Below are 144,179 nucleotides of genomic sequence, written 5' to 3' on the forward strand. Positions count from 1 at the left end.
ACGTGTGTTAAACATGGGTTAAACAGTTTTGAAATAATTCTTTAGATCAGGGATTCCCAAACTTACAGATTGGAATACCGCTAAACCACCAGTAATATTTTCGACGCACCACAAAGTAATATTAAGGGATTTTTAATGCTAAAATTTAAAATCCATTTATTTTATCACCTAATATTAGTAAATAGTGATTATACATTTAATTACCAAAAAGGTACACAGATAATATTTTATCACTGCATTTAAATACCATTTTATTTTAATTATGTACTAATAATGTGTATATAAATAGATTTATTTGGCGTATAAACTACACCTTGGTGTGATAAGTTATTCATAAATGTAGTACCGATAGTGCAGAAGCATTGTCGTAATTAAATTGTTATGTAAGAGTTAATTAATGTTAACATACTAACGTGAATTGTTAATCTGAGGGGTGGACCTGCCTAACGAAACACAGCTTTATTATATTCAGTTCAATGTGTATTACGTTTAACCGTATCGGAATCAGTATATGGGGAACGTCATGTTTATTATTTGCAATTTCATATATGCTCTCAGGAACAAGTGATAAAGATATTCGTTTTCATTGCAAAACATAGCATCAGTAACTGTGGTATTGTATCGCATTGCACGTATAAATTTTACATAAAGAAGTGGTTTGATGAAATAATTTGGTTTTGTTAATTTCTACATATTTTGGTGACCCCGATTTGAGAGATGCGTGTCGTTATAAAATGAGTCGGTCCGATGCGGTGAAGAGGTAGCGTGCCTGCCTCTTAGTCGGAGGCCCCCAGTTCGATTCCTGGCCAGGTCAGGGATTTTTACCTGGATCTGAGGGCTGGTTCGAGGTCTACTCCGCATACGTGATTAAATTTGTGGAGAGATGGCAACCCCGGTCTAGAAGGTCACGAATAACTGCCGAGAGGAATCGTCGTGCTGACCACACTATGACTTATAATCTGCAGGCTTTCAGGCTGAGCAGCGGTCGTTGGTAGGTCGTGACCCGTCGGGGTTGTTGTGCCATGGGGTTAGTTTGGATTGTTATAATATAAGGTATAGAGGTAAAGTTCGTAAGTTAAGAGTAAAGCGTGTCATATGTCAAAAATACTTTTTTGCACAATTTGTTCTGATTAAGTACATAAATAACAGTGTCTAGAGAATAACAACGAAACAAAAAAGGGATATTTTCAGTGTTTATGCATCACATCATTTGTTCATCCCAGTAAGTTCTATTTCAGGCTGTGTTAGTAGGACTTAAAGGGGGCAATGGTTTTGGACGTATTGTTAGAATGTTAATACACAGCGGATCACAGTGATCCTATATTCTGAAGAAAACTATTGGAGGAATGGTGTATATATCTTTTGGAATAGATACTTCGGTTCATATTTTGTTTGGGGGAGCTAGATCACATGTAGCTGTTCATGATTGTTATGAAGTACAAGTAGAACATCTTGCAGGATCTCATTCAACCAAGATTTTTCTTCTTGATCAGAGGTCATTAGTAGTGCTGATTTTCCTAGCAACATAATCACAGGAAACACTTCCAAATTACGGTTGTGGCCTGTTAGCCAAGGAAATGTATCTTCGTTGGACAGAGGCTCAGAAGTAAATAAGCGATGGCAACAGTGGTAAGAGGATTTCACTCTTCACGCAATCAAGGAATGTATCAGGCTTGCGGAAATTAGATGCCATTGGAATGACTGATCCCTGTGAGAAAGGACAGAGAGATGGAATTGGCCGAGAAACAACGGTTTGAGAAGACACTAGATAACTACGCCTTCAGGAAGGGATGAAGCCGGTCTTCCTTGGTTAAGAGACCCTGATGATTTGTAAACTAATTAAGAAAATGGGACGAAAAGACTACTCACTACAGTATTAAAATTCAACAGTGTTAACAAGTTTCAGGATTATGACACTGCATTAAAAGAGTGCTGTAAACAGAGAATCATTGACCTTCTTGATGAAGGAAAAGAAGAAAAATAAGAAGATTATATGCCCTGTAGAGGTGTGCAGATCGTTAACTCTGCAACCAAGGTGAGGCCAGTGTTTGATGTATAGTGTCATATAAAAAGTTCATCTTATCTTCATGATTGTTTGGCAAAAAGTCCAAACCTTGTGGAACTGGTATCAAGAGTTCTATTAAGATTCTGGGAAAAGAACATGGGAGTAGTACCATCTATTAAGCATGCTTTCTTGCATATAATTTTAAAGAGGAGGACTGAGATTTTCAGAAATTTCTACGATGGAAGGGCCAATCATGGCTGAAAACAAAGTTGATGGTCGGCCAACTACGGAAGTAAATATTGATGAATATGAAAGTAAAAGGAAAATGAGAAAAAATTTGCTAACAGCAGCCAACAGCAAAGATGCGTGGGGAGCACGTTGGTATACAGTTTAGTTTTCTTCATTTATAAATATTTTAAGAAAGTTTAGTTGGATATTTAGATTTGGGAAGATCACCAGGAGTGTTCAATGTCGTCAGGAAGGAGATCTTTCCATTGTTGAGTTGAATTCCAGCGAACTGAAACGTCTGAGATTCGCACAAAGAGAAGCATTCGATTCAGATGAATAGGTTTTGAAGTAATTTTGTGTGACGAAAAACAAGGAAAACCTTAAGAAGAGTTATTTCCAAATGTTCACATGCAAGTGGCTCAAAGGGAAACCATTTCATACACCTTCAGTACCTCTATTCTAAGACAGGATAAGAGAACAATGCTATTTGAGGTCATAAGAGTTCATATGGCTGGACAATTAAATATAATATATAGAAGAAAGGCATGGGTTGTGTTAGTTACCTGCGCTAAATGTTGGATCGTTGACTTGGAACTGTTGACATGCTTGTCTACTAACGAATTTCTTATGTATTTTCTCAGATTTGTGCCACGTGGTGGGAGACTAGATTTAGTGTACAGTTACAATACTGAACAAATTTTGTCAGAACAACGGACAAACGTAAAGAGCTATATAGGAATGTGACACAAAGATAATTTTCTGCGTGGAGAATTCAATGAGGGTTCAGGCCCTCCATCAATACCTTTTTGGGGCTGTTGGTGGGAGGGATTAATAAAATAGTGGAATAAATTATTGCACTGTGCTCTAGGCATTTTTTCTCTTCGCTATGCCGAAGTGCAAAGTATTTTGTGTGATTGAGAAGCAGTGATTAATTCACTGCCTCTAACTTAAAACATATTGAATTAGATGACCGACGCAATGACTCATATAACTTACCGTGGGATGACATACGTAATTTTCATGACATTGTCTCAAAGGTCAACAGATTCAACTCATTAGTGCTGAACTTGTATGACAAACATGCTCCGGAGAGGCAGGTAAGATTTACCCGCCCCCCTTCTCCCTGGCTGACGACCGAGATAAGATCTGTTATGGCCAGCCGTGACCGTTGGTACAGACAATTCAGACGAGCAAGTGACAAAGATGACTTTGAGCAATACAGGATACTTAGAAACAAAGTTAAACAGCTAATTAGAAACAGTAAATGCCACTACTTTCAACAGTTAGCGGGAAATAATAATTTAAACCAAACCTGGAAGAAGTTAGGCTCTTTTGGCATAGGCAAAGCCGTAGAAGAGCACATTCCCACCATATCTCTAGATACCTTAAATGATTATACTTTTCTCAGCCTAAAGTCGGACCAGTTCCATTACCGGCTAATCCCACAAACTTAGCATGCCGTTCCGAGCGCGACCAGTTCTCTTTCCACGCCGTTAGCGCAAATGATGTTAAACGTGTGCTGTACTCTATCACTTCTGATGCGACAGGTAATGACGGTATCTCGATAAAATTAATTAAAAACATCATTGGGGCTGTACTACCAATACTGACTCACATATTTAACTACTGCCTGACCAATGGAGTATTCCCGAACGTTTGGAAAGACGCACTAATAAGGCCTATCCCGAAAAACAATACCTTGGATTCGCCACCAGATTACCGCCCTGTGTCCATCCTGCCACCCCTCGCAAAAGCACTCGAACGCCTGATTCATGCACAAATCACTGTATACCTGACCCAAAATTCCCTCCTTGATCCTTTTCAATCCGGCTTTAAAAAAGGACGTAGTACCGCGACAGAATTACTGCGAGTTACGGACGATATCAGACAAGCGATAGACCAACGATATATGACTGTAGCAACACTACTAGACCTAAGCAGCGCCTTTGACACAGTTAGCCCCGGGTTACTACTGCTGAAACTCCGAAGTCTTAACTTTAATATGACATCTCTTAAATTTTTTAGCTCCTACCTCACTGACCGTCGGCAACGAGTATCAGTGGGAACAATGTACTCAGGATACCACAACAAGTCAATAGGTGTCCCTCAGGGGTCGGTTTTGGGCCCACTTTTATTTGTTGTTAGTGTGAACGACATAGGGGACGCATTGCAATATAGCAAGTACCATATCTATGCAGATGATCTTCAGATTTATTATCACTCAAATCCACAAGACATAGATGTAGCCATTGACAGAGTAAATTTTGACTTACGACGACTGAATGACTATGCGAAAAATAACAGCTTGTTAATAAATCCTAACAAAACTCAGGCTATTATATTTGGTTCCAAAAGAAACCTTAACTTGTTAAAAAGTAGACATGTAAACCCCAATTATTTTAAATAATATTGTCGTGCCCTATTGTACGTCAGTAAGAAACGTAGGCGTTATAATGACTGAGACACTAAATTGGACTGAACAAGTGACAAATACATGCCGTAAAGTGCAGAAATCCCTTTTTCCTCTCAAACGCTACTCTACTATATTTCCAAAACATCTCAAAATACAACTGGTAAAATCCCTAATCTTACCAATCCTAGACTACTGCGACACTGTACTTACGGACATATCTCATGACAGTAACAAGATGCTTGAACGGAGTTTAAACACCTGTATTCGATTCATATTTAAGCTGCGATATGGTTCTCACATTTCACCTTATTACAGGGAGTTGTCATGGCTTCGTGTTCATGAGCGTCGCAGTCTCCACATGTTGTCCCTTCTGCATGGAGTTCTAAACACAGGTGTACCAAATTATCTCTCTTCAAAATTGAATTACCTCTCCTCCTATCATAACCACGATACACGATCTGGCTCCTGTTTAACAATATCTCTCAGTCACTCCAGGACCTACAACCGCTCCTTTGTAGTCACTGCCGCGAGGCTATGGAATACCCTACCTGCTACCATTGGGGATTTGCGTTCTCGTAGGAGATTTAAGATGGATTGCCGAAATCACTTTCTGAATACTTCTAGCTGACTTTTCGATGTGAGTAGTGTGAATGAGTGCGTGAATGAGCATATTTTCATAAAAAGTTGAATTATATTCGCTAGTTATAGGTTTGTACTGGGTTTAAGTCTCTTATTTATCACTAGTGTTAGTTTTATATTTATTATCATGTACATTTAAATTGTCGTGTTGTACATTCTATAATGGTTTTTATTACAATCTCCACATTTTCTATTAGTACTATATTATTTTAAAAAAATGTGTTGTATTTAAATATTATAATGTATGTATGTTAATTATTTTAAATATTGTGGTTAAGTGTAGGAGAGGGCCTTGAGCGCTAACTTCGCCACGAATAAAGACGAATTACTTACTTACTTACTTACTTGTTTGAAGGTGGATAATGATGGCTACCTCTCTCTAACTCCGGCGATGTACATGTCGAATAACATAATGGTTGGAGTACCTGAGTAAAAAAATTGATTAAGTTAACCTGGTGAAACACTTCTAGTATATTCAACATATTAGAGAAGATTCAAGGCAAAGATTTAAAACGGAGTATCTGAACCAATTGCTCCAAAATCCCAGTAAAACAGATCATCCAGAAATTCATGGAGGAGAAATGGTTCTGTTTGGAAGTGAGAATAAAAGGTGACACGACTGCCCCAGTGCAAATGGGATAAAATTGTATGCTGAAAAAGGGGACAAAACAAGAGTGGTGCAGTTGAATACACTTAAGGCTATATTACAAGGCCCATCCGTAGACTATTTCCCCTGGAAGTAATAGCCTCAGCGGAGTGCGCATTCCAGCTGAGTGTACAACTGTGGATGAAGAGTGATCCATGAAATCCTGACCTTTCTGCCAAGAAGATTGTGACAAGAAGTGGCATTGAATGTAAATTGTCGGTTTGGCTCTTGCGAAGTGATTCAAGTTTAATAATGTATAATTTATTTCAGTGGACAGTTTGCTTGGTTAGTGTTTGGACATTAATACTCCAAAGGTTGTCTAGGGCGAGGGGAAGTGGTGTTGGTAGTTCCATGTTTATTCTTTGTTTCCTCTTATTTGCTCTCAGAAACAAATGATAGAGATATTCGCTTTCACTGTATCAATGACTCTGTTATTTTACCGCATTTAATGCAGCAGTATTACATAAAGGAGTTGATTGATGAAACAATTTGATTTTATTAATTTTCACTCACAATACTTAATTTAGTCTTGCGTTTGCTTTTTATGTACACAAGTGAAGGATGCCCACTCTCAAATAGATAAGTTGTGCTAAACACACGCAGACATTTTACAGCTTTCTCACAAATCAGACGATATCCTATTCATATCACCAATCAAAACTACCTTTCATCCTCTTGAAAGTGTTCTCAAGAATTCTGTCACAGGATAGCTCAATACGTTCATGTTCTTCCTTTATTGTCAGAGATGGTTGGAAGGTACCTCTGATCAAGAAATTATATTTTAGATTTTCTGGAAAAATCCTTGAAATCTGATATTAAGCTCCTACAATGTTCAATTATATTATTCACCAGTTCAGGCTCTTCACTCATGAAGCTGTGCAAGAACAGAAACGTAGTTCCAATACTTTTTAATTCTCCCTGCAGGTCTTTGTATTGTCATGGACTGAGAAAAGTGTGGCATGTAGGCCTTGAAAGATCATATTTAGCCCATTTAAAAAACAAACTAGATGTGCCGAATGTGCCAGGCGGCAAACCCAGAGTTCATGGAGGAAACGGTCCTTTAAGTCCGAAGAACCGTGGAAAAGAAGCACTTACAGTACTGAATGAAGTTTGGAGGAAATAAGGCCCTATGCTGAGAACTGTCAAGACGAAGTACTCAACCACTATTAGTACCGGGATGTGCTGAGGAAGTGACGCCATCCCTGCGAGACACTTCCTGAAGACGGGAAGTGTGCTGATATAGTCCCTATCTTTAGGGAAAGGGGGGAATAAAAAAGGATAATAACAATAATGTAGCTGTAAATGTTTAAGTAACAAAGAAAAATTCAATAATATAGTTTTACAGATACAGCAGATCATACAATATCTTTCTACCAATCTTACGTACCAGTATCCGAATTCTCGAATACCTGTTCTTGTGTGCGAACCACGGTTTGGAAACCCCTGCTTTAGATAATTATTATATTTTTTGTTTCAATGGTATTGACATCGGTGTCAGTGTTAAACCTATTCGTCATTTGTTGATGGACTTAATAAGTAAGGAGAATTTGTGAGGTATAGAAAGGATTAACTTTGGTGGTGACATGTCAACAATATTTTGTATTTGGTGACTGAAATCTTAAGTCGGGAGCCACACAAACATGCAGTTTTACGTGGAAGAGAATACGACTCATTTATACATTCTCAAATGTTTTACGGGCATTTGATCCTAGGGACAATGGTGACCTCTTTAGCAAGATACTACTTTAATCGAATGTCAGTTCTCAAACATGTACTCTATGTGTTTACTGTAAGTGTATGGATGTTGTGCTCTTAGCCCAAGGATAGTTGGAACCTTAACAGATCCACCATAAGCTGTCTTAAGTAACGTAGGTGTTACTGAACAGGTGTATTAGGTAAAAATGGGACTAATGGAATTTCCCGTTGCTTTCGTCACCGAGCCAGAAGGATCTGTTACATACCTGTCTATTATTTCTACTGAAATTAATATACCAACCGGTCATTCACGTTCATACTGACAAAGCCGAAGATGAGATTGGGACAGAAAAATGAAAATATCAGATGTGATCGAGTCCACACCAAGAGACACACTTTAATTCACCTGAAATGGATCTGGACAGAAGTGCGAGTAGATTATCTTCATTGACTTTGAATGTCCTTAAGCGTGGCAGACAACATAAATGTTTGGAAAATTTAATGTCAATTATGCCGTTCATAAATAGTGAGCTACCAAAGCTATATATGGCTATTGAACTCTCATTTCCAATTTGAAAAAAGAAAAGTAGAATATAGTGAATGCTTAGCACTGTCTGATATTAGTTATTTGCGAGATCATTGTTGCCAACAACAGCACACCATCTATCTTTCACTTAGCTATGACCGCGTGTAGCGTAATAGGTACGGTCCTCTCCTCTATCGTTCAAGTCTGAGGGCTTCTATCCCTATCCTACCGGTTACATTTAAGGGTGCATAAATTTACCGGTACCTTAAAGAATCTCTTTTCAACGAAATGTTTTGAAATTCCAGATTCTCAAAAGAGTTATAGGTGTTCAGAGGACATTCAACACATAGCATTATTATGGTGGCCACCTAACGTTTCCATGTCTTTCAAGTGCCTAGTTAAATTTAATTAAACATTGCCCGATGGAAGAAGTGCTTATGGACGTGGAAATGGGAATGGCTGCCTAGAAGTAGTTCCCTTTAAAACAATAAAAAGCACATTAAACCTAGAAATTATGTCGTTCATGTTGTTATCTTAATGTTGTGGCCTGTAAAAGTTAAATCATGGCTGGTCACGATGAATCTGAAATAGCTCTTATAATTTGGCCAGTTCATATTTAAATAGATTAAAACTGTTGATAGAGATAAGTTATCACTGGTGTTAATTTTTGTTGCATCAGTCCTGTTGTTAGTTGCCGTTACAAATCCAGCAGTAACAATTGAGCGCATGTTCAGCGGGATAGTATAAGAAACCGTACAGGAGATGACTATAACTGTACTGTAACTATGTTCTGTAACACTATGACCCGGCACATGCATTAAGTGAGAATTGTTGTTAGTTTGGTAAACAGAAACGAGTGCACAATGTTTGTTGTGGTGTGAAATAGTGTCCGTTCAGAATTTCAATTTTGAACGATATTAAAAAATCCACCAATGGACATCTGGAAGAATAAATGCAGTTCTGTTATATATACTTCACTTATGATTACCGTAAATATCATAAAATATTGCTTTGTTTGATAAGGAGTCTTCTTATCAATACGTTAAATATAATGAAACACCCTGCATGGATTCTATTCTATAAATAACTTCTAATATTCTAATAATGATGCTGGAAATTACACATGAACTTTCAGTCTCCTATACTGTATATCGGGGAAATAACATTCGGGATTTCGCGTTTTGAATTATTCGCAATCAGGGACTGTGAGTGCACTGCCTGGAACATCGCGTGCGCACCTAAATGGTAGGCCACTCACCTCAATGACAACCTATTATTACGTTTCATATTCTGACAGTTCGTGATCTTCATTCAATGTACCCGTCTGTGGCCAGTTATAGGCTAAACAATAGTGCTTCCAGGAATAAGGAGGTAACCACCATATTGAAAGCTTACGAAGAGATAAAACAAATGTACCTTACAGCTTAAAATGAAGGAATCCATATTTGCCTACGAATATAACCTGGTAATTCTTTTAAATAATGTTTGCAAAATATCATTTACGACATACAAAATGGGCAGAATGTATTTCGATTGCTGTCTAGCGAGATAAGGTGAAATATCCGAGGATTTATGCCCTCATTTCACTAACGTACATACTCTGACCAAGAATAACTCATCATAGGTACGGGTATCAATTTTAATTACTCTCTTCACAAATCACTATAAATAAAGGACAAAATAATCTGAAAATACATACTTTGCGTAACTGATATAATATGCTATCTTATACACATATGCCAATGTTATAGAATGATCTGAAGAATCCTATTGAAAGTTCACGTTGCCCTCCCACAAAACTAAACGTCGTGAACACCAAGTTCGAAAATAATATTTCTTGAGGTGATGAAATGCTATAATTATTTTTGAAAACGTTCTTAAGAGGATTTACTAGCCCAGTCTGATAGATATTTACAGTTCGAGAACATGTCATTCCTTTTGGTTATAGCGATGGGAAGACACTTATAGAAGCGAAGCAGCTTGTCAGAAGGTGGAAGAGTGATAACGTTTCCCCGATTTATTCTCATTGCTGATGAAACACTCGTCCTCGCAGTTTCGTAAGGTCATCAAACTCTGCAGCCACATAGCCTGAATTATTTTCGGAACACAAATCTCTTGGTTGTGTTTGCGAATGCAGTAATATCTCTAAAGCCACTCCGACTTAAATAGTACTATATATGCGTTACTTAAGACAGAATGTTGGTATAGAAAAGCATTTATGTTTTGCTTCATGAACTAAGATATTATCCATGATTTCTTCTACAAGGGTATTTAATTATCTTGTCGGTTTTGCTATTGGCTCTTAAAATTGGTAGTATGGTTGCCGAATCTTCTTCTTCCTCAACACGTTTGATGCATCTTCACTTCGAGGTGCTCAAATTGAACATTTCATTCCTCACAGCTGAGGTTATGATACATTATTTTCAGTTGGTAAAGCAACATAGTTGCCATTACGTATAGTTGATAGGAAGGCTTACTTTGTTTATTTAATGATCATAGCTTTGTTTAAAACATAGAAACACGTGGTGGTATCCTTTGCAATGACTACATACTGTTATTCGCTGTTTATCACATAATGTTCAGTGAATGGAAGGATTAAGAAGTTTGGAAATAATAAATTTTGCGGTAACAGATGCAGTAATTCTGCCAATAGCTCTGGTGTAGGCCTAAATAGTACCAGTGCTAATCCCACTCCAGTAGCCTACATCTGAAACACTAGAGAGGCCTAGTTCATTAATGATAAAACTTTCTTATTTACAGTCTGTGAGTGAAGTAGATTATCGTGGATGTTATCTTGTTGATGACACTACTGTTTTACCTGAAATTGTGTAGCAGTTTCTAAAGTGTAAGCATTGTGAAACTGTTGAATGTGTTCATTTATTTCAAGACATTAGAAGAAGAAATTATTATTATTATTAGTACCTGTATTTGTCGGACTCAAAACTTTCAATTTAGGCTTACATTATGCAGTAAATGAAATGGCATATGGCTTTTAGTGCCGGGAGTGTCCGAGGACAAGTTCTGCTCGCCAGATGCAGGTTTTTGATTTGACTCCCGTAGGCGACCTGCGAGTCGTGATGAGGATGAAATGATGAAGACGACACACACACTCAGCCCCCGTGCTAGCGAAATTAACTAATTATGGTTAAAATTCCCGACCCTGCCGAGAATCGAACCCGGGACCCCTGTGACCAAAGGCCAGGACGCTAACCATTTAGCCATGGAGCCGGATATCCAAAGTGCGCTGTGAAATACGGACGAATACCTTACTTTCTATCCTTGAATATTTATCGATTAATGAAAGTGGTGGATAGTATGAATCTTTCCAGATTCACTGCATTATTACCAGCGCCACGTCAACAAGCCTTATATTACAGAACGCACGAATTCTAGTGGACACAAACACCCTTTCATCTTTCATCATCCCTCGTACATTGCCCTTACAGCTGTTAATGTTTAAAGGCCGACATTTTCCTTTGTTGAAAAGTTCTGCTTGAATAAGTGAAACAGTAGCGTGAGAAGTCTCGGCCATTGCTCCTCGGACTGATACACATAAACCCTTAATCACAGGAACGAGGAAGCCACACCACAATATTACCTTTCTAATCGTGCATCGGGACGTTGAAGTGAAGAAATGCGTGTAGAGAGGAACAAGTCTCCTCATGTGGCGAAAAATCGAGTAAAGTGACGGTTATCTCCTTATTGCTAGGAACTTTTCAATTGTTTACACAATATTTCAATTCGTCTCAAAATACTTTGTGATGAGATGGTTTACTAATAAGTTGATTTCGTGTAAGAGAAATATGTGAGCTTACTGCTGAAGAATACGTACGTCCAATTGCGTCCTGCGCAAGTACGTGTTGTTATCAGTATGCTTATGAATATAATATCAAAGAGTAACAACACTTTACGAGACAGTGAGATAATTAAGCACATGTTCTTCGTGAAACATTTTATTTCACAATGTCTTTCTTTTTGATAGTTGCTTTACGTCGCACCGACCGCAGATAGGTCTTATGGCGATGATGGGATAGGAAAGGGCTAGGAGTGCGAAGGAAACGGCCGTGGCTTTAATTAAGGTACAGCTTCAGCAGTTGCCTGGTGCAAAAACGGGAAACCACGGAAAACCATCTTCAGGGCTGCCGACATTTGGATTCGAACCTACTATCTCCCGGATGCAAGCTCACAGCTACGCGCACCTAACCGCACGGCCAGCTCGTTCGGTATTCATAATGTCAAAAGTAAGCTAGAATTATTGGATTGCTGTGAAGAATGTTAGCCCTATTGTTTCAGTAATTTCGTATTAGATAACCTTCATCAAAACAGTCTGACTCGTTGGCTGAACGGTCAGCGTACTGGCCTTCGGTTCAGAGGGCCCCGGGTTCGATTCCTAGCCGGGTCGGGGATTTTAACCTTAATTGGTTAATTCCTACCGCCCGGGTCTGGGTGTATGTGTTGTCTTCATCATCATTTCATCCTCATCACGACGCGCAGTTCGCCTACGGGTGTCAAATAGAAAGATCTGCATCTGGCGAGCCGAACCCTTCCTGGGATATCCCGGCACTACAAGCCATACGACATTTCATTTTTTCATCAAAACTGTTATTTCAAAAGAGAGGAAAGGAAAGGACGATGTGTGTATTCTACCCAAGATATGATGAAAAACGTCGCACTGACACAGATGGGACAGGAAAGGGCTAGGAGTGGGAAGGAAGGAAGCGGCCGTGGCCGCTCCAGCATTTGCCTGGTGTTAAAATGAGAACCACGGAAAACTATCTTCAAGGGCTGCCGGGAGTGGGGTTCGAACCTACTATCTCCTCAAAAATGTAAATAGGCCGCGATTAAACGACTGCAGCTATCGAGCTCGTGGTAGGTAATTGAGGCGGAGTTGAAGGAACAGAAGAGACAAGTGTTCCTCTGAAAGTCATTAAACTATTCAGTTAACGATAATATATCCTATATTAATATGAGAAGTTTCCCCACCGAGGTTTCTGAAACATGTTGTGTTAGTACAATACCGTTTTGGTATGTGGGTGAGGAAGGATGACTTGGATGGTATTTATACATATCGTTAATACCTTCGACTCACTATGGATCCTAGAAAATGACGTGTTTCTCAGACATCTTAACCACAAGTCAAATAGGCTCTGGACGGTAGGAAATTCCTTGGTGTAAACAGACCTGAAATGCAATGGACATCCCGTGCAATGGCATTTAAAAGAAATAATTTAGTATCGGGTTCAGTACGTCATTCAAATCTATAAATAATAACGCCCAGATTATGGAAAGTTCCCAAAAATTTATTATATTGAAAGAGTGAAAGCCGTGCCCAGCGGATGAGATAATGTGTTATGGTGGTGCTTCGAAAATCCTCCTATATAGAAGATCTCCGCTTCAATTGTGGCTTCCGGGGAGTATTTGTGACTTCATTTTGAGTGCCAAGTTTGTGCTAGTGTTATCTAGCGAATTTTCTCTAGTTTCATAGTGGTTTTTGTTCATATTTACTATTAACTCTTATGCCGTGTCAGCCATCTTATTCATTGCTTCAATTATTCCATAGGTAACAATCTAGAGAGTCACTCGATATAATGGACTAAATTATCTGCCCTAACTGCCACCCATTTTGTTCCTTTGCTATGGCTACCATAGAAATCGCAAAGAATGTGTGCAATCTACTTTCAATTCTTGGCGTTGTTCAGATCAAACAGCTGGCCCATAATGTCAGCCATTCTTAAGACGAGCAAAGTGAAGCGTCTGTCCTCCAGAGGTACGTCCGTAAACATACTCCAGGACCTAAGCAGGGGTTGGACATGACGTTACATAAGATGTTGAGTTGCGGGGCCTCAACTTCATCTTCCTAGTTACCAGTACTGTGGCTCTGGAACTCGACTTGACGTTCGCTTGGCACGTGGTGATCCTGGTATTAATATGTTAGATGCTGCCTGCAAAGATCATGATAATACTTACTTGCTTACTTTAGCTATCCCGATGCATGTTTAAACGTGTTCGATAAAGCTGTGCCTTAACAGAGGAAGAGACTAGAACAGCCACCGCCATCTTGTGTAGTAGCCTCTAAGTGCTAATTAGCGATGGAGTAGCCATAAGGATAGCAGCACGGCGCTCTGTTGATTAAAGAGGGCAGCATGTCCAATATAATTTTTTTTTAATTGCTACCACCACATTTTAAAGGTAAGTAGCTAAATAGGGCAGCACGATGCTCTGTAGATTAAAGATGGCAGCTTGTCAAATATATTTTTTCAAATTGTCCACCACAACATGTTAAAGGTATGTGGCTAAAGAGGGCAGCACGGTGATCTCTTGATTAAAGATGGCTGCTGTAGAATTTTTTCAAATTGTCCGCCACCACATTTCAAAGGTAAGTAGCTAAAGAGTGCAGCACTGTGCTCTCTTGATTAAAGATGGCGGATCACAGCTGTTAAGAAAGCACGCTGATTTGTTTCCAAACAAGGGCACGTGGAATTTTTCAAATTGCCGCCACCACATTTCAAGTAAAGAGTGCAGCACGGTGCTCTGTTGATTAAAGATGGCGGATGACAGCTTTCAAAAAAGCACGTGTGTAAAGCACGTGGAATTTGCCGTCACCACATTTCAACTAAAGAGTGCAGCACGGTGCTCTCTTAATTAAAGATGGCGGGTGACAGCTAACGGAACTTTTCAAATTGCCCGCTACTACGTACCATAAAGAGGGCAGCACGGTGCTCTGTAGATTAAAGATGGCGGTTGATAGTTGTCAAAAAGTACGTGTGTAAAGCACGTGGAATTTGCCGTCACCACATTTCAACTAAAGAGTGCGGCACGGTGCTCTCTTAATTAAAGATGGCGGGTGACAGCTAACGGAACTTTTCAAATTGCCCGCTACTACGTGCCATAAAGAGGGCAGCACGGTGCTCTGTAGATTAAAGATGGCGGATGACAGCTGACGAAATTGCCTGCAAGAGGGCAGCACGGTGCTCTGTTGATTAAAGATGGAGGATGACAGCTGTCAAAAAAGCACGTGGCCTTGTTTACTGATTCAAATCTAGCGCTAGTAAGGTTAAGGTGGTAGTACTGAGGTTTAGGCCCGTCAACATAGCAGCACTGAGGTTAGCGATGCGTTGTTGTTGATGATAGCTGTTAACAAATCACGTGGATTTGTTTACCGATTCAAATCTCGCGCTGGTAAGGTTAAGTTGGCAGCACTGAGGTTTAGGCCCGTCAAGATGGCAGCAGTGAGGTTAGCGATGCGTTGTTGTCTGTCAAAAAGCACGTGACTGTAAAGAAAAAGCACGTGGCTTTGTTTACCAATTAAAATTTCGCGCTAGTAAGGTTAAGTTGGCAGCACTGGAAGAGGCCCCTGGCTGCGGAGGAGCGGGCCCATGGGAAGGCTCCCCATGCGGCGGCGGAGGAGGAGTCCCCTGGGACCCCGGTGGAGGCGGAGGCAGCAGAAATCCCTGACTTACACTACTGAAATCAAAGAGGAAATTATTATAATTTGAAGTATTATCTTCTTTGCATACAGTTTTATCTTTAACTAGCGAATGTACCCGTGCTTCGCTACGGTATTCTACATTGTATTCGAATATCGAAGTAAATAGTGTACTTGCAGTAAATAAGATTGTTTTAAAATTGCATGTCTCTTAGCGTTATCCGAGAAAGAGCATGGGGAGGTCCCCGTACGTTGTTTCCAATGTAAAGTGTTTGTTACGGATTTGTGATATAACGGCAGGATAACTTGCCTACTGGCATTCACAATCGAGTTGGGAAGTTTACATTATAATTGCAGGCCCCATTGCCTACTACGCGGACAGAATCGATTTGGGGAGTTTTCGTTAAAATGGCAGCCCCCTTTCCTACTTCCAGACAGATTACAGTTGAGGAGTTTCTATTATAATGACAGGCAATTACCCTACTATCACTCGAAATTGAGTTGTGCAGTTATCATTATAACGCCAGGCCCATTTTCCTACTGCCAGCTAGCTTACTGCCAGTCACACCAAGTTGGTGAGTTTCCATCAAAATAGCAGGCCACTATGCCTAATGCCAGTCACATTTTAGATGAGGACATTTCTTTATAATGGCGGGCACCCTTGCCTACTGCCAAACACAATCGGGTAGGGGAGTTTTAAAAAAACTGCATGCTCACTTGCCTTCTGCAAGTCAAATCGAGAAGGGAACTGTTCATTACAATTGTAGGCCTTCCTTACTTATGACAGTTACACAGGAGTTGGAGAAGGAACCCTTTCCTACTGCCAGTCACAGTCGGTGTGGGGAGTACTGATTACAATAGCAGACCCACCCTTTCTCGATCGCTAAAAATCGACATCAGTGAATATATATAGATCGACATACCAAAGTATATGCGTGTTTACCTTCATTTACAGATTAACTGCTACTAAACGTACGTCATATCGACAAAGGATTATACCTTAAGACACGCCGGATTTAGTGGCCTAAATGGCTGGTCCTATGGTATGTCATCTATTCTTGGGTCGGATTGAGTTAGAAACGTGGAACAGGGTAAAGGTTTTGTAAGATTATCTCACATTACATTACTTTTCGGATAATTATGTGACAGCTACATACATAGCATTTGGCTCACATATGGCTACTGGGTGGGCCAATTTTCGTGAAGAGTTTGATGATTCTGTATTTCATATAAAGTATGAATTATGCATGTGAAATTCCAAATTGACTTAACATCGATTAATAGAGAAAAATCAAACGTAAAAGGGATACAGATACGGCAATAAGTCATAAGACCAAGGTTGTAGATCATTCCAAATTGAACGGAGATTGTGCAATCCGTTATGTGATAGGAATTTCCGAAGGTCTGCACCATCATTAAAATTGCCTGCATATTTCGATATTCTTCGAGGATAAAAAGTGAAAAATTTAATGATCTAGGATGTTTTCCGTTCGTTACAGGCTAAAACGTATAATTTTGTCAAATTTCAATTATCTTCTTTTTCTTCTGGCAGATTATGCTGCAATCTGGATTTTGGGCGAGGCGGGTAAAAACTAGGACTTTCAGGAAACTAAACCAAAAGTTATGGAGATGGTCATTATTACCCCTTAAACGGAAAGCTGTACGAAAATTTCGCCAAAATAGTCAGTGTAGACCCAGTCGTTACGATTTGATTTATATAGATAAGGAATCTGCTCCATGTAAAACACCTTTTGGGCTATGTCCGCTGGACTTAACCTGCAAAAGTGACCATTCATGTTATCTCCCTTATTAATCCTCCTGACGAAAAAATGTTTAGAGGTGGAATTCCATCATGTTTGGTCGATTTCCAGTCAGGTTGGTCTTGTTCTGTATATATTGTGGAAGAGTAAAATCACCATTTCGGTTCTCTATAAACCGCCAGTCCATTCCGGAACATGAAATGTTATTTACGTTTAAAACCTGCCTTTGGACAGGTGGAGGCTAAATATAAATTTTGGTTCGAATGTCTTCAGTAGTTTTTAAGTTGTAAGGAATACGCTTTACACGCACCCGCTCGTGAGTTAAGTCCGATGGGACTTGTACAGAAAAACGGTCCGTTAATGATATCTCCCTTATTAATCCTCGTATCGAAATGATGCACATGAGAAAAAAGGTTTAGAAATTAATTTCTACCAAGGTAGGTAGATTTGCATTAAGTTTGGTTGTGTATATTTTGTGGAAGTGCAAAATCACAGTTTCGGTTTCGTTTCGTATAAACCCCCAGTCAGTTCAGGGATTTAGAAACAATATTTGCCGTAAAACCTATCAAGGACAGGTGTATTCTAAATATGAGTCTTGGTGGAAATATATCCAGTAGTTTGTAGCACTCGCGTACATACGGCGTAATTAAGGAAGAAATAATACAGTTAAGAAAGTTGAAAGTAATAGAAAATTGATTATAACTGAGGACTGCCGGATAACGACAAATATGTAAATGCCAAGTGAATGTATTGGAAAATCAAATGCCCCTCAATAAATTATGCTAGTGTGAGTTATGGATATAATAAACGGGGTAACAGTGGAGAAATTTAGGTCCAGTGATTCCTAGGTAAACAAATAATAAGATAATTAATGGTGTTATTACTTAATCTATTCGAGGGCGGTTATAACATCCAACGATATTCCGCCAATATACCGCAGATAGGCCGATTGACGCCTCTCTTGCCTTCTACCCAAGGAACAACCACGAATTTAAAAGCATGATGAGGAAAATCGCAATACGTTACTTCCCTGCTGGCATGCAGTCAAAGACGTTGCCATGGTAACCTGTAGGTTCGTTGTCGGTCTGTCGGTCACTCAATGCAGAGCATGATACCAGCGGAAAATTGTAAATTTCTCCGTCATGTGAAGAGTAAGGTAAATTATGAACATAACGAAAGTAGTTTATAATGAAGATACGTTTCACATACGGTAAACTAAGTTTACAGAAATTCAATAGTATAAGAGAAAATGGAGGAAAACCATTCTGGTTTTCCTATAAACCCCCGTCTATTCAAAGATTTTAAAATAATATGCATATCGAAACCTTTCCCTGGATGAGTATACTCTAAATATGAAGTTTAGTTGAGATCTATCCAGCCGTTTCGAAGTGATGGTGGAAAAACCATTCAGATTTTCCTATAAACCCCCGTCTATTCAAAGATTTTAAAATGATATGCATATCGGAACCTTCCCCGGGATGAGTGTAAACTAAATATGAAGTTTGGTTGTGATCTATCCAGCCTTTTTGACGTGATGGTGGAAAAACCATTCTGGTTTTCCTATAAATCCCCATGTATTCAAAGATTTTAAAATGATATGCATATAGAAACCTTCCCCGGGATGAGTATACTCTAAATATGAAATTTGGTTGAGATCTATCCAGCCGTTTCGACGTGATGGTGGAAGAACCATTCTGGTTTTCCTATAAACCGCCGTGTATTCAAAGATTTTAAAACGATATGCATATAGAAACCTTCCCCGGGATGAGTATACTCTAAATATGAAGTTTGGTTGAGATCTATCCAGCCGTTTCGACGTGATGGTGGAACAGACAAACAGACAAACAGACAGACAAACAGACACGAAACATAAAAACCACCGATTCGGTCTTGAGTTGACCTTAAACGGATAAATATCTGAAAAATTGGCAAAACAAAAGAAATTACAGACAGCGGACCCCCTACAATTTTATTTATATAGATTAATATAGTATTTTTACGATTAAACTTAAAATATTATTCTGCTCTTAATTATCTCTATTACACTGATATGTAATTAATTTAAGGACTATAAATTGAGATTTAACTTTACAATTTTGTTGTGTGGTTTATTTAATCTACTAAAACCTTATTTATCTCGAAACTTTGTTTTTGTATGTTAGCCCCTTCTCTTACTCAGGGACTCAATTCATTAACTCAGTTATGTTATACATTCAAAAGTAAACTCAATGAATCTACTGTAAAATGGAATTTTGTTTTATTCAGTCTTTAATTTTCAATCTCATATTTGCATGGAGATAAACGTTATTCTTTCAGTTTATTATGGCATGTGCCTTTCCACCGTAAGCAATTCACGAAAATATGAAATATCTCTATACATGTTTGCTTAACATAATTCATTAGCGTACGTATAATAACAGATCAATGATAAGTCGTTTCAAGGTCCGATCAGGCCGCTAGTTAGTTTTCCTCGCTCGAAATAAGAACATAAATTTAAATACCAAAGAAAAAGAACATTTGAAATCTTAATAACATGAGACGCAATGAACGCTTTACATTCAAACGTGAAACACACACACACAGCTGCAGCTACTATCTCAGATGGTGGCTAAATAAACATAGGTTTCAGGAAACAAAAGAAAGACCTGGAAATATAACACACAGGAACTGCTGTGGAATAATCGCAATCCATACCATGTACAAAATACTAAGAGTTTCACTCCACCCTACTGGTGGATAATTAGATGATTTGCTCACAGCATACGATCTCCACATTGCTCCGGCATCCGTGTAAGAAAATGTGTAGAAACCTTCTCTACTATGCTATAAGAAGGATAAATATATTATTTATTTGATAACAATAGTCAGAAAACAATAAAACTGGTGGAAATATAATATGGTACTCGAATGTCCGTTGTTCACAGTTGATGAGAATAGCATATTCGTACGCCTCAGAAGACGTAATTACTAATATCCCGGCTCCTAGGAGCGATCTGAGAACGTGGTTTCTGTAAGAGTCCCCGTGCTCTTTAAACTCAATTCCTCTATGAAATATCATATACATATTGATGCCTAACATTAATCCGCCGGTAAACTTACTCATAACTTATATTTGAAGACTATACAGATTACTTTCGTAAATGAAACCTAACTTCATTTTCGAAGACTCCTGAACTTCTCAATAGTTAAATATATGCTTGAAGATTCCTATGGCACAGACATTATACATATAATACCCCGTTCTCATACTCATCTGAAACCACTTATAGCACATGATGACATAGTCTTAAAATTCATGCAATGTACAGTGTACCCTATGAAGGAACACTAACAGGAGCTAACTGTAACATTATTCTGCAAGTTTCCTATCATACCGCAATCCCGGTACGTTATCTTAAATATCCCTTTTCAAGTCTATCCATCCCCGAGGTAAATCTGATCTTTAGGTTAGAATATCATAAACACATTCAGATCAAACCTAGCAAGTGATCCGACAATATATGATGCACATTACAGATTATTGTCCGTATAACGTGATCCATTATTACTATTATTATTATTATTATTCTTATTATTATTATTATTATTATTATTATTATTATTATTCATTTTAGACGAGTGAGCATCCCCAATATGTGATTGGCCTTCTTAAAGTGAAGCTAACGTAATGCCCGGCTTCTGTTTGAATGATCTGTTCCTTTCGCATTTCAGTTATGAGCACCTTATAATATAGATTAATGAATACTTACTACGCATAACTAGCTACGCATGAGAGAGGAGTAACTAACTACAAAACTAGCAACGGGTGAAAAAATATATTAAATGCGGACTTCTCGTTCAGTCTCCAAATGAATGTTCCATTGATGGTAAGTTTCGTCTAACGTTGTATCATCCCACTGGCATACATAGCATTTAGGCCGTAATTTTATACATATTCGTGACATTGCATTAAATACACCTATCCAATACACATTTTGCCGTTTAATAAATGGTCTGTCTAGGGGTTATCTTCAGCTTAAAATAACACAAGGATGAAAAACCTGTATAAAAACAGTGAAACATAAAACTCAAATGAGATAAATGATAATCAGCAATTTCAATTAAAATCCATGTTTAGAAATATTTATTGGTTCAGTCTTGCTGTAAGACTAATCTAGTTATTTCAGGTGTGAGTCCGACCGTGTTTACCACAACTATTGATTGGCTGGAGGAATACTTAAAATTATGAGGACGGTCAAATGCTTGGCACGTTTCTGGAACGGAGTGAAATTTTGAGATCCGTCGCTGATACATCTCGACAGCGCCGTCATCATGCACACCCCGGTATCGCTTATCGTTAATTTACATGCGTCGAACGTTGGATTGTCAATGCACGATCAGGAAATGAATAAATCTGTCAACGGTAACTCATGCAAAGTGTGCCAGATCTTCTTTTCTCTGTTAAGATAAGATATGATGATGATGCTTGTTGCTTAAAGGGGCCTAACATCTAAGGTCATCGGCCCCTATGATAAGATAAACCGGGACCTTAAACATAAGTACGTACTAACATAATACCTCAAAGTCCTGAGTTGCGGACTTGGGCAGTGTGGTGTCCTATTATTAAATCGTAACTCTTTAGCACTGTTTTTAATCTTGCTGTGTGTGTTATGTATAAAGAAATACAGGGTTAACAACAATAATATGGATTCTCTCAGTGGAAATATCAGGAGACAAAGTGTGACGACGACGATGGTGATGATGATGATGATTGTTTTTAATTGGGACTAAATTCTAGTTCATCGGAACCTAATGGAAGGATATGAGATGATTATTTGAAATGTATCCACTGACTAGGGTGAGCATGTATATGCGTTTAAAATAATCACTGTATTTTTCCACTATCTTACACAAAATGATTATAATACGATTTGAAATTATGGAATAATATCTAATTTCAATAAGGCATTGACTTCCAATTACACTCAGCCATTACATAAAATATATTATAAAAAGTAAAAACAAATTTGAAAAGCGTTTATCCAACACATAAAAGCACTGTTATAAAAAGTAAATTGAAACTATTACAGTGACAATACTAGATTAAAACAAGAAATATGTTTCACTGTTAAAGACGATACGAGAGATTACTATGTCTCATACAACGGATGAACAATCTACTGACTGTACTGGTCAGATTTTGCCTACGACGCAGACCCACCAGATTCGTGCATTCCGTAAGCATGTGTACCACTGCCAGATATCCGTCGCAAGTACACACCGGGTGTGTCTTCGACGTCTTCGACGTCTTCGACGACACCACCGGAACGACACAATACCACCGCTTCTCACAGGAAGACCCTAAGGGAAGTCTTTCATACCCACTTTGTTCCTATAACCTTTTTTCAGTTCATTGGAAAGAGGACTGACCTGCCACTCCTCCACGCAGTGGGACTTATACTGTATAAATGTCTCAGGCGAGAAGGTTTGTCACTGGCTGGATCCTTGTAACTGTCTCCTTGACTCCTGATCGGCCAACTCGCATACCGCTATATCCATGAGGTGATGAAGCGACACAAGTGTAATGCTGGTGCTTACATTCCTAAATCCAGCCAGCAGATTGTGGATACGTTGCACCACGGTATATTGCACGTATCGACAGAATGAGACTTGTTCTAAGAGTCAATGTATACACGGTAATGCTGGCGTTATTGTGCAGCAAGTACCGCAGAGCCTCCAAGATGACCTGTGTACACGCTGCACGCTTCAAAAATAGAGAACCATTATTGTTCGCAATGAACGAACAGTCCACACTCCCCGCTGCCCTCGTGGTTTCCGTGTACTGCACAGTTCATTCTTGATATCGGCTTGCAAATGACCTGTAAAACCTCAGATGATTGGCGGCATCCTTGTTAGTACATGGGTCTGTGTGTAAATCTAGCATAATATCAGATCGACGCACTGTCAACGGATGCACCCCACAAGGCGTTCTGACAAGACAAGGCACCATTGGTACATTTGAACATTGTTAAAATTCTATCCAAGCATATTCTACGGGCAACGTTGCTCGCTGATAAGCAGCATACAGCCGACGATGCTTGTTATGGAATACGCAAGCATAGCTGCGGTGAAATGGCACATGCCGCAATTATGTTTGTGTCCCAGGTATAAAGGGCATACACCGGACTCAGAGAGAAGGCTGGCTATTGGACGAGTGCCCGCTGCCAGCCTAATTTCGCTGTGATGGATGCTATTCAGTTTATTAAAACCTCATATTCTGCACTGCCATAGTCTAACCTTGATTTTTTTAAATGTGACCTATAAAAGCGTATCACCATACATACAATCATCCCTCTACTTTGTATCGCTACGAAATCTCAAAATATTGTGTTTCTTAGCTCATTTAAATTTTAATTGACGCATGTGTGATTCCGCGAAAATTCACCATCGAAAAGGAGCCTACAAATCGGTATGTGTTTTATGCAGGAATAGTGACGAACCCCAAATAAAGCTCAATACGAGGTTGGAGAATGGTCTTTCAGCATAAATGGATTACGTATGTTTTGTTCGTTTAGAAACGGAAGCTGTATTCTAATGTTCACAGTTCTATCCTAAACGCTTCACGTAAATGTTGCTCTACGACTGCCATGTTACGTGAGCTACAACGTAGCGCAAAATCGTCCACATATAGGGACGGTATTACTGCTCAACCCGCAGCAGCTACAATACCATTTATGGGCATCGCAAGCAGAGTGACATTCGGAACCGATCCCTGAGGGACTACATTTTTCTGAACAGGGTGCTGAAAAAATGCCATCCCTATTCAAGCACGGAATAGACGGTGTCACCAAAAGTTCAAAATAAACACGGGCAAGTTACCTCGAAATTTCCGCTGATACAGGGTTGAGGGGATGTAACATCGTCATGGGGTGTCACAGGCTTTATCGAAATCGAAGAACACAGCCACCAATTTTTTTTCGGAGAAAATCGTCCTTAATTGTACTCTCCATGCATACCAGGTGGTCAGTTGAGTATCAAACTGCTTGAAAGCCACACTGGTACTAAAACAATAATAATCTTTTCTCCTGACACCACAGAAGTTGTAGGTTTACCATCCTCTCGAACAGCTTACAAAGAAAATTTGTCAGACATACCGGCCTGTAGCTTCCTGCATACTTAGGATCTTTGTCAGGTATGATCAGAGGAATTATTCATCCTAGGAGACAGCTATATGCTCGCAGACATTGTTATCCATAAACAAGAAGCATTATTTCACTGTATCCCTAAACGATTGAACTCAGTGCATTGCTGTGGAATGGAGACACGTACTTGGACCGTGAGAGTTACGGTTTTGAATACGTCGAGAAGATTTGATAGGAAACTGTTGGATGTCAGTGTCACTTGCAAAACAGTCCCTTCCGATTATTATCGCAGATTTTACTTACTGACAGTTTCTGTACAATTCATGAATTAGTATAGATTTGTGACTCTTCTGCGAAGGAACCACTGAACCACAATTTATGTGCTCAATGAAACAGTTTATTCCTTTATCCAGTTTTTGAGCCCACTAAACCGAAACATTTCGGTAGGTGAGGATGATTGTGATATTTAGTAGGGAAGGGATACACAGTTGCTGTTCTGGAAGATATCATCTTCTCTGCCCTGCGAGCAAAATGTTAACTCGCTGTCACTGAAGTATTCCAACATAACTACTAAGGAGTGTATGTTAAACTTAGCTAGGATTGAATGGTTTGATGATGAAAGGGTCTCAAATACCAATAGCGGAGTCCGACTCGTTGGCTGAACGGTAGCGTACTGGCCTCCGGTTCAGAGGGTCCCGGTTTCGATTCCCGGCCGGGTCGGGAATTTTAACCTTAATTGGTTAATTTCAATGGCACGGGGGCTGGGTGTATGTGTTGTCCTCATCATCATTTCATCCTCATCACGACGGGCAGGTCGCCTACGGGAGTCAAATAGAAAGACCTGGACCTGGCGAGCCGAACCCGTCCTGGGATATCCCGGCACTAACAGCCATACGACCAATAGCGGATAACAAGGTCCTCAAAGCTAGTAAGAGCTGTAGTGCCAAATGTACTGAGATTCTGGTGAGCCCATTGCCTTTTTTACTTTGGGTCTCATCCTTTCTTTTTATTATAATACGATTTATTACTGATTTTATGAGCCTGGTGTGTATAAATTGTTCGTGTGTGACTATTCAACTGTGCACTCAAGGGGTGCACTTTAAATCATGATGCGCCGATGTAATTCCAACTAACACTCCTTTTCATACCTGATCAGTGTTCACTTGTGTTTAGGAAAGGGAAAAATGGCTGTTATGCTAATTTATCACATACTTCAGCTGTAAAGACGAAGTTAGAGGGATCAAATGAGGAGAAAGTGCATTATAATCTCCATGCACAAATACTTGGGAAGAAGGACTGTAACGCGATTTATAATATCGGTAGAAGAGGCAGCAAGGCTAATCGCCAAGGAAACAGATATTTCTTACTCGAACTTGCTGGAAAAGGAAAAGAAAAAAGAATCTGAGCATAGACTGGGGAAGAAGGGAAATGGGTTAAAGATCATTGACAGGTAGAATGGCTTTACCAGCGCAGAAATGCGGAAGAAGGTTTATTCCCGTTATAGATATTCTGATCTCGTGAGCAACTATTGGTTTATATTATGGTAAGAATACGGATACGACAATGAATTGCAAAGAACATTTCATGTTACTCTGTCACAAGAATACCGAATACTAGTTTGTGTAACTGATGGTTTATCGATCACGGTGTCGCTGGTATGTTTGATGAGAGGAGGTTTTGTTTCGGTTGAGTGTTACTTGTGGTTATTTCTTCTCTGATTGTTGTATAGTTATGCTTGTTATTTTCTTCAGTTTATTACCGAATCCAATAACCTGTGTAGTGAAATTGTAGAGGAACGTACGGTATTTTATAATATACAAGTAGTTAAATAGAATGTTTCGTTTTCTTTCGTTGGGAAATTGGGGATATTGTGGGGAAGTATAAAGATTCGATTTCATTCTATGCAATAAGCAGGACGTCCAATTCCATTAGAGCCTTATACAGCTTAATATGCAGATTATATATATGAAACGTAAATAATTTACATCCTAAATCATCAACAATGCTCTAAAGAGTTGTGAAATATTCTGAGTGCTGTGTAAGTGAATAGCGTACTTGATTTGAAGTACACCTCACGTTCATGGAGTAATTTTACAGGAACTTCAATCTAACACTACAGTGTGGTATGTCGTCACCAGCGCGATATTTCACGTTTAGTCCACTCTAAAACTTGCAGGTAGAATGGACGTACCTTAATCTGGGAAGTGCACAAAATAATGCGTGTTTAATTTGGAGAAGATCGTGAAGATGTGCATTGGGTTAAGCAGATTATAAATCCTTGAGTCGACAGTGAGCAGGGATGAAGTTGATATAATCATGAGAAGTAATTTAGCATACCATATAACTTTTGAAAAGAGGAAATTTTAAGGAACATAAATTCATTCATGCTATTGTTATTCGAAGTTAAAGGCTACTTATGTATGTCAAATGCATCTTTATCCCAGAGTGCATTCATACAGCCTCCACTGGGAAGTTATTCTTCAGAGGTTCGAATAGAAACCTCAGTGACGTGTATGGACTCGAACACGCTCAGTCATCTAGCACAATACCATCGAAGAAGACGATTGGCCGTTAAACCACTACTCTCTCTCTCTCTTCCCTAGCGTTTATCCCAAAGTATAGGGCCCGCTGCCATTAAAAATTCACTGCTACCCACAGATTGTCTTCCTCAAACCTGTAATTTGAAGGCATATCCCTATACAAGGTGAAATACTACAACCAGAATTAAATCGAAACATATAGTGTTAGTGGGAGTTGGTTATTGTGAAGAAAATTGTGTACTACCTTTGGATTTCAGGATCGTATTTGAAGTCACTCTACATAATGCTAGGTGTGACTCAAATTACATGGTAATAGATCCACAACTGACCCATCGTAATGACAGAGAAGGAGATTGCGTAATTTCAGTTTCTTTTCATTTTTTCATATTCCAGGACAATATTTTATCTAAAATGTCCATATATACAGTCCTGACCTTCTGTGTGAGGAAACTGAAGGAATTTAGGGTATATCATTTCTGTCTAAGACAATGCGCTTGCTAATGATCTGTAGACAGTGTAACAGAATGAAAATAGGAGTGCCACTATACAGTATAAGATTATTTGAAATTCTTCTTTGTAAGTTATCCTATTAAAGTAAGTTAATGCTAATGACGTCACTGTAATTGGGTTATATAAAAAAGGGCAGACCAAACCTCAATATACTCAGATTTTTAGCACTTCTTGTTCGCGAAGGATGATGTTTTAAACATATTGTAGGTTGAGTGGTACTTTGTTTTTGAGAACAGATAAATTCTGAACGTTAAGTGATCAAACACGCAGTCATCCTTCAGTTTCAGGTTAGAAAATTTGAATGAATAGGATTATTATCGTACAGTGATGTTCAGCTACAGCTCTTATTTATTTGTTTCTGACCAGAAAACATTCGCAGACTTACATAATAAACTTGATCTGGCCACCCAATCAGAATGCACAGATTTCTTGGGAACAGTTACCCCCATTATGCTAGAGGAAGGTAAATCATTTCTTTCTTTCAGATTTATACGACGTACTTGTCGGAGTCTCCCCTCTCTTGTCGATAACCATTCGTTAGTCAGGAACACCTAGTCTCATCACAAAAAGTGACTTCAACAATATACAGTCATATTTTTGCTAGTCGCACTAGCACATTGAAGGATTTCGGCGTATTTCGGAGTATGTGGAGCCTAAAATAGGGTGGTTCACCAGCACCTTATTTTTTCTGAAACAGGCAACCCCAATAAGGAGTATAACCTAAAGGTCTTGATAATTTAGTTTTATGAATACCAAAAAACTTGAAATTTCTCCTTATGGTCGATAAAGCTCTCCCCTACCTGTGTGTCATCACTGTAAATTGATCCATCGACCAAGGAAATGAAAAACTACTACTAACCTCTAGCAAGCATTATGCATGTTGACTTCTCGTCTGAATCCATTAAGGGTCGGAACGCAAGGTGTATACCGTCAGCGTAGTGGTTCCAATCCGGCATGAAGGACATTTTTTGGACGACAGAGGTGCTCAATTTTAGCGGGGATACAATAATAAATATTTATTTGCTATTGGTTTTAAGGGGTGTCCGCCTCTGTGGTGTAGTGCTTAGTGTGTTTAGCTTCCACCCCCGAGGTCCGGATTCAATTTCATGAAATTTAAAAAGCGGATCCAGGGCTGGAACGTGGTTCACTCAGCCTCGGGAGGTCAACTGAGTATAGGGGGCTTCGATTCTCACCTCAGCCATCCTCGAAGTGGCTTTTCGTGGTTTCCCACTTCTCCTCCAGTCAAGTGCCGGATGGTACCTAACTTAAGGCCACGGCCGCTTCCTTCCCTCTTCCTTGTCTATGCATTCCAATCTCCCCACAAGGCCCCTGTTCAGCATAGCAAGTGAGGCCGCTTGGGAGAGGTACTGATCCTCCTCCCCAGCTGTATCCCCGACACAAAGTCTCACGCTCCAGAACAGCACCCTTGTGGCGGTAGGCGTTGGATCCCTCGCTGAGTCCGAGGGAACCGACCCTGGAGGTTAAACAGATAAAGAAGAAGAGGAGGAGGAAGAAGAAATAACGTTGCTGCTAATGATTTCTACCATATTCGTGAGCATTATATAAAATATATATTTGTAGTAAGGCCATAAAGGAGCAGGTATCAATGTTTTTCAGATGACAATGATATATGCGTTAGTTGGTTTACCTACCTGCGAAAAAATAAGGGGCTGGCGAACCACCCGGTATATATTTTACAAGTTGCTTTAGGTCGCACGGACACAGATAAGAATAACGGCGACGATGAAATAGGAAAGAGCTGGGAGTGGAAGGAAGCGGCCGTGGCCCTAATTAAGACACAACCCCATCATTTGCTTGGTGTGAAAATGGATAACCACTGAAAACCACTTTCAGGGCTGCCAAGACTGGGGTTCGAACCCACTACTTCACGAGTACAATCTGACAGGTAAGGTAGCAAGGAGCAAATAGTAGCGTCAAACAGTCAGCAAATAATCAATCTTATACTTCTAAGCACATATTATATTGAAGGTTATAAACGATGGTGGCAGAAGTGTAGGAAAACCTCACTTTCAATTCTGTCACGAAATGAATTGATTTAACTCGTCCACTTCAGTATTTTCAGATATTACACACGTCAAACATTTTCAAGCCTTATGTGTTCTTTATAGGGAGATAAAGATTTCTTTGAATTTTATTTATGTCTTTAGCGACGAAATATTTCTTTATTTACGGGTTTCTCAGAAACCGATTCAATTATAGGGGAAATAATAATTGGTCCTTGTGTTTACTCACCCTGTTTGACAGGTGAACGGTACTTGCAATTTCTAACGGATATGTTACCAGAAGTTATGGACAATATTCCTTTGAACATACCTGGAAACACACTGGCCGAAAATGAAATCCCAGCACCAAGAAAAACGAAATTTGAGAGCCCTGTTTGCACATAACGCATAGTAAAACTTGTGCGCTAGTTGATGAAGAATGCCGCTAGTAGCACCACATTGAACTTGCCAGTTGCTTTACGTCGCGGTGACACAGATAGGTCTTATGGCGACGATGGGATGGGAAAGGCGTAGGAGTTGGAAGGAAGCGGCCGTGGCCTTAATTAAGGTACAGCCCGAGCATTTGCCTGGTGTGAAAATGGGAAACCACGGAAAACCATCTTCAGGGCTGCCGATAGTGGGATTCGAACCTACTATCTCCCGGAATAAGGCCTTAGTAGCAGTGTGAGCCATAGAGCTATGTCATTTGAACACACAGCTTTCTTCGAATTCACAATCAACAAGACTTGGACTAGCTAGATAATTTAAGAGAAGCTGAATTGTCGGACTACGAGACGCAAGTTAGACGTTTCGATGCATTGAACGCCACCTGAACCATTCAGATTACACGGTGCGCGATGCTGGACGGAGTGTGAACGTGGGGGTACTCTCACTCTTCGAGAAGGCTCGGATCGACCCCGATTGACCACCAGAAAGAAGGACAGTTTCATCCAGTGACAGGCTGGTGTCACCCCACTTCACATGGTCGCTGGCACCATTCAGAGGCATGTCATCGCTGTGGGTACGCCTGTGTCCACCGGCACCATATCCTGACGGCTAGGTACAAAGGGATATTTTCGTCGCCGACTTCTACAATTACGACCTGAGCATCACTAAGCACGTTTGAACTTCTCCCAGGAACGAGCAGCATGGCACTTTGTGGAATAACTATGGTATTTGGTGACGAATCGCTGTTCTACCTCGATACCGACGACCGCCGAATTCGAGTCTGGAAAATTCCTGGTCAGCGCAGTGATGAAAGCTTCGTTGTAAAGCGACACACTACCCCCAACGAGAGCTATAACGGTGTGGGGCGCAATTTCTGGCGATTCCTGCCCTCCACTGGTGGTGATTGAATTACGGCAAGATGATACGTCCAAGAAATGCTGCGACCGCCTGTGCTTCATTTCCTGGTGCATCTCGACGACCTCACTTATCAAGTAGGGTAATGCCTGGCCTCACACAACAGGCTTACTTCTGGTCCATCAACATGATTCCTTAGCCATCAAATTATCCAAACTACCCATCTATCGAGAACGTTTGATACCAGATTGGACGGAAACTTCGGAAAATGGCAACTATGGCTCATTTAGAGGGTCAACTGCGCCAACTGAAAATATCCGGCGTCTGCATGTCCCACTGTCCAACAGTATCGCCCCTGCCCCCGTGGTCCAGCACCGTGCTAAGTGCAACCTGCGAAAGTATGTCACCCTGCAATAAAAGGTGGGTGTGGTGCATTGTTTTGATCTATGCTTTAAACTACCATGTCGTGTGCCTGTACTCACGTGACCCTGCGATGGCTGCTTCAAGGTGAGCAATTTTCTTTTGTAAAAGTGTACGTACGTAACTGCACATGTGTTAATTACCTCAAGACCTGCGTAAACTCCCGGTTACACGGGTTTCCCTTCACTTCGATTAGCTCTCTTGCTACAGACGTCGGAGCTCATGCTCAACACTGTACACTTATGACCGAGTTATACGGTAGATTGCAAGTACGTCTGGGAACCGTTGATCAGGCAGACTCTCGCCGATTACTTTCCGCTTCTTCTCCGGCCAAGAGTACGCAGTATGCCCTTCCAAGTGCTGACTACACCCGATTTTGCTTCATTCGGGAGATTTCACGAGATCCATTGTTTCGACGTACCTCGTAGTTACGCTGTGGGCAAGACTATGTTATGTGGAATTATTGCAGTGCTATTTCGGATGAAGTTACTGTTGAGATAAACTAATATTAAAATCTTTTATTTTCACAATTAGCCATAAATTTACGTTCTGATAAATAAATAACAATGTTTCTTTAAACTTGTTCAATAATGATTCGAAAATCATCCTTAAGAAATGGATGAAGTGTGCTTTTCACTACCGGTTTACATCTTCATTCGAAAGCAGTTCTGAAGGTTGTCAATGGAGATACATTCAAGATATCTGACCTCCCTGAACTTCAAAAGAAATCTCTTACTCTGGGGGTCCCTATGCCAGAAATCATAACACTATTGAAGAAGAAGATAATGATGATGATGATGATGAGGATGACGAAGATGAAAGAAAATACTGAAGGTCTTCAACAAGAGGGTATCAGGAAAATACTGTACCTCGTGCATTCGAACCTCTTCGAGAATTCCTTAGAGCTCGTTAATGAGACAGACGTGCTCTCACTCATCTCCTTGCTTCTGGTATCTTCCCCCAACTCATGTGTATTTGGTCCTGTTTTGCGGCCGGATGTCCTTCCAGACGCTATATGAAGGGATGTGTTCACTACCGTGTGCTACTGTGGTTGTTGGTAGTGTTGTTTTTAGGGGAGGGGGTGGAAACACGAGCACCCAGCTCGAGACACAGAGGCATTAACCATACGCAGTTAAAATCACCGTTCCGGCCGGAATTAGAACCAAGTATGCACACACATAATGCATTCATTCATCTACATAATTTCTAAATACAAAGTGTTAGAAGCAATGCATTTTCCACACTGACCGAGTTTATAAATAGAAGATAAAGAATATACGTGACAGAGGAGTTCTTTTAGATGATTGTGATGATATCACAATCAAATTCTGAGCTTGCATCCGGGAGATAGTAGGTTCGAATCCCATTATCGGCAGCCCTGAAAATGGTTTTCCGTGATTTCCCATTTTCACACCAGGCAAATGCTGGGGCTGTACCTTAATTAAGGCCACGGCCGCTTCCTTCCAACTCCTAGGCCTTTCCTATCCCATCGTCGCCATAAGACCTATCTGTGTCTCTGTGTCGGTGCGGCGTAAAGCCCCTAGCAAAAAAAAAAATCAAATTCGGAACATTGTCACTAGATGAGAATAGCTACAGCACCTCTGCCCCATAAGCGCTTCAAAAGAAGAAGAATCAAGGGGCAGAAATCACAGGAAAACAAAATCGTTCGATTACCATCCATCACGACATGACTACAAAGTGCAGTGTTTTGTATTCTGTATGTTTTTGTGTTCGGTTGTCTATCGTAACTGTTATGATCCCTTGCGTGAATTATGAGTTGTGATCCTTATGGCAAGCCCCGTGGTGTAGAGGTAGCGTGCCTGCCTCTTACCCGGAGGCCCGGGTTCGATTCCCGGCCAGGTCAGGGAATTTTACCTGGACCTGAGGGCTGGTTCGAGGTCTACACAGCCTACGTGATTACAATTCAGGAGCTATCTGACGGTGAGATAGCTGCCCCGGTCTAGAAAACCAAGAATAACGGCCGAGAGGATTCGTCGTGCTGACCACATGACACCTCGTAATCTGCAGGCCTTCGGGCTGAGCAGTGGTCGCTTGGTAGGCCAAGGCTCTTCAAGGGCTGTAGTGCCATGGGGTTTGGGGATCGTCATGGCATTAACATCCAGTTATCTCATTTAATATATTTATCATTTTATATTAAAGTAAATTCTTCAGTTCATTTGCCTTCCTCAAACGAAAGTAGAACCGACTGACAGTAAATACCAGTGCTTAAGGAACTACCCAAATATTTCAAAATTGTCCATCAAAATTAGCCAATATGTTGTCCGACTCGTTGGCTGAATGGTCAGCGTACTGGCCTTCGGTTTAGAGGGTCCCGAGTTCGATTCCCGGTCGAGTCGGGGATTTTAACCTTAATTGGTTAATTCCAATGCCTCGGGGGCTGGGTCTGTGTGGCGTATTCAACATTAGAAATCATCCTAGTTAGGGCCCTCATCTTCTCAGACATGCAGGTCGCCTAATAGGCCGTCTACTAGAAAACGACCTGCACCAGGCCTCTCCGGAGGCCATACGCCATTAATTAGCCAATATGTTAAAAATGAATAGTTAGAGACACAGTAAGTTGAAGTGTCATTGCATAAAAAATGTACAGCGAGCGTGAACAAAAGTTCTTAACATTAATTCCAATAAACAATTTTCACACTAATGGCCATTTCGTTTGGTGGTTCCTTTTCTAGTTTCTAAAAAGAAACCCATTATGAACGTAAACATAAAAATGGAAGAATTCATAGTCAAGCGTTCCCTCTTGGCAACGAAGTTGAGGATACTTTCAAAACACGTTCCCGAAAGGACAACTTCTGAATCACCAAATGAACTGGATATTTAAATTTAATATTGCATATTACTGACCTGTTCAACAATTCCTTAGTTGATGTGAAACGACTCGTTTCAACAAATGCAATTATATGTGATGGGTTATTTTTACTAAAAACCTTTATTTGCTTGCTTGCTGACATTCGATGCATCTTAAATGTTCGGAAATATCCAATTTTGTTGCTTTTTTGAGACTTTCATGTTCTTACCATTGGCTTTACGTCGCACCGACACATGTAGGCCTTATGGCGACGATGAAACAGGAAAGAGCAAGGAATGGGAAGGAAGCGGCCGTGACTGTAATTAAGGTAGAGCACCAGCATTTGCATTGTGTGAAAATGGGAAACCACAGAAAGCCAACTTCAGGGTTGCCGACAGGGGTTTGAATCCACTATCTTCCGAATACAAGCCCCCCCCCCCTTAACTACACAGGCAACTCACTCGGTAGGACTTCCCTTCCGAGTGATAACTTATTTTGTACATACAGTATATTCACATTTCCTAGAGTACCAAGTATTCACTAAGTAGTTAACACTTTTTTTACTGTTTTAAGAATAAAATACCAGCAGTCTCGAAGTCATAAACTCTCGAAACTTCTTACACCATTGCAATTTCTTAGCCAGAAATGGACGCGGTCAGTAGGCGGTGTAGGTGGCGGTGGGAGGGGGAGGGGGAGGCAACGACGACGACGCACGGTGCTATTTACACTGACAGATCGATACAATAAAATCAATTGCTACTCACCTTGAAATGGCAATGTTAAAGCTTCATTGCTGAAGAGTCGAAAGTGTTGATAGATCGACGGCTCCATTTCGTGAACTAGGTCACGTTTGTGAAAATATATGTGTAGGAGGTCCAGTGATAGCTGTGGGCGTTGTGATTAACTTGATGATGTTTTTCCTACATCGACTGTCCAGTCCGACCTTGTAATTTCTATTGATTCATCTTTACTTATAGAGATAAAATGGAGTCACTGAACGAAGTAAGAATTATATTCCAACTACATTCAATTATGTTATTATACTCAGACCTTACGGTTCGTACGACTTAACTGCCCTATTATAGATAATATTTTATGAAAATGTGCGGTTCCTCTTTATTTAATTAAGACTATTATGAGTTTGTATCAAATATATCACGGAAAAGTAGGCCAGTCCCTTAATGATACATGAGATTACCTCGATACTCTGTGTTTACAGACATTCCTTCCATGTAGCACAAACGGGCTTACATTAACTCTGTGTATGAAAGGGTGAGTTAAATGGCATTGCTTTAACGACTTATATCAGTCATATGTCCGGTTCCATGGCTAAATGGTTAGCGTACTGGCCTTTGGTCACAGGGGTCCCGGGTTCGCTTCCCGGCAGGGTCGAGAATTTCAGCCATCATTGGTTAATTTGTCTGGCATGGGAACTGGATGTGTATGTAGTCTTCATAATCATTTCATCCTCATCATGGCGCGCAGGTCGCCGAAGGGCGTTAAATCGAAAGACCTGCACCTGGCCAGCGGAACATGTCCTCGGACACTCCCGGCACTAAAAACCATTTCATCAGTCATATGACATTTGCACAAATGCTTTTGTAAACCACGGAGAGCCACCCGCGGTAATGTAATGAATAATTCTGCAGTGCATAATTCAGGATAGTCTCCCTCACAAGTCGTCAGTCAGCCGTAGGATGTTTACGAAATTTTCTGTTCAGTAACTTTACCCGGAAAAGATGAAACGAAAGTTAGCCGGCACACTGGCCCGTACTCCTGAACTTCAACTTCGCACTGAGGTCAGAACTGGTCCTTAATCACGGAGCGTATTTAAGCAATTAGAGATCCACTTCAGTGAAAGCTGACGCTATTTAAGGAAATGTTGGACTTGATATATTCAATCGAAGGATTGTCGTACGAGAATTTTAAAACTCTACTCAAAGCCACTGAATAACTCCAACCAGTAAACGAACAACTTAACACCAAATTCGACACCCTACAGAAACATTTTTAGACGAGTGCCAAATTCTCGAAATAACTCGAGGTTCTTAACCAGAGTAGGACGAGCAACCGCAGAACTGACTAAAACAGTAAACAACGACTTCAGTGGACACAACTACAACAACTAACGTACTGTGAACAGAAGGCCTTCACAACAGTGTAGCTTAATCAGATACAGTCAGGTAGCCGAGGTGGATCACAAGATGCAATAAATAGAGGTGCACAGTGTGTCTTTACCACGGTAGCACTGATATAACTTGACGTATGTGCCCCTCTCCGAGAAGGCAGCCCCGCAGGAAACACCACCTCAAAAACCACTAATACGTTCTACTGCGAACTCAAGTCTTCAAAACCTGAATTAGCCCACCTTCTCAGTTGACCGACTTTAATGTCATTCCTTAGGAAAATTTAAAGAGAAATATAATACGGCTCCTTCTCTGGTGGCGAACTGCCTTCTGTCATTACTTTACTATAAGGAATACTCCCCAAGGAGTTCTGAAGACTGTTGCATTGAAGTGAGGAGTGCTCTGGTCATTTACGACCAAGAGCAGTTGATCGTAAATTACATACTTAGCATTATTCTTACTATTTTTCCAAATATTTCAAAATTTGTCCTTTTTGTGATGTACACTATTAGAGATTATTACAGATAACTTATGACATCCGTGTGGACATCTCCGAAAAACAATCCACTTACAGTCGTAAATGAAGTGTTCTAGTGATTGACAGCGCAATTGAACATAGATGTGATCGTGATTTAGTTAACCCGGGATTTTATTCCTCTTCTTCATCTTCCCAGCCTCTTCCTCAAGTTTTGGAGTCGGAACTTGTTGTGAATTTGCCCTCTTTTATGGCCAGATACCCTTCCTGACGTCAATCCTGTTTTGAGCGATGTTTTCATCACTTCGTGTTCTGCTGTGGGTGATAGTGCACAGTATTGTACGTAAGTTAGATGAATATGAACAAATTCTCAAGTCCCCGAGCCAGAGTAATTAACCATACGCAATTACAATCCCACAACCAGACAGAAATCGAACCCTGGGCCCTATGTACGGAAGACCAGGAAGCTGACAATTTAGCCGAGGTGCAGAAAAAATCGAGAATTTTATTGATCATATCTAAATGCTTGGCTGTATGTAAGTTGTATATAATTTACATCAAAATTATATTTTGTAGTCTATTTATATTGACTAATAATGTTATAATCTAAGAAGTAGCAAGTGAAAAAATTGAAGTAATTATGAAAATAACCAAGTCGTTGTGTCCACTTGAGCTATGTACTTCATTTGAAGATTGTCATGCAGCCATTAATTTAACTGTGAAGTTCTACAGGGTCATTATTGTATTCGGGCCCGCCCGCAACTTACCATGACCTGAGGCACGTATCGCTCGCTCGCCTGCCCTGTGACACTCCGGTCTCCTCGGCGAGCCGACGAGCACACATCCTCATATACCTAAAAGGGAAAAGGCTCCCTTTGTAACGTTGTTTAACAAATAAAAATTTCTTACGTTTCAAGTAAGATATTGGAAAGGTTCTCCTTGTGCTGCAAGACAAGAGTTGCAGCATCTTAAAGGTTTTCAATTAACTCGTTGGATCTCTATATTTCTTCCAAAATGCTTTTCTTTGTACTTTATTTGTACGCTTTGCCTCTTAAGGAGTCCCACAAATAATTATAATAGGCCACTGAGCCCTATGAATATGAACACAACCTCAAGTCCCCGAGGCAGAGTATTTAACGATACGCGATTAAAATCCCACACGCAGACAGAAATCAAACCCTGGACCCTCTGTATGGAAGACCAGAACGCTGACAATTTAGCCGACGTGCCGACTGTAAGGGACCGGAACCGTGCGCTAACTATTTTGTCAGCAAGAACGTCAGCATTCACTTTCAAGGAAGTCCGATCGGTATGAGGTGTAGCGTCATCTTGCTGAAATACACAATGCATTCATTCTTCAATTAAGGGTAAAGCCCCTCCAAAATTAAGGATTGGCATTATTCAGTTAGTGCTGATCGTGTAGCGGATTTTCTTGTAAGAAAAAACCGATTTTGTTTTGCACAGTAGCGACTATTATGAGCTTTATCTCTTCCATGCAATTGAAACTACGTCTCTTCATTGAACAACGCTTTTATACAACGGGTTTATATAATGCAACGTACGGACCCTAGAAGCCAAACACAAAACTAAATTCACTTTTGCGGGCCCCTGTCCGTTAAGACTTACACTTTTGTTGCCTTACTTGGATGTACGTTCCTTAATTGGATGCCGTTATGCATCAGTAGACTAAGCGCCATTTGGTGAAAATTGAGATTTTAGCCCCATCTTGTAGAGGAAGGCTTGAACTATTTATAAAAAAATCCCCAATGCATTACAAGAGGCCGCTAGTTGTTAGTAAACAGAAAACCTAAGCGACAAAGCGGGAATCAGTAGAAATGTAAATTGCATCATTAGACCAAGCGCCACATTCCTCACATTGCACGCAGATGACAGCGAGGGAGCCCGCGTTTTCGATAGTGCTGACATTTTTACGTGGTGATACATTGAGTGGTTTATCAAGTGACGAAGTTCAGCGATGTATCAAGTACTTCCAAAAGTAAGGAGAAGGACAATGCTATTAATGCAGCTTGCTAAGAAGGTTGCGTCTGAAAATTATTCTCTAGAATTTGATGGTGAATCTCAGGAAGTAAATCTTAATAAGTCAAGACAGGGACGACCACGGGAAAGTAAAATTCCCTTTCACCAGGCATTAATACCTCTGTGGCCCAAAGGGGAAAACCTATCTCTGAAGCCAAACTAAGATACTTTTGTTTGCTGATGCACCTAATACCTGCAGATGCCAAACAATTTTACCAGAATCTTCAAGCAGATTCTGACATCGTGGATGACGTACATGGATTTAATGGAGATCCTGATTTCAGGTTTGAATGAACTGAGTGCAACAGTCTTATTACCTGTCCAGTGATTTGTGTGTATTTATGGGAGAATATATCTGGAATCACATTTTCTGTTTCAAGCAGAACTAAACTTACCCACAGGCTTAAAAGTATCACGTCAATATTGTAGGCCTACTCTCAGAATATAGGCCTAATAGGCCTATCGTGAAGGAAAATCCATTCAAAAATTGTACAGACTACAATGGCTCATGTCTTACCAATGTATTTGACTCAGGTAAGTTGAAATTCCTCAAATCAGTAAGTCGTTATAGAAACGACTTTAGAGAATAGCTTCCCATCTGGAATTTCTCCATCTAGAACTTGAATAATGTACCGGAGTTGTGGCGCGGCTCGCAGTGGATCAAGCACTTAGCGGGCCTTTCCAGACAGTAGGAGATTCAGGTTTTAATCATGGCTGCCGCCACGTCATGTTTTTTGAAGTTTTACTCTGTAGATACTCAACAGTAAGGGGTTATTGGTGTAGCATCGTGATGCATTATTCGTACTTGAGAAAAACCTTAAATTGCATCAGTAGACTAAGCGCCATTTCTTCAAGAAAATCTATGCAGTGCGAGTATAAAAATGTTGAAATTTGGTGAGAAGGTACAATCTATTATCCTACAACACCAGTAATATCGTATTTAGCAAAATTATGTTCGCTCGAATTTACACATAGAACCAAATTTAAACGCGATTATCTCGCAACCAACTTTTGGCGCTTGGTCTAGTGATGCATAACGGCATCCAATTTTGATTCTCTCTGTGTCGCCCCTTTGCTCAGTCCTTTTTGCTGAGCTAACTTAGGGACTTAAGAAGCGAGCATTCGAATCGACCACGGATATCGTCAATCATGTCCTCTGTTAAAACGTGTAATCTTCGTTTTCTTCCGATGTGATATCGACCCCGTAGTTTTGCATTTGTTCACTACTTAACGAATTGTGCGCCTTTTAAGCGGATCAACGTCAGGAAATTGTTCGTGGATTGATCTACGACATAGAGCAGCCGATTCATGTTTTGTAATGTAGTAATGAATGAAGAGTCCTTGATCTGTAGTAAATCGTACCATAGTTCATCCCTAGCACACGTACAACTAACCACCACTTCTTTGTACTCAGCTGACCTTGCAGTCTGAACTTATTACTTTTCGTTGTTGGGTGACTAAACTGTCTTTACCTGTGGGAATGTGTCGCTCAACTGTGGGCTTTTCTGATGGCACTCTGTTAGCATTTCAGCCACCAACATCACATGCATGCATTCTTCCCGTTCTATTTCCCTGGGTTCGATTTACAGAGACTATCTCTTTGCTCATCTCAAATTTCATTTTATTCTTAACTCTAGAGTGGCGTCAGCCCACTCGTTTCTATTTCTTATTGCAGTACAGTCGTCCGTGCACATAGGTTTCTGGGCTGTACGTTAATATATAACAAAGGTGATCGGAATAAGACCAGCAGTGTTCTGCTGGTGTACGTTGAGCAAGGCTGCAGTGAGGTGTGCGGTGGGTTGATCAGCAACCCCCATATGCTCTTATAGATAGACGTATAGGATTTTTTCGGTGGGTGTTAGTTAGATGCCTCTGCAGCAATGGCGTTTCGAGTAACTGATAAGAACTTTGCTGATATAGTTCGCAGCATCCTAGATGAAGAGAGGTATGATGAAAATAACAGAAGGCAACGTTGTGATTGATTGCGATTGCCCACCTGAATTCAGTGCATCAAAAGACTTCGATGACGATGTTAACCCAACTTTTGGAGCCACTATCAAAGGCAGAAAATATGTTCTATTTGGTCTTGTACTCCAATAATTCACACTTGAACTCCCGATAAAAGTATTGATTGTGTGACTTGCTTGGTAGTCGAATATAAGATATTAACCTTAACATTTTATTGACATCGATTTAAGTCTTTAGTCATTCAGATGTATCTCTATCAAGATCCTCCACCCATATCGCTATCAATATCATTATTTAAATTTATGACCGTTATATGTTAAGATACTATCATCGAGGTTTGAAGGAAAAACATTTCTGTGCAAAATTTATTTCAATTTTAATAAAGAGAAAACATATCAGATTCTTTCATTGTCCAAAAAATGTCTCTGACATTTTTTAACTTCAAAATATGTACAGGACTTGTGCACTAACTCTATTTAACCGATGCGCATGTGAGCCAAAACGTAATTTCACCTAGACTTTCACAAAAGAGATAATAACTTTTCGGTGTGGAAAAGAGGAAAGCATAACGTTCTGGCACCACGACTACTTCAAACTTGTACTTCATAAATGTTTTTATATCATCCTGTGCTCTTATACACTTGTACGGTGTGTTAGAAAGGAGTCTCCGCAGGGGTCATGGCTGGCAGTGTTACTTTACAACTCTCCAGACGACCCGAGCGGGATGTAAGGCCGGTGTAGGTGGTCTGTAACTTACGAGACTAACGGCGCTTGCTGCAGAGCAGCGAACGTTTTTAGTGGAGTGGGTTTTCGGGGAAGATGATAAATACACTGGCGTACAGAAAATATGATTTCGCGAACGTTTTCCCGACTCAGGTCTACCACATCGTGATAATGTGCAATATTTAATAGGTAAATTTCTTAGCTGCTGTGCTGTATACGATGTTCCGAAGTGCGGTAGGCCACCAATTTTAACGTTTAAGGAGCCCGTCAGCAATATCAAAAGGTTTCTCTTTAACGGAAGAGAAACCTTTTGATATTGCTGACAGGCTCCTTAAAGGTCCGATTAATTTCATGAGGAAAGTTACACAGCAAACTGGCGTGTAAGTCTTCACAGATCAGTATATATTTTATGTCATTCAAGTGTTGAAGTTGGCGGATGCAGAGAAGATGATTTTTTTTATTGCAAGTGGTTTCAGGGGTTTGTTAATCATTGCGGGAAGGAAAATAATGTTAGAGAGAGCATTCATTTTTTTAGTGATGAAGCTTGGTTTCATTGAACTGGTTACATAGACAGGACAGTTAAAATATCCGACTCTGGACATCTGAAATTCCAGATGCGATTTGTGAAATGCCACTATATTCTGAAGAGATTGGCGTTGGCGTGTGGAGTGAAATCTCACGGTTACGAATTATTAGGCCGACATTTTTTAACAGCACTGTGGATTAAAACGTTTACCGTAATGAAATTTTACACTCATTCATTGCGGAAAGGAATGAAACAGAAATTAAGGGCTCTTTTTTCTAACCAGACGGAGCAACAGCTAATACATTCAATCGCTCCATGCAAGATTTTTGAGGAATTAATAATTTCACTAGGGCTCTGACCTTCACGTAGTCCCGATTTGTCACTTGACTTTTTCCTGGAGTGCTGCCAAGTCCTCAGTTTACCAGTCTACTCACAGAACAATTGAGGAATTAAAAGTACTCCATGCGTATTGAGACATTGGTGAAAGTGTTTGATAGTAAATGCAAAGGCGTTGCCCTGTTCTTGGAACTCCACGGTAAACATAAAAAAAAAAATCAAAATCTCTTTATTTGCAAATGAGGTGTCTACCTCGGTGGCAAATGGTACACTAAAATACATTATTGTCAAGCACTAAAGTTTAAATTAACAAGAGAAGAAGAACATTTTCCTAGAATACATTATTATAAGATTTATGATAACAATTTTTTCTATTAAACACACAGCTCATCCTTAACAAATTTATATTGTTTACAAAATTCTCCTTATAATATCTCCTGTACTTACAAACATAGTCAACTCATATACGGTATGTGAAATTACTTCGAACAATACTACATTCTACAACTGGTATAAGATTAAAATTTACATTGCATTTATTTACTTATTTATTTTTTTACCCATTTTGGAATCTAAGTAGCACAACGACCTGCTTTGTCTTAACCAGAGCCCATCTCGTATGTCAGAAGAGATTCGTTCAGTGTCCATGATTGTACTGAGTAAAAGAAAAGGACCGAAATAAAATAAAGAAAGGTAAAGACGTCAAGTTTGAGGTCTTTCTGGAGCTTGAATAATATATTTCACGCCCTCTCACTGCGACACTTCGCTTCCAGAAAGTGGTTCCAATTCTCACTGACTGAAGAACCAAGGCATGCCATTTTTGCAAGAAGACTTCCTGCCACCTACATGGCTCGATCTACTACTGGCGGCTTGGGCATGATAAGGTATGTGGTATTATTGAGGTTCAGCCTCAATACGAGCTCCTCACACGCCATCAGGACGCGATCCAGTTGCCGCTCTACTTCTTCGTTGTTATCAGAGATAAGCACGGTGTCATATACGTGTCAAACATTGTTGTACAGCATTTGTACAAAGCCGAAATTTAGCCTATGCTTGAGGAAGGTTTCTTACTTAAACGTTTTTACGGTAGTGAAGATATGGGCATTTAAAACATAATATGTGGTCTGACAAGGACGTACTTCAGCCTTAGGATATACGAGGGCAGGAAGGGGTGAGTTGCAAGGCCCCATGTTGTCAAAGGTGTGTTAACTTCTTTAATAACAATACCACTTACGATTCTGCAATAAGCTGAGGAAGAGTAGAAGTGTTATTATTGATCAAGGCAATACCTATTGATCTTTAGTGCTGAGTGATGTGTTAGGTCGTATTTCATTCCGGTCGAGGATGATACATATGTACTGTAGTAGAGAAAAGATTTCATGTATGTTTTGGATACAGTGATGTGATTTCCGTAGCAATCTGTACATATGTTATATGTCGTTAATATGATATGATTATGGGTGGCTGGTATATATATAGCTGGCCCCACGGTGTAGTGGTAGCACACTTGCCTCTTACCCGGACGGCCCGGGTTTGATTCCCGTCCAGAAGAGGGATTTTTACCTGTATCTGGGGGCAGGTTTGAGGTCCACTCAGCCTGCATGATTACAATTGAGTAGCTATCTCACTGTGAGATGGCAGCCCTGGTCTAGAAAATCACGAATAACGGGCGAGATGATTTGTCGCGTTGACAACACAATACCTCATAATCTGCAGGCCTTCGGGCTGAACAGCGGTCGCTAGGTAGGCCAAGGCCCTTCGGGGCTATTGCGCCATGGGGTTTGGATTTTTGGTTTGGTTTAGAATATATGTGACTTTTATAGGACTCAGAAGTGCGTTTGATTGTATTTTTCCAATGCAGTTGCGTCACACAAGCGCGTGTTTCAGCTGACCTTTATCCGTTGATGAACTTCACAAGGTTGTTTCATTTGTTCTAATACTGTTAGTTAAATTAGAGTCGATTCCAAACCACGAAACTTAGATGAGGTCTCTATTTCTATGGCAAATCATGGTGTTACTAGATTTACATTTCAGCTGTTGTCCTTCCTCCCTCTAGGGATGACCACAAGCAAGTTTACTAATAATACCCCTTACCTTATGAAACGGTTGCTTATCTCAAGAATTTTCTTTTTATTTACAATTGTGGTTATAAATTATTCTGTTCTCAAAATTGGGCATACGCATGCCTTTAACATCACTATGAACTGACGAATATAATATGCATATTAATTTTTGCCATATTTCAGTCTGTTATTTATGTTTCAAAGTGAAATACTTAGCAGAGGAATTTATTATAAACATTTAAAAGTATAAAGAATCTCCTTAAAGATGCATGTATCCTCCTTCAGGACAGTAGGGACTCCAAACTCCCGGGAAAACTAAATGCATGTTAATATAGGCATTTATCAAGTCAGATAGAACGAGTACGTGCTGTATTCCCTTGACGTTCATTAAGAATCTATTAATGAATAATGTGCACACGTCAAACAATTTTCGAACGACTCTACAAAGACATTCTTAGTGTGTGATAAACCTTCGTATAACTGAAACAAATATTAGTAATTCGATATCAATTACAACGGCGTTTGTGACTGTCCCTCACTTAGACGTTAATTTTAACGATTAAAATACAAGCGTTATGTAACGCAATATCCGTGGCTTCCCAGTGTGAATTTGCATTAGCTCGTTTTTCTAGTGAGAATGCGCGCCAGTCCAGAGGAGAAGGCTCTGAGACAAAATGTATAAATGGGAAGAAAGACTCTAGGATTTCCCACGGGTGGGATGACGGGACACTAATCATTAAGTACTCTCTTAAGAGAAAAAGGGGTAATTGACGTGATCTAATTACATTTAAAAAGCAAAAATAACGATTTATTGAACTTAAAAATGGAGTGACGAATTTGTACCAAAAACTAATATTTTGCATTAATCAAAGATCGAGCGCTAACCATTATTAATGAAATAAATCACGTGGTAACTTGAATCACTTTACTCAAATGATCACCAATTGTAGATTATCTTATCTAGGCTCCTTCCGTGGTCCTGGTTTCCTCGTGGTCATCGGTCATCTCGCCAGCTTGGTACCAGTCCTTCCTCATGAGTACATCAATCATTGAATGGTGTACGGGCTGACCTTATCAATCCCTGGCCAGTACTCATAGCTAGAATATCAGCCTTGATAAAATATAAACCACCATGGATTCGGTTTTATGGAGAGAATGCCATATAGATATTCATCCGAGTTATCACATAAATCACAAAAAATATATGAAAATCTAAGCATAATTGAACAAGTCTTAACAAGTCTCGATCGAAAAGTCGGTCCATGAAATTCTGACTGCAGGCAGTCGTAGAAAGTTAATTAGCATGACAGTGCCAAGTGATTGAGAGTGAATGATTGAATGAGACTGAGACGTACCGAGCGAGAATAGTTGCAAAGTACGAAGTCAAGAAGTTACAGGTGATAATTGAGATTCCTTAGAATGCGCAATTCGTATATATGAGTGAAACTCACACCCACTTGGTCGTCTTTCGCATGTTCCTATTACATAGTAGTTCTGTCCCCACGTTTTTCTTTCTCCAGTGCCTCATGGAAAATTCTCATATAGCAGCTTTCTGGTGCGGTGAAATCTCACACCACTAGGGGCATCATGAAGCACCTTCATTCAAATAACCAAGCTCGAATTCAGAAATCGTCGTTAAAGCTCCAGGGTCGCCTGACGTAGATTTCCTAGAATTTTTCCTTGTTCGGGCCCGTGTCCTTCAGCATGATGTAATCACCGTTTGGAGAAACTGTTTCAAATCTCCGCGTGGCAAGACGCTACCCTCAGAAATACACTCTTACATTCATAAGTATAGAAGGAGCATGATCTTCGGAGGCTATTTCAAAGTAGTTCTATCAGCAAATGATCGGAGTTTTCAGTTTCAGGGCTCTGTACCTTCATAAATGGACTGCAATTAAAAGACGCGCAGGATATTAAACAATGAACATCGTCGTCTCTACTTTGCTGTATCATTATGGTGCATCACGACTGGGTAGAGTATATGTCACACGGAACCTACCTGCAGGAGACCATGATGTAGATACTTGCTCAGTTCCATTTACGAATTACTGGTCATAAATTTGTAAGATCGACAATCGGAATGTGTAAATTAATTATTTCATCTTGCAGAACGGGAACATGCAGAAACGGTTCACTTCTGAATGGTAGAAATGGAAACAGCGTACTCATACTGTTGATCAGTGAATGCGAAAACCCCTGTGATATGGCTTATGTAAACATACAGTGCTGTTCGAAGACGGTAGATTGATGAGATGAAAACCTGTTACTACAAATGCCTAAGCTATATAAGGAATATTCCACCGACCCAAACACATACCGCAGAATAAATAAGGCAAGGGACGAAAGGGGAGAACAACAAATACAAAGACCACTAAAGTAGAAGAAAAGAAACGCCATCCATTACTCGTCTTAAAGCCCCTTCCAACCTACGTAGCACGGCCATGCGTGTTAGCTTTTAAAATAGCTGTCGCGCTAACGAGTTGCTTTTGGCGCGGCAAACCGGACTGCAGTGATCGTGCGGGTGTCGCTCAGCTTGTTTCCATTCTTTTTTGTTGCTGTGGTTGACAGATGGTTACGAGTTCACGATCTGAGGTACATTGTCATAAATGCAAATGCGACCAGTTTGAGATTTCTATCATATGTGACTTGTTTTGGTAGTGTCTTCTTATGGATACACTGGTATATGTGTATGTTTCTCAGAAATCAAGATAAGCTGTGTGAGACTATTGTTTGTGCAAGGAGAACCCAGCGAAAACCGATGGTAAGTGATCATACAACAGTACAACCTTATGCCGTCGGTGACCTGTAAATCGCGCTCAGTGTAAATGGCGCCCAGCCTGGTCCTTATCTGTCAATTAAACTGAATCCCATCAGCCATTAAAGTGGTTACATTTCAAAAGGTAACCTTAATATATTTAATGTAGGTGTGTATAATTCATTTTCTTTCATTTACTTATCAAATTAGCTGATTCCCATCAAACTTTATTCAGGATTTATGATAGTGATGCTTGTTGTTTAAAGGGGCTTAACATCGAAGGTCATCGGCCCCTATTCCGGATTTAGACTGAGTAAATGGCAAAAGTAATTTTTGTCACTTAGGCTGTTTAAAGTCACATGTAAAACATCATCATGACTTTTCGTTTCTATATACAAATCATCTTTTAACCACCGTGGTTACTTTCCTTTTCTAATATGCAAATCAGCTTGTAAACATCGTCATTACATGGGAACCTGCACTAAAGTTGAACTGAATTTACACAAGTTTTTGGGTGAATTATATGGATTTCAAACATGTCCTGATGCCACCATCCTCTTCATACAATTTTACTGCTGTCCCCAGCAGTTAGTCAAGTCTCGTGTAGGTTGTTTTCCATCGTTTTCCATCCATGTAGAGTTCTTCCATCACGCAATGCATGCACGTAGCACTCAAAATGAAGTGCCACTGAATTGTTCAGCTAAGAGAGTTGAAGGCTGAATGTTGGGTGAATTAACCATTCCGAAGGAATGTACGTGTTCGAATACCTGATGACGTTAATTAACAAGAGGTTTTTTTTCTTTCATAACAGTCTGATGCTCTCACATTTTGCACGGGGCAAATATTCATTTATAGGAAGAGGAATTAGGGATTGGAATAGTTTATCAAGGAAATGTTGGATAAATGTCCAAGTTACTTGAAATCATTTAAGAAACGTTCAGCTAAACAATTGACAAAAAAATATTCCACCTGGTTTGAAGATCAATTGATTGATTCATTGATTGATTGATTGACTTATTTATTTATTTATTTATTTATTTATTTATTTATTTATTTATTTATTTATTTATTTATTTATTTATTTATTTATTTATTTGAAGTCTGCGAAGAGCTGTTTCAATATCCCACCTGCATGAACTGCAAATGCCCGTCTCTTTCATGTGAATATGGACTAGTCGGCTATTTGTTGAAATAAGGTCACGGATTACCTTGAGCCAAATCGCTCTTGTAAGCTATGGATGTGCACGATAACTGGCATTCCTCGCTACTCCATACTGAGCATTAGTATAGTTTTCATAATTCTTGGTGCAAAATACTGTCGAGTTGAGTCAGGTTCTTACTTTGTTTTCTGGTAACATTCGTGAATCGGACTATGCCACGTCTCATGTAACTGATCTCGACTCGTAAATGACATGCATGAGGAGCCTGACGGAAAACGCCGTAATAGGCTAGTGGAGTTGCACAGTCTCACAAAATGCACCATCTCTTCAAGATGAATTCAGATTTAGGATCATCGAGTATTTACGAAGCCCCAGATTCAATTTCATGAACAGGAACACAGCTTTCACATCAACATACTGTATGTTACATCTAGACCCCTCGCTATTTCGGCAGCGTGAGTATGGTTCTTGAAAGATATATGATGGGAACTTCTCAAATACACTATACAACAGCAGACGTTATTTGAAGGGAATGTTTTTTTTGGTAAGGGAATAATCTGGATGAGATACCAGATATTGCTGAGGTCGAACTATAGTCGTATGTCAAAAGCGACAGTAGTATCTAGGAGATTATGCTCAAGAACTCATATGTGTACTATGGTATAGAGTGTAAAGTATAACATTTGATTTGTATCTTAATTGTATCTTGAATTAAATATTTTCATATTAAAATATTGTAAATCATTATATTGTATACACATTAACGTTATTAAAATAAACTGCTTGAAAAATTAGCACAACATTTGGCAACATTGAGAGCTAGGCTGTGTGGGTAGAGGCCGTGGCTTTAATTAAGGGAAAGTGCAGACACTCCTGTGATGTAAAAATGGAGAAACATGAGACAACAATTTTTGTCTACGGCCGGTGAAATTCTTTCTTATGCTGTAACCTTCGGATTCGACCTATACCGTTCCATTAAGGAACCTGACTGCTGAACCAATCGATTAACCATTAGTGTATTATTAATCTAGTGTTAACGTTTAACACGACCGGACTCAATCAATAACGACGAGGTCAGGATGTAGGAGCGATCAGCTATACATGTACAGCTAGGTAAATCTATATTTTAACAGTCTCTTCAAGTTTATTTGAAATATTTGTACTCTAATCCTGCTTGCTATATGCTACGGTAGCATTTTGCGTAGAGAGAAGCCATCACTCCTGATGCTTTTTTCCCCCGATTTTTTTGAACGTGTTACAGGGCCCGGATTCTTAGTTTTCAACCTAATATTTTCCTTGCACCTTAATTAGAAAATGTCAAAATATTTTCGTGTTTCATGCCCATAAGATTGTAAAGTACAAATCATATTAAACCTCAAGGAGACTGCACGGGATTTTAAGAGCTAAAACGCCTAAAATGACACTTTTCAAACTCAGTTAAGAATATCAATAGTTCTTTTCAAATCCATATGGAGCTACGATTTATTTTGATCCTACATGTTACATCAAAACTGTAGCCTGTTCACAACCATATTCGAGAATGCTGATAGAATACAAAAGAATGGATAAAAAGAATGCGGTAGCTCTTACCTCTGTCAACAAGATACTGAAATGTAACTTTTACTTTTGAGTGTTGGTCAGCGTTTTGCATCTTGTCGCCTTCCCGTCACTAGCGAGTGTATACTGAGCTTGTTTTGAGAGGCTGTGTGCCCTATTCCGTTCAGTTTATTCATCTCGTGGGCGTTGCGATTATTCTTATACATATATTTCAATTGTCAAAATTCTTCAAAACCGAGTCTGGTATGGATTGGGAAGACGCTGATTTCACTACCGATGGAAATACAGTTTTTCAGCCTTTCAACAACAATTAAGTATCTACGTACGCCTCATTTATAAATTTGTCACGTAGTTTCTGTAAAAGACTAATCTAATTTTAAAAAGCTGTAAAAGGCTAATTTGAGATAAGAGCCTAAGTTGTTTTTATAAGAAACTGATTTTCCGGGCTCTAGTTGTAAATACGGGACTGAATGTTCAATTTAATAATGATGTTATTAGTTTTAAATACCTCTAATTCCTTTTACCACTTCTGGAGGTGTCGAGGTGTCAGATCTTTTACGTGCTGGTAAATTTCCCGACACGAGGCTGGAGCCATTGACCTGAGCTTAGATGACCAGCGCAACATGCAGTTTTTACGTATGTTATGCTTCGTTGTTAAGACAAGTCACTTCCGTTCACTACGGATGCCCATTAAATAATTCCATGTTTAGTTCCAAATCAATATATCGGGAATAAAATTGTTGAGTACAACTGCCAAAAGGACATCTCTGAAGCGTGGGCGAATGTCTTCTCAAAAGTGATTCATTCTCTGAAAAATGATATCACGTTTAGCTATAATTTTGAGGCTAAAAGGGCTCTTATCAGGATTATCCAGCATCTTATTCTAATCACGACCTCCAGTGATATCATTTCGCCGTCATAATCATCAACACTATCGCCGTGAACATCATCACCACCAATGGCACTATCTCATTCCTTTTCTTCTACTCATCTTACGACCTGTGCTCTTCCAAACTGACGTGCATTTCATCCCACACCAAATGAAATGGAAACAGTGGAACCAAAGTGAGGACATACTCGTTTCGCCATGATAAACTTTTTGATTAAAATTCCATTTGAGAGTCGACACGGCAAACACGCTATAGTGACTAGATGCCTCCACATAGAGTTTGAGTTGGGAAGGCATCCGGGCATAAAACTGGTACAAATCCTCATAAACTGTTTACACCAAGGAACAGGGACAACATCCGAGTAGAATAATATTAAATCCATTTATTAACTGCAAGGATTACGTGGAATAATCTCGATTTCGTTAGAAACAGTCCTCAATTATGGCAAGTGCCAACAGGAAACTGCCACCAACTTCATAGTAATACACATTTTATTGCCCTCCTGCGACACTGAAGGGTAGATGTGAGCAAGTATATCTACTAACTCACGATACAACTGTCACTAAGTTTGTTTTATTACTGAAGTTAGTACACTTTTGTAAGACTGTCCAATTTACCCCGTTATCTCTCTAATATGTTACGGAATGGACATTGTACTTGTAAACAACTAAAGTTGTCGACAGATCGTGAATTTTGCACCAAGATCTTCAGAAAACTTACGACTCTTTCTCAGTCTTCCTAAACATGTCTACATCTGCTCCTAAATATATTGATAATCATCGTCAGAGTGACAGTCTTACATTTTGGGTATGAACCCCTATTTCGGGTGGACAATCTGCAGATACTCACTTGTTTCACTCTTGCTTCAGACTGCTAAACACACTCAAGTCTAAAAGGTCATGCTATAGTCCTGTTAAAACTCCCCAGTGAAGAACAACTTCTGAACATGGAACTGATTCCACAAGTGGTCTGAAGACTTCTGAATTAATAATGAACCTTACTTCCCCGACAACCACTTAACTGCTTTGCAAACTTAATATGTTTAAACGAACGAGGATATCCCTTTATAAAAAGCAGTTCGGAATAGTGCTCTCTAATAACAATACCAGCCGGGCTGAGTGGCTCAGACGGTTGAGGCGCTGGCCTTCTGGCCCCTACTTGGCAGGTTCGATCCTGGCTCAGTCCGGTGGTATTTGAAGGTGCTCAAATACGTCAGCCTCGTGTCGGTAGATTTACTGGCACTTAAGATAACTGCTGCGAGACAAAATTCCGGCACCTCGGCGTCTCCGGAAACCGTAAAAGTAGTTAGTGGGACGTAAAGCAAATAGCATTATTATTATTAATAATAATAACAATACCGATTGAATGTTTGACAAAACACAAAGACACATCAATGACATCAGTCTACAAATTATTAATAGATTTCTATCGATGTGCAGTCGAAGGAATTTCATACTAACATCGCTCGATCATATGTGAAAATTATGTCAATCAAGACGTGATGCTGTTAGTTGACGAGGTAACATTTTGTAGATATTGTTGATGGCAGTCGCGAATTTTATTAGACACAGAAATAAAGCAGTCTGTAGCGGATATCTATGAGTTAGAACTAGTGTTTAAACATTACTTGAAGATAATATGGTTGATAAGGAAGGCAATGAGGGAATTTTTGTGTACTAATTACGGTAAGTGGAGAATGGTAGTAGTGGTTTTTCAAGGGTTCTAGCACCGCCACCACAATAGACTCTTCGGCCGCCGCCTCCACCACACGCTGTCGGGGGAGGCCTCCACCTCATTGACTGCGCTTCGGCCGCCTTCACCTCTACACGCTCTCGGGAGAGGCCTCCAAATTATTGACTGCGCTGGCTAAGACTGCATGCTTAACCTCACATCCGCCACCTTGGACAGGCTTAATCTTACTTTTGACGCGTAAGAAAGCAAGCCTAACCTCATGGAGGGGCCAAACCTCAGTTTTATGAGAGATGCCCTTCCTGACGCCTAAGAGAGCAGGCATAACCCTCATCCGATATCTTGGAGACGCTTAACCTTACTTTCTACGCGCAAGACAGCAAGCCTAACCTCATGGAGGGGCCCAACACCAGTTTTACGGCCGGATGACCTCTCCGACGCCATCTTGAGTAGTAGGGCAATGGGTATTCTCGAGACGTTATTTCGAATAGTAGGGCAAAGGGGATTAGCATAAGAGAGCACACTTAATCGCACGGAGGAGCCGAACCTCAGTTTTACGACCGGATGCCCTTCCCGACGCCAATTGCACAAGATGGCGTGTATACACGGCTCCTTATGAGACGCTTTAAAGGCGCTTGCGCAAGATGGCTGCTGCTCGCAGGAGATTCCCTAGGGGTGCTTGCGCAAGCTGGCGGCTATACACAGCTCCTTATGAGACGGCCTAGGTACGCTTGCGCAAGATGGCGGCTATACATAGGCTCTTATGAGACAGCCTAGGGACGCTTGCGCAAAACGGTTGCTATATGCAGGCTCTTATGAAGAAAGCTAGCTTAGAGGTTATTGCACAAAATGGCGGCTGCTGTGCTGTCAGCCGCCATCTTTAACTACATGCACATGGCTTACTACTATTATCTTGACGGACGTAAAACACTATGGCGCGGGACTTAGCCAGGCCGCAAGCAAACAAGCTGCTCTTCTTACGATCATAGTTATGATCCTTCTCGACATACTATTATCTTAGTTTTTTAAACCAAGATGCTGTTAGAGATGCCGGCTATGGGTGATTGCACAAGATGGTGGCGACAGCCAAGGGGGGTGATTGCGCAAGATGGCGGCTATACACAGGCTCTTATGGAGAAAACTAGCTTAGAGGCTAATGCACAAGATGGCGGCTATACATAGACTGTTATGGTCTTCTCATCTTCCTCCTCTGTTAAGGTATATCTCCATCGAACAAGTTTAAACATGCATCGCGAAGGCAAGAGTGAGTACGTGTTTTAACCTGCAGAAATGACGTTATTTTAGTTGTGCATGTTTAGACTTGATCGTTTTCTCAAGAATGAGTAGGTGTAAGGAGGCAAAGGAATGCAATAAGTACAACATTTTGAATGCAATGAAATATTTATTTACAATGTACTACAATAGTATTCGTTTTGCTGCTGACAAGGTTGCTGTGCTTCTTAACAGCTTTCTGCGAAGAGGTAGTATGCTTCCGAAATTTTAATGCCTCCTGCAACATTCAAATTAAACAAAACATTTAGAAATATACTATACTAAGTATGTTACTTTTTTAGAAAGAAGATAATGTAGTTCTTACCTTGTTGTTATTCATGTGGTTTATTCCTTTTCTGAATCATCGTCATCAGGTACTGGAAAAAGTTCATCCATACACTGTGTACAGTGTTCAATCCTCGGATTTGGTCCATCCCAATCATTATCACCATTTTCCCCTCGATGCTCGTAATGACGTTCCCAGGTTCTGCATAAAGCTACATCGATTGACATCTTACTGTGCAGAGGAAGGATGTCCTAATTATCATGTATGTAAGGGGAAGCGTACGTAGATAAGAATCCTGGCTGTACAGTAAGTATTTAATAAGATGTTCTGGCATCTCGTATGAGGTTCTATGTTTATAGAACATCTTAATAGCCTCACTTCCTCATGAGAGATACATAAGATATTGCGTATGAGCATGAAAACAGCATGCGCAGTTACAGTTTTGTTTGTTGTACTCTTTATGTTCCATAGCGTACGATGTTGAAGCACACACTAACGTTGATGATAATGGGCTATCCTTATATATAGTCTAGTAACAATATTCGTTAGCGGATGGTAACATGATTCAAATGAATAATAAGACAATAAGCTGCTGTGTTAGCAGGAATGTTTTCAGATGTTCCAAATTCTAAACGAATATCAACAGGAGATTCTTTTATAGATTCTTCATGATAGGAGCAGTCTATAAGTACAATCGGTGCTATATTTTTAAATTATTGAGGCGAAAATAGCGGACGATCTTCTTTCTGATAATGTGATGATTGGAATTTACAAAACGTGTCATAGAGCATCCCAAATTTATTTTCCTGAGAGTTAATGTCTATTTTTGGTAGTGATACGTAATTCCGTTGAGATATAATCTAACATGTCTTCTTTTACAGTAACCAAACAGTGAGCTATCTTTTTCTTGATTGAATTTACGATTGGTTTGACATCCAAAACTAGTATACAAGGGATTCTCAGTAGAACGCGAAGTTTTAACAGCCCAGCTATGTTTGTAGGTGGTAACACAGGATATTCGTGCAGCTCCCAATTTAGAAAACGTATAGGTAATGGTGTATCTTTTTCTACAATCTTGAGCAATCGAAATTTTTCACGATCAGATAAGGTTACGTGTGGAATCCTTCACAATATACGATGAAGTGTAATTTTCGATTCCACTGGTGTTTCTGCTGCAAATGTTATTGTGATTTTTCGGCAAGAGACCGCAACATGCGACATGTGTATGACGATCATATTAACTCTGATATGACATTCACTGACTTTAAACGTATGTGTGCTACATGTTGGTCATCATATCGTTACAGCTTTTTAATTATTGATAAAGAAAGTTATGTTCAGCATAGAGGTTATCGCATGGGTTTCGATTATCTTATATGCATTAACACAGAATTACAGTGACTACTTGATCAAAAACCAGCATCATGTTAACATCTAGCAAGGAGATTACAAAACGTATTGAAACAGACACGGATTTATTTTTATAAACGCAACTAAGTACACCACTCAAAGAAATTTTTAATTCTACATCATTGCCGCAGTCTTCTTCAAGTTTTGTTTCTGTGCAAACATCATATGATAAAGAGAAGCATAAAGAAGAAAAGAAGCATAAACAAGAGAATCAAGATGAGGAAGGGGAGAAGCAAAATGTAGATCAAGAAGAGGGTAAGGAAGAACAATTTAACGATACTTCACCATCTAAGCGTGTTGAGTTTTTAACTACAGATGTTATTGCTGAAACACCTACTACATCGACACAAGATCTACCATATTTGCCTGAGGTTATGATCACGCCAGAGTATCGTAATCAGTTCTGAACTTTTATTCAAGATACCTATGGATCTCTCTTTGCACCTTATATAGAAAATTCTTTACAGGACAAACTGACACTACCTGCGGTATTCACTATGAAGACGACTGCTTCTGGATAGGAAATTCAAATGCTAAGCTTAATAGCAACAAACTTATTGTAAAAGGTGTTACCTATAAACCTACAAAAGGATTATTAGAACTTCTTTTCTCATGAATACCTGACAAGGATATAATTTTGCAAGATTATCTTAATAATATAAAGCAATACTTTTTGCTAATGATGCAACATGACGTAATTACAAGAGAACAGAAGCTGTAAATGCAAAAAAGAGTTACAAGTATCGTGAGTTTTTTTCTAAGCTGTTTCGGGCTACACGTGGTCTTGATGTTATCTACAAGCCTTTGTTGCAGTATGCGGACGTAAGATACTGGAAAGACCTAAACTTACTCGTTGAACGATTACAACTTCTAAGAGCATCGCAAGATGCTAGTCATACAGGTCACGAATCAGAAATTCTAGAAATAGAGAGAGAATTACATGCCGGTATTATTTTGTAATGGCTCGTCAAAATAATATCTCGCCTCTAAAGGTAAACATTGGACATGAGTTACATAAACCAGCACGTCGCACCTACTGTCGCAGACGCGTTATTACAAGAGGAAAAGATGATCTCTGGCAAGCAGACTTAGTAGAAATGATTCCATATGCCTCTAGCAATAAGGGGTATAAGTAACTACTTACTGTTATTGATGTATACTCGAAGTTTGCTTTTGCACAACCTGTGCGTTCTAAGACAGTCAAAGAAGCATTTAAACATATTGTTGAAGAATCAAAACGCTGCCCAAGGCTTCTTCAAACTGATCAAGGTAAAGAGTTTTACAATAAGGATTTTTCTTCTTACCTCAAGTTACTTGGTATCCAACACTACTGTACGTTCAGCAATCTCAAGGCAAGTGTTGTAGAACGCTTTAATCGTACACTGAAAACAATGATGTGGCAAGAATTTACAGCACAGGGTTCATATCGTTGGATTGATCTGCTACCTAGACTTGTATCTACCTACAACTATACACCTCACCGCACTATCGGAATAAAGCCACGTCTTGTTACAAGGAATACACCTCGACTAGATGCTATTAATCTTGTAATTAAAACAGATGATATGCTTCGCCACCGCTTTAAACGAGGTGATTTTGTTCGCATCAGAAATTTTAAGTCTGTCTTTGCAAAAGGATACACTCCCAACTAGAGCACTGATTTTATTCAAATCAGGAGTGTTAAGCTTACTAATCCAGTTACGTATTTACTTAGCGATCTCAGAGGACTGCCTATTGAAGAGGGATTCTACATCGAAAAACTGCAGAAAGCAAAATATCCTGATCACTATTTAGATGAACGTGTTATTCGACGTCGTGGGAATAAACTGTATGTTAAATGGCTTGGTTTTATTAACAGTTTTAATTCATGGAGTAATGAAGTGGATGTACTTTAAATTTTGTGTGTTTTTAAATTCTAGAACCTCTACCTTTCCTTTCTTCTAAGTTAACATTATTCTTAGGACATGCCGTAGGATTAATATTAAAAAACACCTGTAATATGTTTTGGCAATTCATATTTATTTTAGAATATATATACATTTTTCTTCAAGTAAATCTGTTTTATCCTTTCTCTATTTTACTGTATTTACCACTACCTAGTAACAGTTTTCCTTTTATTGCACCAACAATAAGAAGTGCTGCTATATTCTCAGCAACTGAAGCACTAGGTGACGACGCACGCATCATAGCTTTACGAAGCAGATTTTCATCAGCTACACTTCTTAGTTTAGGATTGTTTTGTCGACAAGCAACGTCAAGCTCTTTGCAGGCAGCATCTAACATATTAATACCAGGAACATTACGTGCCAAGCAAACGTCAAGTCGTGTTCTAGGGTCGTAGAACTCGTAACTAGTAGGATGAAGCTCGAAGGGAAGAAAATCAATCACTTTATTGATGAGCCCAAGTCCAGCATGCTTCCTCACCTTTCTCCCTATGCCTTAACAGAGGAGGAAGAGGAGAAGGCCATAACAGCCTATGTATAACCGCCATCTTGTGCAATAGCCTCTAAGCTAGTTTTCTCCACAAGAGCCTGTGTATAGCCGCCATGTTGCGCAATCAAACCCCCCCCTTGGCCATCGCCACCATCTTGTGCAATCACCCATAACCGGCATCTCTAACAGCATCATGGTTTAAAAACTGAGATAATAGTATGTCGAGAAGGGCAGCTCGGTAAGTATGCTGAGAAGGGCAGCTTGCTTTATAACTATGATCGTAAGAAGGGCAGCTTGCTTGCTTGCGGCCTGGCTAAGTCCCACGCTATAATGTTTTACTCCCGTCAAGATAATAGTAGTAAGCAATGTGCATGTAGTTAAAGATGGCGGCTTAAAGCACTGCAGCCGCCATCTTGTGCAATAGCCTCTAAGCTAGCTTGCTTCATAAGAGCCTGCATATAGCCACCGTTTTGCGCAAGCATCCCTAGGATGTCTCATAAGAGCCCATGTATAGCCGCCGTGCAAGCCCCGCTAGGCCGTCTCATAAGAGCCTATGTATAGCCGCCATCTTGCGCAAGCGTACCTGGGCCGTCTCATAAGGAGCTGTATATAACCGCCAGCTTGCGCAAGCACCCCTAGGGAGTCTCCTAAGAGCAGCAGCCATCTTGCGCAAGAGCCCTTAAAGCGTCTCATAAGGAGCCGTGTATACACGCCATCTTGTGCAATTGGCGTCGGGAAGGGCATCCGGCCGTAAAACTGTTTAGGCTCCTCCGTGCGATTAGGTGTGCTCTCTTATGCTAATCCCCATTGCCCTACTACTCAAAATAACGTCTCAAGATTACAAATTGCCCTACTACTCAAGATGGCCTCGGGAAGGGCATCTGACCATAAAACCGAGGCGAGGCCCGTCCATGCGTTTAGGCTTGCTCTTTTGCGCGTCATAAGTAAGGTTAAGCTCATCCAAGATGGCGGATGTGCGGTTAAGCATGCAGTCTTAGCCAGCGCAGTCAATAAGGTGGAGGCCTCTCCCGAGAGAGTGTTGAGGTGGAGGCAGCCGAAGCGCAGTCAACGAGTTGGAGGCCTCTCACGAGAGTGTGTGGGAGCAGCGGCGACCGAAGAGCCTGTTGTGACGGCGGTGCTAGAACCCGTGAAAAACCACTACTAATGGTAAATAACAATTCAAACAGCTTATGGGATGTGTTTAAAGCCGTTGTTGAGGAGTGTGGTAAAGAGCATGTACTTTAAAGGTCGTAAGGAATGACAAATATCCAATATAATATAACAGAGAAATAAATAGATTGAGTACGATGTGCACGTTGGAAAGAATTATAGTCAGGAGTGGTTGTAGAAGTAAGGAGAACTTGAAGGAACTTGCCAGGAAATTGAATTTAGCGATGAAGTCAGCTAAGGCAAGCGTTGTTGATAGTCATCCGTTTTAGAGGAAAATGGAAGAGGATGTACAGGTACTTAAGTGCAGAAACGGGTTCCAGGAACAATATTCCAGTAAATATAAATCACCAAAGGGTGTAAATGTAAGGATTTACCAAAGGCATAAGTATTTAGTCAGCAGTATATCAAGATAGTTGGATATAGAGTTAAGGTACAGGTAGAGAAATTGAGTAATATTCGTGAAGTACCGGAATTTTCCTTCGATAGTAACGGTACTTACGAAAATATACACAAATTGAAAGTTGGAAAAGCAGCTGCGACTGATAAGATTTCCTGGGATATGCTAACGGCAATGGGTCGAAAATTGAAATATTTATTCGATTACTGTTTGCATGAAGGATCTGTAGTAAATGAATGTAGAGTTGGAATTGTAGCCCAAGTGTGCCAAGGGAAGGGTGAAAAACATAAAAGGGATAGTAATAGGCCAGTCAGCTTAACGTGTGTTGCATGTAATCATTGGGAAAGCATTATTTCTGGTAGTATTAAACACGTTTGGGAAGTTGGTAATTGGTTTGATAGAAGATGGCCAAGGTTTAGGAAAGGTTATTCCTCTGAGCCTCAACTTGTAGGATTTCAGCAAGACGCAGAAGGTATTTGAGATTTAGGTCAAATTGACAGTACCGCTAAAGATATAAGCAAGGTCTTTGACAGGGTAGACTATGGAAGATTATTGATAAGAAAGGGCCATGGGAATAGACAAAAAGTTACGGAATTCGAGGGTAAATTTATCGAAAACGGAACTCAGGGAATTCGACTAGATGAAGCGTCATCTGATCCTGAAATGATCAAGACGCGAGTCCCACAAGGCATTGTTGTTGGATCTTTGTTTTCTTATTTATTTATTAGATACATTGCCTGACAAAATATTTAAGCGCCCAGAATAAATGGTCGGATGTCAGTGTAACTTTGTACACTCTCACAAAATCGATGGGTATGTAAATTATTAGAGTTGCAATACTCTGTGACAGGTAGAAATCACCACCAGTGTGCATTAGTTTTGTTCGGGTTTAGTGATGTTACCAAGCCTGGTAGGGTACGTAAGTGGCGTGAACAGCGTCAGATGCTGAATGATCACTGTGATGGAAAGGGAGACGCCGTCTACTCATGTGAGACAGCGCGATAAGCACCTGACAGGTTTTGAAATGGATTCATTGAGGCTCTCCATTTGGCTGGCTGATCAAAACGTGCAATATCAAGATTTATGGGGCATTCGGATGTGACAATGGCCCGATGTTGGACGTTATGGGAACGTGAGAGCAGGCATACTCGCCGTCATTTTCCCGGTCGACCACGTCTGACCACGTCAAGTGTGAATCGCCGTATTGTGCACCAAGAAAATAGTAACCCCTTCACAGCTGTTCATGCCATCCGAGAACAATTAATTGACTCCTTGCAACGTTCTGTGTCATCCTGCACCATAGATTGGAGACTATCAGCAGCCGGACTAGGTAATTACCGTCTCATGTTTAGGGTTCTGTTAACATTTCAAAAGTAACGGCTGCTTTTGGAGTGGTGCATGGACTGCTGATGAGTGCCGTCGCACTATGTTCAGCGATGAATTGCGGCCCTGCACTACTCCAGAAGACAATCGTCTGCGAGTGTGGGGTGAGGTCCCATTCTTCCGATGGTTTCAAGAGGCACAGCGGTGTTAATCTTGGCGCCATGGTGTGGGGAGCTATCGGATTTTAATTCAGGTCACTGCTGGTAGTGATTGAGTGACTGCACAAGGCTACGTCAAGGACATCCTGCGTCCTGGTGTGTTACCTCTCATGCGACAGTATCTTGGTGCCATTTCACAACAGGACAATGCTCATCCACATATGTCTTTGTGAAATTTTTGCGTGATTTTGAGGTACTCCCGTGACCAGGAAGTTCCCCAGATGTGTCCCTGATAGACCATGTTGGGACAAGCTCGGACGTCAACGTCGTCCCAATGTCAGTATCTAGGATATCAAGGACCAGTTACAAAAGTTGTGGGCCTGCTTGCCTCAGGAAAGGATACAATGGCTTTATTACACCTTCGGAACCGAATCACTGCATATATCCTGGTGAGGGAGGGTGTAGTATCATACTGATAATTAGCCTAGTACTGCCAAGTTCTTTGTAAATTTGACTCGATTTTGTAATTACTGAAATTACATCCCACACTCTCTAAACACGCGAAGTTTAATTCCGTTTCCTCCCTCTCTTCTGGGTGCTTAATATTCTTTCAGGCTGTGTATATAGTGTATAAATGATATGGGTAAGGAACTGGAGTCCCAGAAAAGGCTATATTTTGGAGATGATGTTATACTGTATAGACTAATAAATAATATTCAGGATAGTGAGCACTTGCAAAGAGATCTGGAAAAAGTTATGATATAGGGAGCAGGCAATGATGTGATGGTTAACGAGGTGAAACGTCACGTTGTAAGTTACACAAAGAGAATTATAATAGCTCATGGAATCACTGTAATTACCAAGGTGTTATGTAAGGAAATATCTTCATTCAGGTAATCACATAAACGGGGTGGTAAATAAGGGTTACAATTCTCTTCATATGGTAATGAGGGTATTTACAGGTTGTGGTAAGGATGTATAGGAGAAGGGGTATAAGTCAAAGGTAAGACCCCAATCAGAGTATGGTTCTAGTGTATGGGACCCTCACCAGGTTTACTTGATACGAGAACCAGGATTTATTCCGAGTTATTTGCGACAAAAGAGTAGTGTTATGAAGTATTGTGAACTTTGGGCCGGGAAGATTTGGAAGTAAGGAGACGAACTGCTCGACTGAGCGGAATGTTTCGAGCTGTCAGTTGTGTGATGCGTTGGGATGACATTAGTAGACAAAAAAGCTTGAGTGGGGATTTTAAGAGTGGGAAATATATAATGAAGATAAAGTTGGAATTCAAAGGACGAATTGGGAAAATTTTTCGTTTATAAAAAGAGGAATTAAGGATTGGAGTAATTTATCAGCGGAGATGTTTGATAAAATTCCAACATTTTAAGATCATTTAAGAACAGACTAAGTAAAGAAATAATAATAATAATAATAATAATAATAATAATAATAATAATAATAATAATAATAATAATAATAATAATGTTATTGATTTATCACCCATTAACTACTTTCACGGCTTTCTGGGTCTCTGGGTTGCAAGGATTTTGTCTTTTAGGAGGTCGTTAACGTGCCAATAAATCTACCGACATGAAGCTGGCGTATTTGAGCACCTACAAATACCACTGTGCTGATACCGAATCGAACCTACCAAGTTGTGATCAGAAGGTCGTTGCTTTCCCATCCGAGCTACTTAGCGCGGCGGGTAAAGAACTGTTAGGGATTCCCCCTGGGCGACAGCCCTAAATGAAGATCAATGTTTGACTGATTGATTGATTGATCGATCGATCGATTGATTGATTGATTGATTGATTGATTGATTGATTGATTGATTGATTGATTGATTGATTGATTGATTGTGGAGATCCTATAGTTCAGAGAAATGGGATGCTAACAGTGATTATCGAACAACAAACTATGACAATATGAGCTATCGAAACCTTCAAGAATAAACCCTTCATAACGTGGTAGCTGGTAAAGAACAACTTCCTCAAAGTGAATTTGTTAGGAAGCAATTCTCTTTTAAAATCATTCTGTTTATACATGTCTTTTCTGGCGAGATCTAGTATTTGCAGTGCACCATATCTTCTGGTACGGGCTAGTGCAATTTTGTTACTTTCATTTGTCTGTCTCACTTGCTCTGAAGATGTGTGACTGAGGTCTGAGCGATGGTAATAATGTCATTCCTCATGCAGTTATCCCTGCTATGAATGGTGTGAAAATGTTGCGTATAGGGTCGGTTGCTGAATGCATTTCAGTGGGCTTGGTAGACTAATATCACTCAATTGCCACAAGAGAATCACAACTCAAAATTTGTCCTTTTTGAGTTGTTGTCATTGGAGGAACTGTTTTGAGGCGCACTCTTATACGCTGCAGCGTCAGAACTCTACTTGCTGTACACGCCAGTAGAGAGAAGTTGTGTCGCTGTCGCACACTTGAAATTCAGTTCCTCGATAACTAGCAACACTGGCACAACTCAGTTGTGCTTTGGTCACCGTTATGTTATAGCCACAGGATTTGCGTGAAGAACGTTACATTTCATGTTGGAACGTTTGAGCTCCAGGTAAGATTATTGCTGGTTACATCAATAATGCACTATCTCAATACGTGACATATGTAAGCAGGTGAATTCTGAATGCAAGATAGTCACAAATTAAAATAGGGTGTCCTTGCAGCCAGATAATGCCAACGGAAACATTCATATTTCAAAATGTGACATCCTTGCAGCAAAATATCTCTCACTTCTGCTGTACCATCATTACTCATGTCGTTACTCCAACAAATCCTGTAATTCAGTCGAAGACTTAGCTTTCAACTGTACAGAAATATGACACTTTTGCTGAAAATAAAAAATAGATTGTAAAATAACGTGAATCATTATTAGTACAAAATTAGATAACACTATTCCTACATAAGACGAGGTTTATCAGCTGACCAATTTGCGCTATTTCAAGATTCCTATGTAGCCATGACATGTCGAGGAGGGAAGATGTCAAACTTACCCTGGAATACGTTTTAGATGTAAAACTTTCGCGGTTCTATGTGAAGTTAGGAATAAAGTGCAATCGTATTCGCTATAAGTAATTGCATTCATGCTATACAGAAACATTAGAGTGCACATCGGTGACAGTGAATAGATACTTACATACCTTATTTATAGAAGTATGAGGAATTATTCCTATTAAGGCATCTTACTATAAGGCTTGACAAAAAACGTTTCCGTTTGAGGGCGTTGCTGCAGCGGATACGCAACGTAGCTTGACTCCGATGCGGGTATACACGCATGGACATGTAGGCAATGGGATTAGTGTGGCAGTCTTGTCGTGCTAAGGAGCGTCCGTTAAATGCGGCCACGTGAACTATGATGGAGTTATTACCAAATGCGTTCAAACAAGACTAACGTGCTGTTATTTTAGTCTAGCCTGCCGAAGGATAAACACCGGTGGACATCCATCGGGCTGTGTATAGGGCAGCATGTCTGTCGAAAATTACCGTTGTGGAATGGTGCACCAAGTTTCGTGCGGGTCGCGTTTCTGCACATGACGCCGGTTGATCTGGTAGCCCAGCCTCATCCATTACGGACACCAACAACAACAACTCGAGCACCCGCCCTATAGTCCTGATCTCTCCCCATGCGATTGTCACGCCTTCGGTTCCCTCAGAAGTGTATTGAAGGGTGGACGCTTCGTGACGGAAGAGGATGTGCAGCAGGCGGTTTTGGTCTTCACGCATCAGGGCACTGTGTTTTACCGCACGAGAATCTTCAACCTGGTGCGTCGGTGGGATGAGTACCTCAATGTTCACGGCAATTTTTCCTGATTGGCATCCCGATTCAGGGCTGTACGGCCGTCGAACGGAAACTTTTTGATCGCCTCTTATATAGTTCATCGTTTCCACATCTCGACATCTCTGTGACCAGCTGGTTTCTTGTAACTCATGCGAGATACTTACCTTTGAAGATGAGGTTTTCGTTTTGAATAAGTGTTACTCAATAATACATGCAAGACGGAATTCCTCCTCCATATCTAGAATTTCCTATTCATACCGTGTGTAACCAAAATCTGCATAGGGTAACAGGGGCTTGGTGTTACTACGTGCAGACCGTTGATGTGGGAAAACATGTTTAAATGCAATACATGCTTCTGCAGAGGCGTCTGTAGTTAAAAACTTAACTCGCTTTGATAATGAAGAAGCGTCGAAATCTTTTTCTTCAACCTCATTTTGCTTCTCTTCTTCTTGAGATGTTTGCAAGTCGATAGTAGTAGTAGGCTTAGGAAATAAAGTAGAATTCAAATACTGTGATGGTAAAAAAACGTTGTGATCTTCTTCCCGTTCTTCCTCCAGCATTTACTCTTCTTGTTTCTTCTTATCGTGAGGTGTTTGCATAGTAACAGAACTAGTAATATGCTCGGACAATCTCGTATCGTTTTGATCACGCTTCTTTGTATTACGCTGTGAACATTCGGACCCAGTGTCTACGCGTTTTACTGGTAGATTACTTAAGCAAATGCGCTTACAATTCATATGATGAGCGAAATTATCTCACCTGTTGAATGTGGCGGTACACTGACTGCATGCGAACATCCTGAAGTTATGCCTAACAGCCTTATGTCGCTAAAAATTGCCTTGCTGGTGAAATCCTCAGCACATAGGTCACACTTAAACATAACAGATATTTTAAAATTAGTGTGCTCGGTTAGGTAGTCCTGATGGGTAGGTATCATACTGCAACCTCTAATAACATCAGCCGACTCTCTGTTATAAGAAGACCTGGCTGCCAAGCGAATACGAGTACTAACACATTTAAAAGTGACTTTGAAATCTATCCAATTAATGCAAGATATAGCATGTTACAGGTAACTTTTGTACTGAGCGTTTTTTATGCTATTTTCTTCTACTTCTTTATCTCACCCGTCTAAATACCTCCTCCTACCTCCTCTTCCCAATCCCCTTCAACCTCCATCTCCTCTTCCACCATAATCTCATCCTTCTCCACCATCTACTCCGTAACCCGACTCCATCTGTACCTACAACTCCACATCCGTCCCCACCTCCATCTCAATCTCAGCATCTTAACACAATTAGATAAATCATAAAAGAATCGACCTTGAACAAGGTTTAGTCCAATATGAAAATGCATTATATAACCTCTAAGCATAAAATTGGTTATTTTATATGCATTCCTACTCCATATTTTAAAACATATGGATAAACAGCAGAGACGTTATAAGAATTTTTAAGGTAGGTAAAACGAAACAATTTAAGCTCAAGAAGTGTTTTCTACGACAACTGGTTGTGTAGATAATGAATTTTTAATTTGAGGGATGTTTTTACCCACACCGCATTTTTCCTTGAAGATCATCCAAGCCTTTTTTAATGTTAGAACATATTTTTACCTCGAGACTTTGAAAATAATCTGTCGGGGGTCAGTTTATATGTATCACCGTTTAGAGGAATTGTTTTGTAAATTTTAAGCTAAAAGTCAGTTTTATTTGCTTTACGTCGCACCGACACAGATGTCTTATGGCGACGATGGGATAGGAAGTGCCTAGGAATGGGAAGGAAGCGGCCATGGCTTTAATTAAGGTACAGCCCCAGCATTTGCCTGGTGTGAAAATGGGAAACCACGGAAAACCACCTTTAGGGCTGCCGACAGTGGGGTTCGAACCAACTATCTCCCGATTACTGGATACTGGACGCACTTAAGCGACTACAGCTATCGAGCTCGGTAAAAGTCAGTTTTATACGACTACGGTTGAGGAGTTACTGAATTTTTAAATTAGTGGATGTTTTCACCCCAACCTACTTTTTACTCTAAACGCCATTTAAAATATCATCCAAGACTTTTTAAAAGTTAGAAATCATTTCTCCCTGAAAGTTTGAAAAGAAGCAGTCGGGGGTAAGTTGTTATATGCCATCTGCTAGAATATATATTTTGATAAAAGTTATGTCAAAATACAAGTTCTGTAAGTCCATCGGTTTGAGTTACATTGGCTTTATAAATCAAGGGTTGCGTTCACACCAACCTAATTTTATCGTTAGCTGCCTCTGTGGATCAGTGGTAGAGTGTCGGCCTCCGGATCTCAAGATAGCGAGTTCAAACCCGGCAGAGGTACTTGTAGTTTTGAAGGGCGGAAAAAAGTCCATTCGACACTTCATGTCGTACGATGTCGGCATGTAAAAGATCTCTGGGGACACATTTGGTGTTTACCCGACAAAATTCATTAAATCTCAGCCATAGACGCCCAAGAGAGTTTCGGTTTACTCAGTCTGCCATCTAGTGGGGCTAGAGTAAAACGGAACGTCGAAATTGACGAGCAGACAGCCAGATGGCGTCAAATTGAAAAGTCTGCACCCGGTAACTGAGGCCATACGATTATTATTAATATCATTATTATTATTAATATTATTATTATTATCGTTTGAAGTAATTTTTACCCGAAATTTTGAAAAGAAGCAGCCGGGGGTAAGTCGTTATACACCACCTGTTAGAGGACAATATTATTTAAATATTAAGCTGAAAATCAGTTCTTTAAGTCTATCGGTTTGAGGGACATTGATTTTACAAATTAGGGGTTGCTTTCACCCCGACCAACGTTTTATTCTAATCGTCATTTAAACTATCATCCAAGACCTTTTTAACTTTAGAAGTCATTTTCCCTGTAACTTTGAAAACAAACGGTCGAGGTAAGTTGTTATATACCACCTGTTAGAAGATACTTCTTCATTAATTTTAAGCAAAACTCAGTTTTTTAAGTCTATCGGTTTGAAGGACATTGAATTTACAATGTAAAGGTTTCTTTCACCCCAGCGTTTTTGTTTACTCTAAAATTAATTTAATGTATCAGCCGAGACTTTTTAACATTAAAAGTCATTTTTACCCGAAATTTTGAAAACAAACAGTTAGGGGTAAGTTGTTACCAACTGAGTGGCCAAATGTCACGGAAAGGGGTGTCCAAATAGAAAATGTGTCGTGTATGACCCCTAAGTGTTGTATCTGCATCCCTTTCTGGCCCTAAGGTACCCTGATGGAGATGCCATGTTTCAACAGGAAAATGCACCATGTTACCGCTTTCCGCGGCGTAGCTGAGCAGTCTGTCAATGGCACCTATGTCGTGAAGATGGCAACGCGTCGGAGTTTACCACTTGGGATGATCATCGGCGCACGGCGCATGGGTCATAGCATTGCAGATATTACATGCGAATTTGAGTTTCTGAGGTCAACACTGTCGAGGGTGGTATTCAAAATCACAGTGAGAATGTTACCACGCGCGTAAACCGCTGCACGGGAAAACCGCAGGTGTTAAAAATCTGACAACACGTCACCTCTGCAGTACCATACTGGGCGCTCGAAGGGATACTCTGAGTCATATCAAAGCCCAGTTGATTGTTGTGAGTCCGGAACCCATTTCTATCAGGGCTTTAAGGAGGCAACTGCAACCGCATAGGTTTCAACAGCCGACGACTGACTCGTGTCCCTTTGCTGGCACCTTGACACAGAGCTCAACGACGTTCATTGGTCCGCGAACATCGGCAATGGGCCATGGAGCAATGGCGGTCTGTGGTATGGTCCGATGGATCCCGGTTACAGTTGTATCGAACAGATGGGCGCGTCAGAGTGTGGCGTATGTCCCACGAAGCTATGGGTCCTGCATGTCAATAAGGTTCTGTCCAGGCGGGAGGTGGCTCAGTTCTGATCTGTGTGGCGTTCACATGGTCGCAATTAGACCCCGTTGTAAGGCTGCAGGGGACACTGAGAGGTGAACGTTTTGTGGACATTCCTTCAGACCATCTGTATTCCTTTCTGGCCCTAAGGTACCCTGATGGAGATGCCATGTTTCAACACGAAAATGCGCCATGTTACCGCTTTCTGGTGGCACGCAATTGGCTGGAGGAGCACACCAGTGAAGTTACGACCATGGATTGGCCCTCCAGATCCCCGACCTTAATCCAATCGAGCATTTATTGCATGCTGTCTTTGCTGGTGTACGCACCATGATCCCCATACCAACTACACAAAACCAATTGTGGGTAGAGTGGAGGATGCGTCGTTCCAGACCCCTCCAGAACAATTCCAACACCTTACAGAGTCGATGCCTTGCCGTACTGCTGCCGTTTTGAAGGCTTGCGGAGAAGCTACCCGTTATTAGCATCACATTCAGTGCCTTCTCGTGATTTTTTGGCCACTCAATGTATATCACCCATTAGAGGATATTTTTTGATGAATTTGAGCTAATGATCACTTCTCTAGGATTGACGGCTTGAGAGATACTGAATTTTTCACTTAAGCTTTGTTTTCACACCAACATATCTCTTACTTTAAACGTCACTGAAATTATCATTCAAGACTTTCTTAACGTTAGAAGTTTTTATTCATAAACTTGAAAAGAAGCAGTCGGTGGTATTTGTAATATATATCACTTGTCAGAGGATAATTTTGTTAAATACACTGACTGACAGAGCAAATGCAAGACCATGAAGGAGTGGTTCGAAAGGGATGAAAGTTGGGGACGAAACAGAGACGGCACGGACGAATAATTGATGTTTATTTCAAACCGATATGCAGGTTACACAATGCGCACGGCATCGACTCATTAGGATGTAGGACCACCGCGAGCGGCGATGCACGCAGAAACACGTCGAGGTACAGAGTCAATAAGAGTGCGGATGGTGTCCTGAGGGATGGTTCTCCATTCTCTGTCAACCATTTGCCACAGTTGGTCGTCCGTACGAGGCTGGGGCAGAGTTTGCAAACGGCGTCCAATGAGATCCCACACGTGTTTGATTGGTGAGAGATCCGGAGAGTACGCTGGCCACGGAAGCATCTGCACACCTCGTAGAGCCTGTTGGGAGATGCGAGCAGTGTGTGGGCGGGCATTATCCTGCTGAAACAGAGCATTGGGCAGCCCCTGAAGGTACGGGAGTGCCACCGGCCGCAGCACATGCTGCACGTAGCGGTGGGCATTTAACGTGCCTTGAATACGCACTAGAGGTGACGTGGAATCATACGCAATAGCGCCCCAAACCATGATGCCGCGTTGTCTAGCGGTAGGGCGTTCCACAGTTACTGCCGGATTTGACCTTTCTCCACGCCGACGCCACACTCGTCTGCGGTGACTATCACTGACAGAACAGAAGCGTGACTCATCGGAGAACACGACGTTCCGCCATTCCCTCATCCAAGTCGCTCTAGCCCGGCACCATGCCAGGCGTGCACGTCTATGCTGTGGAATCAATGGTAGTCTTCTGAGCGGACGCCGGGACTGCAGGCCTCCTTCAACCAATCGACGGGAAATTGTTCTGGTCGATATTGGAACAGCCAGGGTGTCTTACACATGCTGAAGAATGGCGGTTGACGTGGCGTGCGGGGCTGCCACCGCTTGGCGGCGGATGCGCCGATCCTCGCGTGCTGACGTCACTCGGGCTGCGCCTGGACCCCTCGCACGTGCCACATGTCCCTGCGCCAACCATCTTCGCCACAGGCGCTGCACCGTGGACACATCCCTATGGGTATCGGCTGCGATTTGACGAAGCGACCAACCTGCCCTTCTCAGCCCGATCACCATACCCCTCGTAAAGTCGTCTGTCTGCTGGAAATGCCTCCGTTGACGGCGGCCTGGCATTCTTAGCTATACACGTGTCCTGTGCCACACGACAACACGTTCTACAACGACTGTCGGCTGAGAAATCACGGTACGAAGTGGGCAATTCGCCAACGCCGTGTCCCATTTATCGTTCGCTACGTGCGCAGCACAGCGGCGCATTTCACATCATGAGCATACCTCAGTGACGTCAGTCTACCCTGCAATTGGCATAAAGTTCTGACCACTCCTTCTTGGTGTTGCATTTGCTCTGTCAGTCAGTGTATATCGGTTTGAGGGATATTGAATTCATAAGTTAAGGGTTGCTTTTACCCCAACCTAATTCCCTAAATGTCACATAGTGAACCATCCGAGACATTTTTAATGTCAGAAGTCATTTTTACACGAAATTTTAGAAAGAAACAGTCGGGGTAAATAGTTATTTATCACATAATATAGGATAAATTTTAATGAGTTTTAAGGAAATAATCAGTTTTCTAGGACGATCGGTTGAGATATATTGAACTTGTAAATTAAGGGTTGCCTTCGTCCCCAACCTACTTTTTAATCTTAAAAGTCATTCAAAGTACCACCCGAGAATTTTTTAACATTAGCAGCCTTTTAATCAGAAACTTTACAAAGATGTAGTCGGGGTTAAGTTGATATAATGTACATCACTTGTTAGAGGATAATTTTCGATACATTTTTTTGCTAGTTCTTTACGTCGCACCGACACAGAAAGGTCTTATGGCGACGATGGGATAGGGAAGGGCTAGGAATAGGAAGGAAGCGGCCGTGGCCTTAATTAAGGTACAGCCCCAGCATTTGCCTGGTGTGAAAATGAGAAACCACGGAAAACCATTTTCAGGTCTGCCAACAGTGGGATTCGAACCCACTATCTCCCGAATACTGGATAGTGGCTGCACTTAAGCGACTGCAGCTATCGAGCTCGGTCGATATATTTTTAAGCTAAAAACAGTTTTCTAGGACTGTGTGTTTGACGGATATTGAATTTTTAAGTTAAGCGTTATCTGCATCTCCAAAGTGCTTTTACCCAAAAAATCATTAAAAAAATATCATCCGATATTTTTTGATTTTGGAAATCATTTTTATTCCATACTTTGAAAGGAAGCATTGAGGATTGAGTTGATATATACACCTGGTAGAGGATAATTTTTGATACGTTTTTGCCAAAATTCAATTTTCTAGGTCCAGCTGTTGAGGAGATAATTCATTTTTAATCTGAAGGATGCTAGGATGATATGGTAGCTCAGCTCCGAATTCCTCAAGACACCTTCCAGATTTAGTCCTCTATAAGCAAACTATACGTATTAGGCCATACACCACCTTCCTTGCCTCCTAGGAACAATGCGCCATCTTGTTCAGAAACCCCAGGTCAGCTCCGAGGCCCTGAGGTCCGCCTCCAGATATAAGCAATTCATACGTATTAGTCATCTTCCCTGGTCGCCATCTTGTTCGGAATTCCAAGCTAAGCTCGGACGCCTTGAGGTTCCCATAAGAACATTTATGGCAGGCATCTTGTCCAATTAACTTAAGCCAGTGAGGTTAAGCTTGCACTCTTGAGCATCAAACTCATATCTGCTAGGTCAACTCCCCATAGCCTGTAGTCGAACCCGCACTTGCACACGTGGCCAGCGTGACGTCCTGGCAGGTTAAACATGCACACGGAGTCAGCGTGTCGTTAGGTGAGGTTAAGCATGCACACTTAGCAGGTGTTAGGTTACGACGTCATGTGATGTAAAGCGTGCACCCTTAACCAGCGTTATGGTATGACGTCATGTGACGTTAAATTCGCACACAGCCATCATTAGACTATGACGTAATGGGAGGTTGTGCTCGCACATGAAGCAGGGCTTTTCAGCGTAGGAGTCCTCCTCCCAACCGCCTGAAGAAGCGGAGACTGCAGAACTCTCCAATTCACAATACTGGGGACAGTGCTTGCCTTTTTTCTTCTTCATGGAGCCTCTAAATATTAGTTTCTAATTAGCCTCGACGTCTAAGATCTTCAAGGACCAACACCCTTCGCTGGACAATCTCCATCTCTGTGACACTAATTTGAACAGTCTAGAATAGATGTACAACATGTAAATAGTTAACAATTTACCCGAGTTCCTGAAACATTTCACACCGGGCGAGTAGGTCGTGCGGATAGGGGCACGCATCTGTGAACTTGCATCCAGGATATAGTGGGTTCGTGCTCCAATGCCGGCAGCCCTGAAGATGGTTTCCGTTGTTTCCCATTTTCACACCACGCAAATGCTGGGGTTGTACCTTAAAGGCCACGGCCGCTTCCTTACCACTCCTAGGCCTTTAATATCCCATCGTCGCCATAAGACCTATCTGTGTCGGTGCGGCGTAAAGCAAATTGTAAAATGAAACATTTTACGTATGTGAGAAACGGGTTATAATTTGTCATATAACTATAAAGTATTCCAATTCTTTATCTTACTGTATGTGAGTGTACATTACGCAAACCTTCTTCGTAATTAGGGAAACTATTACGACAGATACCTCTTTCCGTGCTGGTCATAAATGTAGAGATCATAATCGCATCACAAATGGCGAAGACAATGTTCTAGAGGGGAAAGATCAATAATCGTAAATAATTATCTCCCACCCTCCTGATCTCCCGCACGGCTGTTACCATTCTGTGAAGCCTTTGCGAAGAAAATTTGCTACCTAGGTTAGTGATATTTCGAGTACAGTTTATTTTCTCACATCTAGCCATGCACATGGGAATATAACAGAGCAAAGTACTGTACACATATGTACGTAGCAAGAAAGCCTATAGCTTACGTGACTATAGATGTCATGATCATAGCAAAGGAATCTCATATTTACGTGAAATACGATCGATAGGAATGTGAAACTCCGTTTAAAAATGACACGTGTATAGACAGGGCTTCGTACAGCGGCCACCGCGGTGAGCAGCCAGTGACAAAGCCAATCGGCTCTCACGTCCCTGCAGATTTAAGGTTGAAAATACGTAACCATAAGTATGTTTTGCCCCATTGTAAAACAACTGTCTTAATGATATCGGGACTTCTGACCTCACCATGATTATTTCTCATAGTTTTCAAAACTGTCTAAATTGTTGACGGGCAAAGCGATTCATATCAACTTTAATTACAACTCAGAATTCCTGAAGACGCATATGTACTTAATTTCCATGCCACCCAGTGGTGATAGCCAGCTGGTTGGCATCGTTTCAGTGGTCCCGGATTCATGCTTGAGTTTCGGAAGTAAAATATATTGTTTCAGTGATAGTTAACCCTCATTGAGACCTGATGATCAACAGTGATCATTCGTTGGTAAGATTATTGTATCATGTAATATCGATAAACAATTTTAATGATTTAATGGCTTTTGAGTATAGAGAATATCGATTTATTCCTCTATGGCCTTTGCTGCAGATACACACGGCGTATGTTTTAACATTAATAGCAATGAATAGACAATCAAGTATTTCGCATTATTTTCAGTTTGGCTGTAAAAATCCTTGCGACGTTGAAGTAACAGTGACTAGTGTACACTCAAGAGCGTTTAAGAAGTAAAGCCAAAACACCTACAAAATCTGAGAAAAATGCGTCATACATAAGGTGATTCATGAATATATAAGAAATAGGCAGAGAACAATATTTCAGAAAATCAAGGTGTATCTGTGTTACAGAACCGATTGTTAAATTTATTGAACTCCATCATCAAGGCCACAATTTCTCCTGTTAATCTTGATACTCCTAAAACTCTATTCCTAGCAGGGTTTCCTGAACATACCGTTGTGTAATATTATAATTTTACGCATATCTTCAACAAAGACTCTCCCGTGCTACAGCGCAGACCACGTCTCCTTGACATTACCCCCTATACAGGCTTTTATGAAAGTCATAAAACGTACTCATGGAGCATAATGCATTTAATGCTAGTTAACGAGCATGCAAATGCTTGAAATATTCACATTCACTTAAAGAAGATCACCACCAAGAACTATACGACTCATCACTATTAATAATAACTCTACGAACACTAGCAGGCATAATGAGCTTGATAAAAGTCATTAAACATCGTGCTAACCTTAACCAGTAATTTGTAACAACGTAAGGTCTAGAGTTGAAAAGGAACGTGACCGCTCCTTATCCCCTTCCCTTATTCTCTAGATTGAACATCATATCGCTCATGTACATCGATGTTTCTAAAAATGTTGGGCATCGGCGATTATAGTAACTACTTTTACTTTTCTCCCCAATACAAGGATGTCCCATGGCACCTTACCTTATCAAAATTCGTGGCAAAAATATACGAGATCGTATATATATATATATATATAGTAGATTCGTAGCAGAAATTACATAAAAAATGTACAATATGAGTTGTCATCCTGGAGTGCCTTACAATCCGTGACAACGGTCTTCCCAACCTTTAACCAAATTCGGATCGGGCAATATAAATTTCGTTAAATATAGAGTTTTCGAAGTACCGTACTGTGTTGAGAATAAGAATTTTCGTTTTATCTGAGTACATCTTACAGGCCCCGTTTCAAATAGTTTGAATACTAATCGCAGAAATTATTTAAACATTAACAACAAACAGTTCAATAAAAGCAACATGAGGCTAAATAATTTGAAGTGATTCACTTATATTTTAAATAGGACGAGACTAGGTGCGGGTTCATGGTCTATGGTGTGGGTGACTGTAGTCACGTCCTAGTTCGTGAACCATGGGCAACGGCTTAGTGGCCTAGTTAGTGGTCCTGAGAGTCGGGATACCAGTTGCTACGGAATTAGAGTGGGCATCTCGGACATACTCTGAGTCATGGCCCTCCTTGTGCTCAGGCGGCTAGGACTTTACAATCCACCAGTGGTATCTAACTCGTCAGAGGAGAGATCCTCACCTGGAGTATGTGTAAGTAGGGTAGGTAGCATCTTTCTTCATGAATTTAACGTGCTCAGAACATTTTAAGCAAGCCTGGGACCTATGTAAGTAACGGAGTCGCACTCCCATTTGACAGGCAAGGGACTCCTTGGAAACAATTTGGCGAACGAAAAGGAATTCGATGGGGAGCTAACAATATTAATGGGGCTTATGGAAGAAAGAAAGTAGGACTGGTTGAGTCAGCAGAGAGGATGCATCTTGATGTGCTATGAGTAAATGCTGTTCGGGTAAAGGGAGATAACGAGGAAGAGATTATAAAGTATACTTGACATGTGTTAAAAAAGGAAAGGCTGATTCTCGGGTAGAGCAGTTCATCAGGAAAACTATTTCACGCAACATAGTTTCTGTTAGGCACATAAATCAGCGAATGGTGTGGGTAGATTTGGCAGTTGGAGGAATTAGGACGAGAATTGTCTCAGTGTATTCACCATGTGAGGGTGCAGGTGAAGATGAAGTTGACAAGTTTCATGAAGCACTGAGTAAAATCGTAGTCAGGGTAAACAGCAAGGATAGGATAGTGCGAATGGGCGATTTCAATGCGAGATTTCGAAATAGAACTGAAGGATTCGAAAGGGTGATTGGTATATGGCGGTAAGGTATGGAAGCTAATAGGAATGGGAAGCGTTTGCTGGACTTCTGCTCTAGTATGAATTTGCAGTTGCGAATGTATTCTTCATACATAAGCAGGTTCAGGATATAGAAATGCAATGGGTGGCATACAGGGATGCTGTAGTGGAATGAGCAAGGGAATGCCAAGTAAAAGCTGTGTGTAAAGATGGGAAAAAGCGGACATCTTGGTGGAATGATGAATTCAGAGTAGCTTGAAAACGTAGAAAGAATGCTTATCGGAAATGGCACCAAAAAAGGGCTGAAGCAGACAGGTAGTTGTACGTAGATGAAGGAATCAGAGCGAAACAAATATTTTTTGAATCCAAAAGGAAGTTGTGGAAGATTTTGGTAATAACATGGAAAGGCTAGGTTAAGTAGCAGGGAAAACGTTCTGGACAGTAATAAAGAATCAAAGGAATGGAGGGAAAAATGAAATGATTAGTAGGGCAAGGTGTGTTCTAAAAGAATGGGTGCTGAGTCAGCATTTTCCCACGAGGTCATCAGCCTCTAGTTGAGTAATAAGGCAATGCCGATCCTGCTACGAGGTAATTGACCTCTAGTTGAGTAGTAAGCAATGCAGGTCCTGAATCACTGAACGCGGAACCTTGGGTACGAGAACAAGCCTAACCTCATAGACTCCATTGGAGGGGATTATTTGGTCAGGGAATGATCTGGGGTGCTTTTTGACCCTCTAGTTGAGGTTATTACGTCGTACGCATACGTACGGGGGCAATGCTAACCTCACTGGCCAACCTGGAGTGCTTTGACCGCTAGGTGAGGTTATGACGTCATACGCTTACGTACGGGAGCAATGCAAACATCACGGGCCACTTTGGAGGGGCCTAAATGGACGGGCCCCCGTTGGGAGAGCCGACTCGGAAAGGTCATGGATCCCTTAGGTACGAAGGCAATGCTAAGGCCACGGATCCTTCTGGAGGTGTCGAATCAATCGGGTTTCGATAGAGGAGCCACAAATGGGTTAGGTGACCTGCAGATGAGGTTAAGACCTCATTTTGACGTGTTAATCTATCCTTGCTCACGAATGCAAAAACCTAACCTCAGACACGGGCTCCCCTTGAAGGAGTCGAACTAGTGAGGTAACTTATAAGCCTGGTTAATACGTGTCTTAACCAAACCTTGTCCACGAACAGTAACCTAACCTCACACAGGCATTTGTCGTCTCCCCCCTTGGAGTAGTAACATAGTTGTGACGTAATTAGCGCGCGCGATTTAAAAATGCATACTTATCTTTACTCAACAGAACGCGCCTGCCTTCCCCTGACAGAGCTCTGACGTCACAGCGTGGCAAATGACTACCAGATCCCGCTACAGGCATATCAGTGCATTCTCGCTGCGACATTGTGAGATACTGGGCGATTTATAAATACATACTTATCATTACACAACCGAACGAGCAGGCCTTCTCCTGACAGAGCTCTGACGTCACAGCGTGGGTGATTTGAAATACGGACTGCTGGCTAACGGTGCATGACGTTATAACTTAACGCGTGTCCATTCCTTGTCCCGTTTCTCTAGGGTGTTGGGTTTGTGATGAGATGAATCTCTTAAGATGGATTTTTTTTATAACCGGATGCCTTTCCTGACGTCAACCTTATCAGGTAAGATAATAATATGAAATAAATGACATGATACATGATAGTAGGAAGAGAGAGGGTTAAAATCCGGCAGTGACACATAGCCATCTCCTGTCGAATAGCTCCCCTTGGAGGCTTTACGTCACAACCCGACAGACAAATAGTCATTGAGAGCGTTATATGCCCTCACTCCACATGAGCACTGAGGAGAGGGTTGGAATTTAATCGAGGCTTTTCTGGAGCACACAATCTAGTAATTAGAAATTGTATACCACCATTTATCTTACTCTGCCAGGCTGAATGGTTCAGACTGTTGAGACGCTAACCTTCCATCGCAAACGTTGCAGGTTCACCTCACCCACTACACGACACTGTAGAGAAACGGGACAAGGGTTGGACCAGTCAAGATCGATTTTTTCATAACCGGCTTCCATTTCTGACGTCAACCTCGTCAGGGAAGATAATAATACGAAATAAATGCCATGATACATGATAGTAGTAAAGGAGAGGGTAAACCCGGTAGTGATACATAGCCTTCTGCTGTCGGATAGCATCGAGAGGACTGCTCAAGGATTTGCGTACCCATCGGACGAAAAAAAACCACTATCAACAAACCTCCTAATCTTCCTCTTCGTCCTCCTAAAATTGATCTGTACTTAGTTGATTACCAGTGCCAGAGTTGATTCCGTTTCAGGCCTTGTACCACTTTTCAAATTTCGTAACACAGCTACGAATCAAACACATTGTACATACATTATGTGTAGTTCCATAATAGCGAGAATGGGCATGTGCCATACTGAGTTCATACTGTTTTAACATGCAATGATCACGTAGACATGGTTATGCATCTTTAGACTCATTCCCTATCAAGGCCATTCTCTAGTAAACTCATGATATTATAGATGTTATAAGTGAGAAGATTTTCGATAGTTGTGAAGAACATTTTAATATTAATGAAATACATATTGTGTTATTATTTACAAAATTAAACAAACTACGAACGATTTTTCTACAGTAATTGTTATGCTGCCTACAAGGCTGCTGTACTCTGTAACACCCTACGGTGAATAGGTAGCATGCTTCGAAAATTGTATTACACAAAGTATTTGTTGTTTATGAAATTAAGTTTTCAAAATATATTATACCATACAAGGAAGTTGATGCAGTTCTTAACTTGATGTCATCCATGTGTTTAATTCCTTTCTGAATCATTGTCAGGTGGTATAATGCAGATAAAGTATACGAAATGAGCAAATTTCGGCTACTCGTGAAATTCAACTAGCAATTTCAAAGTTATGAACGTTTTGACTGCTTTTAGAATGAAGTGGAGATATGAAGAAATAATCGATGTCTCCACTGGTACGCAGTCCAAACATGTTAATGGGACTTAAAAGATGTAAATTTAAAAGATTTATGTCAAGCGCGTGGATGATCTAGAACTATTTGAAAGCAGTTAATGCGAATGGACTGACAGCTGATGAACTTCAAAACAAAATCCATTCCATTAGGAATACCTACACGAATTAACTCAGAAAGACGCAGAAGAGGTAAGAGTCCTCTAAAGGCACGAAGAAAATTTATATTCCGAGAAATTTATGGTTTACTGTCATTGATTTCCTCCTGAGGAAAATGGTTTAAAAAGTATGTAAAACAATCAAGTGTGATTTAATAATAATACATTAAGACAATGAATTAATTTAAATCACGTTCATGTTTTTCATAGTAACTGATAATAATGCAGAATACAGTACATAACTAAACTACATCATTCATTAGTGTCTTCATATAATTAATTTCATGAAATCAGTTTCGAGATAATAGTTGTGAAATCTAGTGTTGCTATGGAAATTAGCTTTTACAACCTGCTTGTTTAGTGAATGTCAAGGTGAAAATTTTAAAGGAACATGTTTGACACATTATACTATTTTATTATAACAAGGACGAAACCACTGATCAAACCCAGAGGAATATTTGTCTTAGAAATTTGGTGTAGACATTCTTATTTCAAAGGAAAATCGCGTACCGGAAGACCGATGCGTACTGATGTAGAAAATCTGAAGGAGTTAATTGAATACAGCCAAATGATAACAGTGAAAGAATTAGTACAACGAGAGGAATCAGCTGAAGGGGCTTAGTTACATTCTACAGCAGTTACGTTTTTCGCTGCCATATTCGGGTACCACATGAACTGAGTAAATAGAATTTTCTTTAAGCAAGTGCCAGATACGTTGAGAAAATTGACTCAATAAAGACAGTGATTTGATTGTGACTAGCTATAAACGAAGACAGATGTGTAACATGTAATATTAGCAAATTCCCCTTCATACGTTTCCTGGCTATATTTTCACATTTTTATGATTTTAAGCAACCTTAAAATGTTTACGGGATGGATTGTATTCAGAACATTCCTCGACTACTAATATTAGTGAAAGGACAGCATAAAATGTTCTTATTATCTAATTAGAGGTACATACAATGCTTTAACAAAAATCAAGGAATGTCACTACTGCCGGAGGTTTTCCCCGAATTTCAGTGCGAAAATTCTCTTAATCACATACAGCAATCGAATGCAGTTAAATGATATCATCACTACTAAAATGTACAATTTTAAAGACATTTTCTTATTCCCTTATGTGAGCTTAAGGACATTGCTACTTCAGAAATTTTCCTTACTCAATAACAACATAGCAGTGCCATTTTAAATTACAATGTCTTTTGATATGTAAAGTCTTCTTCGTAATGAAGTTCATGTAAAAAGAGAAATCGTCTTGAGGGTAGCCTGCGAACTATACAGAAAATAAACGCTGCTAGACAATTTGCGCAGAATCCATACACCCAGCACGAAGGAGTGCATATCGAACACCAGAAGAACAAAAGAAGAAACTGACAGGACTTTTACAATACAGACGCTATGGGAAGACTGGATGTAAACTACGAACTGAGACTAATTCTCAACAGATTTGCAGTATAAGGTACTCGTTATAAGATGTGCAATAATAAACGATTCCCCGATCCATCACTGGACTGTGTATGTTCTTTATGCGAACAGAGTTTCTACTGATACAATTCTACGTACAGACGACCTATGACTGACAAGATTCTACAATAACGAGACTTTGTGCTGTGAACGACCAGCACGAGCAATGGACACAGTCAATGCATAATTGTGAATACTAACTGTATTTCATTTTATTGTTTTAGTTACTGTTATCATTTATGGCCAATAGCAACAGAACACACATGCATTAATTATTACCTGCCAAATTAGAGTTAAATTTACGAAACTATCAATCAATCAATCAATCAATCAATCAATCAATCAATCAATCAATCAATCAATCAATCAATCAATCAATCAATCAATCAATCAATCAATCAATCAATCAATCAATCAATCAATCAATCAATCAATCAATCAATCAATCAATCAATCAATCAATCAATCAATCAATCAATCAATCAATCAATCAATCAATCAATCAATCAATCAATCAATCAATCAATCAATCAATCAAACAAACACTGCTGATCTGTATTTAGGGCAGTCACCCAGGTGGCAGATTCCCTATCTGTTGTTTTCCTAGCCTTTTCTTAAATGATTGCGAATAAATTGGAAATTTATTGAACATCTTCCTTGGTAAGTTATTCCAACCCCTGAGTCCCATTCCTAAAAACGAAAATTTTACCCCAATTCGTCCTCTTGAATTCCAGCTTTATCATCATATTGTAATCTTTCCCACTTTAAAAGACACCACTCTCGTCTACTGACGTCATTCCAGACCATCTGTCCACTGACAGCACAGAACATACCACTTAGTCGAGCAGCTTTTCCCTTTTCTCCGAAGTATTTCCAGCCAAAACTTTGAAACAATTCTGTAACGCTACTCTTGGTTGGAAAACATCCACAACAAATCGAGCTGCTTTTCTTTGTATTTTTTCAGTTCTTGAATTAAGTAATCCTGGTGAAGGTCCAATACACTGGATTCATACTCTAGGTGGGGTCCTACCAGAGACTTATATGACCTCTCATTTTCATCCTTACTACAGCCCCTAAATACCCTCATAACCATGTGCAGAGATCTGTACCCCTTATTTACAATCATATTAATGTGATTACCCCAATGAAGACTTTACTTATATTAACATCCAAAGCTGGCGAGCTGGCTATGCGTTTAGGGGCGCACACCTGTAGATGCTTGCATCCGGGAGATAGTGGGTTCGAATCCCACTGTCGGCAGCCCTGAAGATGGTTTTCCGTGGTTTCCCATTTTCACACCAGGCAAATACTGGGGCTGTGCCTTAATTAAGGCCACGGCCGCTTCCTTCCCACTCCCAGCCCTTTCCTATCCCACCGTCGCCATAAGATATGTCTGCATCGGTTCGACGTAAAGCCACTACACAAACAAAAAGTTTACACCTAGGTACTTACAACTGTCTCCACAAGGAACTTTCACCCCATCAAAACAGTATTTAAAAATTAGAGGACTTTTTCTATTTGTGAAATTCACAACCTGACTTTTAACCCCCTTTATCATCATACCATTGCCTACTGTCCATCTCACAACATTATCGATGTCATTTTGCAGTTGCTCACAACCTTGTAACATAATTATTACTCTGTACAGAATAACATTACCTGCAAAAAGCCTTATCTCTGATTCCACTTCTTTACTCAGTTCATTGATATATGTGAGAAAATATAAAGGTCCAATAATACTGCCTTAATTATTACAGGGTCAGATATAGATTCGCCTACTCTAATTCTCTGAGTTCTATTTTGTAGAAATTTAGCCACCCGTTCAGTCACTATTTTGTCTAGTCCAATTGCAGTAATTCTAGCCGGTAGTCCCCCATGATCTACCCTATCAAACGCCTTAGGTAAGTCAGTCGCGATGCAGTCCATTTGACCTCCTGAGCTGACTATGATGTCTTCTATGGGCCTGTCACCCACTGATGTTAAGGGTGGATTTATGAGGTTAAAATTAGAAGTGTCCTTAATATGGAGTAATACTTTACCGAGTTTTGTGTTAATATTTTCAGTTTTCAGATGTTATTTGAACACAGAAACAAACACAAAAATAATTAGGAGAGAAAGACCTACCTCATAAGTTATACTATCATGTGATGATTCTACACAAAATTCAGTACCAGTATATCTTCAAGCAAAGCCATCTCTGTACAGGCTATGAAGGCCCTCGAAAAAATGGAAGTTAAAGGCTTCCATTTTCCGTAACCTTGGCACTTAATGGGGTAGAGTGGTTGGTCCTAGCCCAGGCCATCCTTACTCCCAAGAATTAACCTGGTACTGGTTTTTTTTGGTATAGGTTGAGTGAGCCCCAGAGCAATGTACCGCTTCAGATGTGGAAATACTGCTTCATAAATTTTCCGACTGGAATCGAACCCATGTCCTTCCGGGTGAATCGAAATGCCTTTACCTCTCACTATGCTTTTAAAGTACAGCGTAAATCCATCTGCTGACACTTACAGTGTTTTTTTAACCACACATACAACACTCTTAATTCAGTCTCAACTTCCAGTGAAATACCTGCATTCTGTCTTCATTGACATACACTCAAATCAACTTGATGACCGTGCGCATTGTATTCCTGGGCGCAGTACCGTTCTCGATAATGACAGTAGGCTTCGAATCGATTAGGTCATAAAATTATCTTAATGTCGACAGTAGTTCTGTGCTTACTCAGCAGATAGTCACCACATAGCCGGCCAGTAAATCAATGAGGCTCTGTTTGCAATATGTTCCGTTCCAGTGGACATTTTAGCCCGTCAGTCTCGCATTGTACAGGATATTGATTTAATGCTTGCTCATGAGCGTTTGGGAAACCTAGACTTAGAAATGATTGTTATTTTTGTTGACGATACGCGTTAAGGATTCGTCACTACTTTCGTCATTAACCACGGCCATTAATGTTTGTAAACACTGCATGATTTTATGTGATGTTCAGGGATCTGTGGTACTGAGTATTGCAGTAATTTCTATGTTATTGACCATCAATTCTGTGTGAAATGGTTAATATTTCACTGACACGTACAATGCGTGCAGAATAAAGAAAGAAAGAAAGAAAGAAAGAGAGAAAGAAAGAAAGAAAATAGACAGTTATTTCTTGCTGAACTGCTCGGGTTTTGAATCATATAAAGGTGTAACGAGGACATGAGGAGTACCCTCCCACATATCATTTATGTGCCCCAAGTTGATCAACATTTTCTGGCGAACGGTTGTAGTTCCGTCAGCATTTTGATCATGTTCGGGAGGGGTTCTATAAATTAAAAATGCAGTGTTTATTCAGGCCATTTAGACTCGAAATATTGTGATTGTTGCGGGGTATCCGTGGGTCACAGAAGGATAAGGAGCGTGTGGGTTGAATGACTGAACAATGAATTAACTAGAGCAGAATTTAACACAACAAATTTTGAAATTTTATTTCTTTTTTCTAGTTTAAAAATTGAGCAATAGAAAATCTGAATGAATAACAACAATATTAATGACTCGCCAGCTCTAACAATTACAGGGACTTAGAAGTCCGAAAATCAGGTACTGAAACTTTTAATAATGAGCAAACAGATAAAAGTGCGTTATTGCTCTTGACAGATACAGACATTACAAGAGCAATATTAGCTCCGGTTACTACACTACATGGGAACCTACGCTCCAAAATTAGCATAGTCCAGCCTCGCAGAGGCATCAAATTCTTATGGCGCACTCATGTTTCACCTAACAACCTATCGGATTTCCTCACATTAAAATATTTATACACAGTTGCCCGAAGTGGGCTTGTCTATTACTGAACACTTATATAATTCCATGTTTGCAAAGGGAACTAACACCAGAAACAATTACCCAATAAGCATGCGCAAGATTGTCCATACTAAATGGCTTTCATGACAAAAGAAAACGGTTTGCTGTAACCGGCCATAAACAAAATGCAAGGAGGAAAAACTCCTGCACTCCTTCCAGAAAATGTTAAAATCCTAAGTCCCAATGATGAAGAGGCTAATCGTATACAACAGCGGGGTGACTAAATGTGAAACGTTAATGTCAAATAAGATTTACAATATTTAGAGGTTTTTAAAATTATAGCCATACCATGCAAGGTTGAATGGGATATGGCAGAGCGTCGACACACTTCGTTCTCTTACATTACCTATTTCCCAGAAGGGAATAGAACAAAAGTCCTCAGGCTTGCCGAAAATACTACATTTAAACCACCACATTTTGAAATTTACATTAAATAAGAGAGGTTTGAAATCGTCCCCTCGAACTATCCGCCGGAGCTATCAGATGTCTAAGAAAATTCTGCCTTATCTTGAGTCGTTGGGCTTTCCTCAAACAGGCCACGCCTCTGCCTCCCTCCGGACATGCCGCCCTCTCAATAACTGGAGCAATTCAGGCAATACGGACCAAAAGTGTACTGCTTTTATAGCACTATAAGGGCAAGCTTCCAGAACTCTTTACTGATAGCCTGGATTCCTGTACACACCTCCAATTTTAATTGGCTGGAGGAAATATTTACAAGTGTTTGACAACTTGATTACAATCGAAGAGGAACCACCTGAAGTGCTAACAACTTCGGTACATAAAAAATCCTAAGAACCAGGTTAATAAACTTCAAAAATAAATACTTCTTTATGAATTAATTCGAGGGCTGCCGACAGTGGGATTCAAACTCACTATCTCCCATATGCGATCTCACAGCTGCACGCCCCTAACCGCAAGGCCAACTCCCCCGGTCGGAAGGAAATGCAAGAATGTTTAATTAATCACACGTTCAGAAGGAACTCCCAAATAAAGACGTTAAAGAAAAGTGTCAATCACTTGAAACGTATTCTTAATAAATCCACTTTCAGGTTACGATGATTTAAAATCATTGAAAATAATTTAAATCACAAGCCCACGTTTTCTCGGAACATATGCCACGTGAATCTCTTTCCATTTACAACTACAAACATAGGTCTGTCTACCTGAGTGTGTCTCCTTAATCTACAATTAAATCTAATATATCAACGTCCAAACCTAAATTAAAATAAACGCTGACGGGCGGAGAAAAACAAATATAATCAGCAACAGCTGGAGAATGGAACCCGCATTCCTAATGTCCAAGCAAAGAAACACAAAACCAAGTGTCAGGGACAAAGCATAACCTATCATCCATCCATTATTATATCCATAAAACAATAACAATTGTAAGAATATGTAGAAAGACAACCAACGGACTTGGATACACGCGGCTTAGTGGCATGGACTAGTCTCCAGGCTTTCATGTGGGATAACCCTTACATTTACACTGATTATAATGATCGTACACATTTCGAACAAAATTGTCTCCAGTTTGGAGATCAAATTTCAGTTTCTACACAGAATGGGTCAGAACAGCACATTATGTTCAAACAAATCCCTGAATTCTAAGTCTATTCAATTTGGTTGCTAGTTAGGGACATTGTTCAAAATACAATATTCGCTTCATATATTAATCCACTTCTTGGTTATATTTATCACAGGTGGCAAAAGTACGTAAATCTAAAATCTAAAATTATGGTCACAGTTACTGTACCATAAGTCATAATTTCTGCGTTCTTCCGTCAAATTTATTATTTATTATTTAAGGTGACGTTTCAATTCTTCATACGTTACAATATGTTACAGTAATGAACGCACCACTACGCTATATTAACTGAAGCAGTGAAACCCAAAACTATTCATCTCCACAATTGTTAAATTATTGTAGTTACTGCTGCTTGCTACTTGTGGAATTAATTACAAAGGCATTGATGACTTATTTCAAAGCAACTCTAGGTATTAGCTTTGACGTATTATTTACAAAGAGATTTCTTAAACCAAACTCGAACACAAATTTGTGCTCATAATATGAAATGTATTCCGAGTAACTAAAACTGGAAAATTGGCCCTGATAAAGCAGAATGATGAAACATTCATTTGATTAAATTACTCTAACTTTGTAGCAAACCAAAACGAATGCCTGAAATGAAAAAAAGCATATTTGTTAAAACTGAAGTAAATATCCTTTTGGTCATGAATCTATCAATAAAATTGTAAACTATAATCATGTGACATTAATTCAATCACATTGCTCTATGGTACGTTAATAACTCTAGAAAGAGAGAGAACGAGAAAGACACAATGAGAGAAATGAAAAATTCTTATAAATTATGTACGTATCAGGGCAAGAGATTATGTTCATGCATTATATTCGATCTAACTAGTTCTTCCTTAATTACTACTGTAAACCAGCACATTATTTAGGGAATGGTCATTACATTTACTTATATATTTACTGTATTTAATCTTATTCACCATCGATGTGATCGCTTTCCATTTGGGCTGCGTATAGAGTAAAAGAAAAGAAACAAACCTTGGCGTAACGCCCCACTACGACCTTGGACGGCTTGCTGGGGCTTAACGACTTCCTCAGCCTCATTGCGTTGCTCCCTTGATCGGGTCGGCTTCCTCTCGTATCAGGCAGGGCGCCTTTTGATCTCCTGTCCTCAGTCCAGAATTAAAATCCATTGACTGGTCAGGAATCGAAAGCGTGGTCTCTGGGTAAGAGGGTGGCACGTTTCCTCAACTCCACGTGATTGGCATGGAGAAGACACGTTTTGACAGTATGTGCATTAGGCCAACATTTTGTCGACCTACTGACCTGAAAATATCGTTAAGACAATGTGACATTAATCAATATATCATATTACGCAAATTAGAGTCTTGGGAGTCTATTTGGTTTTAAATATACTGGAACAAGAAAATGAAAACTGTAGTAAAGAATCGTTCTTTGCCCGTTCATTGCTTAAAACCTATTCATATGATAGAGACTAAAACGTTCTTTGCTTTGAGTCAGTTTATGGAACAAAGAATTAAAGATCAATGTATTTCTAACACTCAGCCAGCAGAGTTTCAATTCACACATTCAATATATCTCCGTACGGTGAATATGGGATGGAAGTTTCATTCGATCCAATTTGCTTGTTTATTGTCCGAATTCATAGACCGTACCTAATTGACTTAATTCCACTCCCAATTACATCATTTTATTTCCGTACATGCTGTTCCCCAACTTAAGGATAAAATCGTCTTGAACTCTGTAGTAAAACCTAGCCGTTAACCTGTGTAGCAGACATACCGGTAATGATTTGTGCCTGGAATTGAGATAAGAGTGTCAGGATAGAGGCACGGTAGTGTGTCACGATATGGATAATGTCTAAACAGCGACCGTCCCCCGAGGTTATGTCGTAACACAAATTTGGCACAACAGAGATTTTTGTTGGCAATGTATTGAAGAAAGCAAGGCGTTATGCTATGCATACTTGTTAAGGAATGACATTATTATCATAACGTCATGTAATTCATCATTGACATTGACAGTTATATGCTGAACTACCATTCTTTGTGAATAAGATGGAGCTTAACTTCCAGCATAATAACACGGAAACGCATGCGTCAAGGAAGTTTCAAGAGTGCTCAATGTGAGCCATAATTTTATCATACTACCATTACCTGATATCCATCACTTGGCATATTTTCATATGTCTTAATTTTCAATAGGTATCCTTAGACTTGAAGTAAGGTACAGCAAGTTTTGGTACTCAGGCAAGTACAGTTATATGGGCTTATTACGACAGCAAGCAGCTCCTCTAATCATTGCAATAATAATAATAATAATAATAATAATAATAATAATAATAATAATAATAATAATAATAATAATAATAATAATAATAATAATAATAATAGCCAGGGGGTTACATCAGCCAGAGAGGGTAGGATATATAAGGCCAAGGTCAGGAACTACTCTCATAGTGTGATTGCTGCCTGGGGGACTGATTAATCCAGATCGAATAGCGGTATTTCAGTCGCCTTGACAAAAAAATACTGCAATGTATTCGAAACGTCGACAAACTGTATGGAGTGTACAGAAAACAACAACACGGTTCAACCCGGAAAAAGAACTAAATAATAATAATAATAATAATAATAATAATAATAATACAAAATGCACTGCTGCCTTTATGATATTGACTAGTTATGAAGTTGACAATTACCTGAACTGAGATACATGATATAGAGTTTAAGGAGAAACAAAGTCGCCTCTTATTATTCATAAATTCAGCGGTAAAGATAGATTAATGGTCGCGCGTTGTGGAATGGAATAAGACGCGCTCTGCACTCTATGGACAGACATTAAAACTAACTGTGCCGGCGACGGCGGTACGGTCGATCTGCAGCCCCTGCTGTTACTGCTGTGGAATGGAGATCACTGTTCTTTGAGAGACGGTGTCAAAAGTAACACTTAAAATTGGATTCATCAAAATCATTGGCATTAATAACCTCCCAAGCTTGCTGGAGGATGGTATAAGTTGTGAAACAGTTCACTGGTATTCGGAAGATGGTGGCTTTGAATCACTGAGTATGGTTTTCTGTGGTTATACATTTTCACACCGGACACATTCCCATGCCGTATCGTACTTATTTGCCATGGCTACTACCTTCCTAGTCTTAGCCCATTTTCATATCCGTCGTTTCAGAGCAACTGTATGAGTTATCAATATAGAACACAGTGATCAATATACTCCATGTTAGATAGCAAATATCCTCACGATATGGCAACGTAAAGTACTTCACACATCACCTTTAACTTCATTTTCTACTTCTTTGATCTTGTGATTAAACTTCTCGTGTTTGCAATTATCAGTTCAAGCAATTGATTCACGATTGTAGCTACTTCTGGAAAGATACGATTTAAGTGACCATCCTAAGAAGTTTACAACACATAATGAGCAGTGGCCGTTAATGTTGGTAACGTTCCGCTTAAAGCTAGAGATACCGGGCGGGTTGGCCGTGCGCGTAGAGGCGCGCGGCTGTGAGCTTCCATCCGGGAGATAGTAGGTTCGAATCCCACTATCGGCAGCCCTGAAGATGGTTTTCCGTGGTTTCCCATTTTCACACCAGGCAAATGCTGGGGCTGTACCTTAATTAAGGCCACGGCCGGTTCCTTCCAACTCCTAGGCCTTTCCTATCCCATCGTCGCCATAAGACCTATCTGTGTCGGTGCGACTTAAAGCCCTTAGCAAAAAAAAGCAAGAGATAACATCACTCTGTACTTACAATATACACAATCACTACTGATCTGCATTTAGGGCAGTCGCCCAGGTGGCAGATTCCCTCTCTGTCGTTTTCTTAGCATTTTCTTAAATAATTGCAAAGAAATTGGAATTATATTGAACATCTTCCTTGGTAAGTTATTCCAATCCTTAACTCTCATTCCTATAAACGAGTATTTGCCCCAATTTGTCCTCTTGAATTCCACATTTATCTTCATATTGTAATCTCTCCTACTTTAATGACACCACTCAAACTTATTCGTCTTCTAATGTCATTCTACGCCATCTCTCCACTGACAGCTCGGAACATACAACTCAGTCGAGCAGCTCGTCTACTTTCTCATAAGTCCTCCAAGCCCAAACATTGCAACATTTTTGTAACGCTACTCCTTTGTCGGAAATCACCCAGAACCAATCGAGCTGCTTGTCTTTGGAATTTTTCCAGTTCTTGAATCATGTAATCCTGGTGAGGGTCCCATACACTGGAACCATTCTCTATTTGGGGTCATACTAAAGACTTATATGTCCTCTCTGTTACATCCTTACTACAACCCCTAAGTACCCTCATAATCATGTGAAGAGATCTGTACCCTTTATTTAAAATAACATTTATGTGTTTACACCAATGAAGGTCTTTCTCATATTAACAACTAGGTATTTACAATGATCCCCATAATGAACTCCCACCTCATGAAACGCAGCAATTAAAACTGGGAGTATTTCTCCTACTTGTGAAACTCACAACCTGACTTTTAACCCCGTTAATCATCATGCCATTGCCTACTGTTCATCTCACAATATTATCGAGCTAATTTTGCAGTTGCACAAAATCTTAACGGAGATACACTTTCAACAAATTTCTGGGCTACTATGGAACTAGTATTAATATTTCATTTAGTCCCAAGACTATGATGCCGATATTAAACTGTTACAGTTATTAACAAGCTCATTCTACTTTTCCCTATTCACTTCATATGAACACATTAATGAACTGGGATGAACCCACATTTACTTAAAATAGGCTACATTTATAGTCTGAAACCTATCCATCACGCAGTCAATTTAGCCCTCAATGATGTGTTCATTTCTATCTGTAATACTTATAACCTCTTATCTGTCTTATACGAAGATAACTTCATACATATTACAGATTACGTATGTGGATATTGTTTATAGTTTAGGATGAAATTGCTCCTTGATTTACATCAATTATTAATATAACAGTTAAATTGATCTCTGTCTACTGATTATCCTATAACTTTCGACTCATGTCCACTAGCAGAGGCTCTATCCGGATTTCATCTAGTTATCGCCAAGGAACATATCTTAACGTTCTGATTCGAATTGGTGTGAAATTCCAATAGCATGTTCTACCACATACTGAAATGGTTTTTGAAGTTTAAAATTGTTATCTCCCTCCCTAAAGGTCTTCTACAGCATCGAGAAGATGGAAAATTTGTACTAAATTATCGTTATTTTATTTTATTTTTGTTTAACCTTCCTTCAATTGCCGCAGAATTTGAAGGGACAACAGGATTATCTTACAGACGTTTGTTTAGTAGAATTACAGAATTGAAACATTCTCAAGTGACATCGACCTGCTCTGCTATCTTGGATACGGAAGGACGATAATAGAGCCAAGTTTTGTAGAACTTTTGTATTATACCTTCAGCTAGTATCATGGGTTCGTGAAATGAGGTACAATTGTTCAAGTCCTGAACTGGAACAAATTTTCACGTGACTATCCTGGAACTACCTTCCTCTCGAAGTTCCGCACTGTAGATAAACGTCGTTGCAGTAGGATATTGAACCCATGACCTTTGAGTCATAAGGAGCCAAAGTCCTAAATCATTACATGAGGCCCCATATAAATTACAAGTCATGAGGAGCCCTAGTTGCAGTTTGATATCTGAGCAGACACGGCTCGTGTAGAACAGGTGGGGTGATTCTCATTTTCACACTAGAAAAATTACGTCACCCACACATGTAGAATGCGCAGGGATACGAAGTAATTTGGCGGAACAATTTTTTTTGTTAAAAGGCCATTTTAAGAAGTACTGGCGACGAAACTGCCACAGTAAACGTCAGGAAATCGTAAGTGAAACAATTTGGTTGTTAGTGGTAAAGACTTTAGACCGCTAAATAGCTCCAGAAGGAAAATTGTCGAAAGACGCGCCTGTTCGTTTAAACACTGTTAAATCGACCAAAGTATAGCGCTTAGCTTATGGGTTAATTTAGCGACTAAAATTTGTTAAGAGAAACCCTTAATGCTTATCATCAACACTAAACTACTGAACTAAGCAACTATGTGTTACGTCATAATCAGCCATAATCACATTTTCTGTGAGGTGAAAACAGTGTCAGTAAACCTTTGGCGGTAAATGCGGATATCATTTTTAGTGGGAGAAAATTTTATACAAGCACGCCGCGCCATTTGCAATCCTCGCATTGTTTCCAGTGAATTTGATGTGACGGCACGTCATTCAGACTAACATCATAAACTTATTATGGAGACAAAGTCCCCAGAAGGGAAAGCAGTGGTGGCTATCTAACGCCATCTCGAAGTAGAGGTAGTTTAGCAGTCAAATTGACGGTACTCCGAAATGTGGAACCGTCATGTATATTCACATCCAGGCATCGGACGGTCATTATAATTCCGAAGTTCTTCAGTTGAATTAGGAAAGATCATCATGTTACTTTATTGCGTGTGCGGATCGGTAATTTGACGAACGTATTCTGTTCGCGAGGAGGAGAACGTGTGAAGGACATTTATTTATTTATGTCTTTATTTTCAGGCGAACGATACCAAATACAAATGAAAGGAAGAATATGTTTGTATAGCCACTATCTGTCGAGTTGGATAGGTAAAGATTGAGAGAGTCTGGTGGGCCTGTTATAATGTAAGACCACATACGACTTCAGGTATGTGGACTACCTTTTAATAAATTGCATTTGTTTATTTCATTGTCACCATTTTATTTGTGTATCTGTGACACTTTTTTGTCACTTATTTCGTGAAAAGGTCAGAGGAATAGGGCAAAAGGTCATTTTTTGTTTCTTGGATACTCAGGAAGGCCGCGAAACTAGCGTGTAAAATATTGAATAGTAATAGATTTGATGGCTGAAAAAACGAATATAATGTCTAGAGCAAAGTATCAGTTCCTTACGTTTATTTCCTATATTTGTTGATTGCCAAATTTCAGATACTAATTTATCACAAAATTCTGTTCAGTGTAAAGTTGAAATTCCTTTAAGGGCAATCCGTGGTTTACCATTTAGAGCGAGTGGGCGATAATCATGGAATGTCAGGTGTTGCGTAAGGCACACCGTCATGTGCTCGGCGCTGTAAATTTTTCATGGGAAGGTACGAGGCGAGACTGGTGTGTGATTTGTTGGAAGGGAAATGTTATTCTAAAAGTCTGTTAAAATCTGTGTAGAATTGATGAGAGGAAGATGAAGGTAAAATCTATGTAAGTCAAGTTGTGAGTTTCTGTTTTGGAAATATTGTGTTGTCAAACTCAGACATGCGGGGAGAGAGGGTTAGTTTGTCACAAACTGTTTTATGTAACAACTTAGTGGATCACGTAAGAGAGATATTCCATATTATTGTCTTGTAGAGAATTTGGGATAGCAAGTGGTTCAAGTCTTGCAAAGATAGGGTGTATCAGGTTGTTGAAATCCTGTAGTATTGAACAGGCTTTCTTCATTGTAGGGAATCCGAGGATTTATTATGTGTAATTTAATGATATGGGAATAGGGTCATTCCATAGTTAGGATTCCACATAAAACCGTAGGTTCTTCATGAATAAGAATATTTCAAGAGACGTTTTAAATTAAATCCCTTCGCATGTTCTGTGTTGGTCAAGAATTGTATTTCACGCGAGTTGTCAGCGAAGCGAGTTTTTATTTGATACAGGTCAATACAACAAGTGTGTTTTAAGGATGAAAAGGAGAGGAAATACAGGTTGTCCCAGAAGGAATGCTCAATATTCAGGTATATGACAGGAACGATCATTTGAAGCCAAAAATATCAGACGTACCTATGCCTTATTCTGAATGGTTTCCGAGATAGAACACATTTAATGTTCAGTTCCTTTTGGGCTAGTGGAGCGCACGTATGTGTCTTACACACCCAACTTCTTTGATGTTTTACACTAGTTTGATACTAGTTCACCTCTTAGCTCGGGATATCTTCCTGCCATTATACTAGCCTGTTGAACGCTCACTTTTCCATGGTGCGTTGTAAGTGAAGTAGTGCTGGGGACCGAGAGAGAAGCATCACCTCATTAGGGATTGTGTGCAGAGGCACTCGGACAAACAACACAACATGTTCTCCCAACAGTGCACAAATGCATAGAAATTAACGGTGGATTATTCGAACGTATGTCGTGAACTGTACAACAGCTGAAATGTCACGTATACGATAATGCTTAGAGGTGAATGTGTTATAAATAAGTATTTTAAATTGACACTTTTTAAAACGCATGTTACAATATTTACCAACTCTTGTACATGTGTACATGTGTAAACATGACCATGTATTGAACAATAAAGAAAATAAATAACAATGTACATTAACGTAGAATGTATCTCGGAAACCATTCGGAATAGGACATGTGTCCATATGACTTTTTTTTGCTTAGAATGGTCGTTCCTCTCATATCCATGAATATTGATCATTTCTCCTGGGACAACCTGTATAAATCTCTGGTAAGACCTCAATTTGGACATCAGAGGTAAACTAACTTTCACTAACTTTAAAAAAGTGCAGAAAGAAGCTGCTTTGGGGCAAATTTTGCTACCTTTTCGGAAGGTCCAATACACAGTTCTGACCATGGTGAATTATCGTAAGAGCCAATACAATAAGGAGTGTGACTGACGGCATAAGACTCAACGGTTGTGTGATCACTTGCCATCGTTTATCGCTGGGTTCTCCTTGCACATACGATAGTATCACATATCTTATCTTCATTCCTGCGAAACATGCAATAGTGTACCCATAAGAAGACACCACCGGTAGCAAAACAAATCACATGCGATAGAAACCTCAAAGTCGTCGTTTTTGCATTCATGGTAATTTACTGTTGACGTCCAGAATTACAGTATGGTTGCAGTGTATGGGAACCACACAAGGTTTACTTGATACTAGAACTGGAAAATATCCAAAGGAGAGCACCACTACTTGTTGTGGGTGATTTCCGACAAAGGGTTGGTGTCATTAAAGTGTTGCAAACGACCTGCTCGCTAAGCGGTATGTTTCTAGCTGTCAGTGGACGAATGGCAGGGAATGACATCAGCAGACGAAGAAGCTTGGGTGGAGCTTCTAAAGGCAGGAAATATCATAATATAAAGATAATTTGCAATTTAAGAGGACAACATGGGGAGAATATTCACAGGAATAAGAATTAGGGGTTGTAGTAATGCGAGATAAATTTTGAAGATCTTTGAAACGATTTAAGAAAATACTAAGCAAATAATTGATAGGGAATTTGCCACCGGAGCGACAGCCATAAATTCAGAACAATGATGAGTGATTTCAATTGATAATTCTTAATGCGGGACTGAGGAGTTCATAATTAAAGTCTATTTGGGTCCATCCTTTACTCTGAATAGATTCATACTCAGCATGGGATATTTTCCTAGGCTCCTGTCGATATCACTGGACTTCTTACTTCCTCACAACTCCTCCAACGAAGTCTGTAAAGTACGCACCTCTTCTCACTCGCGAAATCTCAACATAAGATGAAAAATAGAATTTCACTGAATTATTCTGCAAAATAGAAATATCTGTTCGCACACATTGAAACGATTACCTACAACTTTTAAAGGATTCAAGTGATTCCTTCTTCACAGAATGTTTTTCATTTACGAGTGTAGAGGAGATAGCGTGCTTGCAAACGGATATATGCCATTCATACTTTCAACTCCTTTTTAAATAATTGCAGACGTTAGAACTTCATAAGAAAATTCTATTAGGATTATTGGAACATGTGTGAAAATATTCTACCCTGTTGTAGCTGCAAGGGAAAAAATTTCTGTCCCTAGGTGCAGGTTATTTATGTTTCTAGTATATTCAACTAACTCATGCGTTCAAGTAAACTGAATGTCACTCTTCCTTTAAAAGATGAAGAAGAAGAAGAGGAAGAAGAAGAATGTTGTTGTCTGTCTTCGAGAAGTCTTTCCTGAATCTAAATTTACTGGAAGGATAGTAATTCTGTCTAATAATGATCGCAATTTAAGCTGCTTAACTTTCGAGATCGACTGATATTCCATGTTTCATCATGACTACACCTAAGCCACGTTTAAAAACTTTGCAGTACATCATTATATTAAGATATTTACTTCTATTACTATCTCACCTTTCATTTCTTCCTTCATAAAATCATTTCGGGTATTACCTGGAAAGTAGGAGTTGAATGCGTCATTTTCTTAAATGAGGTATTAACGATCTGTGGCCATGTATTTCCATTATTGCACCCAATTTGCTGTGGTGGTCTGATACAAATTGTCACTTTCTAGAAAAGGTTTAGGAGTACATTCGATTGTATTTCACGACGAGGGGATAATTCGCTTGGCACCTCAGTTGAAGTCTTTTCAGCATGAGAAACAGTACCTCTATCATAGTCTCTGAAACTCACAAACTAATTAATGTCTCTATACCCTCACACGAGTTCAAGCTCTCTCAACTTCAAGCTGGTAGTTTTCAATCACAGTTGTAGCAAGCACTAAAAGCGAAGCCCAGTTGCACGGAAACAAACTTCCTAGCTCAGTTAACATCAGTATATTTACCACTTCCAGGTCAACACCTTCCTTAATGATATTTGTGGAGGTGAACTGTGCAGTGTTTTGGTTCCCTGTTTACTGAGTAATTTAACAACACTCCGTCCTCGACTATCTCACTGTGATCAAAGTCATCATCAGCTGTTCGACAGCTCTGTTATTTGAACTTCGAGACATTTAAGGAAAATAGATACATAACTTATCTACAGACAGTTCATGTCATTAAAACACAAAATATTTTTACTGTATACTATTTAACTTTCAGTGAAAATATATCAGTATGATATACATACGTCAAATATATTCTGAAAAATAATGTTCATAATTAGGATTATCAAATCCTTCCTAAAAATAAGGTTACAGATCTTCAGAGTAGCAATTTGCATTTTCCGGAAGTCATACATTTTCAAGAATTAATAACAGCAAATCTGAAAATATCAAGCGTTTTAATTTTCTGTGACTCTTGATATCGCGATAATTTCCGTGGACGTTCAATTCTACATCGAAACAGAACTACAAACATATGACTTTTCAATTAAAAACAGTATAACTATTTTGAGGATATTTATGGCAGGAAGCGCAAACCTTTTTCTTTATTAAACTATTTATACGACAAAGCAGAATATAAAGCTGAAATTGTGCTCTTGGACATATGAAAGATGTAAGGTACCAAGAGAGAAGAAAACTATTGACGAATTAATTTCGAATTTATTTCTTCTTCTTCCTCTTCTTCTTCTTCTTCTTATTATTATTATTAACAAGTCCATTACTTACCAAACCAATGGCAAAACATAGCATTTGTTAGTTTACATATGGAGATGCAACAACGATTCTTATGAGCCGAGTGACGCTTGTTGCCTTCAGCGGGAATCGCGGAGTGTGCTGAAACAACCATACAACAGTTTTCTTGTATCATTCAAATGTTTTACTTTTCAACTTCAAGAAAGAGGTGTTTAGCTGGCCACCATCGTTGTCAAGATATTTCGGGCACCTCCCTTAAAAGTTATCCATCACTCGCTGTAGTTCACGTTAAGTAATGCTGGCTATTTCCTGACGGATATCGTTTTTCAGTCCTTCCAAGGGGTGTAGCAATCGTTTCCCTTTACATGGAATTCTTAGTAAATTTAGCTGCATATCTAAAGAAATCAAGCTTTTATTGTTGAACTGCGGCAATTCCTTGTTGAAGGAGTTTGAATCACGGTCCTCTGGGTTAATTCCCCAAAATGAAAGGAGGAGACAAAATTGAATTCACGTATGTGGTAGAATCAACTCTTGTCTCGAAAGGAATTGGCCCTATGCAATAAGTCTTTCACTACTAATGACACATAATTCACCAATTATTTCGTCACACAGGGCTACTTCAGGAAGGATGTCAGGTTTGGTAACGCTGAAATAACGGTAATTTTCATTGCCATTAAAAGTGGACCTTGGCCTCGTCCGAGAAGAAGTATTAAATTTGGGTCTACTTCTCCGTTGAATACGGCATTCAGATTCCACTCGCAAAATGTGCACCTATGTAATGAATCACCTGGATGATGAGCACGTACAACAGATATTTCATACGGTTTTAACTTTAATAATTTCATTTCTCTCTCCACAAAGCCATAAGATATGTCTGTATGTTGTGAATGGTATCTAAGTGACTTTATGGAGGAAGTCTCCTAACGATGGCCGATGTAATGTAATTTTTCTTGGGTGAGAAACCTACCTTATCTGTTAAGTTCCTTGGACTGAGCACTACCCGTTTATTATGGTGGTTATGGATTGTCAAATGCCCTGGAACTCTTTTACGCCTGGAAATTTTTCTGCAAATAGTCTTTGAACTTCACGAGCTAAGTTGATAGATACCAATCAAAAATAAATACATGTTGTGTAGCAGAAAACATATGCCGATACCTACTGAGCCATATTTCTCTTCACGATTAAATGCAGAACAAAACACAGCGTGCATAATAAGTGAAGTGAACTCAACCACGTTCACATCCACATTAACAGGGAGCAACTAGAGTGACATTGTCCCTGTCACCTGCTTAAAGCACGTCCATTTAGTGGGAATTCACTGTCATCCGGTTCATAGTTTGTTGGATCTCTGTATTGAACCCAACTGGTTCATGTCATTGGCATATAAATATTGTAGAAGGACAAAAGTGATGTTATATCAGGTAGAGTTCATCTATATATAAAGGGTGTTAGGTGTATACGTGCAGATATTAAGCTAGTCAGCAAAGAAAAAGACATCTCACAATATATGCTATGTACTTTTTATCTTGTCCTATTAGTTTGCCCATAACTGAGCCAAATATTTCAGGACCTAATGTGTTTTGAACGGCCGTAGCAGGATATGCCGGTTACGTCATTCTGTCCACGCGTAGTGGAAGTACAGTAGCAGAGTCTAGGGCTTGTTGAACCTGTTTCTTATCGCAGGCCAACGCATGTTGTTGTGCACTTCCCCTAAAGGCTTGGCAATAGGAGAGGATGACTCACGTGCCAGGCCACTTGCTGTACTCGAAAACCGGTCTAGGGTACTCTGTGTGAAATGTACACAGGATCCTTACAGTGACCTCGAAGATACGCACCAGCACATACGTGCGAATAAAGTATTGTGTAGTTGTGTGTGATTTATAAGACGTCAATGGCATTACTCAGTGATCCAAGCTGACAAAATGAAAGGAAATAGTTAATAAGTAAATGAAAAATGAGCGCAACATTTCTGTGCTGTTATTGCGACAGTCTACGATGAATTTCTGACAATAGACAATGCGAGTTGTCTATGCTTATTCATAAACTTTTCAGGTCAATGAAAGGACGGTGAACACTGAAAGAAAAGGCTGTAAGTATTCAGTCATATTGTTATTAATGAGACAGATTTCAAAAACCGTAGTTGCAACCATGCGTGAACATTGCTCGAAGGAAAAATAGCTACTGTGGATTTCTTTTGCTAGATGCTTTACGTCGCATCGACACAAATAGGTCTTATGGCGACGATGGGACAGGAAAGGGCTAGGAGTGGGAAGGAAGCGGCCGTGGCCTTAATTAAGGTACAGTCCAAGCATTTGCCTGGTGCGAAAATGGGAAACCACGGAAAATCATCTTCAGGGCCGCCGACAGTGGGGTTCGAACCTGCTATCTCCCGAATACTGGATACTGGCCGCAGTTAAGCGACTGCAGCTATCGAGCTCGGTCTACTGTAGAGTTGCCGCCGGGCATTTCTAATAGAAGGCTTATTTTTCTTTTTCCTAATCTGTTTACCTTCCAGGGTTGGTTTTCCCTCGGACTCAGCGAGGGATCCCACCTCTACCGCCTTAAGGGCAGTGTCCTGGAGCGTGAGACATTGGGTCGGGGGATACAACTGGGGAGAATGACCAGTACCTCGCCCAGGCGGCCTCACCTTCTATGTTGAACAGGGGTCTTGTGTAGGCCTTGCGGGGGAATGGGGAGATTGGAAGGGATAGACAAGGAAGAGGGAAGGAAGCGGCCGTGGCCTTAAGTTAGGTACCATCGCGGCATTTGCCTGGAGAAGTGCGAAACTACGGCAAAACCACTTTGAGGATGGCTGAGGTGGGAATCGAACCACCTCTACCCATTTGACCTCCCGAGGCTTAGTGGACCCCGTTCCAGCCCTCGTACCACTTTTCAAATTTCGTGGCGGAGCTGGGCATGGAAAACGGGCCTCCGGAGGTTGGCAGCTAATCACACTAACCACTATACCACAGAGGTGGACAGAAGGCTAATTACTGGACAGTAAGTGCCGATAGGTAATGTAACGGACTGTTTAATTAAAACGTCTCGTAGTAATAATGTTACTACTACTACTACTACTACTACTACTAATATCTTTACGTTCCACTAACTAATTTTCACGGTTTTCAAAGACGCTGAGGTGCCAGAATTTCGTAAAGCAGTACTTTTTTAAATGCAAGTAAATCCACAGACACGAGACTGGCGTATTTCAGCACCTTCAAATACCACCGAACTGAGCCGAACCTGCCAAGGTGGGATCAGAAGACAGGCGCTCTATCATCCGAGCTACGCAGACCGGCATTGGAGCTTAGATTACGTTGATCGTGCGGTTAGGTGCGCGCAGCTGTGAGGTTGTATTCTGGTGATAGTGGGTTCGAACTCCACTGTCGGTAGCCGGGAAGATGGTTTTCCGTAGTTTCCCATTTTCACATCAGGGAAATGCTGGAACTGTACCTTTATTAGACTTCGAACGCTTCCTTCCCACTTGTATCCCTTTTCTCTCCCATCGTCGCCGTAAGACCTATTTGTGTCCGTACGACGTAAAACAATTTGTAAGTACATGCTTCGGTAATTTCGGAGACATGTCTGCAATTATAATATTAATAATAATTCGGACCTGTTAAATGTTCACTATTTTCTTTGGTGTTTTCTGACAGATTACGAGCTACGAAGTTTGAGTGGGGCGATTAACTTTTATTTTCATAATAGTCAGTAATAATAGACTAACACAGTTTTTATAATAATATTGTTAGTGGATTTTCGACGGATGCAAGCTGATCGCACGGCCAACTCGCCCAATAATAATAATAATAATAATAATAATAATAATAATAATAATAATAATAAATCTTCACGTGCCAATGGAGACGCGCGGTGTCGGAATTTTGCCCACAGGTTTTCTTTAACGTGCCCGTAAATCTACCGATCAGAAGCGGTCGTATTTGAGCACCTTCAAATACCAGCGGACTGAGCCAGGATCGAGCCTGCTAAGTTCATGAAACCAGTGCTTGAACCGTCTGAGCCACTCAGCCTGGCAACGTTTATTTTGATACGTTGAATAGGCACTGCAAAATCAGCAGTAAGCTAGAAGGTTCTCATTTACATTTAAACATGTTCTCTTCGGTTGGAAAGACGAAAGGAAGGTACGTTTAATTAATTTATGTTTATAACATGTCCCTTACTGGTATGAAGTAAAACGTTCGATGTCTTTTGACATTTCATTTCCGATACTACTCACTTTGAAATTCTATCCCATGCATTCTTTCGTTGACGTAATAAACTTTATTTACGTACACGTCAACACAGGTTGTTTCTGCATACGGCGAGTTGGACTCCCAAAAGACCATGATATTGAAATCACACTGTGGGAGAATATTCCACGTAAGCAGTTCGACAAAAGCACTAGACCTGTCACATGCCGGTTGTCTGCTGTTCCTAGCGAGGGGGATGTGGCTAGACGGGTTCCCCACCCCTACATGAAACCTGTCTGTCTGACCTTGACCTGAATAATAGCTGTCAGAGATGCGAATTATCGTCCGTACTAGTACGCGAGTTACTTCGTAGTAGTAGCATCAGTAGTAGTATTTGAATAATGCTAGTGTATGAATACCACGAATACCATTATATGCTTCTAGTGTATCGTGTGGCAGAACAGAACACGGGTCGCCCTTCATGAATCTATCGGGAAAGGCTTCCAGCAATTTATATTTTGTTTCTTATTCCCTACGAGTTAAAACAGAGGACACTTTGCGTTTTTAAGGGCCGATGACATTAAGGCAGCAATCATCATCATCATCATCATCATCATCATCGTCGTCGTCGTCGTCGTCGTCACGTATAAATATTCAATAAAATAATCGTTTTATATTCATCATTATTGAAATAGGAACTATAAGTTAACATTTAACTTAAGAAGATTGCCTAGTGTGTTTTGTTAATTTACAAAAGAAAGTTTAACATTTCTTTTAATGCAATCTGTATGTTTTTGTTTTCTAAAGTGTTGTACTGTAATGTTTAACATAGGTACATTATGTTGTTCACAGGCGTTTTCATGTAGGTTCGTAAATCCGTACTTTTCTATTCGAGATAGTCTTGTTACCGTCTACCTGGAATTACGGAGCCCGTACTGTATGTTAGTTCATTATTTTTCTACAACAGAGTGTTACGAATGCGACTGTAGTTCCCGCGACCACGCCACTCTTATGTCTGTGTCACTAATGTGCACGTTGTTCAGCTGTGTGCTGCTTGACTATGTGGCTCTCGTTACCTTCTTCTTCCTCTTCTTCTACTGCAGCCTTATGTCTTAACGGGTATACTGTATTCTACCGACATCATCTCAACACGCAGTAGCGTAATCTGCTGCGATTTACCGAGCTCGATAGCTGCAGTCGCTTAAGTCCGGATCCATGGCTAAATGGTTAGCGTGCTGGCCTTTGGTCACAGGGGTACCGTGTTCGATTCCCGGGAGGGTCGGAAATTTAACCTTAATTGGTTAAATTTGCTGGCACGGGAACTGGGTGTATGTGCCATCTTCATCATCATTTCATCCTCATCACGACGCTCAGGTCGCCTACAGAAGTCAAATCAAAAGACCTGCATCTGGCGAGCCGAACTTGTCCTCGGACACTCCCGGCACTAAAAGCCATACGACATTTCATTTCAGTGTGGCCAGTATCCATTATTCGGGAGATAATGGGTTCGAACCCCACTCTCGGCAGCCCAGAAGATGGTTTTCCGTGGTTTCCCATTCTCACATCAGGCAAATGCTGGTGCTGTACCTTAATTAAGGCCACGGCCGCTTCCTTCCCTGTCCTAGCCCGTTCCAGTCCCATCGTCGCCATAAGGCCTATCTGTGTAGGTGCGACGTAAAGCCAATAGCTGCTGCGATTTGTTATTAGAACCATCATAGTAAAATGTAATATAGTTGTGGCGGAATCTTCTTAGATATATTCGACATCTGTGGATTGTGTATAATTTGATAACTCATCTGTACTCATGAAAGCGACCGTCGGCCTGGCGTTCAGGTTAATAGCTACATGTCTCTAACGTGTAACCTTGTTTATGTTTCTTATATTTGTTGATGTGTATGTTTGATGTTTAGACACAATACGAGATTACAGCTGACTCATCCCCACGAGCTTGACCTGATTCTCGTTTTACGCATAGTAATCTGTAGGTAACTACTGCGACCGATGCTAACTCACGTGACATACATTTCATCTTGTTTCCTCTTAAACCACACATATTTTACTATTTTCTTCCACGTATTTCAGCTTTTAATGACCTAATAATAATAATAATAATAATAATAATAATAATAATAATAATAATAATAATAATAATAATAATAACGTTAAGTGCTTTACGTCCCACTAACTACTTCTACGGTTTTCTGAGACGCCGAGGTGCCCGAATTTAGTCCCGCACGAGTTCTTTTTATGTACCAGAAAATCTGCCGACACGAGGCTGACCTACAGTATTTGAGCACCTTCAAATACCACCGGACTGGGCCAGGTTCGAACCTGTAAAGTTGGAGTCAAAAGGCCTGCACCTCAACCGTCTGAGCAACTCAGCCCGGAAGGAGGCACGAAATGTAGGTACGTTTACTTTATTTAGTTGTATAACATGTCCAATATTCCTTTGAAACTAAACGTTCGATGTGTTTCGATAATTCAATTCCGATGCTACTCATTTGGGCATCCCATGACTGCTTTCGTTGGCGTAAGGACCTGCCATCTTTCTTCTACCTTTACGCAATGCACAACGGGGATCTACTGTATTTCACGTCCCGGCGCGCCTATCCCAACCAATAATTATATCACACGCTCGTACAGGTCCCGCACCGATTCAGGTTTTCAGGTCATTTCCATACTCACTAGACCACGGGGCTGATGACCACACATATCTCAATCCCTTAAAGGACATAACAGCAAATGAACCAGTATTAACGCTGAGAATTCGGTATATCTCCAGGGTCCGAAACCGATGACCAGGGTTGTCTGAAGAACCTAAGATGGAAACTGAATACTGACAACTACGAAACCAGTCTGGCGAGAATGTAACGTAACAAGGCATACGCTACTGTAGTTGCCACCTTCAGCTGTTATCGTAGCTCAGTTGCTCTTAAACATAAAACCAGTTTGACAAGTATGTTACGTAACATCTCGTGCATTGCATAGGTAGCGTTCAGCTGTTGCTCGTAAACATAAACAGAAACCAGTTTGGCACGCATGGCGCGTGACTCGTCTGTTCTCAAAGGGAAGCTATTCATTCACAAGAACAAGACATACTACCTATTCTAAAAACATCGTATCTCTTTGCTCTCGAAAATAACTTCCGAGAATTACTAAAAGTTTGATATATAGTGGTTCGTCACATCGTTCTCTATTGCTAGAAGAAATATCTGCAGGTATACACCTAACACCCTGTATAAAATAACTTGTCCTGACTGACTGACCGACTGACTGATTCATCATCGCCGAGCCAAAACTACTGGACATAAAGAAATGAAACTTTGGGGATACATTCATATTAAGATATAAGTGCTCGCTAAGAGAGAATTTTTGGATATACCGTCGCTAAGGGGGTGAAAAGGAGGTGAAATTTTAAAATGAGTGTATCTATATCTCAAAACTTTAAAAGTGTACAGATGTAAAAATTGGTATTTAGAATCTTCTTTAACAATAAGGAAACAAGTACTTTTTGTTTTCGGAAAATCCCAATAGGAGGGGTTAAAAAGAGGTTGAATGCCTTTAATCAGGATACCGGTACTTATATCTCAGAATGTGAAGATATTACAGACCTGAAAATTGGTACATTTGATCTTTTAAAAATAAAGAAACATTTTTTTTGGAAAATCCAATTAATACGAGGGTGAAAAAGGGGGTGAATTTTTAAAATGAGTCCATCTATATCTCAAAACTTTGAAAGTTTACAGATGTAAAAACTGGTATTTAGAATCTTCATAAAAAATAAAGAAAGTCGTATTTTCTGTTTTCGGAAAATCCCAATAGAAGGGGTGAAAAGGAGTCAAAAATGGGTTAAATGCCTTTAATGAGGATACCTATATCTCAGAAACTGAAGATATTACAGACCTGAAAATTGGTGTTTGGGATCCCCTTTAAAAATAACGAAACACGTATTTTTTGGAAAATCCAATTAATGGGGGCGTTGAAAAGGGGAGGTGAATTTTTAAAATGAGTATATATATATATATATATCTCAAAACTTTTAAAGTGTACACATGTAAAAATTGGTATTTAGAATCCCCTTTCGAAATAAAGAAATATGTTACTTTGTTTTCAGAAAATCCTAATAGTTGGGGAGAAAAAGGTTGAAAAAGCGGTTGAATGCCTTATATGAGGATACTTATATCTCAGAAACAGAATATATTACAGACCTGAAAATCGGTATTTGAGATCTCCTTTGAAAATAAAGAAACAGGTATTTTTTGCGTTTGAAAAATCTAATTAATAGGGGTTAAAGAGGAGTGACAAATTGGGGTGAATTTTTAGAAAGACTACATCTACAGTATATCACAGAAACGTAAAATGTTACAGACGTAAACAGTGGTGTTTGGAATCTCCTATAAAAGTAAAGAAAAATAGGTGATTTGTTTTTGGAAACTCACTTAAGGAGAACTAAAAAGGGGGTGAAATTTTAAAATGAGCATTTATACAGTATATCTCAAAAACTTAACATGTTACCGAAGTGAAAAATAGTATTCTTTTCTCTATTGAAAATAAAGAAACATGTATTTTTTGTTTTCTGAAAAACCACTTGGGTGAAGGGGTAAAATTGATTGAAAATGGGGTTGAATTCTTTTAATTAGGATACTGATATCTCAAAAGCTGAAGATGTTACAGACGTGCAATTAGGTATTTAGAATTTACTTTAAAAATAAAGGAATACGTAATTTTTGTTTTCGGAAATGCACCTACTGTAGAGTGAGGAGGGAAATTGAAATATTAGTTGAATATTTGTATGAGGATACTATTATCTAAAAAACGAAAGATTTTTCAGACGTGAAAATTGGTATTTGGAATCTGCTTTAAAATTAAACGAACAATAATTCTCGGAAAATTAAATTAAGGGGGGAGGTGAAAAATTGAAAAATGAATTGAATTAATTGTATGAGGATACTTAAATGTAATAAAAACTACAGTTGTTACAGGCGTAAAATTGATATGTGGATCTCCTTTAAAAACAAAGGAAAAAGCGATTTTGAGCGAAATAATTTTTTTGGTGGGGGGGGGGGCGGGGGTGAAAAGGAGTTGAAGTCCTTTTATGTGGGCACATATCTCAAAAACTGAAGATGTTAGAGTCGCGATAATTGGTATTTAGAAGATCCTTTACTATTAAAGAGACAAGTATTTTAACGGGAAATTCACTTGGGGGAGGGGGTGAAAGGAAGTGAAAAAAGTGAATTCCTTTATGGGGATACTTCTATCTCAGAACTGAAGGTAACAGACGTGGACATTGGTTCTGTTATTGATGAAGTTGCGGGGCACGTTGGAGCTTGAATTAACATTGAATAACGGATGCTGGTGGAAATAGGATAATAATTAGACTGTTTCGCGAATAAAGTGCTATTGAGAAGAATGCATTTATTGTGTTTGTAATTTGTATCATAATTAATTTGTATTTTTTTTGTATGCTCAGTGATAACCGAGTGTGTGCGGACATGTGTACTCCAATTGTGCCGTACGTAAAATTGTGACGGGAACATGGTCCTCAAAAGGGAAATTCTGCAGGAGAACCTTATAGACGGTTGTATTTCCGTCGTGGTGGAGTGACCACCGCATTGATGGGCAGACCCGATGACTGAGATGGTGTATGACTGAATCATTGAGCTAACCGGACAGGGATGAGTACATGAGTACTTCACACTATGTCTGAATAGCTGTTTGTGTAGATTTGTAGATAATAACTTCTTGCATGTAATGTTTAAGTTTTGTTTGAATTAAATATGCAGCAAGGGTCAGCTAGATTTAGGTAGTTAATTTTGTGATACTAATGCTTTGGGGTGTGTACTTTATATATAATCTGCGTGTGATAATGTTAATTTGATCCTTAGAATGTATTCCTAAGCGTGTGGTAATGATCTTCTGAAACAATGTCAGTGTTTGTTAATATTTTAATAAAGTTAGATGGCATTTAGTACATTTAAGTAATTCATGAGGCATGTTAGCAGCAGTGGCATGTTGCATGATTATTTGCACTCTTCGAGACAAATTCATCTGTATCGTGCTACAGATTTGAATCAACCATCAGTGAACATTACAGTGTATATTTAGAGTCTTTGTGATTTCATTTTGTCAGGCTAATGATATGTGCTATGAGTTCGTGTTTTTCAATATTGATTCAATGAGTTTATTTTTGTGCCTTGTTTGAGAAAGGATACCTTAACAAGCAGAACGCTAGTGAGAGGAAGGGAACCAATGATAATGTGGAATGAAATATGTCGAAATTGATATTTGAATGCAAACAGATTAAATATTCTCGAGGAATAATAGTTGTGAATACTGGTGATGTTTGAACCAGTTGACGTTATAATTAAAGAAAATATATTATGTATTCTTGAATGTAGATGGCGAGGAATATTTTGTTATAAGCCCAGTGGAAGCTGGATTATATGAAGTAATTGGTAGTGACTGAATGAGCTTGCCTTGTGTACGGAGATATCGTCTAGTGATAACAGTAATGTAGCCGAGGCGCGAAGGAAACAGATGTGCATAATTTAAAGTCTGGACTTCTCCACAGAAGGGCGTTCTAATGTTAACTATAGGGTCATCAAACGCTATTACGATGTCACTTTTTATATAATTCCAATTGATCAGGTAGACCACAGCACACAGATACTTCGGGATTTAACGTTATTTGAGTATTACTTTAGTTAAAGATAGGGAATTTCAGGTTGCTGTAATGGAACGTCCTTAGGGACGTCACTTCGACCCGCGACCAGGTCAATGGACTTGGAGTTCACTGATGACTATCATTGCTGGATTTGTTTTGTTGTTATGTGTGAATTATGTTTATTGTGTAGTTGGCAACGAGAATTTTGATTTGTGGTTGTAGTGACTTTATTGATATGTGGAATCAGTTTCATATGTTTGCTTTGTTTGTTTGAGGCAGGGCTTTTATTCCCTCTGCAGTAGTCAGTGTAGATGTAATATTTTTGGGGATTTTTGTGTTATTAATATTACGTAGAGACTTCGCTATACATTTTGCTTTATTCAGTGTGATTATATTGAGACAGCTGGTTATGTGCAGTATGTGTGAAGTTAGAATTTTCTCTTTGAAAATCAGATTTTCTCATGTTGTAGTCATATCCGATGAACTCGTCAGTCCGCGTTCGTTTCATGATAGTTATTGTAGATGTGATCTAGTGAGCCATGATAGATGATGAATTAATGAACAGTGAACTGTAACTCAAATTAATTGATAAAGGTAGCACAGGTCAACTATATTTTGGAAATAATGTTCAATAAATTAATAATGAAATTCAATAAGAGATAATTAAAATAAAATAAAATAATTAATAATTATTGTCGGCAAAAATTTGTTATAACGATGTCGTAAATATGGATCTATCGAATGTTGTAATGAAGTTCCAACCACTCAGTATTTATTTCTTTGGTGTTTGAGTTTACGGAAGAGTATTGTTTTTCTGTCAGTGATTTAAAGAGTGGAAATGAATTAAATTTGATACATACCGACTTATTAAACTTAACAAATAAAGCATTGGTGCTTAATGGAATATAATATTAAATAGATATAACCTATTTGTAACGTTAATGAACAATTATGAGTTTCAGTTGACCTAGTGAGAGTTGAGTAATAATTTTTATTTTCAGGTGTCGTCATTAATTTTTCGTATTCGCTTTGCCAAAACTTTTCTTTTAAATAAATTTGTTTGAAGAAAGGTTCTCATTCATAATCGTTTTGTTATTTTTTCTCCTTTATCCTTTGTAACGGTTCAAATCCCGTTACAAGATGACATCTGTATTTTTATTATTATTATTATTATTATTATTATTATTATTATTATTATTATTATGTCCATACTATTATTATTTTACCTGTGAGATTACTATTATTGTATTATAATTATTATTCAGTTCAATTCTGCAATGCTTGTCGCTTGCGTGATTCTAGTTAAATGTATGCATATATACGTGTGTGTAGATGAACACTAAGTACATGTACAGTAAGAGTTGCTGTATATCAGATGTGCAATACTGCTGGGGTTACTGCCAAGTCATTGCTACGTCATCGTGCTTATTTAGCGGTGAGCGCACGTTCTTGGAGATACCTACTGGGTGCTGCGGGCGATTTCACCATAGTGTGTAACATTTGTCGCGAGGTGGGAGTAGATCATAGTTATTCCTGGAGATTGCGTAGGTGCGTCAACCAATGTCTATAAATGGTGACTGTATATTGTAGCGTCAGTCATTAGTTAAACGGAAGGTGTACAGTGAAGAAGCCAAATGGATAAGTGAACAGTCAAGGAGTGAACGAGATGGAGAGAACTCAGCGAGTCATTATTCAATTGGAAGGAGAAGCCACAGTTAAAAGGAGACGCTTGCCACAAAGTCGTACAGTACAGACTTACCAAGAAGTCATATGATATGGAGAAGAAGCAGTCACATGGATACCTAGTCGTCAGTGAAATAAAAAGGATACACCACCAATTTAGGCTTAATACATCTACAGTAGACACCAGATGAAAGGAATACGTCGTAATTACACTCAAAGTGTTGAAGGTACAGTCAAGTGAACCAGTGAGGGATATATTTCGTGTATAATTGTTAAATGTCCGATCAAGAAGAATTCAAATTCATGCCTAGTTTCTTTCAGTTGCAATGTCATAATTTCATATTCTCATCTGTTTCAATCGCAGCATTTCTCACTATGTTATTGAAATTATTTAAAGAATATATTTTGTTCTATCAAATGAATTTATCGTATTATTTCAATGAAAGAATTAGATAACCTCAAATGTAATGGGGAAACCGAACGCCAATCTCCTTTTCCTAGAACTTATATGGTATGTTGTCAAAAGTAAGCTTATTACCTCACACCCTACAGATATTCAAAATTCTCATTCTATTATTGCTGCACTGAATTGTAGCTGGCGCCCTTCAAATAACGTATGTGTAAGTAAACAGGAAAGAACTAAGTGTGAGTACAAGGTCCGACAATTGTGTATTTTATTTAATGAATATAAATTTTCATAATTTTCAATTTAAATTCAGATTTATATATTTTTAAAGTCAATAAATGCGTTAGGAACTCTTACACCTTCCTGCTTATTAATTTAAGAATATTTCATATTATTCAAAGATATCACCGGGCATCAGCCGTGTACGACCCTGGGATAATAGCCGGCGCCTGGCAGGGTAGAGTATAATGCAGTAATATATTCACTAGTTAAGAGCTTGACATTATTTAAAAATAGTACAAAAGCTCTGTTCTTCAAGTAGGACACCTGGCTTTAAAGTGTTTGTGTGAACCACAGAACGATTTTCCGAGTGTCCATACGTAAATGATACATTCCACCGACCCATACAGGTCTTCTGGCGACGATGGGATAGGAAATGGCTTAGAGCGGGAAGAAAGCCGTCCTAGTCCTATTAAGATTCAGCCCAACATTTGTCAAATGTGAAAATGAGGAACCACTGTAAGCCATTGAAAATTCTCTTCATGGCTTCCAATGTTGAGATTCGAAACTAGCTTAGCGACCTAAAACCTGAAGCCAATTCGATCAGTCAGAGATGTATTATCCGTAAAATAAATGGAGATACTTACTAGATAATCCCTAGGTCGTCTATGAAATAAACAACACTTACTGAAGTAAACAATAATACCACCTCCATAATCCAAAGATTAACATGAGAGTTTCCATTTGCATACCCGGATTCGATTACCAATGCGACGAATTGAAGACTGGTCGGAGGTTATGGAAAGAAAATTGTTTGAATTAATTCTGGAAGTACATTTTCGTGGATCTAAATTTAAATTTCAGGTGAATGTATTAACAACAAACACATCCTTATCTCTTGAAACATGCCTGGAGAGGCGATATAGTATGTAAAGTTATCTTATGCATCAATAGCTTACATAACCACGATGATCTCTGTGTGCTTTTACCATAGTTCTGACGTAAGCAGATAGTAGAAGGTTAAATTCTGGTAGAGTACAGGTTTCTAAGAAGATGAGAACAACCACGCAAATGTTGAAAATTCATTTTTCGAATTTCACTTTTCCACGTTTATACGAGATCAAAGGGGTGTTCACTTTCACCTCTTGATTTGGCTGGATATTTACGGCCGGATGCCTTTCCTGCTGACAAACATTGACTGTAGGGGCAATTTCACTTCTGGTCCACAGGATTTGGAACCAGAACGCTAGGTTTTTGAATCGATTTATTAGTCTCCGGGCCTTAGATATTTAAATGGCTAATTTTAAGACAAGTTAAAATGTCCCCAACTTAGCCCGCTGAAATAAATTACCTACCTAAATGGACGTGCCAGGAGCCAACGACACGGAGTAGTTACGTTCGAACATACTGAAATTTTATCAAACCCGCTATCTTCGGTACAGAAGAAAAACTACAAAAGAATTGCACCATTGAGGCCAGCACTTATTCATAAAGGTAAGTTTTAGACAACATAAAACTTCTGAAAAGTGGTCAATAGGCTAAGAATTCCATGAGTAAAATTATTCCATGAAATTCCCAGCATTTAGTCCGACAGAGACGTCAAAAGTGAACGTTTGCGCGAGTGTAAAACTTATACGATTTTTTCAATTTGGCGATGGTGAAGCTCCAAGAATACTGACCAAGTATATACGTGCATTTTTATACATTTTTTCTCGTACCAAGAACTGGCTCGATTGCAATTTGCTGTTCCATTTTTATTTCTTCAGAGTTTTGATTTCACTGCCACCTTCTGTCGCTCAAGATTTTCCCTCCAAAAAAAGTTTAAATTCTTCCTCTTTTGGATCCATTGAACGAAACTTGCTCAACTTGACTCTGCGCGAAGATGCATTAATCCCAACGTCTCACGATCAAGCATGCAATTTACTTACTGTATGATGTTTTCTTCTCTTTTCCAGATGCCCTATAAAGTGACAAGAGATAATTGCTGCATTTTTCTGGGTGACAAAAGTAGACAGAACAACCAACAAAAAGTCCCAAGAAGATGAAGAAATCATCTCCAATAATTAGAAAAAGGATTTGGAAACGTCTTATTGGTCCCTGTTCAGTGGTGGGAACAATTCTGACAGTGCCTGTTACATTCCTGGCAGGCAAGTCGCAAGACAGTTTAGGGTAAGTCCGGTAGTAGAGTGGAGGTGTACGCGTTGTCAACGCTGTAGTTGGCCAGTCCGTCACTTATACTTCTTATTTCTCCCACATTTTCTGAAGTTCAATGTGGAATGGAAGAAGTGCAGCGTTTTGCGCAGGATTATTTAAGTTTCTTATGTCAAACTGACTAATTAAATGTACTAAACTGACTGGGTGTTAAATTACAACTGCTTACGCGTTCACGGAGCGTCAATGTGCACTGATGACTTGAACTAGGAATTATAGGTGCTGCATCTTAATCCTTTTTCGCTATCAAATTTCCCAAATTAGCTTGTACTGCAAAGAAAACATGAAATGAACACACCTAACTCTGTTTTAGTTGTATTTTTGTGCACCTTTTATCAATGCTTGCACCTTTTTTGCACCTTTTCTTAATGTCAGCACCTTTTTACACTTGCTTAATACATTTTTGGCTCCTTTGCTGCACTTTATTTCTAAAGAAATTAAATTAGAAAAACCGAATCTTTCGTCTGCAAAGCTTGGTTCTCACTTCATCACTAGAACCGTAGGCTCCCTATATTGCACTAATCGGGAGCTTAATTACGAACCTGGTGATTGTTGAACTATTAGCTTGCCGCCCTTCATCAGCTGCTTATCTGCCGGCCTTTTCATGATTACGTATGTGACGGTTCAGAATACTCTTTGATTGTGCGTGGCGTCTGCCATTGTCCCATTAGCGAATATTTTAATATTACGTTATTTGCTATTACTGTAGTATTAGTAACAAGTATGCTGAAACAAAAAAATGAACGCCGAGAAAATGCGCGATAGTGCTAAACAGTATAGTGCTGATGGTATTCAGAGCGACGGGTCAGTTTTCAGGTGCAGTATTTGTGATATATCAATAACGATGTATACAAAAAAAGAAACACCAATGTAATCACGTTGTGCAATAGGCCTATATAGCTAGGGTAAGACATGGGAAGAATAAGGAGGCTATATGAAATTTCTTAAATAGTCGGACTGGTTGGCTGAATGATCAGCCTTCTGGCCTTCAGTTCAGGGGCTCCTGGGTTCGATTCCCGGCCGGATCGGGGATTTTAATTGCTTCTCATTAATTCTTCTGGCTTGGGGATTAGGTGTTTCTGTCCGTCCCATCACTCTCCTCTTCATATTCACACAACACATTACACTACCAACCATCACAGAAACACGCAACAGTGATTACCTCCCTCCATATAGGGTTAGCGTCAAGAAGGGTATCCGGCCGTAAAACAGGGCCAAATTAGCATGTTCGACACAGTTCGCACCCGCGACCCTACAGATGTGGGAAAAGCGGTAGGAAAAGAAGAAGATGAAAGTATTTAAATGGGCTGTTGTGTCCGTTGTCGTTAAACATTCCTTTTCTATGTATTTCTGTATATTCTATGTATTTACTTAGTGACCGGAGATGCAACCTCACTGAAAAACACTGAAATGTTGTGTTTTGACCGTTTTCTGGATATCTGGTTGTAATAAATTTCTGGAATTCGTTTTAGGCAGATTTTTAATAGATGATAACATGCGTGAATTTTGTGTCCTTTTATATGATGTAAAATTGGTTTTGGTGATGTTTGGATGATTATTAACATTTAATATTTGCACCTTTCGGCACCTTTTTCTATTACATTAAGGCGCCCCTTTGCACCTTTTAACCAAACGTTTACACCTAAAATTACTAGCTCTACTAATGACACAATCCCACAGAATGAATTTTGGAACTACGACGAGAAGCAAGAGGAAAAACCGAAGAAATACTTCAGTATATCAACTTTCCATAAAATGTAAACGGTCCCAAGTGAAGCAGTATGTAGGAAGAATACCGTCCATTAATCGCTGTCGGTAAATAAAATGGCGTATGTGCCGGGAGTGTCCGAGGACAAGTTCGGCTCGCCAGGTGCAGGTATTTTGATTCGACGCCCGTAGGCGATCTGTGCGTCGTGGTGAGGACGAAATGATTATGAAGACGACACATACACCAAGACCCTGTGCCAGTGAAATTAACCAGTTATCGTTAACATTACCTACCCTGCCGGGAATCGAACCTGGACCCCTCTGACCAAAGGCCAGGTATCGCTGCCGGTGATGAAGGTGGATCACGACAGTTGTAATTAGCGTAGGAACCAACCCTCTATCTGAACTGCATGAAAATATTGTCATTTAGTGTTGCAACCATAATATTTGAGATGTGAGTCTCCGCGGTAGTCCTCCTTCGTTCCAGTTCGAGTTTTCTTTAGAATGACCGCGTGTGTGAAGGGATTATTATATTTGTGTAAAAAATCAACGTTTAATTTTTAAAGTATTGTACCAGGAACGCACGGTATATGCCGTATTTATTAAGAACAATGTCGTTTAATTATCAAGCGCACCGAGAACTCCAAGCTCGATGTGCTTACATCTACCAGGACGAGCTAGCTTATGAGTGAACAGCTGTGAATGACGTAGATGCATGACCAAGGTACACTAACCCGCCCTACTGGTCAACTTGTCTTGTGGCAAGGACTCGATACTTCCTACATTCGAGAAATTTCGATACAGAAATTTTCAAATCTTTCAAAATTATGTTCCTATCGTCCTGGGAGATAAATCATTCTGTAGCCAATTGCAAGAACATCTCCATTACCAAATCTCAAGAAAATCCATCGAGGGATTTTCGAGGAAATTCACTTTAAAATAATCACGTTATGCTATGTAGGACTTCACCATATATAAGGCGGGGCTACCCAGCGCTAGAGGGGCATTCTTCGGCAAGGGCTCTGCATGGTCTGACCCTATGTTATTCTGTCCGTCCAGAAACGACGTGATCATTATCAAGCGACGTGTAAGCTCTCGCGCCGAGAACCGAACTCAGTATAATTCTCGAACTGCGGAACTTAATATTTATTCTGTCAAAAACCAAGTAAAGTGTTAAACTTATTCCACTGCTATGCAAGTGTCAGAACATTATTTCATTAACTGTGATATTTAAAAGATTTTAATGTATTTCATCGTGACAACACAAGTATTTGCCTATTTCTTGCTATTCAACAATTAAGTGCTCCTTAACTAATGATAAACTTTGAGCACGATAAACTGTGCCAACCGCACTGTTGAAAGTGAGCGACGTAAACGGATCATCCGTTATAGTGTTAACTGGATTCGAACCGCTTCTGCTTATACTTGTACACAATTACTTCTAAATATTCTTCAGTGACTTTATTATTGTATGAGACTCACTGTGCTAAGAGTGACTGACAAGTTATTATTTATTTTATCGCTATTAACAGTGTCTCGCAGATAAACTCTTAAATAACCATGTTTGTGTCACGTGCGACAACATTATTGTACGTTGTGGTAAGTAACCACAGACAGTGTATTGCAAGTGAACTGTGTTCAGTTTCATCATTTTCATTTCCAGTGGTAAATAACCATAAACTGTGTTCCATCATTTCGTTTCTTAAATTAATGCTCTCCGCATTTTCAACTTTTGAAGTGACATTCATTAATTTCTATCTGCAAGTGTCAAGTGAAGTTTTTGGCATATTTCAAACTACGTGCTGTCCTCCTATATCAATTAAAGGCAGTGTTTAACAAATTTTGGCGACAAGTGACTATGAGCGTGTCGGTGGACTGTACAGCTGTGGCCACTCGTATAAAGTTATACCACGATTTATTACCCTGCATCAAGAGCGTCGTAGACCGCCGAGAAATTCGAGACCTCCAGGTACGAGGTACGGGTTCGATTCCAAGAAGTTGAGCGGACTTGGGAGTACGAGTCCAGTTTCATGGTGACGAGAGGATCCTGGAGTACGAGTTGCCTGGAGAGCAATTCGGGAAGACGATTCGGGAAATGGCGGTTCACTGCACCAAGGTGATATGTATTTTAACTTGCCAATATTTTAAATAAAGCCAATATTCAAAGTATATCTTCACTTATTGTAGATAGAACCTATCCTCCTGTACCAAACCCTAGCTATTCTTGCTTAGGAAACGCCTTGAGAACTTCCATTGATGCTCCTTTAGAAAACAAGTTAGTAAGGGCTATCGTTTACTGGTACAGCATGTTGGTATTTCGTGGCCGTTAGATAACTAAAAGGGTGGGATTCACAACGTAATTGTGAATTAAGAAGTTTCCATGGAGCTCTTTTCGAGGAATTTGGGCTGCGGATATCTTCAACAATGATATGATGTTACTTGTCGCATTTGTATCTGGATGAAAATCGCCAGTAAGCTGATTGGTTTTATCCATTTTATCATGGCTTGTTATTATTGGACGATATTTTCGTACAAACTCTGTAATCCACTGTAGCATGATAGGAAAAAGACATTTCAGTTTTACCACTTAATAAAATAACACGCCGTAAAACTCGAAATTCTTTGTCAGAACCAGAATTTTGAAATAACTCACGTGTACAGTAACGATCTACTCAATACTGCGTAGATTACGATGTGCTCATAATTTAGAGCATGCCTGCATCGGGCTGGCTGGGAGTCTGCAACTGACAAGCCGCTTCTCCCTCATTCAGCTCTCACGTTCAGCCTATTAATGGGGAGATGGTTCAAGGACCGAGTGGGTTATGCATTGTACCCCTCTCAGACCTTGAAGGACAGTGAAGTTCTAGGAACGCACATAGAAATCCAGTTTTTAAAATATTACACTACTGGGAAAATGTTCTCATTTTGTCAACACTTCAGGTGGAACGTATCACATATGTACATTTTAATGACATTTGTCATCAACCTGGATATTAGTTTACATTTTCCGTTAACTGATACTTATTTCATGCATCTTCTGTTGAATAGTTATTTGCCACCTGAAATACCGTTCATTTCGTAGTTTCGTTGAAGTAATCCAGCCGATAATATATTGTATTATGTGGTATGCAAACCCCTACCACGCACACGAGACTAGATAAATAATGTCCTTGAATATGTACTGAGCGGAGTGACGATCTCAGGTGATTATGCATCAAATACGAAATTGTGAAAAACTCCACACAGGTACCGAGAATTAGGTAGGTGGCTTGAAGAGAAGGAATATTTGTGGAACTTTAACATGTTTTTAATTTCTGACGGGCTGGGGGCGTTGTCACAATCTGGTTGGATAGCACTAGGCATCGTAGGTCATCACGTTGTCATGGAATCCGTAGTTACTGACTAGTTTTCTGTGGGTAACCTTGCAGCTGATTGGAATGCACTGACAAAGAACACGCAATGGTTTGGTTTGGGCGTTTCATACTTCTAGGTACCAAATCCACCTGAATATGAGTTCTTTACCTTTTTTGCTGAAATTGTTGTAGTGCTTGTAAATTGTGATACCATCACGGTACAGTCTGGTATGGTGGTGGAAGGTGGTGAAAAAGACCTAAATGTCTGGGAAATGAATATAACGAATTCTGTTTATGACGACATTGTCTGTTAAGGTTGGTATTTCACCCTGACACCAGTTACAATTACTCCTGTGTTTAGTTTCGTAGAAGTTGGCTGAGTGCTTTCACTTCATCCAATCATTCAAACCACTCATCAATGCTCTCCCTCCAGTTTGTGGCTACCTGTGACTGGGAGACAGGACTATTTATTCATTCATGCAGACATGGATCCAATCCAATCATGCAATTCATTCATTCATTCATTCATTCATTGTACAGTCATCCAGTTATTCATAATATCTACTGTAAGCTAATGGTAACTCTGTTCAGACTCATGACATACATAACAACTTGCACTTATATAAATCAATGAGGACCGAAAAAGTTGTTGGCCTTGAGGTGAGGGGCACGCAGCTGTTATTTTGCATCCGGGAGTTAGTAGGTTCGAACTACACTGTCGACAGCCCTGAAAATGATTTTCCGTGCTTTCCCATTTTCACACCAGGCAAAAGCTGGCCACGGCCACGGCCACGGCCAAATTCCTTCCAAATCCTAGCCCTTTACCATCCCATCGTCGCCATAACACCTACCTTTGTCGGTGCGACGTAAAACCAACTGTAAAAAAAGAAAGAATAAGGGTAAGATGCATGTTGTACTAGACAATATAACACTGTTAACGTCTATGAGAGAAATAAATAAACTTTTAAAACTGCAGTTTAGAGATTGAGTGTAAATAGTGATTAAGCGTAATTCGGAAATTTAATGTAGTATAGATAAATAGTTACAAAATTCATGCATGTATCAAAGATAATTTGGATTGCAATAAATGATTATTCAGTCCCCAGTTCCTGGCAGTCCGGAACGAGTGGACGGGGGTATTCTATTCTATTCTATTCCTGTGTTAAGTGAGGGAAATATTGATACTCCCCTGTGCGGTGACGGCAATCACTAGATCATAAGTATGGCGCATTCCTTATACCTGTATGAGTGTGAGTGGCTGTCTCGGGTCCGCAGTCGAACGTTCTGGAGTTGTTCGCAGATCGTATGAGTGTTGTGGCTTTTTTTGACATCTTTCAATGCATTCTCGTATATTCCTAAAATAAACCACACAGTGCTAATTTTCTTTAGTGGTACGCGAGTGAACGTGACTTAAGCTATATTCCTAGGGTGTAGCGGTCTCATTCACGGTACAATCATTGGATTGAAGGGCGCGTATTTTAGATGATATATGATTAACGTGACACAGATAGGAAGGAGCTAGTGAGGTACATCCCATCAAATTGTCAGTTTGGCAGTGATTTAACAAGTTAACAATTAGTAATCCCAAAATTTTTAACTCTGAAAGGATATATCTTTTCTAATGTGACTTAGTTTACAATAGATTATGATTTGAGAAATATCAAAACGTCCAGTTGATTGGACGAAAACTGTCATTCTGGGTTCATACGTTATTTATTTCAGATCTTATGTCAAAATCATAGTTTCTGCTATAAATTGTGTTTGAATGCCAGTATAGGTTGTTTATACTCTCATTATTAAGAAGATGATGATTAATTATTGTTGTTTAAAGGGACCTAACAGCTAGCTAGGTCATCGGACCCTCTCATTATTAACAATTTGACATATAAGATGCATGACTTCTAACAAATTGGACTGAATGAGTCCTGCCCCTTTGTGGTCGTCATAAATTGTATCGTTTCGAAACATGAGCGCGTTGTCATCATGCTTCGATCACGTTGAAATAGCGACAGAATCCAAAGTTTTATTGTGTCATTAACAGTTAATGGCAATTGTCATTAACGGTTAATGGCAATTCCATTGAATATTCTAACATTCGTCCAATCACAATTATTACGCAAATTCCAATTATATGAGTAACAAATTACCATTATGTACTGCTCACAGTTCCACCTGTATCACGTACAATGTTACACATTAAATACGGAGCGGTTTATTCCTTATATATATTTATGTAGTTAATTTTAGACGCATTCAATGTTATAAAAAGGTTAAGATTATTATATTTAATTATACCAATATTTGTACAAATAATGTAAATTGATCAGCCAGTGCATGTAGTTTGTTGGGACGTACTTGCGACACTATATTTTTGTAGGCTTACTCAACCGTTGAAGCAGGGAGTATTCCAGGAAGTGCCTCAGGACACCAGTTGCTGTTGTTTAGGTCATCAATCCATAGATTAGTTTGATGCAGCATCCATGCCACCCTACCCTGTGCTAACATTTTCATATCTACGTAACTACTACATCCCACATCTACTCTAATCTGTTTGTCATATTCATACCTGGGTCTACCCCTGCCGTTTCTACTGCCTAAAATTCCCTCAAGAACTAACTGGAAAAGACCTGGGTGTCTTAAGATGTTCCCTATCTTTCTGTCTCTCTCTATGGTCGAATTTCGCGAAATCGTTTGCCTCTCACCAATCCGATTCAGTATCTCCTCATTGTTTGTGATTCGACCTACCCACCTCACCTTGAGCATTCCTCTGTAACACCACATTTCGAAAGCTTCTATTTTCTTTCTTTCTGAACTCGTTATCGTCCATGTTTTACTTCCACACAATGCCACCCACACTCCTGAGAAGGTCTTGCAATCCAACACCTAATTTCTGAATCTCTGCCCAAACATAATGAAGTCTATTTGATACCTTTGTGCGTCTTCAAGACTTGTCCACGTGTACAGCCTTCGTATGTGGTGTTTGAACCAAGTTTTTTTTTTGCTATTTGCTTTACGTCGCACCGACACAGATATGTCTTATAGCGATGATGGGATGGGAAAGGCCTAGGGAGTGGAAGGAAGCGGCCGTGGCCTCAATTAAGGTACAGCCCGGCATTTGCCTGGTGTGAAAATAAGAAACCTCGGAAAACCATCTTCAGGGTTGCCGACAGTGGGGCTCGAACCCACAATCTCCCGATTACTGGATACTGGCCGCACTTAAGCGACTGCAGCTATCGAACTTGGTGAACCAAGTTTTAGCAAAGACTAAATTATGAGAGGTGCAGAATTCAAACAGCCAACTTCCACTTTCATCACTTCGTCCACCGAGCGAGGTGACCGTGCGGATAGGGGTACGCAGCTTGCATTCGGGAGATAGTGGGTTCGGAACTCACTGTAGGCAGCCCTCAAGATGGTTTTCCGTTGTTTCCCAATTTCACACCCGGTAAATGATGGGGCTGTACCTTAATTAAGGCCATGGCCACTTCCTTCCCACTCCTAGCTCTTTCCTGTTCCGTTGTCGCCGTAAGACCTATGTCGGTTCGACGTAAAACCATTGCTTTCAGCCGTGTAGCAGTATCAACACAGCTGAGCCATGCCAAATATTATTACAAGGCCATGTCATCAATTATCCAGACTGCTGCCCTTACAACTTCCGAAAGTCTGCTACTCCAATTTACACTGACTGACAGTGACAATGCAACACCAAGGAGGATTGGTTCGAAAGGGATGAAAGTTGGGGAAAAAACAGAGACGGCACGGATGAATAATTGATGTTTATTTCAAACCGATATGCAGGTTACACAATGCGCACGGCATCGACTCAGTAGGATGTAGGACCACCGCGAGCGGCGATGCACGCAGGAACACGTCGAGGTACAGAGTCAATAAGAGTGCGGATGGTGTCCTGAGGGATGGTTCTCCATTCTCTGTCAACCATTTGCCACAGTTGGTCGTCCGTACGAGGCTGGGGCAGAGTTTGCAAACGGCGTCCAATGAGATCCCACACGTGTTCGATTGGTGAGAGATCCGGAGAGTACGCTGGCCACGGAAGCATCTGTACACCTCGTAGAGCCTGTTGGGAGATGCGAGCAGTGTGTGGGCGGGCATTATCCTGCTGAAACAGAGCATTGGGCAGCCTCTGAAGGTACGGGAGTGCCGCCGGCCGCAGCACATGCTGCACGTAGCGGTGGGCATTTAACGTGCCTTGAATACGCACTAGAGGTGACGTGGAATCATACGCAATAGCGCCCCCAAACCATGATGCCGCGTTGTCTAGCGGTAGGGCGCTCCACAGTTACTGCCGGATTTGACCTTTCTCCACGCCGACGCCACACTCGTCTGCAGTGACTATCACTGACAGAACAGAAGCGTGACTCATCGGAGAACACGACGTTCCGCCATTCCCTCATCCAAGTCGCTCTAGCCCGGCACCATGCCAGGCGTGCACGTCTATGCTGTGGAGTCAATGGTAGTCTTCTGAGCGGACACCGGGAGTGCAGGCCTCCTTCAACCAATCGACGGGAAATTGTTCTGGTCGATATTGGAACAGCCAGGGTGTCTTGCACATGCTGAAGAATGGCGGTTGACGTGGCGTGCGGGGCTGCCACCGCTTGGCGGCGGATGCGCCGATCCTCGCGTGCTGACGTCACTCGGGCTGCGCCTGGACCCCTCGCACGTGCCACATGTCCCTGCGCCAACCATCTTCGCCACAGGCGCTGCACCGTGGACACATCCCGATGGGTATCGGCTGCGATTTGACGAAGCGAACAACGTGCCCTTCTCAGCCCGATCACCATACCCCTCGTAAAGTCGTCTGTCTGCTGGAAATGCCTCCGTTGACGGCGGCCTGGCATTCTTAGCTATACACGTGTCCTGTGGCACACGACAACACGTTCTACAATGACTGTCGGCTGAGAAATCACGGTACGAAGTGGGCCATTCGCCAACGCCGTGTCCCATTTATCGTTCGCTACGTGCGCAGCACAGCGGCGCATTTCACATCATGAGCATACCTCAGTGACGTCAGTCTACCCTGCAATTGGCATTCAGTTCTGACCACTCCTTCTTGGTGTTGCATTTGCTCTGTCAGTCAGTGTATATGAAACGTTCTTTAGTCTGGTCTCGCGGCAGATGGTTGCATCTACCGTTCGGCTATCTGCTTCAGTGGGGCGCTCAAGCCCCCCCGCTGCGGCAAGGTCACCTGGTTCACAGGATACCGATTATAAACGAAAAATCTTTAAAGTTACGTAAAGAAAAGGGATGTACTTGAACGATTCAAGATGGGACAGTTCGTAATCTTTTATGATGATGTAATATCTAGTCGTTACTCCAGGATGTTCGGTAAACGGAAGCTGATTTCAATTGAAGTTGGAAATATAAAGGCGTGTGGGCATGGAAACGTGTCTCATTCTCAGTCGGATTCATATTCTGTTTTGTTTGGACACTGCGCTGTTCTATGCTGCTCTGACTATTGCACTAGTGGTCGTATGTGCCATTTATCTTGACGTTGATATTCAGAGTTTTGCATCGTTCGTTGTACGTGCCATATATTCGGACACTGTTCGTAAAATACTCTCCTGATTAGAACGTACCAAGTCGACACTGTTCTGTATATCTCCAGTGGTTTTGCTAACTGTTTTGTACATTGGTTCTGAATATTTCATATGTTGAAATGTGTGTCACATTTGTTTGGGGACTTTTGGTAACTAGGTCATAACCGACTGGTTATCGCTGATGAGTGAGAAGTCGTTATCTCTACTAGGAAGTTGCAGATGCACGTCAGCACTTGGAGCGGAGAAATACGACTGTTAATTCGAATGGGGAATGTATAGTGAGAGAGATGAACCAAGGACGACAGACCAAGATCCTGGGACACCGTCATTTGGTGTTGCTTGGTAGCAATTACAAGGAGAAACGGTGGTAGCTTGTCAGTTCAGGGAAGAAATTGTTTTCAAGTAAAAAAATAAAAGTATCCATATTTCCTGTAATATTGTTGTCAATGTGTTAGTCTGTTTCATATAAGTATATTATTAACTAATCTACCACGTAAATTCTCTTAAAGTAGACTGATTGCATATTGTTACCTAATTTTTTATCGTGTTCATTGGGTTTCAGGTAAGGCGCAGTTAAGAGAATGCCAGATTTGCAGCAGGTGTACGCAACCTGAGATGAAAATTTAATGTTCTACCACAGTTTTCAAGTATTATTATTATTATTATTATTATTATTATTATTATTATTATTATTATTATTATTATTAAAGTTTGAGATATTCCTCGGTGACCTCTTGCGTCTGTTTACCAGCCTTATTGGATATTATCAATTATTATATCGTTATGTACAATCGTAATAACGATACTTGTGATCTCTGAAGTACAGTAAGTAGAAACTCATATTCGCCAGGTTGTTGATGGGCCCCAGTCGAACATGCATGTAGGCCTATGTGATTATTAGTTCCATTTTAGACAAACCGAGTTTTACTTATTCGTATCTGATTCGTTCCAAGTATTGAAATAGTGAAAATAAAGCCATCTAAAGCTGCCCATTCGAGGACATTATTCCTGCATGCAGTGATTACATTACATTCGGTGGTTATGTTAACGATGAAATGAAATGTCGTATGGCTTTTTTTAGTGCCGGGATATCCCAGGAAGGGTTCGGCTCGCCAGGTGCAGGTCTTTCTATTTGACACCCGTAGGTGACCTGCGCGTCGTGATGAGGATGAAATGATGATGAAGACAACACATACACCCAGCCCCCGTGCCATTCGAATTAACCAATTAAGGTTAAAATCCCCGACCCGGCCGGGAATCGAACCCGGGACCCTCTGAACCGAAGGCCAGTACGCTGAACGTTCAGCCAATGAGTCGGACATGTTAACGATGATATTCAGATGATCAGTTATTCTGCTTGACAGATGATTCGCATTTAAAAAAAGGGACTTATTACTATCTAAAGTGTTTCCCATCTATAATAATAATAATAATAATAATAATAATAATAATAATAATAATAATAATAATAATAATTGTACCAGGCGGTACACCTCCGCTCCGCTAATTCAAACATTGCGCCTCTTGAAATTCCTCTACTGGAGGAAGCCTGAACTTTAACAACCATGTTAATTCTAAACGTTATCAGAAGATGTCGCTATCTGTAAATTTTGAAGAGTTCTGAACTGTGTCCTTTTCGATTTATTTTTGTTTTCTCTGTAGTGAGAAGTGTGAACATTCTCTTCTAGATGGCACTACTGAAGAAACACAACGGTGTACCCTAGTGCGAAGTGAAAGAACTTTGTTGAAGAATTTTAGTATGCATAAGTTTGTTCTTTGTTAAATTTCTTTCAGTCATTGCTTAGGTTGGCTGTATAACCCTTCTATTTCCGCCAGTTTTGAATTCGACCAATGAGTAATTTTTGTAATTAATTTTCCACCAATCCTAGATGTCTTCTTCAGTTTTGACTTGTAATCTTTTGGCCGTCCAATAAAATGCTTGTGGGTGGGTGTTATCATTCATGAAAGGTCTCGAATGTTCCGCGAGTTTATATAAACTGCTGATTTTCGGGTCCCTGCGCCACTTCAGTAACATCGATCATTGTGTAAATTACGTAGCAGGGGGCGGGAAGCGCCTCTTTCGTCGGGCAGCGGTTCATCAATAAGGTAATGGCCTTTTAATAACTTCTTTCTTGCTAGCTCAGCAGTTTAACTCTCGGGGCAGGTTCGATACCTTTTATCATGTAACCTTCCTCTAAAATGTAATAGACTTGGTATAAATTCTATCTCTTTAAACTACAAATTGGGATAGAGAGTGCCTAACCCTCTCGAGCTCCCTTTCATATTGTTTTTGAGGTGACTACGTTTTCTCAACCATTTTTCTTTGTTTCGTAATGTAATAAGTTTTCCTATCGTGTCACCTCTTTAGTATGGGATTAGCCCTTGCATAAGCGGCCTAGTGCCAAATAGGTTTTTAAAGAAATGTATTAGGAGTGCTGTTTCGCCTCCACTCAAGTTGGTATTTTGGAGGCCATGTAATTGACCTGTTTCTTTACTTAATAGGCCTCAGTAGGTTGGGTACTTTTACCCCTGTTTTCATGTGCTTGGAGGACAGCTTGAAGGTTGAGTTTGGTGTGGCCTTTGATAGGCTTGAACTTTGAGAGCGGGTTGCTCTTTCGGAAATTTGGTTTCTGGGTGCCTCGAGCAGGCTTTATTGAGTAATAGGGAGCGAGCGCTCCTGGGTATGATTGGGGTTTTCTGCCCCTTTGTTAAACCTTGTGTACAAGTAAAGTTGGGCTCATAGCTCAAGAATTGTGTGTCTGGCTCTCGGAGGCCAAATCCTGTAACCACTGTAATTGTACATTCTCGATTTGTTGCTAGGCTACTAAGTACCTGTTATATTTGTTATTTCTTGATCTTGAAGAGAAAATATAACCTTGTTAAATTTTAAATTAAATTTAATTTCGTAGATTGAGACCTATTCATCCCAGCACCTTCTTTCACCTCTGCTGATCCACCAAACCACGGTAACAATAATAATAATATGATGGTTGGGGCAAAAGTCATGGCAACTATTTTTTCTTTTTTCTTGAAGATACCAGTCCGGTTGGAAAATGTGACATATACAGACGAAAGGACAAGGTGTTAACTACATGTGTGGACAATGAATATCACTGAAATATCGTAACACACTAATTTATTACGGTAGTATACAGGGAAATATGGCCTTCCCGGTGAAAAAGAATAACAACACAGTACACATGAAGTTGACATGACAAACCTGGGCCTAAAGACCCTTATAGTAGTCCCCTGCTACTGACATCACACAATGCCAACGATGTGGGAGGCGCTGAATACCATCTGCCTCAGTATCTGCCGCACAGCATTAACAATGTACTCTCGTGTTGCAAACCACCTACCACGTAGTGGTTCCTTAATATTTCGAATGAGATCAAAGTCACAGGGCGAAATGTCGGGAGAGTACGGTGGGTGCTCCAATTCTTCCAATCCCCAACGTCGCAGTAGCTGCCCTACACACTCTGCTTTATGTGTTTTTGCATTGTCGTGCAGAATTGTTGCACTGTCCACAAGATCCGTACGTTTCTCCCGAACGCCACGTCGTACCTGTTGCACCTTGAAGTCCCTGTAGTACTGTACGGTCACTGTTCTCCCATGTGGAACAAAGTGGCAAACAATGACACCCCTGACGTCATACGCGACGATCAACATCAATTTGACTGGGGATGGATTCTGACGGACCTTCTGCCTCCTTGGTGATCCAGCATGTCGCCACTCCGCGGACTGATGATTCAGTTCTGGTTCGTATGCCCTGGCCCAAAATTCATCGATGGCGATTATCCATGACAAGAATCGATCGCCATCCTATTGCCAGCGTGCAAGGTGTTCGGGGCATATTTGCATAGCGCACCCACCTTTGAACTTCCGTCAGTACATGCGGTACCCACCGCGATGCGATTTTGCGCAGTTGCAGCTCATTACGCAGTATCCTGTGGACGGTGCGTTTCTCGATGTCACTTGCCCTCTCTAATTCCAGTAGCGTCCATCGTCTGTTTTCATCCAGGAGCTGCTCGATGACGGCACGTGCCACGTCGGTCCGCACACTGACAGGTCGTCCCCAACGTTGCTCATCACTGGTTGACACAGGTCCTTGCTGAAACTTTCCTATCCATCGTACTACTGTACTGTATGGTAGGGCATTATTCTCAAGGGCTTCCAGTAATTCACTGTCACATTCCATCGCATTTCTTCGTAGGAGAACGGCTATTTTGATGTTAGCGCGCTGCTCAACACTGCTTACGTCCATCTCGCACGACACTCACCAACTGACTGATTTCGCAGCCCTCGCTGCGCTACTACCAGCTATCACAGAGCCATCTGTTGTTCTACATACACACTATGCCTGCAGAACTTCCACACGACACATATACGTTTGTGATCCGTTCACATATCTACAAGAAAAAGAATAGTTGCCATGACTTTTACCCCTATCCTCGTAATAATAATAATAATAATAATAATAATAATAATAATAATAATAATAATAATAATAATAATAATAATAATAATAATAATAATAATAATAATAATAATAATAATAATAATAATAATTGTACCGGGCGGTACACCTCTACGCGACGCAAGTTCAAATCTTGCGCCAATTGAAACTTCTCTACTGGAGAAACCCGGAACTTTAACCAAGTTATCAGAAGAGGTCACTGAGTGTTTTTGATTTGCTTTTGTTTTTCATTGATCAAGAAGTGTGAACATTCTCTAACAGATGTCTCTACCAAAAAAAAATCTATGGTAATACACTCTGGCGCAATGGAATGAACTCTCTTGAAGACATTTTGTATTCTTAAGTTTTGTCTTTACTAAATTTTGTTCTTTTATTTTTGGGGTTGGCAATATTAATCTTTCTGTCCGCCAGTTTTGAACTCAGCCAATCCCGAATTTCTTTAATTAATTTTTGACCAATATTGTCTTTCTTCTTCGATGTTGATGTATTACTTTTAGCGACCCAATAAAATTGATGGGGTGTGTCTTCTCATTCTTTAAAGGTCTCGAATTCTCCACGAGGGTATAAAAACTGCTGATTTTCTTGTCTCAGGGCCACTCGTATAACATCTTACTCTGTGTGTGGATATGTATCAGGGGGCGGGAAGCGCCTCTTTCTTCAAGCAGCAGCTCTTCTACAAGGTAATGGCCTTTTAACATCTTTATTTCTTGCTAGCTCAGCAGTGTAACTCTCGGGGAGGGTTCTAAACCTTTAATATGTAAACAACTAAACATGTAAACCCTTTTTCTTGCTAAACTTCTGTTTTCTTGAACTTTAAGTCGGGGATAGAGAGTGCATTACCCTCTTGAGTCCCTTTTCATTTTGAAATGGACGTGACTACGTTTTCATAACCGTTCTTCTCTTCTTTAATGTATTAAAGTTTTCTCATACGGGTCACCTCCCTAGCTTGGGATTAGCCCCTGTGCATCGGCCTAGAGCCACTTAGGTTTTAAAGGTGTATTCTGGAGTGCAATTTCACGCCTCCAGTTCTTTCTGTACTTTATGCCAGTAACTCATCCTGACGTTTTGTTTTCTTCATGCAAAGGCCCTGTAGGTTGGGTATTAGATACCCCTGTTTCACTGTATGTGTGCCTAGAGGGCAGTTAGGGGTAAGGGTTGTTGTGGCCTTTGATAAGGCTTGTAAAAAATCGAGAGCAGGTCAGCCCTTTCTGGTATTTTGGAAGGTGCCTCTAGGAGGCCTGACATTATTAAGCGGGGGCAAGAGCTCCTTGTAATGAAGGGGTTTTCTGGACTTTGTTAAATTGTGGGTGTGAGCTGGGAGCTCAGACTTTGGGGCTTGTAGCCCAGAATTTGTATAGTTGCTGTGTACCTGATTTAACTGTTGTTATTTGTTGTACGCTCAAAATTCTATGTTACCATTGTTAAGTTTTGAAAATATAACCTTGTTGAAATTTTAATTCATCTTTCGAACTTGTAGTTATACCCATTCCAGCCCACACCTTCTTTCACCTCTGCTGATCCACCAAAACACGGTAATAATAATAATAATAATAATAATAATAATAATAATAATAATAATAATAATAATAATAATAATAATAATAATAATAATAATAATAATAATAATAATAATAATAATAATAATAATAATAATAATAATTGTACCGGGAAGTACACCTCAACTCCGCACATTCAAAATAAGCGCCTTAATGAAATCCTCTATGGACCAAAAGGTGAAACGGATACTACATAAAGTTGGAACTTTAATCAGAAGATGTCACCACTGAAGTACTAAATAACTGTGTTATTGTGAAGTTTCCTAAACTGATTGGATTTCTCTTGTTTTTTTTTGCTGTACATCAAGAAGTTTGGACATTTTTCCACAGATGTCACTACCAAGAAACTATGGTCATGCACTCTGGTGCAAGGTAAAGGAAGTAGTTATTGAAAGAAATTTTGTGTTTATTGGTTTTCTCAACTTTCATTTCTTTTTTAAGTAATTCGACGTTTGCAACACTTCTTTCTCATTCCGCCAGTTTTGAATCTGGCCAATGAAAATTTTCTGTAATTAACTTTCAACCTATCACAGGCCTCTTGCTCGGTTTCGAATGTAACTTTTGGGTTCAGCCAATAAAAATGAGAGGGTGTATCCGGATTAGCCCCAATCCTCTCGAACCTTCCCGGAGGGTATATACGTTGCGGCTTTTCAAGTTTCCTTGTCTCCTGATCGTCGTCCTTCTGTGTGTGTGTTAAGACAGGAGGCGTGGAGCCTCTTTCTTCGACAGGCAGAACATCCGCCAGATAATGACCACAAGACTTAGTTTTCTGCAGCTACCTCCGCAGACTTATCCGAGGGGAAGGTCCGAATTTTTAACTATGTAACATACTTTTCTAAAATGTAAATTTTCTTTCGGCTAATGTAAAGTTTCATGAAGTCTTTAACTGTAAATCGGGGATAGAGATTGAGTTACCCTCTCGAGCTCCCCTTCATCTTGGTTTCGTAATTGTTTTCTTTCCTGTAATATATTAAATGTATTTCCACGCGAGCCACCTCAGTGGCTTGGGACTAACCCCTGTTTCATCGGGCCGAGTGCCCTGTTAGGTTTGTAATATTTCATTATCTGGGAGCGCAGTGTACGCCTCCGTTCAGTTAGTTTTCGGGCCATTTATTTAATCTGTTCTTTTTTTGCAAAGGCCCAGTGGGATGGGTACTAGATACCCCTGCGTAAAATACACTGACTGACAGAGCAAATGCAACACCAAGAAGGAGTGGTCAGAACTTAATGCCAATTGCAGGGTAGACTGACGTCACTGAGGTATGCTCATGATGTGAAATGCGCCGCTGTGCTGCGCACGTAGCGAACGATAAATGGGACACGGCGTTGGCGAATGGCCCACTTCGTACCGTGATTTCTCAGCCGACAGTCATTGTAGAACGTGTTGTCGTGTGCCACAGGACACGTGTACAGCTAAGAATGCCAGGCCGCCGTCAACGGAGGCATTTCCAGCAGACAGACGACTTTATGAGGGGTATGGTGATCGGGCTGAGAAGGGCAGGTTGGTCGCTTCTTCAAATCGCAGCCGATACCCATAGGGATGTGTCCACGGTGCAGCGCCTGTGGCGAAGATGGTTGGCGCAGGGACATGTGGCACGTGCGAGGGGTCCAGGCGCAGCCCGAGTGACGTCAGCACGGGAGGATCGGCGCATCCGCCGCCAAGCGGTGGCAGCCCCGCACGCCACGTCAACCGCCATTCTTCAGCATGTGCAAGACACCCTGGCTGTTCCAATATCGACCAGAACAATTTCCCGTCGATTGGTTGAAGGAGGCCTGCACTCCCGGTGTCCGCTCAGAAGACTACCATTGACTCCACAGCATAGACGTGCACGCCTGGCATGGTGCCGGGCTAGAGCGACTTGGATGAGGGAATGGCGGAACGTCGTGTTCTCCGATGAGTCACGCTTCTGTTCTGTCAGTGATAGTCACCGCAGACGAGTGTGGCGTCGGCCTGGAGAAAGGTCAAATCCGGCAGTAACTGTGGAGCGCCCTACCGCTAGACAACGCGGCATCATGGTTTGGGGCGCTATTGCGTATGATTCCACGTCACCTCTAGTGCGTATTCAAGGCACGTTAAATGCCCACCGCTACGTGCAGCATGTGCTGCGGCCGGTGGCACTCCCGTACCTTCAGGGGCTGCCCAATGCTCTGTTTCAGCAGGATAATGCCCGCCCACACACTGCTCGCATCTCCCAACAGGCTCTACGAGGTGTACAGATGCTTCCGTGGCCAGCGTACTCTCCGGATCTCTCACCAATCGAACACGTGTGGGATCTCGTTGGACGCCGTTTGCAAACTCTGCCCCAGCCTCGTACGGACGACCAACTGTGGCAAATGGTTGACAGAGAATGGAGAACCATCCCTCAGGACATCATCCGCACTCTTATTCACTCTGTACCTCGACGTGTTTCTGCGTGCATCGCCGCTCGCGGTGGTCCTACATCCTACTGAGTCGATGCCGTGCGCATTGTGTAACCTGCATATCGGTGTGAAATAAACATCAATTATTCGTCCGTGCCGTCTCTGTTTTTTCCCCAACTTTCATCCCTTTCGAACCACTCCTTCTTTGTGTTGCATTTGCTCTGTCAGTCAGTGTATTTCCATTTGTAAATCGTGCCTTGTGGGGCCAGAAAGTGTAAGATTTTGATGTAATATTGCCTTGAGTGGGCTGTGAGAAATCGAGAGCCTATAAGCTCTTTTCAATGTTTTGTAATAGTGAAGGTGCCTCTTGGAATGCTAAATATGGTAACTTCTGGAGCAAGTACTCTTAACTCGGGATATGTCCGTCCCTGTTTAAACATTGAGATTTCTCAAGTTTTGTAAACTGTATTCGGTATCTCAGAAATTGTAAACTAAGTGCTTGAAGCCCCAAATCTGTAGAATATCACTAATCTTGGATTATCCTACTCTTGTTTCAAGATTGGCATTGTACCAGCTATTTCATTGTTATTTCACCTAGCGGAAAATTGTTATTTTTTGAAGAAATATACCCTTTTAAATTCAATTCTTGACATTGTAGTTAGACCCATTCAAGCCCGCACCTTCTTTCACCTCTCTGTGATCCACCAAAAACTGTAATAATAATAATAATAATAATAATAATAATAATAATAATAATAATAATAATAATAATAATAATAATAATAATAATAACCAGGCTACCCAAGTGTCAGTTTCTACATTCCTTTTTTACTATATCGGATAGCACAGAAATGAATTCCTGTTTGACGATATGTTTCTGAGTTTTAATTAATTCTGTCTGTTAAACGTTAAACGTGTCACCGGAGACCTTCTACATGCCAATATGGTACGACACGGAATGCCTTTTGTATTTGTTTCTGCCCTTCGAAAGTCCGATTACCTCTATAGGGTCTTAACCTGCGATCATGGAATCATGAGACTCTACCAGTGATCAACAGAGGGGGGACATTATTTCATTCTGAAGCGTTAATTGCATTTATGACATAATTTTTACTTAGAAACGTAATGTATAACAATAACCGTTGTAACACAGATTTAAATACACATGATTTTCGTATTATAAAAAAGGTTGCTTAAGGAACGAGTCATTTTTGTCTGCTTTTCCCGGCCTTTTTGCTCATTATTTCACTATAACAAGGCAGTGCACTCATATTATTTTTATTATCACCGACGAGCTACGTTTCGAATCAGGACCATTTGTATGGAGAGTTCCCAAAAGCTGTGATATTTTGTCCAGATTTTCTTGGAGAATATTATTGTTTGGATGACGATACTGTGAACAGAATCATGATCTTAAAAATTATGATCTTTTACTTGAAACTCGGACTGCTCCATCTCCGGAAGGTGAAATATCGATTGTACGTAATTTTGCATCTTTGTACATTACTGTGTGCTGCTGAGAAATTTTGTGCATGATTTTACCCAGTCATTGGCAGGCCGTATAAGGCCGTGTTAATCGAGATAATACTCTGCAAACACTTATATAAGGAGCATAAGAACAGATTTTCCAAAAAAAAAAAAATTGGCCTACTGGCTAAGATATCCAATGTGCCATTCTGGAACAGCGACCCCTCACCCTGTAGTACTCAATGAAATGAGCTATTTGCACAGAAGGTGGCCGCATGTGTGTGTGTGAACTTATCGTCCATATTGGAGATAAGTTTTTAACAAAACTTTATTCACCTAAATTCAGATGTATCTGTAAATGTTATTTAGTATATCAAGTGGTATATAGCTTCGAACTGTGTGTTGCGATTAAAGTGGCCTTTTAACTTATGTCTTTCTATATGATACTGGAAGATACACACAGGAAATGTGTCACATTTCGGTAATAGTCCATGCTGCGTGTTACAGAGCACTACAGGCATCCTCTTTAAAATCTTCATATTAACGTGGACAGTTATTACATATTATTTTTAGTCATATTCTCAAAATATTGGAGGGAAAGCTATTACAAGATATGAAAGGTGAAATGATCTTCCGGAATTAAAAGAGAACAGGCAATTTATTCCACGAAAATGCCCTTCTAGAAAATGTAATCGAAGGGAAATTGTTTGACGGTCACGATAATAAAGCAACAAACTGCTCCGTACATTTCTGTTGTTACACTATTCATTTAGTAAATTACATTTTAATGATCCCTTTCACTAGACTATTACACGTGTTGCCGGAACAAAGTTATATTGTGTTGACATATAAATGGTCAGGGCTCGTTGAGTCCAATGAACAAGTTTCTGTCAAAGGTTCAGTATTGTATTCCCGAGTAATTGAACATTATTTGAAATTATGTGGAACACTTAATAAAAATAAACCAAACTTACATTCTGGTGGTGAAACTTTCATGAACAAAGACAAAATTCTGACATATAATAAATTCATTCGTCATATTCGAGAACTGATGTCACACAATCAGTAAAAGTCGACAAGGAGGAAAAGGACAGATACAACCCGTTTATACCCCACTATCTTAATAAATACTACCTCGAGAAAATCGAAGTTATGTGACCTGCGGTTTGGCCTTGTATTGTCATGAAGCAACAGCACTTTGCAGATAGAAGGCTGAGGTGTTTATTTTGGATTACGTGGCGCAATAGGTCGCGCAATACACAGCTGTATTTGTTGTTCTCCCTGGTGGTATGAAATCCACTACCAGAACACCTCGCCTGTCTGAAAGCACAGTTGCCACGAACTTGCGAGTTGCTTCAATTTCACTTTCGTCGATGATGTAAGTCGCCACTTCATTGGATTCAATGGTCACATGGTGCATGCATATCTCGTCTCCCATGGCGATGTGCTCCAATAACGTCTCACCTTTTTCACAGCACCGGGTCAAATGTGTCAAAGCACTGGCACCTCTCTTCATTTTGTGTTCCTCGGTCAGCATCTTCGGAACCCATCGACTGCATAACTTTTTGTAGTCCATCCTCGCTGACACAAATTTATGGAGAACTAACTTGAAAGGTGTGTAACGTGAATTGACAGAGCGGATAATGTGAAACGTCCGTTTGCATGAAAGGGTGCTGTCAACCTCACGAACAGTACCTTCGTTGAACAGAGATTGCCCACCCGACCTTCTTGAATAACCTTGCCCACTTACGAACTTTTCCATCACTCCTAGCGTTGAGGCCGTATTCTTTATAGATTGCAGGATAAATCTCTGCCGGTGGTACATACGATCGACTCAATGAATTCTGCTGCAGACTAAGAGAAAAAACACAGTACCAAAGTGGGTACAAGAGTGTGTTTGTGACAGAGATGCATGGGGAACGTGATGGGATTTTAAAAGATATGGGCGATCGGTTCTTAGTTAAAAACAGCCTTAGTTTACCATTTTCATGTTAACGCACTCAATGTGCTGTAGTTCGTAATTCCATGCAGATAAATAAATAAGGAAACGTCGAATTCAAGATTTCCCATAACCATACATGTATGTTTCAGAAGAGTAGAATTCAGACAGCATATTCATAGAAATGAGAGATTAGCTTGATTAGATTAGTAGTGGTTCACTTCTGAGGAAGCGGACGGAAGTCTTAGCGTGAGGTGTTTTTTTAAGTTTCCTGTGGTATAAAACCAAACTAATATTTTGTTATCTGGGCCAATAACACACCAATCAATGCGTGGAAAACAGGAATTCAGTATAACCTCCAGTGAAATGAAATTTAACAATAGATTTTCTGCCTGAAACGGCCTCCTTTTTGCAATTTGCTTTACGTCACACCGACACATATAGGTCTTATGCCGACGATGCGATAGGAAAGGGGTAGGAGTGGGAAGCAAGTGCCCGTCGCCTTAATTAAGATGCAGCCCCAACATTTCCCTGGTATGAAAATGGAAAGCCACGGAAAGCCATCTTCAGAGCTGCTGACAGTGGTGATTGAACCCACTACCTCCCGATTGCAAGCTCACAGCTGCGCGTCCTTAACCGCGCGGCCACTTGCTTGGTAGTCTGAAGCCAAGGAACTCTGATGTAGGAAAAGCACTTTCTGCTGTTTACATCCTGTCCTGGACAGAAAAAGTCCCCGTGGTATAAGTCAGTCATGTTATTATTCACCTATAGGCGGACGATTATTATTTCAAATAAATACGAATTTGATTAGGTCGAAGAGACAAGATAAAGTAAAGGTGTTCAGATTCGATTTCATGAGGTCTAGTTTCCTCTCAACGAGCCTGACATGCAGTCTACACTGCCCAAACTGGCTAAACTCCTGTGAGCACTCTTATGCTATTATGTCGGACAACATTCCTCTCTATCTGCATTAATCTATGCAAGCTGTATTGTATGCCTGTCCAGACCCTGTGTTTCCATCACCGCAGGCCGACAAACAAAGCTTTAGTTTACAAATGGTCATTGCGCTGCACTAACTAGAGAAGTCAAAACATGAATATTTCATTCAGCTTTGTTTACCGTACTAAGATCTATGGAAAAAGGGCATGGCAGATTCTATAACATTTATGTTTATTTGAAGCAGCCATTGTGCATGTATCTTTCAAATCTTAGCGCTTTATATTTTTTACATAAATGATTACCCTGGACGTAATTTTTCTTTACCGTTCAACTGTTGGTTTTTAAAATCCATATTCAAGGTACTCGCTATTACTTACTAAACGAGATTTACAAATTTAACATTCTAGATTCTCTTGAATGTGGGACAAATTTCGGCTTAATATTTCTGAATATTCTCGAATATTTCGTAAGTATTGCAGACTATAGGAGTGAATTTTCAAACGACTTTCTATCTGGGTAGAAATAAATGTATTCGAATGTTCATAGCCATTTAAAATGATTTTAAAATACTTCGTACAAGGATCTCTTCAGAGGAAGATATCTCACATTTCACTTTCCATTGAGTTTGAGTCTCACACCAGGCAAATGCTGGGGCTGTACCTTAATTAAGGCCACGGCCGCTTCCTTCCAACTCTTAGGCCTTTCCTCTCCCATCGTCGCCATAAGACCTATCTATGTCGGTGCGACGTAAAGCAACTAGAAAAAAAAAAGAGTTTGAGTCTTTAAGTCTGAAGCCAATGCTTGATTAATACTAACGAGAATTTTCGTTAAACTTCCTTGGAAATAAATTGTATCACCTTAAACATTCGTAGAACATTTATTCACCATCTGAGTAACGACAGAATGGAGAATACAGGTAGCTACACTGTTTGAAACTTATGAGTTCAAAGTCTGTTTACAACGGTTACCAGGTTGTCTGACGTTTACCGACACTTCCTATACAACCAGATGGATGGAAAGTTGTGCGAACATTTAACATTCCTCGATCGACCATCTTACATGTGTATCGGGAATACCTCATGGAAGACATTACCAGTCCCAGTGAATAGCACTGCGGCCGACCACGCTTGCTTAATGATCGCCATTAGCGGCGTCCGGCTACAATTTTTCGTAGTATCAGACGGGATACACCAGCTAAAATCGCATCCTAATTCAATGCAGGAGATACCGAACGCATATCCATCAGGTCAGTGTAGCGTTCTCTAACGTCAGTGGGATATGAGGGCAAAAGATCCAGAGTGGCGTTGTTAAGACCACGACATCGGGCACTGTGTCTCACCTGAGCGCATGACTTTGCTACCTGGAGCCTGGAGGATAGGCGATGTGTAGCTTGGTCCGATGAGTCACTGATCCAGTTGTTTCGAGCTGATGGCAGTGTTTGGAAATGGCGCAGGCCCGTGAAGCCATGGACCCTAGTTGTCAACAACGCAGCACACATAATGATGTGGGGTTTGTTTACGTGGCATGCGCTGGTTTCGCTGATGCACCTAAATTGGTGATTGACCAGTGACTGTTACATTGAAGTGCTTGGTGACTACTTGCAGCCCTTCACACATTACAGCAGGATAATGGGCCGTGTCTTTGGGGCCAAGTTGCGAAGAATTTTTTCGAGCAGCGTTCTGGTGAGTGTCAACGCCTGATGTAGCCACTTCGTTCACCTTACATCAACCTCATGGAGCATTTATGGGACATGGTGGTCAAGTCCAACACAGCCAAAAGATACTGAACCTAAGAAGTAGCAGCGAGCTGTGTGTAGCTATCTAAACAGTATGGGTTAGAATCTCATCACAGGTGTATTCCACTTGTAGAATCAATGCCGTGACCAGTTGTTGCAATTGGCCGAGATAGAGGAGGGCCTACGCGATACTAGACCCCTATTCTATGAATTTTGCATGTCAGTGTATTTACTGAGCTTTAATGGCCATAAGGTTAAGTGGTAGAACCTATGAGAATTACCTTTGATTTGTACAAGTATACTCAAATCTTTGCCATGTTACTCTATCCCTACCTTGAAACGTGTTTTGTAACATCTCTAGTTCAGGATGGGTCGGCTTGGATTTTCTTAAAAGGTAATGAGTTTCAAACTGAACTTTTAGAAGAACAAGCACGGCCACTCTAGGAGAAAATGACAATGGGAAATACAGAGATTGGAAACACCTTTGATACTGAAACTCGACAGCATGCAGTAGCCATTTATTTATATATTCATATCCTGAGGCTGTTAAAGTGTCCATATGTGTTATTCCAGTAATTATTTACAGATACTTCCTTAAGGGTAACCTCCACTTTGAGTGAGACACGTATTAATAGCGTGGGGACTATGAACAAAATCAGAATTCGTTTAAATTTGGTCACATACTGATTATACGATAACTATTTATCGAACTGTTATGCCCTCCATTTTCAGTCTTCAAGTTTAAGAAAGTGTTAGAAGAGATCCTAGGACACAATAATCCTTACTAATCAGCAATTTAATCTGAGTCTACATACGTCATTGATACTTGGAATGTTGACTTAAGGATCATGTGAGACGTTTACATTTACATTTCAGTTAAAGTCATTTCAGGGTAAGCAGACAATAGGACTTGTAATCCCCGGTTCCTAAATCCAGCTGTTACTATGTGGTCTAACCTGATTTACACGGACAGCGTAATTCATTGTGGTCATTTCTTACTTGCACTCGTATACTCATTCAAAGCTGTACATCAAATAGTGCTTAGTACAATGTTGAGCAATTGTATATGACATACAAGGCTTCTTGAACCACACAGATCGTGCTAGGTTAGTTATTCATGGTGAGAACTGCTGTCTAAACGAAGATTCAAGTAACTAGACATTTCTCACGGTGCAATAACAGCTTATATATGATGGAAAGGAGCAATACTAGTCACATTGAACATTGAACATATTGTAATTCAAGGGCTGTCTATTCTTAACAGGTCCATCGTCGAACATTGTCAAGTTATGTATAAACTGGCTCGATAGCAGAGTCTTCTATGTTCATGTCTGAGACGATCGAAGCTAGTCACATGATATTCTGGGGTAAATTAGTGAAAAATACCGAATGCCCTTGTAAGGAGAAGCACGGACACGTTCAAGAACCTTACTTCAGGCAAGATTCTGAAACACATCAGCTCTTAAATTCATTTTCGTGCACAGAAGTACACGAGCCTGATGTCTAAGTTATACCTTGCCCTTGAATAGGTCTACAACAACAACAACAGCCGTAAAATTTTTTTACGAATTCCTTGTTGCCTATTTGTGGGCAAATTTTGCTGGATAAATAATTCATTTTATGAATTAAAGTTTTTGGCCATACTGCAGTATCTACAGTACATCCTCACATAGCTACTACAATGTTACTAGACCTTGAGCAGATAGCGTAGAACCGTACATGATTGCAGTCATATCATTCTCTTTTAATAGTTCAAATATTTGTACTAGTTTGCTCGGAATAATATATATTTCGTCACGGGTTTAAAGGTAGTTACTCGGTTGAAATAACAACGTACATTAGTAGATGATTTCCAGTCTGGGATCATAACGATTTTGAGAAAATCGTAGTACTTGAACTTGCCTGTACTATAATAGGAGTGAAAATTCAAATTACAGTAAGTCATTTTAGATATTACTGATAATAGGAATTTTAATCCTCGGTTCCTAAATCCACCTGTTACTACGTGGTCTACTCATAGCTTCTCTTGTACTGGAGAGAGAGGGGATACTGAGATACATCTGTTCGAATATAGCAACAAATATTTCCGTAGATTGAAACTATCCTTGTCGTGAAACGTGGCAGCATTCAACGGTCATTTTTTAACATATTCATAACCTGTGGCAGTCGAAGAATCCATAACTGTGCTTTATATATTTTTAAATAATTATTTGTAGATGCTCCCTTAAGGATAAACACAGTCGTGATGGTTTCCAGCCATGGGGATGTCAGGAGGTTGAGCATATGTATGGCGCCCACGGCCCCTCTCAATAATGCATGAGTCCACAGAGGGCTTTGTCCGGCACCAACTGTTACATATTTCAACATGCCCTACTGTTTTCCCCATTGACACTAGAATTAGCGCTCTAAATGAGGATGCCGGCATATCACAAAGGTTAACGGAGTTGCAGTCATTACCTAGTAGTCCTTAACGCATTTACCTAAAACATCCTGATCAATGGATTTGGCTACGACAACCAGTAACCATCAGCGAGTTATATAAACGTGGGTCGTAATTAAGTTTCTAATCAAGTAGATTTAAAAAATAAACAACTGATCATTTATATTTGTAAGAATGTTCTCATTTCTATCACAAAACCATGCCAATGGTATGTGACAGCCTCCTGTGGTAGGCTGAACGTAATATGATGCAGCATTTTCAAGGGACGTAGATCTTCTTACTTTGTCAAAAAAAAACAGGGCAAGGTAAATATTGCTCAGTGCTGACACCCGTGGGCGAGTTGCCCACGGGGTCGTTCTTGGAAAATAAGAATGCTGGTTCGATCCATGTAATCGGTAGTTTTATTAATAGATAAGAGTAAGAAACGCATGGCCCCAGCCACTGATGAATCAGTCAATGTAAGTTAACAAACCAGCAATCAGACCAAGAGAACCCCGTTCTTGACATTTAGAACCGTCTACAGAGAGATATCTAGTTCATTTCTAGGTGCATGGGCCGTGGCTCATTCTACGGGGAACGGAATGTCCACACTAATGTGAAGATAGCTCAGATCTTGCCAGCTTGTGTGTCTTTCATTTCTTGAAACAATAGTATAAATAGACTTACAATGTGTTTTGTTCCTAATACAGAAATTTTTATGCATACAGTAACGTACGTACTGGGTTAAAATTAGATCAGTTCGGGAAGTGAAGGACATACAGCCATCTAACTAAAGTCCAGTCTCAGTGCACAGCAACATCATTAATATTGTAATGAAATGATGTTGTGTCCCAAATGTACTACAGTTAACGCGGTTTAACACAAGTACGTGTTCCAGAATATTCAGTATAAATTGATTTCGCTGGGGTAGACATTTTCAATCCCATTTTTCTTTCAATATAAAATTTTCTACATCCAGCGAGGTACACAAATTATAAATGAAGAATGGAGTAATTTGAGGAACAACCTACTAGCCCTAAATTGATTCAATAGAAGATATGTAGTCTACGTACAGAATAAAGTGCAAATAAAATCGTGATAGAGGAAGATTGTTACTTCGTTTTAGGTTAACAATGTTACCTGGAAGCGATATAACACTATGATTTTCGCGGATCGTTCTTACCATAGAAGCATCTCTCTAGTTAAGGTAGTGATAATGTGCTGGATTCACTCGAAATGACCTAGGTTCGATTCTCCTTCAGTGAACTGAAGAAAAATTGAAACGATATTAGCACTCCTGAGGTTTGCTCAGCTTACTCCAAAAGTGATCACCAGGTTAGTTCTAGGGGACAACGGAAGCCAGGTGTAGGGCTAACCACTCCATGCCACAGCACCAAATACTATTAGTCTGCTTTGTATACATGAGCAGGATTGTTCTTCAGTTTCACTTCATAGGCTCACATGATGAAAATACTTTACTGAGAATACATGGCATTAAACCTGTAAATTATGAGGAATACTGTAAAATGGAAATATTTTCTCACCATTGCATTTCATACGTTGTGCATTTTGAAATAATTTGTACCGTATGCATAATTACACAGTAATATACTGTATTGTACTACACGTATTGCAATGGGTGCATTGGGTCTTCCCATTCCTCCTTTGAAGCATGAGGCAACAAGTGATATGAACATGTGATATCGCATGCTATATAGATAACACTACCGGTATTTGTCTGTCATTTTTTGCCTGGTTTCAGACTTGGTGTGTTATATACGATAACTTTCACAGAAATTAGAAACAGAAAAGAGTAATTAATTCATGCATCATGGACGTAGTAGATTCTTCCTCTTATGAGTTTTAGGAAGAATATCACATGTTTCTCCTCAGGATCGAACGGAATGACTAATTGCTATACGATCCTTCCACTTATTCCTGGCCAAATTAGGTAAAAAGGTACAAGCACACAGCCAAGGACACTGGATTAACACGGGATATCCCTGAGTGTACCACACACAATAAGTACTTCGGGCTGGTTGACCGCGATGATGTAAGTATCTAATTGAATCAACAACAACGGCAATGTGCATGTAGTCACATAATTTTGTAATTTCCATGAGGTCAGTACGTATCTTTTCTCCCTGTATTCTGCTCATTAAGCGATATTGGTATGTCGCAGATCCTAAGAACACAATGGAATGATGTCGTGGAACACAGTGGCGATATTCCAATGACAACATAAACTTCGTAGTTTTGAAATAATAAGATTTAATATTTGAATCAGGTTACAATAAAAATACCTTGTACGCTCTGCCGGGCTGTGTACCTCAAAGTTGGCAGTTTCCCATGCGATTCAATGCAGTGATATTTGAATGTGTTTAAATACGCCAGTCTCCTTTCGGTGGATCTACTACTCTTGGAGGGACTACGGTTTAAAAATAAATCCGGCCGCCACAAACTGTTACACCAATAATACTTTGTGAAGAGTGTCTCACATTTATCCACCATTCAGTAATTAATGTTGATTCATTTCGGCTACAAACTATGAAGCAACTAGAATGAAAGATTTTCATTTCTTATTCACAGCTTCCAGCAAGTAAATATTGGAAAAGGGAGCCACTTTATTTTAATGGGAAGCATGTAAATTACAAAATAATAATGAACTATTATAGAGGAATTCCGAGAACTAAAAATGGAAAATTGGTGTAAATCACAAAATTTTGCGCAACTCGGTATACGTGACTTTCGAGTTGCCTTCGATAAATACCAAAAATACTGAATCAGGTCAATGACATAAGATAAAGTACTTTATAAGTAGATATGGTGAGCCGAAATTTACTGATCTGAAATACCTTTGAAAGATACGTCCCGTTGTCACCCTCGGGGTCTAGAGTGGTGTTTCCCCAGTTTGAAAATTAGTCAAAATTTGAGGAAATTGTTCCTTACATCCTTTCTTCTAAGAATGCACTCCTGTAAATTTTCCCACTGGCAATCACTAATGATCTATCAGGATGATACGGGTGATAGGGATGTAAAGGGGAGGGCGTAAGAGGCTCTTGTAAGACACAATTAAGGTTTGGTTCCAGTGTATGGGACCAGCACCAGTATTACTTGCTTAGAGATCTGGCAAAGATACAGAGGAAAGCAGAAGGATTTGTTCTGGGTGATTTCCAACAAAAGAGTAGTGTTACGAAAATATTGCAAATTTGGGTTGAGAAGACTCGGGAGTAAGGAGATGAGCAGTTCGACTGAGTGGTATGTTCCGAACTCTCAGTGGAGAGATGACGGAGAATGACATTAGTGAACGAATAACATTAAGTGGAGCTTTTAAAGGTAGGAACTTCATAATGCGAAGATACAATTGGAATACAAGAGGAAAGAGATGATATTCATTCACAGGAAGAGGAATCAGGGAATTATCGGGCAATTTATCAAGGGAAATATTCTATACATTTGCAAGTTTTTTGAAATAGTTTAAGAAAAACTAGGTAACTAGTTGATGGGAAATCTGCCACCTGGGTGGCAATCGTAGATGTAGATCAATGATGACTCGTTGACTCATGTATATGATTTCTTGAGCAGCATGTAGGGTTCATATTGCAGATATATATAAACACCGCATACAAGTCCCAGAAAAATTCGTTCTCAGTTATACTTGTTCATTCTTTGTGTTTAATTTCTTTGTCGCTGTTGGATTCTCATAGTTTATTATGTTGTGTTTTGTATGCAAATACTCCTGGCGTTTCCCCCAGTGAATCACATGTCAACCAGAAATCAACGTGCTTTTCTGTATATATACTTAACGTCGCACCGACACAGATAAGTCTTATGGCGATGATGGGTTAGGAAAGGGCTGGTAGAGGGAAAGAAGCGGCTGTGGCCTTCATTAAAGTACGCCCCAGCATTTGCCTGGTGTGAAAATCGGAAACCACGGAAAACGATCTTCAGGGCTGCCGACAGTGGGGATCAAACCCACTATTTTCCGGATGCAGCACCCCTGACCGTGCTTTTCTGATCGACATCGACATCATTCTTCAATGACCTGCATTTAGGATTGTTGCCCAGGTGCTGCAACTTTGTTGGAAATAAATAAAAACATAACGTTGATGAAAACA

Source organism: Anabrus simplex, chromosome 2, assembly GCF_040414725.1.
Source record: "Anabrus simplex isolate iqAnaSimp1 chromosome 2, ASM4041472v1, whole genome shotgun sequence".
Taxonomy (NCBI): Eukaryota; Metazoa; Arthropoda; class Insecta; order Orthoptera; family Tettigoniidae; genus Anabrus; species Anabrus simplex.